Below are 144,179 nucleotides of genomic sequence, written 5' to 3'. Positions count from 1 at the left end.
TGTGGCTGACCACTTATCTAGATTAACTAATGATAGTGACAGTGATTCCGATCACATTTTAGATTCTTTTCCTAATGAGCACCTTTACGCGATCCTTTCTACACCTTGGTATGCTAATATTGTGAACTATCTGGATACTGAAGAGACTCCACCCTTATGGAATAGAAATCATTGGAAGAAGTTTCTAGCTCAAGTAAAGTACTATCATTAGGATGATCCATATCTTTTTAAATATTGCCCGGACCAGATCGTTCGACGTTGCATTCCAGAATGGGAACAGTCCACAGTTCTTTCCTTTTGTCACGAGTAGTCTTGTGGAGGACATTTTAGTGCAAATAAAACTGCTTCTAAAGTTTTACAATGTAGATTTTACTGGTCAACACTCTTTTGTGATACCTTTGTTCATTGCAAGGCATGCGTTCGTTGCCAACATCTTGGTCGTATTTCTGCTCGTAACATGATGCCCTTAAATCCCATTCTCATAGTAGAAATTTTCGATATTTAGGGTATCGATTTCATAGGACCTTTCCCAAATTTCTAATGGTTTCATTTACATCCTAGTAGCCATAGACTATGTATCCAAATGGATCGAGGCCATACTATGTCGTAACAATGATAACAAAATGGTTGTCTGTTTCATAAAAGAAAAAATATTTTTTCAAGATTCAGTGTTCCAAAAGCCATCATCAGTGATGACGGATCACACTTTTGCAATCAAGTTTTTGAACTTATCATGAAAAAATATAGAGTAACGCACAAGGTTGCAAATGCATATCATCCGCAAACAAGTGGTCAAGTGGAAGTCTCCCATTGAGAGATTAATCGTTTCTTAGAAAAAATAGCTAATCCAAATAGGAAAGATTGGTCGCTCCGTCTAAACGATGCATTGTGGGTGTACATAACCGCTTTTAAAACACCTATAGGGATGTCACCCTACAGGCTTGTCTTTGGAAAACCATGTCATCTTCCAGTTGAACTAGAACATCGCGCCCTGTGGACAGTAAAAACCCTTAATTATAATCTCGATAGGAAAGGTGAAAAACATAAACTACAAATAAATGAGCTTGAAGAGATTCAAAATGATGCTTATGTCAAAAAGTTTTGCTTTATAACTCAAGATTGCATCTTTTCCCAGGAAAACTTATTACTCGATAGACTGGTCCTTTCAAAATAACTGCAGTCACCCTTTACGGGGCTATTACTTTAAAGAACCACAAGGATAACAACACATTTCAAGTAAATGGTTAGCGCCTCAAACATTTTCATGAGTTACGGTCTACGGATGTAGAAGAAACCATTCTCCAAGATCCTGTATACGAGAATTAAATCCTCTTTTCCACGATGTATTCCTTCCCCTTTCCAGTCCATTCCATCTTTTTATTTAAAGGGAATACATCAATAAGGTAACCGGACCCTCTATTTGGAGTGTGTGGTTGTAAGTGCTAGAGCTTTGGTCTACACATATCTCGCATATTATTTGTAAAACAGTTTTTACTCGTCTTTTGAGTAAGTGTGACCCTATGGAGCGAGTATATAATTTTTTTTCTTTATTTTTACATTTCTTTATTTAAAAAAAAGATGAGGCGTATCCAAACGAGAATTAAACAAATCATGTAACCCAAAGTAATACTATTCTCTGTTTAATTCTATCTTTTGCCTCCACCTCTCTATTTGTCTAAAAAATCTGATGTTAAAAGACTCAAACTTGTACAAATTTTCAAATATTCTCCCTTTCGTTCAAATTCTCAAAATCTTTCCCCTTCTCAATCTCTCTTTCTCAAAACTTTCAAAAAGTTTTCTGTTATGAACAAAAACCCTCCACCTAGCAAACTAGATGGATTAGTTTCAATGATCGTGTGCAAGCACTTCCTAGAGAACTGCAATTGAAGATATGGACACATATACCAAAAACCATTCCTGGTTTGGGTAATAGTTCATAGGCACGTAAGAGACGAGCTATAAGAGAAGGCTGGTACTCGAACTGTTAAACACCAACTTGCCTTGGTCTTCAATCTCATAGTGAAAATTCAGATTTCAAGGTTTACATGTGCTAGCCACCTGCTTACTGAGCACAACTGAAGAGAGTAATCCAACTATCTGGTTGGGATTGACTCAAAATTTCAAAAACTTCAACAAGTCTTGGGAATTTGACTTAAAACGACCCACCTTTTTAAAATTTTAGTTTATTAATATTCAAAACCCAAAAAAAATATTAAAATCTTCCTTCTTTTGTTTGTATATATTTCCCTTCAGTTCTTTTTCTTTTCTTTCCTTTACCTGTTTTTTATCCATAGTTGGATGTGAGTTTACTTTATATCCTTGTGTAGCATTTTCGATGTTGATCGTTTCGGTACCTCACGGGTCAGAATTGGATGAGTAACGAAGCATAGATTTGCTTTTGAAGTTGTCGAAGCACTAAGGACATGATCAGAATTACGTGATTTCATTTGGACTTGGGGCCAAATTTAATACAACTTAAAGAGGCACGTGCCATCAAATCCTTTATATATCACGCGACTACGTGACCGACCCTCATCTTCCCTAAAAATCCCAAACCCTAGCCATACCAACCAAGCGCGTGTCTGCCCTCTTCCACCGCCCGCCCACCTAAAAACACCACCACTCCAAATTTTTACAGTAAGCTCCATTTTCAACCCTCATTACAACTAACCACTCAGATTTCATCAACTCTTACCCAAAATGGCTCGAGTCCTAAAAATAGTGTTGGAGCAAAATTTCGAACCCCTCTTCAATTCCGATCTGTTTGAAGTGCACTTTGAGACTGACATTAGAAGAAAAGGATGTGAGTCTCTTGTTTTGTTGGGGAACGTGAGTTATTATCCCTCTCTCACTCTTTCATTTTACAACAACATTCAACGAGAGGAGGAATACCGCATCATGGTTGTCAGGGATGGCCTCACATTCGAGCTCACTAAGGAGGTGGTGAGTGAGGCTCTGGGGATTCCTCTGAAAATATATACTCAGACGGAACAGTCCCCAGACAAGAAGACCATCGACATTATGATGGCAGAGATGCTTCTCGAGGGTAGGAAAAACACCACGTCACACTTTGCGTTTCAGAGTTCGCTGTAAAGGAATCAGTTGGTGGTATCTCAGTGGACAACCTACAACTTAATAGGCTTAGTCAAGCCTTCTGATATTGGTATGGTGATGCTCCACATCATGTGGATTCTTCAAGAGCAGAAGAACAACTTCTGCATCGCTACCTTCGTCTGGGAGCAACTCTGCAAACCCAAAAGGTCCACCGCCCCTCTACCAGTGTTGGTGACCAGGATCATGCAGCACTAGGGGTTCGGTGCTACAGACGCTCTAGTGGAAGTCAAGGATGTTACTGTAGGTCCTATCTATGAACACTGCGTCCAGTAATTCTAGCATCCACCTGCTGCCAGAGTCACCGAGCAAGCACATGCTACTGAGCCAATGGATTACTTCACTGAAGGTGCCACTCACCAGTTCATTCAACCTATGGACGGAATTCATTTCCTCCATGAAGGCTAGAAGATTATGTACCAGCACGTCCACCACCTCAGGCAAAGGCGGCAAGTCATTATAGCGGCTCAACAAACCCTCAGATAGGAGCAACAATATTTCTAGCAAGAGCAGTGATGTTTTCAGCACAGTGTCACAATGACACTGCACAACATTAGAGATGCACTCCCGCGTAGTGATAGACAGTCTAGGACCCGACGTCAGTGAGGAGAAGGATCTTCTCGATGTCATGATGAGTCACGCACGGATTCTGACTAGGCAGCTCCCTACTGTCCATGTAGATAGTTTATGTTTTATTTCCATTCTGTTTGTTTTGTTTTCTTTTGCACTTATGTTTAATTATAACTATTAGTATAAGTTTAATTTCATCTGCTTGTTTTAATTTGTTTCTTATATGGAATTTGGTATATGAGTAGATCGTAACACAATAACATCATCCCAAAATTTTCCATTTTTCTTTTCTGCATTACATATGTTTTCAAAAACCCAAAAACCCAAAAATTTTGTGGTAGAATAATTATGTAAATCCCTAGTACAATAAACCAGGTATTTCTCGTTCTATATAAAACAACCCCACCCCAAACTTATTTGGGGTGTGGTATATTTTCATCATTAAGAACATAATGCAGGTGTATCACCATTTTTGCTCGTGTTTCTATGGTAATATCTTTCCTTATCTCTTCTTACTTTGTGGGCAAAACATATTTCTATTTGGGGTTGGTATAGTAATATTTTGCAAAAACCAGGCATTTCTTATATCTTGGAAATACCCAACAAAACACTCCCGTACCCCAACTTTAAAATAAATAAATAAAATGATTTTGGAAATACCCAACAAAACACTCCCGTACCCCAACTTTAAAATAAATAAATAAAATGATTTTAGACACATTTAGCTTCCTAAATTACCCTTCTTTTCTATTAGGCGTACCCAAGATATTTATTGACTAAAACAAGTCATTTACTCTACGTGATTCAGTTGTAAAAGAAAAAAACTGTGGTTTTTTTTTTCTTCTCCAATAACCTCTTATTCTTTTATCTCATCAATAAACATGCATACACCCACTTTTGATTTGAATCAATCATACTAAAGTAATGAGGATGAATACCAACCGAATGGGGATGAAGAAAAAAAATTCAAAATCAAAATTTGATGAATGGGAGGACGCAGAAGACTATTATACTTTGGATTACTACAATGACTACATATGAATAGGCTGATGCAATAAAGCAGAGAAAGTGGTATGCCCGGCCTCTTATTGATATTCAAATCAAAATATATCGATATGAGGGAATGAAACTATGGAGTATGAGTAAAAGGACAATCAGTGGTATGAAAAGTTAAACTCCCCACTCTTGTATTACATTATTTTACTCTCAATATGTATGAAAGCTAGGAGAAAATCTAGAACCCGAAATCATGGTGTCACTGAGAGCTGTGTTTCTAGGTTTCTCTAGGGATTTGTTAGAGATGCAAGAAAATTAGGATTTTAATGTTGAACCCAAAATAATGAGGTGGTGAACCACGGAGTCTATCAACAGTACAAATGATGATTTAATTATTATGTTTAGAGTTAACCTTTTGACAATCTCCATTTTCTATACACATGCGATGTTGGACAAACTTTCATTTGATGGATTATTCTCTCATTAGGAACTCGTCTATTATGTATGGTCATAGTGAAAATTATCAATTGTTACTTCATCTTACATACCCTGTATTTTGAATTGTTTCTATGTTTTTCTTACCCGATTTTTCATTTTAATAACATAATTGATAAAATGCAGATGTGCTAGAGGGGGCTATTATCATACAGGAGCACACTGCCTTGAACAACTTGTTTAGTTGCCTATGGTTCAATGAGGTCAACCTATTTACACCAAGAGACCAACTAAGCTTTGGATATGCTCTCTACAAATTAGGAGATTCATTCAAGCTCTTTATGTTTCCAAATTGCGAGTAAAATTCTATCTTTTTGTTACATAATCATACTAGGGAGCATTCTTCCAAGGTTGAATGGGTGAAAGATTTGAAAGAATTTAAAAAGAATAGCACCGGATTGATAGAGATAAGGGGTGGATTCGGCTTATTTACTTACCCTGTAAATGTTACCTCAGTCGACCTCCCGCCTGTAACAAGAACATCCCAAGTAAGCTGACTTGTAGTCCTATCAACTTTAGTTGTCTTTGGATTTGTGGTCTCGTGTCAATTTTCAACTGCTTGGGACAAGTAAGAAATGCAGTATTCAAGAGAACATTCACCACCACTGACTGAGTTTATGGACATGAGCAGATGGGCAGGATCTTATAGCGCACAGCTGAGGTTTTGTTTGCTATATGAGGTGCCAAATATTTATAATCTAGCTAGTGAGGCTGGTCCCCAAGTTGATGCTAGGATTCTCCTCATGATTTGGAATGTTGTTGAATTGTTTCAAATTTCCCAATGGATCAAATGGACCTTATTTGTTGGGGTGGAGGGGTTGGCTTACTTACGAAGTCTAATTGTAGATTTTTAACTAGTGTTTGACTATCCTTAGTCACCCTTTGTTAGCAAGACGCCAGTATGTCTAACATTTTGGTATGTTGTCAATTTTTGTTTTTGCTTTTATGAATGAGAAGTCTCTATCACTGCTGGACTTGAATTGTATTGTCCTTGTGTATGCTAAAATCATACTGGCATGTAACTACAAATTTGTAGCTTGGTTCATAAAGTTTATCATAATTTAGTGATGCTTTACATTTATAGGCTAATTTAGTGATAGCTTGGTTCTCAATGGATGTTGCTATCTGTTGAAAATGTGTAGACACAGTAGATGTCATTGTATTATCTTGCCAAATGAAGCACATTATAGAAAATGAAAATGTCACAACGATACAGCAAGAGAAAGTAACAAAAATGGAATAATATCACAAGTTAACTAAGACTGCTACAAGTAAGGGTTGCTGCTCTAATTGAAACAGTATCAGACCGAAATACTACAAGTCTACAAAAAATTTCTTACTACTGACAAATACAACCAATTTGCTAAATAACTTCATGGTTCTCCTTGCCAATAGCACCATAGCAACTTCCGAATGGAGAGTGGTCTGTGTGAAGCAAGAATTCTTTATAAGTCTAAATTCTTCCTAATCTTACTTTCTGTTGATTTTGAATTCAAACTCTTGATTCCACCAGGAGACTGCAAACATCTTGGCCTGCCATTACACATGCCAACAGTGTGTAGTTTTAGAACACATCAATATGGACTCCAGCAGCTCCCCTTTCTACGAAAAGCTTGCAAAGCTTAACCGTCGCTCAATGAGGCATTTCATCAAACAACTATGGTGGTGAAAGCCAAACAGACAACCAATTAAGGCTCAATAGACCCAATTCCGAATTCATTATAGAGTTGCTGCAAGAGAAAGTTTAGAAACACTGAAGGAGATGACTTCGTAATTTAAAAGCAAGTTCAAGTTTAATATGCATGAGATTAAATCTATGTTTGCAAGGCTAGTAAGGTTTGTTTGTTTGTTTTTTTTTATATTTATTATTATTATTATTATTATTATTATTATTATTTTTTGTGTAGAAGATACAGCGAGAGGGATAAGAAGAATACGAAAGAAAGTTTTACTAAAAAATGGGTACCAAATAGACGTGTCGTTATTTTTTTTTTTTTTAAAATTATTTTGCCCCCTTCCCTTATTGGAAATACCCCAAAGTATTTGGGAGATATTATTAGAGTTAGGCAGTTATTGGGGTATGACAAAAACTTATGTTAGTTATGGGGTACGGGAGTGTTTTTAGGGGTATGTCCAAGATCACCAATTAGATATAGTAGTATATTTCTTCATTTCTTAAAAAAAACATTTCAAAAAAGACCAAAAATATTTTTTCTGTTTTGTAATAAAAGTCTTGTTTCCTTTTTCCATGATGAACAAATAGTCTAGATGTCTCATTATAATAACAGAGTAAGGATTCATTCTTCGAACTCAGACTAATATACGTACAATAGTTTCTGCATCTTTTCATGAATAGCATGCATAAGCATTTGATTGTACATAGTAGTGAGTTTCCAAGATCAAGGTTAGACCAATTAAGTTCAATATCCTGTGATAATCTTACCGAAAGCCTCATCTGAATGATTATTGAGTGATGACACAAAGGATGTCCGGATCGAAAGACCACACATCCACTTGCTTGATCACTACTCCATATCCTAGGAGAGAATTTCGGCCCTTTTTGGATCGATATAGCCAAATAAAAGTTAAAAACCCAAAAAGATAGTTTTTCTCTAGTTACACCTCTTAATCCTTCATAATTTTCTAAAAGCCTTTTTATTCTTCGCTGTAAATCCCTAACCCATTACAACACACAATAAAAAGCTTACCTAGCTGATAAGTTGAAAATTAGATGGATATCAAAAAAAGAGGAGAGAAGACCTTGTATAAGAACAAATCAGCTAGTTGCTTCGAAAAGAGAAAAAAGAAAAGAAAATAAAGACCAATCAAAAACCAAAACTCCAAAAAAATCAAAGGAGTCAGAAATCGAATCTCCCAAAAATTTCAAAATCAAAAGGAGATGATATCATAAACAAAAAAAAAAAAAAACAAAAGCAAAGTTATAACTCCCAAAATTCAAAATCATGTGGAGTCACAAAGCCAAAGGGCTAAAGAACAAATCACAATTCGGAAGCAAAGAACAAAACGAGGTTCTTCTCTAGTTACAAGTATCTTGAAGACCCAAATTCTCAACTTATCAGATTTTGTTTTTCCTTTTTTTTTTTTTTTTCCTTTCTAAACCATCTCCATAGCCCCATGACACTCCTAACAAAAGACTTCTAGCTCAATTAGGAATCGAATGTTGTGATAGTAAGTGATAAGTGTAATCAATCGACGCCAGTTTCCTTTGGACGTCATTCGTGTATGTGAGGAATATAAATGCTCATTGCATTTGAGAGAATGAAACTTGAGTGAATCTATCAGAGAGTTTGTGTTTTAACACATCCCTGTGAAAACCCAACTTAAAGACGACCTCCAAAAGTTTCAAAAAAGACTCAGCTTTTGCATTTTATTGCTCATGTTTGCGTATTTATCTTTAGATGATTAAATTATTGTACATATGTTATTTTAAGTTCAAAAGAGCTTGTCCTTATTCCCCGTTAATGAGATGTATAGACTTCTGAGAATAAATAAAGAGACAAGACCCTTTGTACTAAATAGAAGAAGTTTGTGAGTATCTCTAGAAAACTCTCACGAGGCTTAAGCTCGTCCAGTAGGGAATTCATAGTAGTTTAAGGCCTTGTTGCATATGGTCAATGTAATCACACTCTACGAAACGAGATTAGTATAATAAATAATAAATCACTCATTTGTGATCTCAGTTTTTCTCTCATTTTTGCTTGAAGACAAGCAAAATGCTATTTGGGGGGTGGTGATCAGCTCTCAAATGTGCATTTTATTACCCTTACATTACTACATTACAGCCCTTCTTACGAATAATGAAAAAACAACTCATAGCTTTTACTGCCTTTTTCAGGTTACAAGCCATTTCAAACCACTTACCATAAAAGCTGCATCTTAGCGCTAAAAGGAGCCTTATTAACGCTTATTTTGAAAACTTAAAGCTGCTATGAAAAAGTGCTGAAAAAGTCAAAAGTTAAAGACTCATAACCAGAGAACTAAAAATTAAGTCCTTATCTCAGAAGACTAGAGATAGATGTCCTTGCTACCAAAGAAGACTTGCTCAAAACCTAGCTTGCTTAAGAAGATATGAAAAAACATAAAGGGAAAGCATAAAACAACATGGTGAGGTGTCTTGATTATGGAAGGAAAGGGCAAATCGGTCTTTTGTAAAAGTATGGGTATAAAAACCTAAAAGTAGGAGGAGAGAATATACCTAGACTTATTCTAGTGTCATGTAGGAGTAGTGTAATCTTTATTTTCAAGTCATTTACATTCAAGTTTTGTTTTTACTTTTTGTTCTTCAATTCAATCTTTTTCATTTCAAGTTTATGTTTCAATCTTCAATCAAAGTTGTTTTATTTCAAGTTTATGTTTTAATCTTCAATCAAAGTTGTTTTATTTAAGTTTATAATGTTTTAATACAAATTTTGAGTCATTCAAAAACAAGTCATGAAAGTTAAGAATCCTACCTTCTCTTCTTCATAAACTCCCATCAATCCATCTTCTAAACAATTTATGGTAAACCTCATCTTCAATCTTCTGAATACACTTACCACTAAAAAACCCCTTAAGTAAGGGTGTTGATGAATGGGCTGCCCATGCTACATCAGAGGTTAGGAAGAAAGCGGCAGCAAAGGGCCTTCCTGTACGCCCACATGGTGTTCCAGTTCAAGTTGTGCCTCCACTCACACAAATTCTTAATATCATCAATTCTGGGGTTACCACAGAATCTCTGAGCAATGTAGAGTTTGATGAATCTAAGAAAGAGACAACTGGTCCTTTGGATAAGCAAGGTGATGTTAAAGAAAATGGTGCTGTCACAGGTCGAGAAGATAAGGCTCCTGCTGGATTGGGCACTGGTTTAGCTTCATTGTATTCGAAGAAGCAGAAAATGAAATCAAAGTCAGCCCTCTAATTGAGCATACCACAAAACACTATATTGAAGAACTAATAGGGTCATGCCATCAACGAGTTTTAGTTTTTGTAGCTTAAAAGTTTAAAGTAGATTAGTAGACCTTTATTTATTTATTTATTAATCAAATTACCTCCATGCTAATTTATAGTACAATTCTAATGTGAACTTTCTTAGATTTTCTGCTATTAAATGAGTTAATAGGTCTGCTAATTTGCTTTTTATATTATATTTAGCAGGCATCATTTTTCATTACCACGTCCCAAAGTTGAAGCAAAAAGTGTTTCACACTTGAAGTATGGGAATAAAGCGCAAGTAATCCGTACCCCCTTAAACAAGGTTAGTTCTAGGAACTGAATGTTAGTTCTTCATAAAGATCAAACACTATCAAGGTGTAGTCTCTTGGAACTCAAGGTTAGTTCTTAATACAGATTTTCCTACTTTACGCAGGGCAGCTACTATTTAATCTTTTGTACAAATGGATAATTACTTTGGATGAACATGTGGTTTAAAGGTGTGTTGGAATCCAAGTATGATAACTATGGTTTTGTTTTGCTCGTAAGTGGATTTTATCATATTGATTGTTTCCATTAGAAATTTAAGCTTCTGTGTTGCATAGAAAAAATCATAACGATTAAGGTTGTTATGCTATTTTTCAGTTTATATGACAATACGGAGGATTAAGGTTTTAACATCATTACTTTAGCATGATTATAATAGTTACAAAGATTATGGTCTTCACTTCAAATATGTTCTCTCAAATGTTTTCCTAGCAGAACCTTTAGATTCTTGGGTATGCTCTTAATTCTTGCTGATTAAATATGGTGTGTTCTTGATTTAGTTCGTGGTTTCATTGATTGTGTTTTGGTTCTGACAGTAGCTTGGTTAGAACCATAGAATTGAATGGATATATAACATCATTGCAATATGATGTGTTGACAGGTATGTAGAGGAACCATTTTCTCCTATCATCTTCCAATAGCAGTCACTTTTGTGTTTTGTGGGTCGCTCATCTCATGTACAAATGGAGAGAGGTAAACTGAGGTAGATTTTTTTTCTCCCCTTTACATTGAGATGATCATTAGGTTAGTTAGGTGAATGTTTATTATATGTATGAGCTTCAAATTTTTGGTGTTATCCTCACATGAGGAATATTGACAAAACAAGTATTAAAAAGGGAAGAGGGCGCATACGCGCTCGCATATGCCTTGCCCAAAGGGCACACATGCCCTTGTCTGAAAAAAAAAGATAGTTTTTTTTCCTATCTTTTTCATGAAACAAGTTACTGGAATGTGGTTAAGAAGGAGGCATCGCGCACCCTCCTATACGTATTCTAGAGAGCGCCCGCCGCGCTCTTGCCTCTACATACCGAGTTCTGATATTTTGCCAGAAAATCAAGATCGTGTTTTTACACTAAAATTTAAGATTACTATAAAACAAAAGTTAGATTTTTAGTAATAGAAGTCTTGAATAGAAAATAAATTTTGAGAACAACCAAAATTGAGAGGAAAACCTTGCAAAGATAAAAAGCTTGTAATGAGATAAGAGAGATCTAGTAAGCTTGAAGAGACTTGATAGGAGTGATTGTAGTCTTCCTTCCCATACTTATAAAAGGATTTGCTCTTGTGGAAGTAGGTATCATTAGCCGAACCATGTTACATCTTGAGTCTCATTGTGGTAAGTTACATTACATTGTTATTGTTTGTTTGTGATAGTTAATTACATAGCTTATGTTGTGGTTGTTGGTTGTAGTGAAAGTTTAGTTTTTTAATTGCAGTAGTAGATTGTCCAAGTGCAAGATATCTTAGTGGGGATCGATTGGTATCGTTTTCTCCAACAAGTGGTATCAGAGCCATGGTTAGATTAATCACAAAGATTATTATCCAAATCTTGCTTAAAAGGTGTTTGATTAAATTCATAAGAGGAGGTTTGAGTTGAAATAACTTGTTGAAGATGGATCATTCTATAAAAACTAGCATGACTAGTCTAAATAGAGGTAACTACACTATTTGGAAAGTGAAGATGGAATACTTGCTTGATTGTAAGGACTTGGCACAATCCATTGAGAATAGAGAGATAAACCCTACAGAAGTATCTGATGTAAATTGGAAGATGCTTGATAGAAAAACTATTGGGTACATTCGATAGTGGATTAATGATAGTGTCTTCCATAATGTATCCCAAGAGACTACCACTTTCAGCTTGTGGAAGAAATTGGAAGACCTCTATGAGAGGAAGTCTGCAGGCAACAAATTGCTACTCATTAAGAAGTTTGCTAACTCAAAGTACAAAAAAGGTTCTTCAATGTCTGAGCATCTTAATGGAGTACAAAATACCATCAATCAGTTGCATTTGATGAAGATTCATATGGGTGATGAAGTTGAGGCTTTGTTACTATTGAACTCGATCTCTACGCGGGCAGAAATAGAGCACAAAAGTCAACAGAACTTCCGCAGGCCGTATCTTTGGACTCAGATCTCAGAATTGGGCATATTATATGTCAAAACTACCAACTCGAAAAGAGTTTTCTAATGTTCTAGCTCGTGATCCAATCAGAGGAGTAAAAATGGATGAAAATGCTATTGCGGTAATTTCCAGCAGAGAAACCATGTTTGGACTTAAGTAATTAGGTTTTGGTCTTGATTTAGTGGCCCAAAATATAGCTCCAAAGCCCATGCATGAAATTGTAAACCTAGCCCTCTCCTATATAAAGAGGACTAAGGCAAAACTCTAACTCTATCACATTAATTAGAATAATTTAGGACTCCTATCTCTTAGCTTTTACTTTTTCTCTTTAGTCTAAACCTAGTTTATGTTTTATTAGCCTAGCCACCATTAATATAATTCAAGTTATTTTTAATCAAATAGTATTTCAATTATGTCTTCTTCTTCTTATTATTTATTCAATGATAGTCTAATAATCCATAGCTAAACCTCCATTAGAGAGGTTTTATTGAAGCTTTGATGAAGACTTGATATGTTAGTATAAAATAGTTGTATTTTAGAGCTTCAAATCTAGAGAGTAGTTCATTCACTATGGGAATGGGTTTCAACTTCCTCTCATGCTAATTATTAGTTGGTTAGATTTGCCATGAATAATTAGGGATAAAAAAACTTAACCTTTATGTTGAACCTTGTGTGAAAACATAAAGATTAGGGTTGCAACAAACTTTATACTAGCATATTAGGGATTAATCAAGGTGGATTTCAAATCTCCCTAACTCTTTCTTCATATTCACATCTTCTTATTTAATTGTCATAGTTCAATTTATAATATATTAAATCGTAGTTTTCACCATATTAGGTATATTTAAAATCATTACTCTCATATTGTTTAATTGTTAATCATTAAATGAGTTAGGTTCTCCTTTTTTCACTCCTCGTCTTCTCTGTCAGAGGAGTTTAAATTCTAGTATATCAGGTTGTTGTTTGACTGTTGTTAGTGTTCTTTCATATTGGACTTAGCCTTGCATGAGATTAAGGTTTGGTAAGAGAAAACCATCTAACCGTTATCTATCGTAAACGTCAGCGCACATGCCTATCTAGAATATCACACACTACACCTGCATCAATGGCTACGAAGTAGAGAGTCCTCTCTCTAATTTTTACAAAGCCCTAAACGATGGCCCTAAGTCATCCATCGTTCTTGCAGACCGAGGGGGACTTTTGAATTCTCCTGAATATTTTTAATTTGTTACTCGTTTTTCATGGTTTAGACCACGAAAAACCTTATCAGCATATGCGTAGGATAGAACAAGTTCTCACTACATTCTATCATCCTAACATAGGTTTAGAACAAATTAAATTGAAGGTGTTTCCTTTCACCCTAGCCGATAAGGCGGCGTCTTGGTTAACTGCCCAAACGCGTAATTCCGTGGACTCATGGGCCAAACTTGTTCAATTGTTCATGGAACAATTTTACCCACCACTGAAGATAGATTAAATGATTCAAAAGATTAATTTCTTCTTCCAGAACCCTCATGAATTCTTTTCAGAGGCCTGGAACCGGTACACTATTCTTCTTATAGAGTGTCAACATCATAACCTTGCAAAAGACACGCTTGTTCGTGCCTTTTTCTGTAGGAACCGTTATGGTTGCATCGAATGATTTACTACAAACCATGAGAACCCATGCGCAGTGGAATAAAGGGTGTTCATGATTTTGTTTAGAATCATACCTTTTTGATCAGCTGTGATAACTCTGAGAATCCAAACTCTACGAATTAGCAACCTCTTGATCTTCTGTTGTATTCCTATCCTTATAATGGATGTTGTGTAGGCAACGGTCTTCCAACCCCTTCTTTCTCTCTTGGCCTCTCTCACTCTCTTAGTTCATAACCGAATTTAGGAACTCACTTTTCTTGAGCAAAACCTGAGTCAATTGGCCAGAGAAAGAGGGGTTTCTTTATATATGCTACAATAGGGACCATGAGGATAAATTAGGGTTAGGTCTCCTGACGGGCTTGGGCTTCCCATGTTCGCCCAGAACACACAGCCCAAGTCCGTCAACAAAGGGCTTATTCTACTAAAGGTCATTGTTGCACTACCGCCTTAATCCCAAATTACGTGTATGGGCTCCATATTATATGGTTGTTGATATCCTCGTGTTTAAGATGATATCCTCGTGTTTAAGATATCGAATTCCCGTTGATTAAGTCAAGTTACTGACAACTACATTAATCAACTTCTTATTTCTTTGAGTAGTACCACTCAACCTTATTGTCATGTCAGATTAAATCTACCTGCAGGGTTTACATGATAATCCTTATGAGCTCCTCAAGGGGACATCATCAACCAGACTTCCTGCGGGTCACGGATTCCTTCTATAATCAACAACACAACTTACATACAATGCCATTACCCAATCCATCGAGTTTGTTGATTCACAAATGAATCTCACTCATTGATGATTTAAAGCAATGTACAATGCACGTAAGTGCCCGTTATTATATCCGGATTAAGAGGACAAGCATCCATAATAATAGAGGTGTTTGTTCTCTTATATAGTCAATATAAAGAGAAACAATCTCACTTGGTCCTGTTCAATGCACACAAAGTGTACTAGTGTGAACCTGTAGTCAAGATAGACTAATACCAGATTATACTACAACCGTGCCAATGGTTTGTCCAAATACATCTAGGTTGTGAACGTTTACTTATACTTTATAAGGTACTGATGATATGATCTTATGTGTGTCACCACACACCATATCATCTATAACATAAATTATTAGACTCATGCATATAACTAATAACATATATAATATGCATAGCATTTGCCCATATGATTCTCATTCAAAATATAAAAAATTAGAGTTAATACAAAAGTAATGCTTTTAGTATATAACCCTATCATTTTCAAGGGGCTTTCACATCATTATAAGGAGGTTCTTAATATAATGAATGAGGGTAGTTTCCATAGTAAAGGGGCCTCAGAGGCTTAGGTTTTTAGAAGATCAATCCAACTGTAATAATAATTGGGGGTGGAAACGACATCCCCCGTTCCTTTACTTCTTCTTCTTCCACAGCTAAGGCTGCTAGTATGTTTTTGAGGTTAAATATAATCCCGAGCTTAGAATTCTAATCGAATCCCTCACAAAAAAGGTAGAAGCCATTTATATTCAACATAAGCCTAGTCCTGTCATGAATATCAACTCTCTTCCATGTAATTTCTATTTTAGTCTTGAGCATGTCGACTCCTATTGTCCTCTTGTCTATGAACAACCACCCACACAACTGGACAATGTTTGGACATTAAATAGCCTTCCTATTCCTAATGCACCTTGGAGACAAAACCCCAACTTTAGTTGGCAAATAATCAACCACTTACACCTCCAGGGTTTAATAATCAAAATGTTAGGCTAGCAAATAACTATAACCCAGCTCCACCACAACAAGGACAAGGACTAGGGAATTATAATAATTATAATAATAGAAGTATCGTCTTGGTTAATAACAACTATCATAACCCATCCGTTAATAATCAACGTGAGATAGTTCCCGTCACACCACCTGTGGCCACTACACCTTCATAACCGGATCGTTTCAATGCCTACATGCAAGCTCCACAACAGATTCAACAATCAATACAACAGTTAACCCAAGAGAAGGCCCAACCAAAAGGTATGTTTCCAGGACAAGCTATACCTAATCCTAAAATGCGAAACACAGCCTTTGAAGTAACCGGTAATACTAGTAATGAAAATTTAAATGTAGGTGAGTTAAATGTCATCACCACTCTCCGTTCTGGCAGAGTGGTTGATAACGCCATCACTATGCCCGTTGATACTCCACCAGTGGTCATTGAAAATAAAATTTACTAGATACCGATATAGAAACTGAAGATCCTACCCCTGTAGAGGTACCAGTTAAACGACAACCCAAGAAAAAGTCCAACAAGGTTAAAAATCCTATTGACCCATATGCTAAATATAGAGAGAAATCACCGTTTCCCCATAAACTAGTCATGTTAAACAAGGATACAAATTTTGATGAGATTAGGGAAGTTTTTAAAAATCTAACGATAAACCTACCTTTTCTTGAAGCTATTAAAAAATTACCACAACATGCTAAGTTTCTAAAAGAGTTGTGCACTACTAGGCGGAAAACAAACATTCCAAAAGACACCTTTTAACTGAACAATTTCCCACTCTATCTGAAAATAATGGAAACATTAGGTACAAGGACCCTAGTCGTCCTACTATACAATGCACCTTAGGGGATACCCACACGACAACTGCTCTATTAGACTTGGGGGTGAGTGTTAACGTACTCCCTTATTATCTATATAAACAAATAGGTCTATAAGAGATGCAACCAACTAAAATAACATTGTAATTGGGTAACCATTCTATTCAGTATCCTAAGGGTGTTGTTGAAAATGTGTTGGTTAAAGTTCAAGATTTTTACTACCCAGCCAACTTCGTTATCCTCGACACAGAAGTTGCTAATGACTCTGTTCCTATCATCTTAGGGTGTTCCTTCTTGGCAACTGCCAACGCGCTCATAAACTGCCACGATGGTTTGATGTCCATGTCCTTTGGACACCTTTCTATTGAGGTAAATGTTTTCAAAATGATGAAATAGTTACCAGATATGACTATTGATGGAGAAATTAGCATGATCGAGAGCTTAGCTCAAGATTATTTTAACAACACATTTTTTAGGATCAGATGCACCAATTCCTTTCCTTCAGAAGTTCAGACTTCATCGATAACTCCCTGGACGTAGATGAAATCGAGGAAGATTTCCTTCGACTCTTTTGCAAATCTTCTTTTCCACCTCGCGAGTCCCCCTCTATCAACATCCATTCATCCCTTGATGCTGTGATAGAAGATGAATTTTCCACCCACTATCCCAGTGATCCTCCTAACCCACTTATTGAGGAATGTCTTACATATCTCAAAGCTTCTGATGATCTAGAACTGAGAGCATTAGCTGAGCACCATTTACCGACCTCACATCCTCATGTCACTCATTCACCTTCCATCACGAATGTTCCCCGCCCTCTACCTTTTCAATGGAAACTTGAGTTTGCACTTGACCCTGTTGCTTCTCTTATGCTTCATGATTTTCTAAACCCTTCTAGTAAGAAAATACTACCCAAGGACAAGCCACCTCACCCTTTCATTTTCAGATGTGTGATTATACCAACCCACGCCACCAATAAGTTTTGTGCTAAACCCACATTCTCATTTTTTTCATTCCTTCTTTCTAAAACTTATCCATATCCCACATATTTTCCATAACCATCTATTTTTTCATGATCATTCACTTGGCCACCCTTTCGTTGGAGAGAAAAAAAAAGAAATTGCATGCTAGGTTAGGTTCTAGATCCATAAGTATTCACTCTCATTCCGCTACGCCATGTCATAGAAAATATTGGTGCCTAATTTTGTTTGGGTTTACAGTCCGTGTTAATTATTTATGGACAGACTCACAACTCTTTAGATTGTTGATATATGGTAGACTGTATGTTAATACATATTTTAGATAAAGTCTCAAGTATCTGACTATAAAAGGCTCATTTTATTCTTCACTGTACTTCTTTTCAATTCTATATATATCGATAAGTGCACCATTAAGGTAACCGGGCCCTCCCTTTGGAGTGTGTGGCTATAAGTACCGGATCCTAAGTCCACATGTAACGTAATTCATGCTTTCCACTCTTGCATGTTTTCTCATTTTTGAGTCGTGTTTCTCTATGGAGTGATTTATGTCCTTATTTCTTTAATGTTTTCTTTTATAATTAAACCTTATTCATAAAAAGTAAAAAAAAAATTAAAATAAAATTAAAACTTAATAGACAGTAGTCTAGTAAGTCTCGAGAATCTAACTTTAAAAGACCCATGTTTTAAAACAAATTTTCTAAACCTTGTTTTCAAATATTTGTTTGGGGGTGGGGTGTTTGGTCTTTCCATTCTTGATCACTCAACTTCATATTCTTATCCCTTCTTCATCTTGTGGCTAGTTCTTTTTTATTATTTTTAAGAAGATTTCCCTATTTTCGTAGAGTTATTATTCCCAGTTGTTAGTTAAGTAGTTAATATTGGATTATGTAAGTTGGTTGTTATTTGAATTTTAAGTTGGTTGAATTTTTGTCCAAGCACGCTATCTATTTTTTCATGAATCCCACCCTTCCAACTTGTTTGAGGGTGGCATTAATTGCTTAGCATTGTATTTTACCATATCCACATGTTTTTGGAATTAATGTTGCAATGTAAGGAATATAGTTTATATAAGCATCCTGCTAATGTGGTGTAACTAGAATTAGCTATTGTGATTTGGTGCAACCTCAAGGGTTAGAAGCATGGAGATTGCTATTTTGATTCCAGGTTTAAAACCATATAGATTTGGTGCTAAGTCTACTCTCGGCTGTTTCTATTTTGGTTTTAGAAACCTTATTCCATCTCTTCCCTTATCAATTTGGGAACCTTTGTATAAGCAACTAGTGCTCTATAAGTACATGGCACGCCATGTACTTCACTCTTCACCTCTCAAATTCATCTCACAGGTCTTGCTCAGAGCACACATGCTCTTATATTGCGTTGACGCCGTGGCGCCAAGGCTGTAATTCAAATATCGTTAGAATTCTCTTTTTGTCGGAAGAGAGGCTATCCCTCGACGACATAGGCCATTCTGAATGCGCTCGCGCCCTTAGTTCAACATGCATCCAATACTATTTTTTTTTTTTTTTTCTACAGTAAATTCTAGGAGTTCAGTAGTGTGTTTGTTTACTATGAAATCTCCTCAAATCATATCGGAGTAGTCCTTTGAAGAATTGCTCGAGAGTGACACCTATGGGTGCTGGTTTCTCAACATGATTATGTAGTCAGGATGGCAGCCTCTACTGGTAAGTGCTGGATATAAGGTAAGTTTTATTTCTGTTAGTGTCTACTTATGTCCCAAGCAATTTAATTCTTGTTATTCCCATAATGGGTGGAACTCATATAGGAGTTGCGTCTATTTTTCTTTACCTATATTAGTATGTTATAGATTTTTTTTACAGGTGCTCTAAAATTTTCACACATTTCCATGGTATTTTCTATCCTTCTTATTTCTAAACTTTGAGGACAAAACATGTTTTTGTTTGGGGGTGGCATAAAAACACGCATAATTTAAGGCACCTATTAGGATATATATATGTATAATATGCACTTTGCTTTCTAGTAAAAAAATTAAAAAAAAATAATAAAAAAATAAATAAAATGTATACTATGCACTTAGGAATATTTGTATTGTTTCTTTTTCTGTGATGATAGTAGTCTAGAAGTTTCATGTTAGCTCTTAAATTAGAATAGTTTTTAGAGACTTAGGTTAATATGTAGGTAATAGTCATTGCATCTTTCCATAAATATATTTCATGTGCATCTATGTTTGTATTGGCAGTAAGTTTTTGAAAACTAGGCTAGAATACTTATTCTACAAATTCGGTGAGAATATAGCCTAAAAACCTTATATGAGTGAAATATCTGAGTAATGACACAAGGGAGAAATAAATTCCGAATAGAGAAATCACACGTCCACTTGTTTGATCACTATACCATATCCTAAGCAAGAATTTAGGCCCTTTTTGGATCGATATAACCAAAAATTCAAACCTATATGAAAGTATTTTCTGCTAGTCGCCCTCTAAGCCTTTCTTTAGCCCTTTCACAAACCACAAATCCTTTACCCTTTTATATAAATAAAATAAAAATAAAATCAGCCTACCCATTTTTTAATGAGTCTGAGAAGTAGGATGAAATGGAATAAAGAAAAGAGAAAGACCTGTGGAAAACCAAGAATTTGTTAGTTGCTTCAAATAAGAAAAGAAAAGAAAGTTTCCATCCAAAGAAAAGAAATAAATAAATAAATAAAATAAAAAGTTAGAACTCCAAAAATAGAATCAAAGGAGTTAAAAGCTAAAAGAAAAATAAAAAAATGGCTAAGGATGGAAACAAAGTGTAGAAGCAAAGTAAGAACAAAGTTTTCTCTAGTTACATAATATGAAATCCCTATTTTCTCAGACTTGTCCTTTTGAATATCCATTTCCTTCCCTATTAAACCATCACTTAATCCCCGTAACACCTAATAAAGACTTCTAGCTCAATTAGGAATATGTTGGTATGATAGTAAGTGGCAGATGTGTTTGATCCACCTCGGCTCCCATGTACGTAATTGAGACTACACACTGGAGTGAGAGAAACTTGAGTGGAAAAATCAGAGTATTTTTGTCTTGACATATTTGTGAGGACCTACTTAAGGATGTTATTCCAAAGTTTCATAAATGGATCTGTTATTGTATTTCTTAGCATAGTTCTTCATTATAGATATGTTTATCCGTAGATGATTGATTATTATGCACGTATTAGCTTAGATTTTGAATGGATTATTCTTCATTCATTGCTAGTGAGATGTATAGATATCTGAGAATAAATAAGGAAACATTAATTTTATTTCTTAGTCATTGTAGCATAAACAAAGTTTGTGAGTATCTTCTCTGTAAAACTCTCACGAGGCTATAACTCGTCCACTAGTGAATTCCTAGTGGTTTAAGGCCTTATTGCATATGGTCAATGCAATCGCACTCGGTGAAACGAGATTAGTTAAAACTCTATTTTTGGTCACTTATTTTAATTTCTCATCTTTGCTTAAGGACAAGCAAAATGCTGTTTGGGGGTGGTTTTATAAAAGCCCAAAACTATAGTTTTAACCCCTTAATAATATTACATATAGACCAATTATGTTTAAAATAAATAAGAGTTAGTACTGTTTATGTACTTTTGTGTATTTCAGGTCTTGGAGTCAATTATGTGAAGAAATATGTTATTTTTGCAAGAGAAAGAAGTAAAGGTTGGTTGCTAAGAAGTTCTATGGTTAAAGCCCAAGTTTCAAGGAGAAAAAGATTTTTAAAGCCTAGTAAAAGCTGAAAAATCAAAGTCAACGCGGCCAGAAATAGAGCATAAAAGTTAACAGAACTTCTGTAGGCCGTGTCTTTGGACTCGAACCTCAGAATGGGCCTATTATATGTCAAAACGACCGGCTCGGAAAGAGATTTCTAATGGTCTAGGCCTTGATCCAATCGGAGGAGTAAAAGTGGACAAAAAGGCTATTGTAGTAATTTCCAGTAGAGAAACCCTTTTTGAACTTAAGTAATTAGGTTTTGGGTTTGATTTAGTGGCCCAAAACATAGCTCCAAATCCCATGCACGAAATTGTAAACCTAGCCCTCTCCTATATAAAGAGGACTAAGGAAAAACTCTAACTTTCTCCCATTAATTAGGATAATTTATGACTCCTATCTCTTAGTTTTTACTTTTTCTCTTTAGTCTAAACCTAGTTTATGTTTTATTAGCCTAGCCACCATTAATACAATTCAAATTATTTTTAATCAAGTAGTATTTCAATTATATGTTCTTCTTCTTATTATTTATTCAATGATAGTCTAATGATCCATAGCTAAACCTTTATTAGAGGGGTTTTATTGAAGCTTTGATGAAAACTTGATGTGTTAGTATAAAATAGTTGTATTTAAGAGCTTCAAATCTAGAGGGTAGTTCATTTAGCATGAGAATGGATTTCAACTTTCCTCTTATGCTAATTATTAGTTGGTTAGAGATGCCATGAATAATTAGGGATAGAAAAACATAACCTTCATGTTGAACCTTGTGTGAAAACATAAAAATTATGGATGTAACAAACTCTATACTAGCATATTAGGGATTAATCAAGGTGGATTTCAAATTTCTCTAATTCCTTCTTCATATTCACATCTTATTATTTAATTGTCATAGTTCAATTTAGAAAACATTAAACCGTAGTTTTCACCAAATTAGGTATATTTAAAATCATTACTCTCGTATTGTTTAATTGTTAATCATTAAGTGAATTAGTTATTTTCTAAGCAACTAGGAGTGGAACGAATTCTTCCTTTAGTTTTATTGCATGATAATTGATAGTAGAAATTTGATATAAAAGATTATAAATTATTTTATACTTCTTTCTAACATAATTAGTTAAGTAGTAGTAAAAGGTTATTTTTTAATTATCAATAGCCGAGAGGATGAACCATACTATTGTAGAGTGGATGAGATGCGTGTTGTCTCACTCTAAGTTACCAAGTAGTTACTAGGTAGAGCTGTACATGTGATCAACCTATCGCCTTCGAAGCTTCTGAATATTGAATATCTAAAGAGAGTATGGTTAGAGAAAGATGTTGATTATGGATACTTGAGGGTATTTTTGTACAGAGTATTTGTTCATATTCCCAAGGATGAGAGATCAAAGCTTGATAAAAAAGCCAAGCAATGCATTTTTCTGGGTTATGGGGGTAAGAAGTTTGGTCGATTTTTGTAACTGATTACTCTAAATCCTTGTGGCTATATTTTTGGCTGTATTGATTACTCCAAATCCTCGTGGCTATATTTTTGTCATTTTCTGGAAGAGCATTACTACTTTAGGCTCTAGTTGATTGATTTTAATTTGCTTATTTGGTTAGGCATCAAGTAACAATCAACATCTGATTTATCTATATTGGGTAATGACCTCCCAATGGTTGTTATGTGGCTCGAGTTCAGCCTTATGCGTGAATTGATATTACAGTGTGAAAATTTAACTCAAACAATCATATAAGAATGCTCGTAACACTCAAGGTATCCTATTACATAGGCTTCGAGGATGTTTAGAGCTTACCTCTTAAGCCATGCTTACACGCTACCTGAAGTGAAGGCGACATTGGTTAGGCGTGTGATCTGAGAATCAGGCTCAACCGTTCGAGCGTTCCTTGTTTTAGGTTACAATAAAGCCTACTTAAAAAGCCCACAGTCTAGGTTTTAAATAATTATAAAACTTTGCCTTCAAGGACCCAAAACATTAAAGTAAAACTAATACTAATAGATTAACTAGAGCTAATCGTAATTAGAGTGTTGATTACCAAGTTGATTCAAAGTGCGCAAGCATATGATTCACGACTTGCCTCGCACATTCGAACTTCCCAAGGCAATGAAAACTCTAATCCTTGGTAAGTTGCACAACTTTAACCAAGTGATCAACTCATCCAAATATAACATAACTAACATTAACTATTTTTTTTGATATATATATATATATCAAAAAAAATAGTTCGGTTGAAATAGAGTTAGTTATGTTATTATATATATATTTTGTTTTATATATTTATCACAACAAAGTTCACTGATTTATACTACTCTATTAAAAATTCTGGATCTGTAGTTGAAACTACAAGATAAATTAGATCAAACTATCAAAAAAATGTCGAATAGTGTATGGAGGTGGCTGGGTGGTCGAGTTGTGGTGGCTGGGCGGTTGCGGCCTGGTCAACGGGTGGTCGCCCTTCCGGTTTCAGCGAAGTTTGGTCGGTTTCCGTTAGCAGCTCCAATTCCACTCCGGTAGTTTAACTACATGCTTGGATTTGAAACAAAATAGATCAATACTGAAAATAAACAAAATAAAATGACGAAAAAAATGAAAAACAAGAAATGGAGGTGGTAGAATGTTGCTTCCCTCCTTAGAGCTCAACCATGAATCCACTTCTTCCAATCCATGACGGCAGCGCCATTTGAAGTATGAGTATATTGGTAAGCTTCAAAGTTTTTGATGAGGTTCACCATAGATTTTTAGAGATGGATTGATAGGAGTTTATGATGGAGAGAAGGTAGTATCCTTAAAGTTCATGACTTGTTTTTTGAATGAATGAAACTTGACTAAAACTTGAATGAAAAACTTGTATAATGAATGAAAACTTAGATTGAAGATTGAATGACAAACTTGAATGGAAACTTGTATGAAGAACAAACTTATATTGAAACTTGAAGAACAAACTTGAATTGAAAAGTAGAATTGAAGAACAAAAAGTAAATAAAGCAATAAAAACTTGAAAATGTAAAGGACTTGAAATTAAAATCTACTCTACTCTTACATCTACATGCCCATAGATTAAGTCTAGGTGTCTTCTCTCCTCTTACTTTTTGTCTTTTACATTACACCTTTTGCCAAACTTTTATTTGCCCTCTCCTTCTAAAATAAAGATACCTCACTCTGTTGCTTTATGCTTTTAATTTCCTTTATGCTTTTGCTTTTTCATATCTTTTTGAGCAAGCTAGGTTTTAAGCAAGTCTTCTTTTGTAGCAAGGCCATCCATCTCTAGTCTTCTGAGTTAAGGACGTGACTTTCAGTTCTCTAGTTTTGAGTCTTTGACCTTTGACCTATGAATTTGACTTTGACTATAACTTTTTCAACACTATTTCATAGCAACTTGAGTCTTTATAATAAGCATTAATAAGGCTCCTTTTGGCGCTAAAATGCAGTTTTTATGATAAGTGGTATGAATATAAAGATAATAGAACGCACATTTGGGAACTGATTATCAAGCAAAGTAGATACTTGGTATGCGGATCACTCGTGACAAAAAGAGTGGAAAGTTGTTGCTTTTTCAAGAAAGCTATATTGAGAAGGTGTTGAAAAGATTCAACATGGACCAATCGAAGCCAGTCAGTTGTCTGCTTGGTGGCCAGTTTCGTATGACCAAAGATATGTGTCCAAAAGGTGAACTTGAGTAGAAAGAAATGCAAAAGATTCCTTATGCATCCACAATAGGCAGCTTGATGTACGCAATGGTGTGTACAACAGTGGATATTGCTTTCACCATTGGTGTTGTAAGCCGATTTCTGTCAAATTTGGGTAAAGAGCATTGGGAAGGTGTTAAGTGGGTATTGATATATCTCAAGGGCACTTCTAATGCTTGTTTGTGTTTCGGTGGAAGTAAGACCTTACTTGAAGGGTACGAACATGCAAACATGGTAGGTGATGTTGACTCGATGAAGTCCACTTCTGGTTTTCTATTTACTTTTGTAAAGGAGCAATTTCTTGGAAATCTTAGTCAAAAAAATGTGTTTCCCAATCCACTATAGAAGCCGAGTATATTATAGCCACTGAGTGTTGCAAAGAGATGCTATGTATGAAGAGGTTCTTAAATGAACTAGGGTTAAAGCAAAAGTAGTTTGTAGTTTAGTGTGACAATCAGAGCTCCATCCATTTGAGCAAGAATATAAGTTTTCAGTCTAGATCCAAGCACAAACATGTGCATTATTATTGGATTAGAGATGTTCTTAAAGAGAAGCAATTATGCATTGAAAAGATCCATACCGACAAGAACGGGTCGGATATGATGACCAAAGTTTTGCCGAAGTTTGATGTTTGTTGTGCTACCGCAGGAATGGTAGCACAATCCTCCTGTTGATTTGGGAATGCATGGAGGTATCCCCCCTTATGGCTTAAGAGGGGGAGATTGTTAGTGTTATCCCTCACCTAAGGAAGATTGCCAAAATAAGTACTATTCGTGCGAAGAGAAAAGGGTGTGCGCGCGCTCGCATATGCCTTGCCCAAAGGGCGCACACACCCTTGCCAAAAAAAAGAAGACATTTTTTTTCCTATTTTTTTCACGAAACAAGTTACTGGAATATGGTTAAGAAGGAGTCGCGCGTGCACCCTCTTATACCTATTCCAGAGAGCGAACACGCTCTTCTATCTACATACCGAGTTCTGATATTTTGCCAGAAAATCGAGATCGTGTTTTTACACCGAAATTTCAGATTACTATAAATCAAAAGTTAGGTTTTTAGGAATAGAAGTCTTGAATAGAAAACCAATTTTGAGAGTAACCAAAATTGAGAGGAAACCCTTGCAAAGAGAAAAAGCTTGTAAGGAGATAAAAGAGATCTAGTAAGCTTGTAAAGACTTGAGAGGAGTGATTGTAATCTTCCTTCCCATATAAAAGGATTTGCTCTTGTGGAAGTTGACATCTTTAGCTAAACCACGTTACGTCTTGTGTCTCATTTTGGTAAGTTACTTTACATTGCTATTGCTTGTTTGTGATAGTTAATTCCATAGCTTAGGTTGTGGTTGTTGGTTGTAGTGAAAGTTTAGATTTTTTATTGGAGTAGTAGATTGTCTAAGTGCAAACTATCTTAGTGGGGATCGATTGGTATCATTTTCCCCAACCAAAATATGGCTTCAAAATTTTTTTATTCAGAAGTTTCTTTATTAAAACTGCATGGATTTAATGCCACATCTACCGTGATTTTGAATTTATGTAAGGGGGTGGTAACCAATTTTTTTTGAATGGTATGGTCCAAAACATGCATGCATTCTTCTATTTCCTTTAAATTCATCACATGTTACTAGGGACACCATTAATAGATAGGATAGGAGAAAACATTACACACCTGAAAAGAAGCATGACCGTTAGTTTAATACTGTACCTGATTAACAGTTGACAACTAGGGGTAGCGAAGCATAAATAACATGGTCATTTGTAGAGATTACCAGGAAGTTACAATTTTAAGATGCACGAAATGTTATTGCATATATAGGATATCTATGATATAACGAGATAACAACCTCTTTGAGGAGCAAGCATAGTTTTTAGCAAAATATGACTATGGATAGTCAAGGTATATGACTTTTTATTTTAACTAAGTAGGACCTATTTCTTTGAACTTCTGGACACTATATTTGTGGATGGAGATGAGTTTCTCTTCTTTAGTAATTTTATCACTCAGGCAAGATTTTGTAGATACGAATACTTCACAGTGATATCTATTTTAGCACATGCTGATATCTATTTTATCAATATATCTAATAATTATTATTCGGCGTGTTTCTAGGTGATTGTGATTGGATATTGTAAAACCTACTTTCTTTGATTTTTTTGCCCCTCTTACAGGGTCATGCTACTTGGCCATAGTTCTGAAAGTTATATACCGTACATAATAGAAATTGGCTCAACAACTCATAAGGAATATCCATTTCGCGATGCTACTATTAGAAAGAATATAAATGTGGATACAATTACAAACAAGATAAAGAAATGTATAAGGTTTAAGGTAAGAATCTCTTAGTATATTTGGGCTAATGTATGGAGTTAGTTTGAGTGTTTGTTGAGATATACAGTTGCATATTCAAAGGATAAAATATAATTTATTTTATTTGATCTCTGTTATTGGAAGAAAATAGCTTCTATAGTAATATTGAATGCAGAAGCTAAGCTATAAACAATGTCACCCTTATTTACTAGATTAGAAAGTATAAGTTTTATCCATTGATTCAGCTCAATTGAGATGGGCAGGAACTTCTCAATGGGATCAGTAACTAAACTTTATCTTGAAGTCCCCAGGGTAATAGACTTTGATTCTTCAATTGGATGGTTTTGCAAGTTGTTAACACCTCCAACGATTCCATAATCCCATAGAACCTCTCACCTTTGATTTTTAGTCTTTCTTAGTGAACCCTCAAAGATACCATTATTACATCTCCATTCAACTGGGATTAGCAAAGGCTCATACTTCTAAATGAGGTTGTTTTATGCATCTATCTTTAGGTGGACTCATTTAATTGCATTTGAACTTTTGATAAGCTCTTCTTTATTTAATTTATTTAGTACCATGCTCTTCCTCCTTATATAAAACTAGGGTAATTTATAAGACAATGAGAGTAAACAACTCAAGGCTTGGAATACATTGGATCTGCCATGTCATAATTTGTGAGGAAGACCCGTAACCACCGGATGGGGCCCTTCGGGCCCCACATCATTATATTTTGTTAGATAGATTAAATTTGGACTCCTTTTTTTTTTGTAGGGTCATTGGTCAAGAGCAAGCTGCGTGAGCTAAACAACTTTGGACCATCATTGGAAACTAAGTTAACCAAAAAAAAAACACTGCCTTCTCCTTCCCCCTAACCCCGATCGTCTCCTTCCCCTAACCTGGGCAACACCACTCGTGCTGCTACACCCTTGCCACCACCACCCACTGCCGCCACCAGTATCTCCTATCAACCCTCAAACACCCGAACTTGTGCTTGCACTGTCGTATATACCCTGCTAACCTCCAAAACTAGATCTACACACAACCCGATCTCCCCCGACTTTGTAGCACCACTACATTCACCACGTATAGCCACCACCATCTTCCCCTTAAACAACCCGACCACTTTCTCTCACCAAAAACACATCCACCATCTTCCCCCCAAGATACCCGACCACCATCTTCTTCAACCACTGACCACCATCTGTCAATCACCAATGCCATAAAAGTTGACCACCATCTCCCAAAAATAGACCACCTTCTCCATCTCTCCCCCATCCAAAGCCAAAGCAAACAAAAAAAATACTCCCAAAAGCACAACTGACGTTTCCAACCACCACTCGAGACCTATTGTGATGCACCCCCCCCCCCCTTTAAGTCCAAAAAAAAATAATAAAATAAATAAATAATGATTTAGGATTTGTTCTACAGGTTCGGGTTTTGGTCATTTGCGGTTTTGTTCGTTTGTTTTGGTTGTTCGATGAGATTTGAGCTTTGGGTTTTGTCTATTTTGATTTGGGATTTGTTGAGTTGTCTGTGGGGTTTGGGATTTGTTTGTAAAGGTTTTGGATTTGTTTGACCATATATGAGAGGGAAGAAAAGCCTTACCCTCTCAGTTGCTTCTTCTAGTTTCATTGCCCCACCCCTGAAGAAATGTGTTTATTGTCTTTTTTTGGGTTGTCACAGCTGCACCAATGAAGTAAATGGTAATGGGTTTACTGTTCCCTCCCTTTTCTCTCATTTCGATAAATAAGACATGGGTTGTCAGTTGAGTATTAACAGGGTATGGGATGAACTTAAGGAGGATCGTGAATTGTATTTGTCACTGGAGAATTCTGTAAAGTTATTAGACAAATGTATTTGTTGCCATTATCTTTGCATCCACGCATTTGGCATACAGTGTTGTCATCTAGATGATACCATACAACCAACTGCCTTGATGGAGAATGGGGAACCCGCATGCGTCATTGTGGGCATATCACAACCACCCCCTAAGCCCAACACTATGGATTTTATGTGCACACAGAGGGGTGACGATAATACCCATAATCCACTGGTTGTTGCGTCATCTCTGGATGAGACGTTAGTTGATAGTGCATTCTGTATTCCTTTTCAAACCGTGAAGAGTATACCACGTGCTTGTCGTTTGGCCTTTTCAGGTACATTGAAATCAGCCCTCTGGGATATCTCAGTTGATCCTAGTTCAGTTATGCCTTGGGTTCGTCTCCTCCTTCTACCGTGATGCACTATGCAAGTTTTTTAACCACAGAACCGACAGGAACATCATTTTGGTATTAGGAAAAACCTTTAGAAGAAACAAATTCTTTATGCTTTGACGACATGGAATGAGCCTGGTAGGATGTTTCGTCTATTAGAGTCTATAATAGAGCCTCCTTCAATTCAGTCAACCAGGAAATCCGTCCCCTCTTAGAATGTGCGTCGATGCTTACAAAAAGTTGTTGATGGACATTTTGCTGCAGCTGTAAAAATGTTGTCATCATCAGGTGTTACCTCTAATATTGTGGAGACTGTACGTGCATTAAAGGAGAAACACTCGATGCGATAACTACTAACTGTTCCTTTTACTGAGCCGTCTTTACTAGTAAAGAGAGACACTTTATTATCATGCATTCAAGTCGTTCTTGAAAGGCACTTCTTGTGGTCATGATGGTGTCCATGTTTAGCACTTGTTATATGCCATGAGTGGTGCTGCAGTAGCTACATTGTATGATTTGTTAGATGCCTTGACTCCTATGGTGAATCTTTGGTTATAGGGATGATGTCTATAGCCGTTAGCGAAATTCATAGCTAGTGCTCCGCTTACTCCACTCCTTAAGCCGGATAATAGCATTTGCCCGATAGCCGTGGGTATGGTTTGGTAACGTCTTGTTTCCAAGATTGCAATGAAATGAGTTTCCAAAGATGTGGTAGGGTACTTGCATGATTTTCAATATGGGGTCGGTGTCCCTGGTGGAGTAGAGGCAATTTTGCATGTTGTCAATCGTATGGTATATGCTAATAGTGATAGTGCATCTCTTTCTATGTTGCTAGTAGATTTTTAGAATGCCTTTAACATGGTTGATCGGACTACTATGTTGAGAGAGGTTAACATTTGTTGCCCTACTATTGCCCCCTGGTTCGAGTATTTGTATTGTCAGCCTATGAGATTATACTTGGGGGATGATTACATATGGTTTGCTTCTGGGGTTCAGCAAGGTGATCCTTTGGGTCCCTTTCTCTTTGCACTAGTGTTGCACCCTCTGATCCTACAGATCTAGTCCAGTTGTCAGTTATTACTCCAGGCTTGGTACTTAAAAGATGAGACTCTTATTAGGGATACAGAACAGGTGGCGGCAGCTCTGCGTATGATTCAGGAAGAAGGACCTTCTTATGGGCTGGTTCTTAATGTGGCTAAGACTGAGATATCACTACAAGAAAATAGACTTTTACCCATGGTTACCCGGTATTTTTACCCACGGTCATGAACCTTTGCATATTTGCCTATGAATTTTGACCGTAAGAAATAAGTTTCTCCTCCTTGTTCCGTTGGTTCAATATTGTTAGCTACGGCTTAACTGTTTGCTTTGACCGTGGGTGCATCCACGAGAGAAACCGTCGGGTAAGAGTTTTTCACCTTGACGGCTATTCTATGTGTATTAACCATGGGGATAGGGCTCTAAAATTTTGGGAGGGTCGACCAGTTTGCTTCCCCCCAACAAGAACACACTTAATAGAAAAAAAGAGACTGACAATTCCAAATGAGGCAACTATTTTCTCCTTCACCCACTTAGCTTCGTCCCCCACCCCACCGCCAGTTAACCTTTTTCTCTGTTATTTTTTTTTTCTTATTTCTCCTCCTCTCATCTCAACAAAGGTAGGTATTTCAAGCACCAATTTTTTTGCATTCATTCAATCACCAATTTTTCAAGCACCGATTTATTTCAAGCACCAATTTTTTTAGGGTTTTATTTGACAAAATTTTAATTTTCTTAGGATTTACAGAGTTAGAAAGGGATTACAAGCTTTGATTCTCTTCTCCAAATGGGATTTTGCCATTACAAGTATGTTTTCTTGCTCCTTTTTTCCTCTCATCACTGCTTTCATAATTGTTCTTATTTATTATAGTAAAGCTATATGGTTTTAGGTAGTTTGTTTGAAAATTTTGTGCCCTTGGTCTTCTCCTCTCTTTCTTGCAAAATAGTTATGTAGTTAATCACTAGAATTTAAACGTTTGTTTTTTATGTTTTAGACTTTTTTGATTAATTGGTGTATCATGTGTTGATTGTTTATATTGAGTTCATAGATAAAGTAAATGCCATACTTGGATTAGATGTTGTGTTTGAATGCTTCGTACAACTACAGTCATTCCAATGATACTTTTATGTTTAAAGCTAGGCTTGAATTGCTTTTCTTGATGCTATATTTATCTTCCTTTTGAGGTGTGTCTCCAGTATACCCTTGTTTATATAGCTTCACACTGATATGGTTAATATGTTGAAGTTGTATATATGTATGAATCTGTATTTTGTTATGTGTGGTAAATTAACTTTCTCAAGCGTAGTTACTTGTAGGAAGTTGAACAATGACTCTTAGGTGTCTGTCACTTAATCAATTGCATGTGCTTCTCTGTTTCATTTATTTTTAACCCATACCACTTTCTTTTTTATGTTTGACATGCATTCAATATGAGAATAGTTAGGTTTTCAGTTAATCACACACATATTAGATCATATAAACTGGTATTGGTAGATCCCATCTCTTCTTCAATAGTCCATTGCAGAGACTACTCACCATCTCATCATCTAAAATGCTACATGGACTTAACTATGGTTACCAATGCTATTGTGATTTCCATATAAGTTTACCAGTAAATTGTGTCCTAGAGAAATATGTTATCTAATTCTTAACACTAGTACCGATCAAGAAAAAAATATATTAAAACTAGTACTTTTATGAAATAGTTTATTACGAAAGGGTACTCTAGTATATATGCATGGAATTGATATATTATTATGTCTAACATTTTTGAATGTTGTGTGTATCTTTTATTTATTCCTAGATACATCATGGAAGGTTCTATTCCAATCGATAGAAGTTGGATTGAATTAGATCACCATGACGAACGATTTCTCAAGGGTGTTCATGAGTTTCTAGAGTTTGCAAAAAAGTACCATCATAATAAGGTATTGATACCGTGTCCATGTCGTGTGTGTAGAAATGGGGGGAAGGCATTGACACATGAAACTATGAAATTTCACGTTTATAAACGGAGGTTTGATCCAACATATTTTCATTGGATTTTTCACGGTGAAAAAAGACAAGATGCACATGTAGAGTCCGCCAATAGGAATTCTAATGTGTTCGAGAATATGAATGATGCATTCGCCACTGTGGTAGAAGAATTTGGTGGTGAAGACTTGGATGCATTTCTTGGGGGTTTGGGACATGGTGCTTAAGAGGGACTAGTCGATGATGATGAAGCAAAACCATTAGTGTCGGAGAAAATTTATGAAGAGGCCACGAGTGTTTTATACCCTGATTGTAAAGACTTCACTGTCTTGAAGTTTGTAATTAAGCTATTTAGAATTAAGGTCAAACATGGTTTCTGACATAGGTTTCACGGAGTTGCTTCAGTTACTTAAAGTTGTACTACCGCATGGTGATAAGATTCCAAAAGATACATATCGAGCAGAAAAGTTTGTTAAGGATTTCGGGCTGAATTACCAGAAGATTGATGCTTGCCCGAATGGCTGCATCTTATATTGGGGAGAAAACGAATTCCTAGAACAATGTCCTACTTGTAACTCATATAGATACAAGTTTGCAACCATTCAAGACAGAAAAAAAAAAAAAGTGTGTTAGACAAGCTGCAAAGCAATTGCAGTACTTTCCAATATCTTATACGTTGAAGGGAATGTACAGTGTTGATTGGGTAGCAAAAGCAATGTGTTGGCACTCTACAAACAGATTGAAGGGTGGTGAGTTGGGTCATCTAGTTGACTTATCATCTTGGAAACATATTGATAAAACATACCCAAGTTTCTCTTCAGAGCTTCGTAACATTCGGTTGGGTCTTTCCAATGATAGGTTAAATCCGTTTGGAATGCAAAGCACTTCACATAGTTCATGCCCGATAATGTGTGTCACATACAACCTCCCCCCTTGGCTGTGTATGAAACCACAATTCACTATGCTTGCACTGCTTATCACTACACCATTTTTTGCAATCAGAAACGGTCATAAATTGGGTTTGGAACGAATTACAAGTGTTCTTGGACTAGAACACTAAACAGGTGTCCCAATATTTTAAAATTGTTCCCTTTAAATAAAAGAAACTCGTATTTTGTTTTGGGTGAGATTCAAACACTGAACCTCATACCTAGAATTAACAGTTAACCAAGTGAGCTAAACGCTTTTGATGCTAAATGAAGCAACCATAAACTTAAGACTTTAGTGTAGCGGGAATGAAGACTTTAAGCAATCATAAAAGGTTTTAAGTTTTTTCATTTTTCATTTTTCAATTTTCATTTTCGTTCTAAAAACAAGGGTTTCAACTCACGCTCCAACTTTTCTTCTGGAGGCATCCTCATTTCTCGATCAGGTAATATTATTTCTATCGAATCTCACTCTTTATTAATTTGATTAATTTTGAATCAAATTAACTCAAATCACGAATTAACTGTTTCTTCAATTCATGAATCAAAATTGTTTATGCTTTATATTTTGAATCCGATGAAATCTTTTTTAGCAATGTTTCTGCTCTATATTTTGAATCGGAATTAACTGAGGTTTTTAATGCTCTTTGAATTTTTGTTAATATGAAATCAAATGTGTTTGTTGTTGATTAATGTGATATCCTTATTTGCTTGGCCTGATATTTGAATACTTTGTGCTTCATTATATAGAAAGAGAGAGAAAAAGACAACAATGCTTGTATGTAGGTGGTACAAAAATAGGTTATGGTTACAAATTAGTCTTTTTTATTATTTCGTGCTTTCTAATTTCAAATTCCATTTTCATAATGTCAACCCTGCTTGACAAATCATGGATGTCTAAACCTAGGGGTAGTGATGAGTATATAAAAGGAGTAGAATTGTTTATTAGGTTTACAAACTATAAGAGTGAACCAGAAAGCTTGTTCTCGTGTCCATGTTTGAAGTGTAGAAATGGGCATGGGAAGATCCCTCTTGGTATGGTTCATTATCACCTGTTGCATCATGGTATAGATACATCATACACTATGTGGTTTGTTCATGGTGAAAGAGGCGCATAAAAATTTGAGACATTTTTAATGTCAAATAGTGTTGATGAAGAGATTCATATAGATCATTTTTATGAAGAGGGAGACATTGATGCATATCAAGAAGGGGTGGATCTCGTCAATGACGCTTTTGGAAGAGTTGGTGAAAATGTTGATGCTTTTGTGGAGGATATTAGAAGAAATGAAATCGAAGATTGGTCTAATTTAGAGTTTAATGCTCACCAGGATTGCCAAACTAGAAAGTATAAGTCTATTTTAGATGATGCAAGATTGCCTTTGTACCCTTCATGTGTAGGAAAGCAAACAAAACTGTTGGCCACAGTTCAGTTGTATAACCTAAAAGTTTGGCATGGTTGGTCCGATAATAGCTTGAGTGATTTCCTCCAAGTAGTGAAGAATTGGTTACCAGAAGAGAACACATTACCAAATAGCACTTATGAAGCTAAAAAAATGATCAAAGTTGTGGGAATGGATTAGGAGATGATAGATGCTTGCTTGAATGATTGTATTCTCTATTGGGGTGATGAAAATAAAACAACACAATTTTGTCCCATATGTCATACATCTAGATGGAAGTTGGAGTACTTGACAGAAGACCAAACAACAAAAGTTCCCGCTAAAGTTTTGAGATATTTTCCTCTTATACCAAGGCTAAAAAGGCTATACAAGGTTAGTGTACACGAGAAGAAAATAGTTGATTGTGTGTCATATTATCTATTGTTGATTTATTAAGATTATAACTAATGTTTTTTTTTTCTACAGCATACCATGGATAGTTGAACTAATGACTTGGCATGCTAAGATAACACCATCCACTGAAGTCATGCGGCATTCGGTTGATTTTCCTGCTTGGCATAAGGTAAATACCACTAGGCCTAACTTCGCTGAGGAAGCATGCAATGTGCATTTAGGACTTGCAATAGATGGTTTTAATCTATTTAGCCATTTAAGTAGTGCTTATAGTTGTTGGCCCGTTATTATAGTACCTTATAATATGCCTCCTTCTTACTGCATGAGGAAAGAATTTTTGATGTTGACTCTATTGATTCCGGGTCCAAGCACTCCAAATAAGAACATTGATACTTCTTTACAGCCATTGGTTACTGAGTTGAATGAGCTATGGCGTAGTGGAGTGGCTGCTTATGATTCCCATGCTAAAAAACATTTAATTTAAAAGCTATATTGTTGTGGACAATTCACGATTTACCTGTATATGGGAGTGTATCGGGTTGTGTAATACAAGGAGCATATGCTTGTCCTATTTGTGCTGAGGGAACCCATGTTGAGAGACTTCATAGTGACAAGAAGCATGTCCATCAAGGCTCTAGAAGATTTCTTCTTTTAGATCATGTATTTAGGACAGAAACAACAACTTTTAATAATGAAAGAAGAACACAATATCTTTCCTGAGAGGTTGACAGGTTTAGAAGTCGAACAAATGGTTAAAGATATTCAAATGGATGTTGGTAAATCTAAAGGAAACAAAGGGAGGAGTTGGGGAAAGGGAAAGAAAGATAAGAGTCATGGAAAAGGAAATAAGATAAAGAATCCGAGAAAACTAACTGGATGGTACAAGAAGTCAATTCTCTTCGAATTGGATTATAGGAAGGTAATTTTTGTCTTTATTTGAGTTTTTTCTACACTTATATAGTTATATGTTAAATTTAACTATGGATAATAATTTCTGCAGGACTTAACTTTTTTTCACAATCTTGATGTCATGCATGTTGAGAAAAATGTTGTCGACCATCTTTTATCGACAATATTGGACGTCAAAGAGAAAACAAAAGATGTGATGACTTCTCATGAAGACTTGAAGAGGTTGAAAATAAGAAAGAAGTTGTTGTTAAAGCAAAAAGATGGTAAGACAGTTAAACCAAAGGCACCTTTCACTTTAAGTCGTAGTGAAAAAGAGTTGTTTTGTTGTGCGTTGCATGAGTTAAAGGTGCCAAAAGGTTATAGCTCAAGTTGGAGACGTCGTGTGAACATGGAAAGCCTTGAAATTAAAGGGCTCAAGTCACATGATTACCATGTAATCATGCAACAGTTGCTACCTGTGTTGTTACAACATACGTTCTCACAACACAAGACTTTGCGCACTGCTATTCAACATATCTGCAGTTTTTTTAATGTCTTGTTTGTGAAAGAAATTAGAGTGGATGATCTTACTATCTCTAAAAATCATCTTGTCGAGGCAATGTGTGTATTGGAAAAGTTTTTTCCCCCATCTTTTTTTGGTATTAGCATTCACTAAATGCTTCATTTAGCTGATGAAGCATTGGCTTGCTGCCCTGTTTGGTTCCGTTGGATGTACCCTTCCGAAATGTAAGTCTCTATTTTTTTTTTCTCTTGTTCTATGTTTTTTATTTTATTACTTGGGGCATTAACGGATAATTAAAATGTAACTTGACAGGTTAATGAAAGTTTATAAAGGCTATGTGAAGAATTTTTCACATCCTGAAGGGTGCATTGTAGAGCGCTACCTTGAAGAGGAGTCGATTTTGTATTCTATGGAGTATATGCTGAATGGTGAGAAAGGAAGCCACAAGCGTTCGCATCAAGGGTTCTTAGATGCAGATGGTAAATATGTGGATGAAGGGCCTTTGGGGAAAAGCAAATATGTAAGGTTATCTAACTTACAGTTTGAACAAGTGCGTAAATGGGTTCTACACTGCCATGATGGGATCCATTCTTGGAAGAAGTAATGATTCTACTTATATTTTTATACAATAAAAAGTAAAAAGTACGTACACATATTATAGATTAATTTTATTATTCATGTAACAGGGAGTATGAAGCCTACTTAAAATCAATCAGCACAAGTGGGCGGAAGAGAAAGAGAAGCATGCTAAAGAGTAAACAAATTGATTTCATCCTTGGCTGCGAAAGCAGGTTTGTTTAGGTTTCTTTTCCTTTAAAACATCTTTAATTATGCCCATTGAATTTAAGGTAGTGAGGTCAATAAAGTAAATCCTTAATTTCTATTGTAGTTGGAATATGTTGAAGGCGAGTCTCGCTTGAAGCGGTTAGCAGATGGTCCTAAATTCAAGGCAATATCTTATAACATATATCATATCAATGGTTTTGTCTTCTCTACGAGCCAACGTGATACCAAAAGGGTAACACAGAATAGTGGGGTCTATATGAACGCATTCACTAACTACCCGGCAAGCGCTAGGGATAGGAATTACAAGGTAGTGGAGACAACCTATTATGGGGTCGTGAGGCATATATTTGAGTTGGATTATACTGATTTCAGCCAAGTTGTATTTTGCTGTGATTGGGTCAGAGTTGAGGATAGAACAATCGGCTGCAAATTTGATCCTGATACAAATTTGGTTATAGTGAATATGGAAAAATTCAAAGGAAGGAACCGAGAAGAGGACGAGCCTTTCATTTTAGCATCTCAAGCATACCAAGTGTTCTACTCTAAGGATCCATTGAGGCCTAGATGGTTTAATGTTTTCTTGGCACCAAAATCAATGACTAAGGATGTCGATGCACTTGAAGTTCCTATTCAGTTACACTCCACCATTGGCGAGAATGAAAGTTTATGATGTTAATAGGATGGTCTATTGTTTGCTACTTTAATATGACTGTTATCTTCTTGTTGGTTTTCATAATCATTAAAGACAATTTAATTGTTGGTTGATGTTTTTATCATTACCTAATTTCCTTTGTGTTTTTTATATTTTTATTTATCTTTATTGGTGCTTAATGTCTTATTAATTGTTATTTTTATTAATCTTCTTGCTAGTGTTTTATCCAATCAGATCTTCTCCATTCATGCGTGTTGGTACTTTTTTTTTCTTGTTGTTCTATTAATAGCTAGATATTTGTTTATTGTTCCTTTATTTATTGTGCAGGAGGAGGAAGAATTGGTTGCAGCTCTCATGAGCCTAAATACAAGATTGAATTCCATGAGCCACACTCTCCATTTCATCCTGTAAGCTGCTTTTCAGCTCCATTATTATTAGTTTGTTTGTGTTTTTCTGAAAACATGCTTTGGGCCCTTCTTACCTTTTTAGATTAGAACCTTGTACTGTTATGATAGAAGGCTTTATCTTACAGGATGATGATCAGGGGTCCATGGTGATGTCTGACAAGAATGGGCAGAAATTTTCATGTTTCTTGCCCAAAGAGGACAAAACAAAAACTAGCAAATTCGTCACTCAGCAGAACACTAGCAGCTTGATTGTGGAAACCCAAAGAAAGGTTATGTTGAAGACACCAGATGAATTACTTGAGGTCTTCAAGGACAAATGTTTTTATAGGGTGAGGACAATATTAAAAGATTATCATTATATGTGTTCTTTTCTCCCATGAAACACTCATCGAATTTACAATTTGAAATTGCTAAAATCAGGTCGCTCAAGACGTGAAATAAAATTTTCTAGTTTAACACTTCACATATTTATGGGAAGTATAATGAGTGTCCAATCTGGTTTTGTTCTGTTTTTCAAATGTTTAACCTGATTTATTAACTGTTCTTATGCAGCAAGAGGGTTGGTGGTCTTATGAGTTTTGTTATCAGAAGAATTTTCGGCAACTTCATTTGGAGGGTGATAAGGTAGACTTTTGAATATTTGTCGAGGCCCTCTAATAATGAAACTGTCAATTATGTAATGTTTATCATATGGAACTTATACAGTTATACAAGCTTTTCAAACAGATGTATTGGAAACATTTTAACTACTACCACTATAAAAAAATAGTCAAAAAACAATGGCCCATAGCTGTCGTTTACAAGGAAGACATGTGCTATATTCTGTCGTTAAGGCCGGAATAAAAACCGCTGTAGTTTTTGCAAACGACGGCCCGGGACACTTGTAGTGTTTAAAAATATACGACGGCTTTTAACACTTGTAAATTAACGACGGCCGTCAGCTCATGTTTCTTTTAAAATTAGTCTCACGTATATTTAGAATAGAACCACAGACTTTAGCTGTCGTTTATGGGAGAGATTTTGCAATGGTTCTCACTGATTTATTTATTTAGTATCATTTTTTTTTTCTGCTGTACCTGATAGAAAAGCATGTATTCATATAACTGATAGTAAAGTTGTAACTAAAGAACGTTAACAAAATATGAGACAAGAACTTGAATCAAATCAAAATATTTCCATTGAATACTTGAAACTTCAACAAAACAAATCCCATCTAACAAGGCCTTTGATACGTTAAACAACCAAATCTTAATGTACATCCTCCTCTCGATCGCCAAACATTCTTCCAATGGCAAAACATGCCAACTACAAAATGTGATACCATTGGTCACCTAGCCAATAAATGAGCTGTTATTCATATGTAAAATCAACAGTTGTATAACAAATATATAGCAATATTACATATTTATAGTCTTGCAGACTCAACAAGGAATATGTAAATTTGGCAGCTTTATTTATATATAAGCAAGAGGGAATTAAAGCAAAAAAACCAAGTCATTTAGAACAACCCAAACACTGAAAGAAAAAGGAAAAAATTATGTACTAGACATATAATCTACCCCTCACCAGCTACTTACCTCTACTTTCTTAAACCCCTAAGATCAATCTTACACTAATATATGAAAAAGACTCACAGACAAGAAAGTTAACAACTCATAGCATAAATGACACAAAGGAGTAAACAATGATAATAGTTAAGAGCTCACCAAACTTAAACATATAAAAGAAGCATATTACCTTTTGTTCTTTTGTTTTTAAATAAAACAAATATATCAACATCCTCTCTACTCACTTAACCATGAATTTCATTCAAACAAGCATCAATAACAGTATATGGAACACCAAATAATTACTAACTGAAGCTTGAACCACTAATAGAGATCATAAACAACAACGGTATCTCAAAAGATAGCTTAACATAGCGAAAGAAATATTTTGAAGCTAGAAATCTCACATAAGAATAGGCAGAGTACCATATTCTACAAGAATTTCTAGAAATGGGTACCTTTTAAAACACTAGAAAATGAAATTATGTATGCATTATAAGCAAGTGTAAGGTTCCACTGTTGCGGCCATGTAACAAGAGTTCTAAAGCTAGCATATCTAAACTAACTAGCAAGTAAGACCACTTCTTCATGTAAACCAGTTCTTCATGTACGCACCACAAACCACACAAAAGTAAATCTTAGAAGAGTCATGTTATCTAAGCAAAAGCTAATATAAACCAGAGTTCTTCATGTAAACAAGTTCCTGAACTCAACACATTTAAATTTTTACTTGCCATAAAAGGCAAGAACAACACAAAAGCCTACTTAATAATCTACAGAGCTAATGCAATAACATTTATGGATTCATAGTAGAATTCAATTATAACTTACCATTTATTATACTGTCTTGGTTGATCCTCGCCTACCCGTCGTGTAGGATAATGTTGCCTTGTAAGCTTTCCTAGTCGTGAAACATATTTCGCTGCATTTGGTCTAATCACCTTCCCATCACTATCGAATTGAACTTCTATTTTCACAAGAGGATAACTATATACATGTATAAGAAATAAATAGTATATTGGTAACTATACACATACATAAGAAATAAAATAAGCTAGAGTGATAATACTTCCAAATATTAAAACCTTACCCTTAGGCTCAGGTTCAGGCGCCTAGATTGCTCCTCTGACATTAGCATTCGACTAGATGTTGGATGCGACATGTATGCCTAATATCATGCTCAGACTCGCTAGATTGCTGCTCCTCCAACATTAGCGTTCGATCAGATGTTAGAATCAAGCCTTTTGTAGCTCTTACTTTATATAAACATTCATATTTGGAACCTCATATAATCCCCAAGGCATATTCGGCACTAGCACTGTAAAAACATTTCCAACAACTTCCAAATATTCCCACAAAAATAAATATAAAATTTCAGCCCTAATGATGCACAATGAACCTATACGTCAAAATTGCTCAAAAATGTATTTTACTATACTTTCAGGTCTCCAAAAACTATCTTAAGATTCATATCAGTTCCAAACAAAACCACCATCTAAAAATAAACTACAAACACTATACAAACCACCCAAGAAAAGTTTATGAAACTATTTGTTCCTTACTAGGAATATTTCCCAAACTAGGTTCATGCACATAAAAGAGAACATGGTAGGTTTTCTAACCAACTTGTCATTGCTAAAGATTTTACTGCATTCATCCAAATGGTACACTCCTTGATTATTTGAAAACTATGATATGTACACTTTCTTTTTCATGTACAACCCGAAGTCCCAATCTCAGCCTAACTAGGAGTAATTATAGCACAAACTTGGTAAAAATCTTAATTTTTATTAAACTAGAATTCTGATGTGCTATCTTCCGAATGACACAACTCTTTCCATAGGCATCCAAAAGCAACGAGGATTTTTGCGTTGGAAAGCTAACACCTATAACTTACTTTCTTATATTTTACAATAAAATTCAATCTTTTTCTAAATATGTGAAAACTGGGCTCGAACACATTGTGCAAAAACTGATTTCTGACAGCCTAACTTCCAAACACCATAACCATATCCAAAAACCTCGAAATGTGACGAGGTAAATTGGGTTGGAAAACAGACTTTCAGACCTTACTTTTTTGTGTTTTATCATCAGCTCAACCAAGTCAGAAGCAAGGGCTATCATTCCTGCAGTTATAACGAAATGTGGACCTTAAAAATGATGAGTTTCATTACTACTAAAGTGTACGTGTATCCCATCCATGACTACTAAAGTAATAAAAAAAAACAGTTGCATATGCAATTTTTGTCTAAGATAAAAATCGTATAGGGCTCGGCATGAAGCATATATCTCACATGACACATATATGTTACTAACTACATCATATAATAGCTTGTACCGATATCACGAAAACTAACTATGGTCCTTTTGGTGCTGCACACCTCTACTTCTAACAGGCGACTCACATTACCAAGCAACAAACCCCTAGTAAAAGGTGATGCAATCTTTCATCCCAAGAATGATATATAAGTAAACTTATTGTTTTGAGAACCAATTGGCTCTAATCGCTGCACACCTCTACTTCTAACAGGGGACTCACATTACCAAGCAACAAACCCCTAGTAAAAGGTGATGCAATCTTTCGTCCCAAGAATGATATATAAGTAAACTTATGGCTCCAAGAACCAATTGGTTCTAATCGCTTGTATATGTGAGATTGGCTAGCTAGTAGAGTGAATTAGATAACACAAGTAGAATGGGGAAACACTTATTTTACAACAACAAATATGTAAAACCAAGCACCATTGATAACACCAAATATATATAAAACCAAACACCATCTTTCCACAAATTTAATCCTAATTAAGACACTCATTGTTTGCTACAGTTCGTGACTTAGAAATAAAATTTGTTATAGCAACTTGTGAAAGCTTGTTACTTTGTTAGCTTCTGCCTTTACATCTAAACACTATCGTCATCCTTAACGATTTTTGGTGGCTATTAACTAAATTGATATGATTCACAAAACCATTTTCGATCAAATTTCAAATAAATTTAAGCTTAAACGCACCATTCCAAAATTAGAGAGTAAATATATATCATACACCCTCATTTGAACAAGTCATCACAAACAAGCGCCCACTAAGTTTCACAATTTCAATTCTCGCAGAAAAAACCTAACAATTTATCACAAAGAAACACAACCCCAATAACTTCCTTGAAAAAATGTTATTAATTGTACATATAAAATTATCCATAGCACGAGATCTAAAATAAAATTTTAACTGATAATTGGATGATGGAGCTTAAGAGAGACATACATGAAGGATTTTCTAAAACAACCAGAATTGAAATTCACCAGAACTAGTAGCAATAATAGAAAATAAATCAAAATTAATAAATATCTATGAAAAGTACAATGATTTGAAGTGAGAGAAGAGTACCTGGTCGAAAAATATATAGCTAATAATAACCTTACCTTTGGATGTACCAAGTATTCTCTTTCTTATAACCAATTTCAAATCGATATCCATAAAGTAGCTTATTCACTTATCATCTAATTTCATAAAACACAAACAATACACAAATATACATAGAAAAAAGTCAAATTGTTTTAGGGAAACTTGCCAAGGTATGGTGTACACCAAATTTATGAAATTCATTGTAAAAAACTATGTATAATATGAAATTATAACAACAACAAGAATTAATAAGAGTGGATTGAGTTCTTCCCATCAATTACAAACAAACAAGCAACTTGTCTCCTGAATCCTCATCTTGAACATAAATTCAAAGGAAGAAAATAGCACAAACATCAAAATAAATAAATAAAATGAATTCATGATAAAAGAATACCTGGATAATTGAGATAAAGCAAAGAACCCAAATCAACATCAATTACTTTACGATTAGAGAGATGAGAGTTGCTCGTAAATGAAATCTCCGATGTGGAAATTTAAGGAAGAAGACCTATAAAGAGTAGAACTAACTTGAGGCGGTGGAAAGAGACAACAAACCCTTCAAATTTTTAGAAGGCTGTTTTTACTAAATTACCCAAGGGAGTCAGGCGTGCTTTCTTGAATTTTTCACCAAAGTACAAGCGGGAAGAGGCCCACACAAAACAACGGCCATTGAGTCCTTATACAACGCCATAAGCATTCGTACTTTAACAAGTGACATTAACCATCGTTTTTATCCTTCCACGGGTGTTGTTAATTGGCCAAATTGGTGTAGTGTGCTTCTTTTTCCCTTTTGCTCAATAGCATTATATTATAATCAATGGATAATTTGGTTCCATGTTTATTCGTGTTTTAAAATGTAATAGTCCCAATCAATGGAGTAGAGAAATACGTTGTACTTGATAATTGTCAATCATCCATGACTGTTGAATCTGTTTTTAAAGTCCACACGGTAAGTACTATCAGAGTACGATTTCAGACTAAAATGCTAAATACTTTTGTATAAACTCTAAGCGTTTCAGCATAGAGGTTCTAACTACTGCTTAAGTTTATTAGTTTCAATTAGGCTCGATGCTCTACCTTGTAGCCTCGTAAAGTTACAAGGTCAGAATTGAGGCTACAAGCCTAGTGTCATGTTCTTGTTCAACAAGTTTCTAATGATTCTCAATGGGGCTCCTATTTAAACTACATGTCGCATTTGTCTGATAGCTGAATTATTAAGTTTTCACGAAGCTCTGGTATTTATTTCCAACTCATGTATTTAGGTACATACATACAAATGGGTGGCGATGGTGGAAGAAAAAATCTTCGATAAAACGGTGAGAAAGCGGCGTCGGCCAGCAGATTCAACTAGGACTTCTTTGGCTTCAGTTGGATCTCAAGGGGATCAGTTCGTCAATCTAATTTAAACTAATATGGTAGTTTAAAATGCCGGTAGTTTATCTTGATGAAATAAATGAGATCCAAAATATTTCTCACATTGGAATGTAGTCCAAAAGTACCACTCTTCCTCTTTTTGGCGTTTTTGAAATTCGGAAAGTAATCGGAGTTTACATCCAATGTAAATGAATCAAACAGACATCAGATTTTCTTACGCTAAAAATGTTATATAAAAGTTCAAAAAAATTCGTTACATATTTGAGTTCTTTCTTATTATCAAACTCATATCTCGACCTCGTGTTATAATCAATTAACGTTTTTTCCTCTGCATCTGCTTCATTTCAATGGTCGAAAACCCAAGAAGCCCGGTTATGTTAAAGTTTCGTGGAGACATGCACATCGACTAGATTGGAGGATGAAATCAAGACACTTAATGATCATGTAAAGACATTGAATGAAGAAGTTGATATTTTGAATGAAAAACTATCGCCCGCTTCATTTCGAGATAGATGCTATTAAGGAAACTGTTATAAAGCAGCACACAAAAGTTGTTGAAGAAGCTGTTTAAGGAATATGCTTTTGTAGCATGTGTTTTGTTTGTAATTACTTTGGATAAATAACTCAATATAGTTAGGATTTATGTGTTTTCTTTCAATTTATCTCTTTTGGTAAGGTTATGCTTTGTGTTAATGTTGGGTTTTTTTGTAACATTTGTCTGAGTAACACAGGTATCATAGTTTGGCATTGAGTGCAATTTGGAACGTTTCTAAAACCCACCTCGGCACTCAGCAACATTTTTTTTTTAGTTTGAATGCTCCATCTGGAATGCATAAAAAGTGTTCCAAAATTTTCATTTGGAACGCTTAAAGAGTGTTCCACCCTTTAAATTTGAAACAGTTGTGGTATGTCCCAGGAGAGCTTTGTAACAAGTGCAGTCCGTTCCAAGACTTTAAACAGGAACGCACCAAATGTGTTCAATCATTTTAGGAACGCAGTAAATAGGAACACATAGCATCTGTTCAGGAATAGATTACATCCGTTCCAGATCAGAAAAATTGGTGTAGTGTATTGAGGGACCAAAACAACCTGGAAAATATATTGATGTTTACTTGCAACTATTGGTTGTTGAATTTCGGTCTTTATGGGATACCGGAGTGTTAGTTAAAGATGCTAATAAAGGAGATGTGTTCAACATGTCTGCGGTATTATTGTAGACAATTCATGACCTCCCTGCATATGGAAACATCTCTGGTTGTAGGACTAAGGGGAGATTTGCTTGCCCTCCTTGTGGTCTTAATACTTCCACTTTGAGACTCGTTCATGGGAGGAAAAATGTTTATCTTGACACAAGGCAATTTCTAGGGAAATCGGATCCAAGCAGATTTGATGTGAGAGAATCGACTTTCAACAAGAAAGAAGAACGTCAGGCACCACCAAACAGATTGTCTGGTGAGCAGGTTAAAGAGCTGACCGAGCATTTTAAAGTGAAATGGGAAAACGTAAGAAAGGGAAAGGGAAGGGTGATGGTTCTGAGGAGGAAAATGATACTAGTGACCCTTGTTTCTACAAGCAGTCAATATTTTTGAAGGAGCTAGACTATGTGGAAGAGCTTCCCATATTTCATAACCTTGATGTAATGCACATTGAGAAGAATGTATGTGAAATACTTCTTTCTATGATGTTGGACAGAATAAAAACCAAAGGTGACATTAATGCACGCAAAGACTTGGAGCTCTTGGGGATTAAAAAGAAGTATTGGTTAACTGAAAATGCTCATAAGAAGAAACGTGGGGCTTTGTGTTTGTTACCTGAGGAGAAGAAGTTGTTTTTTACTACTTTAAGGAATATGCATGTACCAGTTGGCTTTAGCAGTAATTGGAGGATTATCACCAATGAGGGATCAACTATGTAGCTGAAAGGGATGAAGTCTCATGATTCTCACATTTTATTGCAACATTTGTTCACGGTATTAATCTAACATGCATATAAAGATAGGAAAGACTCTCGAAATGTTCTACTAAGTTTCTGTACCTTTTTCCGTGCCCTATGCTCAAGGAGAATCGATGTTGAGTCGCTGGCTATACTTGAGATGGGTATGTTCCGAACCCTATGTGAGCTTGAGAAGATGTGCCCCCCTTCGTTGTTTTTCATAATGTTGCATCTGCCTATTCATTTAGCATATGAGGCTCGTGTTCTGGGACCCGTGTTCTACCGATGGATGTATGTTTTCGGAAGCTAGGTACAATCATTTTTATTTTTTATAAATAATTTGAATTTCTTTTACAGAATCTTCCTAATTCATTTTAGCACTTGAAGGTTAATGAAAACCTACAAGGACTCCTTCACGAACAAAGCACGTCCAGCAGGTTCCATTGCAGAGAGATACTTGAAGGAGGAAACAATGACATACTATGGAGGATATGAAGGAGGGGGTGCCATCCTTCAAAAACTAGATGAATGCACCGTGGGTTCTACGGTAACAATACCTCCGGGTTTGATTCTTAATGTTAGTGAGGAGGACAAAGTTGGTCCTCAAAAACATTATCTTCTAGAAGGTATTGAGTGGGAACAAGCATGACAATGGATATTCAAAAGCAACCCTAAGTATGATATGTGGAAAAAGTACATATTTTTCGTGTTATTACATTGTGGATGTGCTTTTCAATTCCATATTTTATTTTTGTATTGTATGTGTTTTACATAAGAAATTTGCTCACTTTAGGAAGTATGATAGTTTCCTTGAAACATGTAGGAGGACCATGGGGAGAAGGACAAGGCAGTACAGAGTACCTGAAAAAGATGAGTTCATGCCATGGTTAAGGAGACAACTTGATGCTCAAAACCCGAAAGATGATGAGCTCATACAAATAGCAAGGGGACCAACACGAGAAGCCAGAACTTACAATAAGTACACAGTGAATGGGTTTTTATTTGTCACCAAGGATTACAAGATGACTAAATGAAATCAGAGCAGTGGAGTTTCTACCAAGTCCATAACTACCTTTCGCGGATAAGAATTCAATACATGGGTCTGCTGTTAGAAAAATCACTCAATTGGAGTATCGGAGTATTGACTATGAACCAGTTATATTCAAGTGTGACTGGGTTAAGCTCCAACATGGTGTCAAGGTCGATAATGAATCAAAGTTGTTGTTGGTCAATTTGTCCAATATATATGAGTCATCCCAAAGGAGTGACTAGCCATTTATTCTTGCTGAGCACATATCACAAGTATTTTACTCTCACGACCCAGTGAATCCTGATTGGCATGCGATGATTGAGGTTCCAAGAAGGGTATACTCTGATCTAGATGCAACAAGATTGGTGTCAGAAGATGTAGTTATGGATGAATCATTCGCGGGCCTAGTGAATCAAGAACCAATTAGAATGGAAGACGAAGTGATATTTAATGACCAAGAAGACATGGTTGAGGCTGTTGAAGTTCCTAGGTGAAGAAAAAAGTGAATCTATCTATATATTGGAACTTAAAATATGTGTCCGTTTTTTTTTAACCCTTTCCTTTACATATGCAGTTTTTTTTGTTTGACATATTACATCCCTATTTTAACTCTGTAAGGATATCTATTCAATTTTAAACTTAACATTGTCTTGTCGTGCCCATGTTTGATTCATATTATTAGCTATTGTGGCATTGTCTTGTGCACGTCCAATGTTTGATTATTTGTTTTATAATGCATTTTTTTTAAGATCAGGTAATTTACAATGGTTAGTAGCACTTCACATGGTTCAGTTCGACTTCAGGACTCCCCAGGGGCAGGTAATGTGTTATTTACAAGAATATTACCTTAAACTTTATTACGATCAAAGTTGTGCTCATATGCTTATTTTCTTCTTTGGTCATAAACTCTTGAGACATGTTATTAGCATATTAGCATCCTGCCATCCTCAAGAATGAAATGCTTACTGAAATTTTGTTGACATTAGGATACATAACATTTTACTTCTCTGACTTTCACCTATTTTATGATCAGGTATGTCTGCAACTTCACGGAAAAGGTCGGGTAATACTAGAGGCCCAGCTATTCTGCTTTTGAAAAGGTTGAAACCGGCTGAGAAAATTTTCCTTCAACTAACTGAAGACACCTTGCAGCCTTGCTCCCCTAAACAGGGTGTACATCACTTATCTAGTGAAATTGCTACGCTTGTTAAGCACGATATCCCAATTTATTATAAGTATTTTCCATATATGATTATTAGTTGTGCTAAGAACGATATCTTCCCTTATAAAATCATAATTGATAGTTTGAATAATATGTTTCAATTTGAGGGTGATGATGATGATGAGGGGGTTGGTGGTGGTTATGTTCAGGACAAGATCATGGCTGCTTGGAGGAGCCACAAGTATGACATAAAGAAAACATACCTTGATGGTAAGGATCCGGAAGAAGTGAGAACAATTGAAGCCCCAGAAGACAGTCCTTTGGAGGATTGGAATGCTTTTGTAGAGCTCTGTAATTCAGATGACTTTAAGGTTTATAAACTATAACCAATCATTTTACATTACCTATTTAATTTGATAATATGTTGTCTGATAAATTGTGATCTCTCTTTGTATACTCGTTTTTTTTTTTATCAATGACGTGTAGGCAAAAAGTGTGACAAATAAAATTAATCGTGCGAAGCAAACAGAACCCAATTGCTCAAGAAGGACACCGGTGCAACTTGTTTGCCATGAGATTGCAAAGGAAAGAGGTGTTCTAGATGTAGAAGTTTTCCGTGGTGATTTGTACCTAGGCATGCATAGCCACGGGAAAAACAAAATTTCGCAAAGACAGGATTTGGCGGTAAGTCTTTATATGGTACCTTTTGTGATTTTGTGATCTGTATACATAAATATGGTGTTGATACTTGGAGTTGGTATGTTTATCAGTCAATAGGGTAAGATTGGAGCACATTCCACCTCCAATCCTCAATGAAACCCGACTTGTGATGCTGTGGCGGAGGTTTGAAATTTAATTTTTTTTATTTCAAATGGTAAATTAGTCTAGAATATTAGTTATAAGCATAAATTAAATTCTTCCAATTAAATAGGTTCTTGGCAAGGATGGTAGAGGACGCATGCGGTTGATGGGATCGAGTTGCTCCAAATCAAAATTAAAGAACTCGGCTCCTTATGTCAAGAGGAATCACAAACAAATGAAGCCGACTTCTGACTTAACATCCTTGTTTGAAGAGAAACTTGATCAAGTGAGTAACAAATTTCAAGGGCAAGTAGATCAGCTGACTCAAATAGTGCAGACTCTCTCCGGTATGATACCAATCACGCCTAGTACCCCTAATGGACCATCTTCTTCTTCTAGATTCTCATCCAATAATGCAGCTTCCAATGTATGTAATATATTTAATGTTTTTTATATTCTTAATGAAATAACTAGACTCGACTAGTAATGTTTCTTACACTATTTTCCAGGATACCAATTGCGTTGATGCTGAAGTGGATGTTAGAGCTCATTGGCCCTTGAGAAAAGTTGCATCTAGGAAGGTGATAAGTGTTGATTCGGGACATAAAATTGGTAGAAGAACCATATGGGAGGGCAATTTCGTAGTATGCATTGAAGCTATTATCGAAAGCTCATGTGAGTTACCTGAACCATATAACCACTTTCGAACCCTTGGACAAATTGGGTAGAGAAATGTTATATGGCCTAAAGCGTTTCTCCATTTTCTCCCTCCTCGTTGTTAGGAAGTAAACTTGAACTAGTTTTAACTTTTATTAGATTTGTACGTAAACTTCATTTTGAGTTCCATGCAAGCTTAAGGTACTTTATTAGATATGTAAGCTTCATTTTGAGTTCCATGTAAGCTTCAGGTACTTTATTAGACATGTATAGTAACTTCATTTTGTGCAGACTATCTTTTTGTGGATAATTTTGTTAGATGGAATAGTTTATCTTATTCATCTATTTTTTTTATTTTTTTATTGTGGAACTTGCATATGTATATATATATGTTTGATATTTAGGTGGTGGACTCTACTCAACTATACTAACCCTTTTTTTAACTCCGCCAATGCAAATGCATTGTCGGTCCCAAGCTCAAATAAAGGAGGAAGGAAAAAGGTGGCGACTTGAAGGATTGTTAAAACATAGGTATATGTTATTCTACTTTGAAATAACTACATTTCACTCTTTTTAAAATTACAAGTTCACTAACTAAAGTTTGGTTGGCATCGAGGTGGTGGAGTGGAAAGTATGACGAAAGAGTAAGCACTCGTCAGTTTGAATAGTGGCATTAGGGATTACTGGATGAGATGTTGCAGGAAGCAAAATCGGAAGCTATGGTAGGAAGCAGAAGCTATGTGTTACTGCATGCGTTGTTGCAGGAAATGGATGCTTTGGTACTGCATGCATTGGGCTTATCCTACCTGAAAAGTCATTCTAGAGGTGGGGAAACTATGTAAAGGCATGGATCTTTGTTGGTGGGATCGCAATTGAAATTCCTGCTGCAGGTACATTTCTAAGAGAAAAACAATGATTTCACACCATATTTCCATTATGTATGAAGAACTAGGCTTGTCCGCTTAACTTTAGTGGACTGGACCAACTTTTTGGCATAATTTTTATATTTTTCAGCAGTCAATTTTGACTGATAGTAGAGCTATGGATGATAGGATGCCTTTCTTGCCAAAGAGAAGAGATTGGATGCCTTGATTCTATGCACAAAAGTGTGCAACCTTTAGGTGCCATTAATATTTTGACATCACGTCTCAGCAAGTTAGAAGTTTCTGGAGGTGTCCAAGTTCTAGGCTTCTAACTGAAGTACACCAAACATGTTTTAACAACTATTGAGTAGTTAAAACTTAAAGCACTTAAAGTTGTTCCCTCACGCAAGAAAGACTAAGCACTTAAAACTTGAGAAAATTGTTTATCCTGTGATAAATTATGAGAAAACCAGCTCCAAAACTTTTTCTTTTCTGGTTTAATTTTCAGATTAAATAATAATAAAATATTTGTTTGTTTGTTTGATTAAATGTTAAAAACTTATCTAAATTTAATTTGTTTTGATTGGCTGCAGCAAGAAGATGAGGATATGTTGGTTCCTAATTCGGATTTAGTAGTTGAAGGTCCACAACCAATGGAAGGTAATAAATTCTCTTTTTATTCAACTTCAAAATTGTCAATTAGGGTTTAGATTTCATTTTATTGGGTTTTGATTGTAATTTGTACAAGTAATTAGTTTAGGGTTTTAGAAATTGGATTAATTTTTTTTATAATTTTAGTGGCGGCACAAGTAGAAGCAGCCAATACAGTAGAGAATAATAAGCAAATTGAAGATCCACCATCATCGAGATTTACTTGGACAATAGAGAATTTTAATAGAATTAATACTAAGACGCATTATTCTGATGTTCTCGTCGTTGGTTTAAATGGTAAGTAGTGGAGATTTTTGCTAAAATTTTGATTATGATTTTTGTTATTTGATTGGATTTTTTTTTTGAGTAATTGTATTAATTGTTTTTTAATAGGCACCTTGGTTTCTCCAAAAGGGAACAATGTGGATTAGTTGTCAATGTACTTAGACATTGCTAATTCACAGAGTTTGCCTTACGGATGGAGTAGATATACACAGCTCAATTTGTCTGTTGTTAATCAAGTGTATGGCAAGTACACCATCAGGAAAGGTATGTCTCTTTTTTATTTCCATTAAGTATCTTTGCAATGTAGTTGCACTTATGCATTCTCTTCCATCTAGTTTTACAAGTTGTAATCAACCGAAAGGTTTGTTCAAAAGACGCTTTATAACCACGACTTTATGTACGCTTTCCATATGAGCCTGGGATCTATTAAAAAACGATGAAAATTGTTTATCAATTTGAAGATAGTTAAAATCGATGTAGCGTAATAGTAGACATTTCCATTATTCCGCCCTTGGTGTATTTTTTCTAGCATACTGTGCTTGGCGTCGTTGGTATATTTTGGTGTGAGAAGTTGAGATGCGTACCGATAACAAGATAAAGAAGTTTAGATGATTGAGATTCTGTGATTAGGTTATGCTTGGAGAGTGATCTCTTTTGTTATGTACCTTTGTTGATTCCACTATTCCATCTCTTTTGTTGGATGCTTTGTCTTGTTGTTTACACTCATTTTAAATATTGGTTTATATTTGGTTGGTAGGTCATGATAAAAGTAAAATAAAAAATGAGTAAAGTACATATGCTTTTTTTTCCTAGTGTACGTTATGACAGGATAAACAGTTTTGGAGCTGCTTCTAACAATGATTAATAGTTTTTTAGAAAACCAGGTGTATTGAGGAATATGTTTAGAGAGAAATGACATGGTTTAGAGTTGCTTCTAGTATAGCAAAGTTAGCTACTAAGAGAAATTTGACACATGTGGGATTGTATGGGACACAGGTTCTTAATAGATACTTTCACTCAATGATAATCAATTCCAAGGTGCAAGCTGCAACTGCACCGATTCCTCGTGCGGTTCCATTGTCGAGGTAAGAATTGAAAGAAATTTTTGTACAAGTTTGAGTCTTTTAACGTCAGATTCTCGAGACAAATAGAGAGGTGGACACAAAAGATAGAACTAAACCGAGAATAGTATCACTTTGGGTTACTCTATTTGTTTAATTCTCATTTGGAGATGCCTCACATTTTTTTTTAGTTGGTTTTCTCAAGCAAAATATATCTCTAACCATATAGAGGTTTTGACAAAAAGATAAAATTATATGTGATTCTGGTATCATTTTGGTTACTCCGGGCATATAATTTTTATTTTTATATCCTCTAGTTTTGAAAACTATGGAGAGATGTTTTACGAAAATTGTACTCAAAAGCTGTGATGAAAAACAAACCACAACAGATAATCTCAAGCAACTTTCGTGTCGGCTCTGTGGCGAACCAAATCTAGACAGACAGAACTTCAGCTACGCGAGTTAGGGGATTTACTGTGCAAGACATGGAATGTCCTGACCCGGGCGAATAGCTGGGTGATATAGGCGACCCTTAGTAAGCAAAGCTGATCTCAAACTGCCCATAGATTGCGTTGTTCAAGGGGCTAGTTTGTGTCAAACCCATTGCCCATTTTGTTTTTTGAAAAATAACATAACTATTGATGTATTGAGAATCATCTATTATAAGCGCGATGAAAAAAAAAACAATTTAATTAAAGAAAGAAAGAAACTACTAAGACAGAGGATTACTATGTATCGAGAAACAATTTTATGTTCTTAAATTACTATGACAGAAAAATATAAACTATAAAACTACTAAGAAAAATCACTATGACAAAAGTGATCCTCCCAATAGAAGGTGCTTGAAATTAAGTGATTCTAATTGAGAACCTGCGTGGGGTTCGGTGATAAACGTAAAATTGAGTAATTTACCTATGAAATGAACGATGAAACTCAAAACGCAAGTAAAACTAAACTTAATTACGCGTTGCTATCAAGATTTCTATACTCTCAATTCTATCGAAATAGAGTGGAGTAAAAAGTTCGTTCTACTCTTAGTTCTTTAGCATTCAAGGTTCCTAGATTGACTAATCTATTCAAAGTCTAATGAGAGCAATGGTGGGAATTATACTACGATGTGAATTAAAACTAGACGTAATATAAAGATTATAACTTTATTAAATTTAACTAACAGTAATTGAATTCTAAATTAATAACTAAGAATTGAATAACAACAACTGAATTTAGATCTAACAATTTTAAATGACAAAATCAAAATGAACATGAAATAACTATTTTATTTATCTAATCAATGGAGAACTATGATTCAAAGAATTAATCTAAAACAATGTATGAAACTAATTAATTTAACTAATTCAATTCAAAAACTAGATCTATAAGCTATTTTAATTGGCTACTTTTCTATTCTAAGCTATCTAACTATATCTTCCTTAAGATCTAAGTCTTGTTTTATGTAAAGGAGGAGACCAGATCCACAATTTCGTGCATGGGCTGAGGAGCCATGTTTTGGGCCGGAAAATCGAGCCCAATGCCCAATTTCTTTAGTCCACAGAGCCCGTTTCAGCTGGCTTTGACTTTAGCAGACTTTTCCTCCACTTTTGCTCCTTTGATTGGGTCAAGGTTTTGACTATTGGAAATCTCTTTCTGAGCCGGTCGTTTTGACGTAAGGTAGGCCCAAGTCCGAGGCTTGAGTCCAAAGATATGGTCTTCAGAAGTTCTACTGACTTGTGTACTATTCCTGTCCGTGTTGACTTTTCAGCTTTTGACCGGGCTTCATAAAGGCTTTGTCTCCTTGAACCTTGGCTTGTATCACAGAACTTCATAGCAACCAACCCTTGGCTCCTTTATATCGCCAAAGTGGCACATTTCTGCACATAATTGAGTTCCATGCCTGAAATACATAAAAACACGTAATTAACATTAACTCTTATTTATTACTCGCATAATTGGTCTAAAAGTAGTATTATTAATGGGTTAAAACTACAGTTTTGGGCTCTTATCAAACCACCCCCAAATAGCATTTTGCTCGTCCTCAAGCAAATATGAGAAATTAGCATAAGTGACCAAAAATTGGAGTTCTAACTAATCTCATTTCACTGAGTGCGATTGCATTGACCATATGCAACAAAGCCTTCAACCACTAAGAATTCCCTAGTGGACGAGTTATAGCCTCGTGAGAGTTTTCCAGTGAAGGTACTCAAAAACTTCATCTATACTACAACGACTCAGAAATAAAACTATTGCTTCCTTATCTATGTCTCAATTATCTATACATCTCACTAGCAATGAATACAGAATAATCAAGTCGAAACCTAAGCTAATATATGCATAATAATCTATCATCTACGAATAAATATATTTACAATGAGTAATACTATGAGATGAACTAGTAGGTCCGTTTCTGAAAACTCGGAATAATGTCCTTAAGTAGGTCCTCACATAAATGTCAAGACAAAAACCACTCTGATTTTTCCGCTTAAAGTTTAAGCTACTCCGATTAATGCGATTGGGTACACTTTATCTTACAAACTCAATGACACACAAGGAAGCCAGAGTCGATCAAACACATCTGCCACTTACTATCACACTATCCTATTCCTAATTGAGCTAGAGGTCTTTATTAGGTGTTGCGGGGATTAAGAGATGGTTTAAGAAGGAAGAAAATGGATATTCAAAGAGAACAAGTCTGAGATAATAGAGTCTTCATATTATGTAACTAAAGAAAACCTTATTCATTACTTTTGCTTCTACACTTTGTTTCCATTCTTAGTCATATTTTTTTTTTCTTTTTCTTTGGCTTTTGACTCCTTCATTCTATTTTTGGAGTTCTAACTCTTTATTTTATTTTTTATTTATTTATATATATATTTTTTATTTGGATGGAAACTTACTTTTCTCTTCTGAAGCGACTAACGAATTCTTGATTTCAAAGGTTATTCTCTTTTCTATTCTTCATCACTATTCTCAAACTTATTCAAAGAATTGGGTAGGTTGATTTTTTTTTTTTTTTGTTTCGTAATAGGGTAAAGGATTTGTGGTTTATGAAAGGCTCAGAGGGGCTACTAGTGGAAAATAATTCATAGGTTGGAATTTTTGGCTATATCGATCCAAAGAGGGCCTAAATTCTCGCTTAGGATATGGTATAGTGATCTAGCAAGTGGACGTGTGATTTCTTTATCCGGATTTTACTTCTCCCTTGTGTCATTTCTCAAATGTGTCACTCATATAAGGCTTTAGGCTATATTCTCACAAGATTTGTAGAATAAGTACTCTATCCTAGATTTCAGAAACTTACTGCTAACAATCATAGACACTCATGTAACATATTTATAGATAGATGCAAGGATTATTACCTACATATTAGCCTAAGTTTCTAAAAACTATTCTAACTCAAAAGTTACGTGAAACTTCTAGATTATTGAGAGCATATAGAAAAAAAAAACAATACCAATGTTCCTAAGTGTATAACATACTTTTTATTTATATTTTAATTTTTTTTTTTTTGAATTTTTAGCTAGAAAACAAGTGCATATTATACATATCTATATCCTAACAGATGTCTTAATGACACGTGTTTCTATGCCCCCACCCCCAAACAAGAAGCATGCTTTGTCTTCAAAGTATTTTAAATAAAGAGGGTAGGAAAATACCATTGAAATGCGTGAAATTCCGGAACATCTACAAAACAAGGTTATAACATACTAATATAGAAAAGAAAATCTGACGTAACTCTATAAGAGTTCCACCCGTTATGGGGTTAATGAGAAATAGATTGGTTGAGACATAAACAAATACTTACTGATATAAAAACTCACCTACACTCCGGTTTAAACATTTTCCTCCTCATTTCCCTCTTCAACCTTAATAAAGAAATGAGGTTCCTTCGCATCCTCCCATGCCATGGTAATTTGCCAGGCTTCACGCCACTTATCGTCTACTATAGCTAGCCTGTCCAGCGCCACTTGGTCGGATGGGGTGTAAGGCGTAACCTGATGAGGTTGTATCCTCCACCCTCGCCAAGTCATTGCACGGAACGATCGATTAATACAATTGGTGGGTCTCACAATGTCGACCCCAACCCAATCCATGAAACGGGCACAAAAAATAGGGAAGAAACATAGCATTATACGGCAAATTAAAACAAGCATAAGAAGGTACTCGTACTCGGGCTAAACTAGACATTAAGGTCTGGGGAATATCATAGAGTGTACGTCCCCCAGCTAAAGTAAGGAAAATATCCCATGTTTCGTCATTCACAGAAGAATAAAGCCATTCCCTTCTAATGTTGAGCATAATCCAAAACATAATAGTTCCCACGTTCATAGACAGGCTACCAAGGGCGACGTTATAATCCTCTTGGTCCTCTATCCTAAAGATTCATGCCCTATAATACTCATGCAAATCATTATAGTTATACATGTACATATTATCTACCAAATAGGCCCATGAGTCTTTTATTTCGGCCGGCATAGCAAGTCCAAGCACAAAGGCTATCAAGAACCTGGAAATTTCCATTGGTTCATCCCCGATGGTGATGGAGACACTTGTTCTCCATCTGGTTTATCAAAGAACTTACAGTTATCATAAAAATAAGATGTAAGTGCTGGAGAATAAAGTTCATCAGGACTTACCAATAGTGGCTCCCATCCTGCTAGAATGATCACTTCGCGAAACCACGCACCATAGGTGTCACTTTTGAATAAATCTTCAAATGACTGTTCCAGTATGATACGAAGGAATGTCATCCCCAATAATCTTGCTGGAAAAGATGCGAAGGATCCTGGAACAACCCTAAAAAAACTATAAATTTTTGGTGCTCACAGGGGTCAGGGCGCAGAGTGCGCTTAAGCTATACCTGGGATGGGCGCGGGTGGCGCTCTAGATGAAAACTGGAATTCCAGTGTTTTGGGCGTAGGTAGTGCTCTGGTTTGGGCTGAGTAGGGCGCAGGTCATGCTCGGGGTATGATTTCTCCGCGGGTTTAGAGGCGTAGGTGGCTCGGGAAGCGAAGTTGCTTCGAGTTCTTGATAGCGAAGTCGCGATGGAAAAATAAGGTAAAGTGGGAGTCAAACATGAGAGATGAATGTGAGATGTAGTTGGGATTGTGAGTGTAGAATGAATGTTGTTTTTATAGGTTTTAAATTGCTAAAACGAATTGGAAAGTTGCCAAAAAGCTTTAAGGCAATTGCCAGAAATAATAAAATTTCCAAACCCGAAAATGGAAATAACTCATATTCTTGATTCTAAGACAACCATAATATCTTTTAGGTTGAATTGAGGATAGAAACTGCCTAACTCATAGATATTTCATCCTATCACAATATCTATTCATAGCAATAGCCATATCGGTCATATTCTCAACCCTCACTCCAAAACAAATTCTAAAATAGACGAACATATAAACGAATTATGCTAAGCTATTTAATACCACCCCTAAACAATTCGGGAATGTGGGATTAATGATAACAACCACATACAATTCGAAAATAACCAAATTATATTAAATTTTAATTCAAACAACATAAAACAACCATATTCAAATTTAATTACTTAACTAATATCCGACTAATAAAACAATAAAAACAACTAATTAACAATGAAACACAAAATTATTCGAACACCTAGCCATGTGATGAAGAAGGGCCCTGAGATGGAGATTAGTCATGGGATGAAGAAGGGCCCGATCCATTCGTTCTTTGGCGACGACGCTCATGCCTCTCAGACTCATCTGAAACAGAACCCTCCAAAGGTGGCATGCATCATAGAATCTCTACTTGGAACAAGCGTTGTGCTTCCATCTCAGCCTTTATTGCTGTATACTGGGCCTGTTGACACTGGTGGATATTCTCCATGTTACTCAAGATATATTCCTGACCCTTTTCGAGTATTCCAAAACTCGTGTTAAGGTTCGTTGTTTATTTCGAACTATAATCTGTCTATCTCGTATATCTTCACAAATAGCGTAAATGCAACGCACGCTAGTATGCAACACTGACATGTGTTCTGAATCAGACGTACACCTCTCCAAGGCATCTTCATCCAACCATGTTATGTCCTCCCCTTCCTCATCCGAATCCACTACCCTATCCTCTGGTAACATCCAAGCCTTTTGGATACACTCCTTATAACTACTTTCATTTGCATGCAATTTCAACATTATCCACTCATTTCTTGGTTTATTCCCCCAAGACAACATTATCTTCGTAATTAAAATAGGAAATAGTGCGATACTCTTCCCAACTCCTCTAATCATCTAGCAAAAACTCGAGGATACAGAATTCATACCTGTTTTCTTGCAATATCCAGAGAACGTGCAGACATGTGAACCCAATATCGCTCACTTTCTCCTTCCCAATGATGTTCTTACCAATCCACTAAGCTACAGCCAGTTGGTTGGTGCGCAGAGATGACTGTCAAACACAATGAGAAGTTGTATTATATTGACCCTCCATAAGGGTGTCGTTCATCAATGCAGGAACACCAGTATACTGGGATTCCTGCACGGTGGCTTCTATGTGGCGTCCAGGCGTAATGCCTAAAATTTCAGCCAACTTCTCTTTTGATAATTCTCTCCGAGTCCCTAGCCACTTTCATGAAAATTTTGCGACCGGCCAACTCTCTCTTCTTATAGAACTGTTCGACCCAAATCGGAGTGGTAGAAATCATCTGTCGCGATCGACCATAAAAGCGGTCGGCCGGCAACAACCTTCGTCTTTGAGCCATTGATATCTTAGAACGATTTGGGGTTTAAAAGGACTGTGGGAATGGAGTTTGAGGCTCTCTTATTAACAAAACAGTAGTGGTGGCGCGGTAGTTCGAATTTCATTTGGTTTTGGGTGATTTTCGGTGCTGGAAATTTTTGGGATTGGTGGAAGAGTGTTTTGGAGAAGAATCAAAGTTGGAATTGTATTGTGGGCGTGGGTGTATTGAGGTTTATTTTTATTGTTATTTTTGGTACGTGCATGACGTAAGTTATGCGAATGAATGAAATCTAACTTAATAGAAAATATCAATCCGAATCGTAATACCATTAAACGGTCTAACCAACACAACTGGAGAGTTGACCACACCCCCAAACAAATTTTAAACACAGAGTTGAGAAAATATGTTTTTTTTTTTAAAAAAAAGTGGGTCTTTTAAAGTCAGATTCCTGAGACTTCTCAACTTACTATGGTTGTGATTTTAACGATTTTTAATTTTTTATAAATAAAAGTTAATATAAGAAAAACAAGAAAGCAATAAATGCATAATTCACACCATAGAAGAACATGACTCAAAAACCGAGAAAACATGCAAGAGTGGAAAACGTGAATTATGTTGACCGTGGACTTGGGATCCGGTACTTACAGCCACACACTCCATAGGGAGGGCCCGGTTACTTGAATGGTGCACTTATCAGTATACGGAAGTGATAGGAAGTACACCAGACAACCAAATGAGTCGTTTATAGTCAGATACGCGAGACTTTAACAAATAACTGGATATATATATTAATACCCTGTAGTTTTCATATATCAACAACCTAAAGAGTTGTGGGTCTTTCCAGAAATAAATAACATGGAATGCACCCCCAAACATAATCAGGCACCAAGATTTCCTATGGCCCAATGGAATGAAAATGAAGTCTGATAGACCTAGAACGTAACCGAGCATGCACCTTCTTATTCATCTTTGAACGAGAGGTTGTCCAAGTGAATGAGTGTGAAAAAATGGATGTTTTTGGAAGATATGGTGGATAAGGATAAGTATTAGAAGGAGAATGGAAAGAATGAGAATGTGGGTTTAGCACAAAACTCATTCATGATGTAGGTAGGAACGGTCTCCATTCTGAAAATGTAGGTGTCATGTGCCTTTTCTTCGGGAATTATATCTGTATTAGGCATATTTAGAAAATCATTAAGCATAGAAGAAATAGGAGGGTCAAGTGCAAACTCCGTGTTCTTTTGAAAAGGTGTAGGATGGGGTACATTGATGGAAGGGGAATGATGTGAGGTGGGTGAATGGTTATCAATAGGAGGGGACTCTCGAGATGGCAGAGAAGAGTTGCAAAAGAGTTGAAGGAAATCTTTCTCAATTCCCTCCACGTCCAAGGAGTCCTTATTAAAGTTAGAACATCCAAAGGAAAGGAATTTGTTCATCTGATTATTTGGAAATGTGGTTTTGACATAAACATGAGCTAAACTCTCGATCATGTTAACCTCTCTATCGATATTGGTATCAGGAACCTGTGTGATATGTTTAAATATATTGACTTCAGCGAAAAGATGGCCAAAAGATAAGGATATCAAACCATCACGACAATTTATAAGCGCGTTGGCAGTTGCCAAGAAGGGGTGCCCTAAAATGATCGGGACAGCGTCGTTAGCGACTTCTGTATCGAGGATAACAAAATCCGCAGGATAGTAGAAATCTTGAACCTTAACCGGCGCATTTTCCACTACACCCTTAGGATACTTGATAGACCTATCACCTAATTGCAACGTCATTGTTGTTGGTTGCATTTCTTGTTGACCTATTTATTTATATAAATAATAAGGGAGTAAGTTAACACTCGCCCCCTGGTCTAATAAAGCAGTGGTCGTGTGAGTATCTCCTAAGGTGCATTGTACAGTAGGACGACCACGGTCCTTGTACTTAACTATTCCATTATATTCTGATAAAGTTGGAACCTGTTCAGTGAGAAAGGCGTCTTTTGGAATATTTGTCCTACTCCTAGTAATGCACAACTCCTTAAGAAACTTAGCGTGGTGAGGTAATTTTTTAATTGCGTCGAGAAATGGTAGGTTAATCGTTAGATTTTTGAAAACGTCCCTAATCTCGTCAAAGTTTGTATCTCTTTTTAACATTGCTAATTTCTGGGGAAACGGTGGTTTCTTACTATGTTTAGCGTATGGTTCTACTGGATATCTAACCTTTGCTTTTTGCTTCTTAGGTTATGGTTTAACTGGTACCTCTACAGGGGTAGGATCTTCAGTTTCTGTTTTGGTATCTAGTATAATATCTAGTGTAGGAACTCCTTGTGGGGTAACTATAGACATAGTTACTTTGTTATCCACCACTCTGCTTGAACGGAGAGTGGTGATGGAATTTATCTCTCCTACGTTTGCAATTTCATTACTAGTATTACCGTTTACTTCAAAGGCTGTGTTTGGTGTTTTAGGATTAGGTATTGCTTGTCCTGGAAACACACCTTTGGGTTGTACTTTATCTTGAGCTAACTGCTGTAAGGAAAGTTGGGTGGCTTGTAAAATCTGTTGTTGAGATTGCATAAAGGTATCAAAACGATCCGGTTATGGAATAGTATTTGCTACTAGTTGTGTGGCAGGAACTATGTCACGTTGATTATTAATGAATGGATTTTGGTAGTTATTATTTATCGGAACGATACCTCTATTAGCATTATAATTATTATAATTATCCTGACCTTGTGCTTGACCTTGTCGTGGTTGAGCTTGGTTATAATTGTTTGTTTGCCTAACATTTGGGTTAAACAACCTTGGAGGTTGTTGATTATTCTACCAACCGAAGTTGGGGTTTTGTCGCCAAGCTGCATTAGGTTCGCTATTAATGGAACAAACGTTATCTTGTTGTGATTGTTGTTGCTCATAAGCGAAAGGAGAATAGGAGTCGGGATGCTCTAGACTCAAACAGAAATTACATGGATTGGAGTTGACATTCATGATGGGGATAGGCATTTGTTGAATAGAATAGCCTCTACCTTTTTAGTTAGAGATTTGATTAAATTTTTAAGTTCCGGATCAGGTTTCATCTCAAACATACAGGCGGCCTTTACTGTTGTAGAAGAACTAGCGTTGTGGGAGATATCGTCACTACCCCCCCAGTTATTATTATGCTTAGTTTGATCTTTTAAAAATTTATAAGCTTCTGAGGCTCCTTTACTTAAGAAACTACCCCCATTCATTATGTCAAGGACTTCTTTATGGTGGTGTAGAAGTCCTTTGAAAAAGTCACGAACTAACGTGTCTTTCGTGAGGTTATGATGTGGACACTCTATAAGTAGATCGGTGAAGCGATTCCAAGCCTCTAAAAATGATTCATGAGGATTCTGTCGAAAGAAATGAATCTTGGAAAGCATTTCATCGATCTTCAGTGGTGGGTAAAAATGTTCCATGAATAGTTGAAGAAGTTTAGCCCACGAGTCCACAAAATTAGGCGCTTGGGCAGTTAACCATGACACCACCTTATCGGCTAAGGTGAAGGGAAATACCCTTAGTTTAATTTATTCAGCACCTACCGTAGGATGGTGGAATGTAGTAAGGACTTGGTCAATCCTACGCATGTGCTGATAGGGCTTTTCATGGTCTAACCCATGAAAAACGGGTAACAAATTAAATATATTTGGGGGGATTCGGAAATCCCCCAATGGGTCTAATAGAACGATGCAAGATTTAGGGCTATCGTTCAAGGCTTTGTAAAAGTCAGAGAGTGGAGACTCTCTTTCTTCAGCCATTACTTCAGGTGGTCTGTGTGGTATACTATCTAGAGTTGTAGTGAGTGGTATACTAGAAAGACTTGTTTGTTGCCGTTGTCAGTTAGTTACGTTAGGTGTTTTTCTTTGGCCCGACCTTAATCTCATGCAAGGTAAGACCAATACTAATGAAACACAACAACACTCCAAACAATCTTGAAAGCCTCCTTGCTTCGCTTATGAATAACGTCTTGTTTACGCGTGCTCAGTGTATATAACAAGTTAGAACACTGAAAACTTTGAAGAAATGGAAGTTCGAAACAAACCTGTGGAAATCGGGCAGTTTCAGCAAAGGGCGCGGGTGCGCTCAGAATATGCCTAGGCAGGGCGCAGGTCGTGCTCAAGCAAAAGGTAGGATTCCAGGCGTGTGGGCGTAGGGTGCACTCCACTTTGGCTTGCCCAGGGCGCAGGTGCGCTCCAAGTAATTTTTCGTGGAAATTTGCAAAGCTGAAACAGACAACCACAGTGAGAATCCAAACAAGGGTGGGTGGGTTATGGGACTTTATAAAACTATCAAGTCTACAAAAAACAATACTAAAGAGTACTAAGATGGCAGCGGCGCCATTTGACAAACATAAAATTGAGTAATTTACCTACGAAATGAACGATGAAACTCAGAGCGCAAGTGAAACTAAACTTAATTACGCGTTGCTATCAAAGATTTCTATACTCTCAATTATATCGAAATAGAGTGGAGTAAAAAGTTTGTTCCACTCTTAGTTCTTTAGCATCCAAGTTTTCTAGATTGACTAATCTATTCAAAGTCTAATTAAAGCAATGGTAGGAATTATACTACGATGTGAATTAAAACTAGACGTAATATAAAGATTATAACTTTATTAAATTTAACTAACAATAATTGAATTCTAAATTAATAACTAAGAATTGAATAACAACAACTGGATTTAGATCTAACTATTTCAAATGACAAAATCGAAATGAACAAGAAATAACTATTTTATTTATCTAATCAATGAAGAACTATGATTCAAAGAATTAATCTAAAACAATGCATGAAACTAATTAATTTAACTAATTCAATTCAAAAACTAGATCTACAAGCTATTTTAATGGCTACTTTTCTATTCTAAGCTATCTAACTATATCTTCCTTAAGAGCTAAGTCTTGTTTTATGTAAAGGAGAAGACCAGATCCACAATTTCATGCATGGGCTGAGGAGCCATATTTTGGGCAGGAAAATCAAGCCCAAAGCCTAATTTCTTCAGTCCACAGAGCCCGTTTCAGTTGGCTTTGACTTCAGCAGACTTTTCATCCACTTCTACTCCTCTGATTGGGTCAAGGCTTGGACCATTGGAAAGCTTTTTCTGAGCCGGTCGTTTTGACATAAGGTAGGCCCAAATCCGAGGCATGAGTCCAAAGATATGGTCTTCAGAAGTTCTCCTGACTTGTGCACTGTTTCTTCTCGTGTTGACTTTTCAACTTTTGACCGGGATTCATAAAGGCTTTGTCTCCTTGAACCTTGGCTTTTATCATAGAACTTCTTAGCAACCAACTTTTTGCTCCTTTATATCACCAAAGTGACAAATTTCTACACATAATTGAGTTTCATGCCTGAAATATATAAAAGCACGTAATTAACATTAACTCTTATTTATTACTCGCATAATTGGTCTAATAGTAGTATTATTAAGGGGTTAAAACTACAGTTTTGGGCTCTTATCATTTGGCTTGCCCTAGATTGTGCACTTCCTTGTTTTGCAAGAAAGCGAATCTAGTAAAGAGGACTAGCTCTATTGCTAGATAATCTAGACTCTCCTATCATAATCTCTAGTTAGCCCTATTTGGTAGCTATTCCTACTAGAGAGAAAGACGAAGTTCAAAATAATTAGAAATCACCCATAGAAGGAAAAAGTTTTCGAAATCAAAGGTTCCAGCTGCTAACCAACCCACGGTATGGCATGCCAATTGAAGACGAGACATGCTAAACAACCATGAGTGACAACCGTAAGACACCTTCACTCAATCCCCATCACCCTTTGCTTTGTTTAACATCTATTCTTTATAGAGGAAGCATTACTCAACGTCAAAGGTGAATATTGAAAGAAAAATGCTTAAGTAAAAATAGAAAACAGGGAAATGAAAATAAAGATAGGTATTGTAAATGACAGGAATAGAAAAGATATTCTAAAAAGAAGTGTAAAATAAAGAAAAAAAATTATATACTTGCTCCAAAGGGGTACACTACTTAAATGATGAGTAAAAGTGCTAACATGAAATGCGCAAGATATAATGTGGACTCAAGGCTCTGGCACTTACAACCACATCCTCCAAGTAGAAAGGTCCGGTTACCTTATTGATGTATTCCCTTAAAGCAAAAGATGGAATGGAATTGGAAAGGAATACATTATAAAAGAGGATTTAATCCTCGTAGATAGGATGATTTAATCCATCTTCGTTCACATCACTTGTTGCTTTAAAGGTTGTGTTTCTTGGTTTATGGTTTGGAATAGCTTGACCTAGGAACACACCTTTCTTGGTTTTGTTTTGGGCTAACAAGTTTAGAGATTGTTGCATGGATGCTAGGATTTGGGGTTTGTTGTTGCATGACAGATAACATGATTTTGGTGGGCTTATCTATTTGGACAATATATGATGGAGTAATGGGAACTAGGTCTTTTTGGTTGTTGACAGGTGGGTTTTGGTAGTTCTAGTTGAAATGGGATGGAACCAATGCTCTATACTGATTGTTATAGGCACCTTGTCCTTGTCCTTATCTGAATGTATTTGGTAGTTTGTTGACACCTTGAGGTAGTTGGTTTTGTGGAATGTTAGTCCATATGAAGTTTGGATGTTGTCTCTATGGTGCATTTGGTACATTGAAAGCACATATTTCTTCTGTCTAGAGGGATGATAGGTTTGTGATCAAGGGACAGGTGGCATCCATATGATTTAGGTTTAGACAGAAATTGCATGGTGAGGTATTTATGTTCATGACAGGGTGACGGGTTTGGTGTTTTTTTGGTTGTGAGGGCATCTATCTTTCTTGTGAGGATTTCGATTAAAGTTTTGACTTATGGAGCGGATTTCACCTCAAAAATACCACTAGGCTCAGATGTACTGGGTTGGGCTGTTCTAGAATTGTTTATATTGCCCCAATGGGTACTCTTTTCAGCTTGGTTTTCAAGAAAGGTTAAGGCTTCCATTACACCTCTATCTAAAAATTGCCATTAGTCATGATGTCGAGGGTTACTTTGTGTTATAGGAGAAGACCTTTGAAGAAACATTGGACAGAAGTTGATTTTTCTAGTTTATGGTGAGGATATGAATGGAGTAGGTCAGAGAATCTATCCCATGCTTCGGAAAATATCTCACTTGGATTATGTCTGAAGAACTATATCCTACTTCTTATCTCTTCTATTTTCTTCAGCGAAAAGTACTTCTTCATGAAAGATAACACAACCTTTTCCCATGTATCGAAAGAATCAGGCTTCTGAGAAAGAAGCTAAGTGTGACTCTTACCAGCTAAAGTGAAAGAAAACACTTGTAGCTTAACCTGATTGTCAGTGATGCCCGGATGGTGGAAAGTATTACATACTTCATGTACCCGGCATAGATGCTCGTACGGTAACTTGTGTTCTAACCCATGGAAGATGGGTAGAAGATTGAACACGTTCGGTGGAATGTGAAAATTGCTCGTGAGTGGTGTGAGTCGTATATAAGATGGAGGCCCATCTTGTAATGCTGTGTAGAAGTTGGAGAGAGGCTCTTCTCTTGCACTACTTCGTCGGCCATCTTAGTAGATGGAGGAATAGAAATAGGAGATTGTCTAGGGATTCAATAATCAAGCAATGTCCAATTTACTTACATTGGGGAATGACTTCCCAATGGTTGTTATGTGGCTCGGGTTCAGTCTTATGCATGAATGTAAATTGCAGAGCGGAAATTAAATTTCAAACAATCACGTAAGCATGCTTGAACACACAAGGTATCCTCTTATGTGGGCTTCGAGAAGGTTTATAATTTACCTTTCAAGTCGTGCTTACATGCTGCTTGAGGGGAAGGCGACGTCGGTTGGCCTGTAATCTGAGAATTAGACCTAACCTTTCGAACTTTACATTGTTTTAAGTTACAATAAAGGTCCACTTAAAAAGCCCACAAGTTCAGTTTTTGATAATTAAACAATTTTACCTTCGAGGGCCCAAAACATAAAACTAAACTAATACTATACTAATCTAATAGATTAACTAGTTAAGAAAGATTATCTAGATTAACTAAAGTTAAACTTAGTTAGAGTGTTGATTACCAAGTTGATTCAAAGTGTGCGAGCGATGATGTACGACTTGCCTCGCACACTTGAACTTCTCAAGACAATGAAAACTCTAATCTCTTGGTAAGTTTAGAACTTTAACCAAGTGTTCACCCAAGTTCATCAATATAATCAATCAAAAATCATATTTTCTAATTTTTTTTTTGTTTTCCTTTATATCTCTATCTATTACAAATAAGTTCCACTAATTTATCCTACTTTATTACAAAATGCGGGTCTGGAGTTCAACTCAACATCACAAAAGAACTGAACTAGCAAAAAACTGGGTACTGGACTACTGAGGTGGCCTCGCGGTTGCCCGTCCGGTTCCGGTGAACTTCTGTCGGTTTTCTTCCACAGCTTCAGCTCCTCTCCTCTCCAGTATGTCGATCTTGAACCTAGATTTCCAAAAAGGGAAGTTAGGAGTGAAAAACAATGAAATAAAATAACAAAAATTAGAAAAAATAAGAAATGGAAAGGTGAGAATGGTGCTTCCTCCTTAAATGCTCAACCAAGCATTCTTGCTATTTCAATCCATGATGGCGGCACCATTTGAAATAGATGGTGGTAGAGTATCTCAAACTTTGTCTTTGATGTGGCTTATCCTAGATTGTTTAGAGGTAAAATGTTGGGAGTTAAAGGAAGGAAGGTAGACTCTTAGTTTAGGACTTGTTTTGTTTCTATTTGAATGAAGAACATTGAAAGCTTAAGTTGTTTGAAGATTGAAATAACACAAAACATTGAAAGAAATGATTAAAATGATAGATTGAAACAAAAAATAACAAAAAAAGATTGATTGATTGATTGAAATAAAGCAAAATAATAAGATTGGAATGAAGAACAATAAAGTAAAATGACTTGAAAATATAAAAGACTAGAAATTAAATTTTACATGACACTAGATTAAGTGTAGATGCATTCTCTCTCCCTAACTTTTAGTTTATATACCCCTACTTTTATGCCTTTTACTGATTTGCCCTTCTCCATTACATTTGAGACACCTCACACTTTACTTTATGTTTTTGCTTTTTGATTTCTTCTTGATCAAGGTAGGTTTTGGAGAATGCCATAATTTGAGATAAGGACCTCCATCTCTTGTCTTATGAGTTGAGGCCTTTGACCTTTGACTTTGAATTTTTCAGCACTTTTTCATAGCAGCTTCTGGTCTTCAGAATAAGCATGATTAAGGCTCATTTTGGTACTAAGACACATCTTTCATGATAAGTGGTCTGAAATTCTCTATAACCTGAAAAAGGCAATAAAAGCTATGAGTTGTATTTTCGTTAAACGTAAGAAGGGATGTAATGCAATAATATAATGATAATAAAAGCAACATTTGGGAGCTAATCAGTTGATGTAACTGGAGTCTTTATGTTGGTATGGTTGGAGAATGGTGACTTTGAGGTGGGAGAAGCAGCTAAGGGAGCAACGACAGGGAAGATAGAGAAGCATGAGGAAGCTTGCAAGGCTAACCAGCATTGTTTCATTCCGTTAAGTTTTGACACTTTCGGTTTCTTAGAACAACAATCAGTTGAGCTCCTCAAGAGACTTTAGAAAGTTATGGACAATAACATTTATGACTAATTCTAAGCTAGTTTCTTTTGGAAGGATTTGCCATTTTGGAAGGATATGACTTTTGCCATTGTCCTAATTATTTGTAAAATTCGTTATGATTATCAATAAAATTTCCAATTTAAAAAAAAATAAAAAATAAATAAAAAATAAAAAACTTGATTTAAAATTATCAAACCATGCAAGAGGTTTGGCAAATTAAGTATAAAACAATTTTGTAATTTTGCTTTTTATTAATGTGACACATGAAAATACTCAAATTCATATTACAATTTAATTTAATGTGACACATGTAAATACTCAAATTCATATTACAATTTAATTTGCAGCGTGCAAAGCACGTGCATATTTGCTAGTTGGCATAAAAAAGTCTTATACAACAATTAAAAATAAATCCAACGAGTAAGGAGTGTTAGAGTTCTAAGGGACAGTCGGGATATTTCCCTGTCCCCCCACAACCTGATCTATTTTGTGTTTCTTTGATGTAAACCCTAATTTATATATAAAACAATGTGATTGAGAAAACCAAACCCAACTAAGGTTGTACGGTCATTTCTCTTTTTTTTTTTCCGACTTTATTTTCCTTCTTCTCATATTCAATAGTGTAAATGTAATTTTACTGAAGGTAACAGTGGTTCTTAAAAACACTAATATAATTCTCTATCTCTTACACAACTCAACTTTATTTTATACTTTTGAAAGGCATCATGTTGTGATAATAAGAAGAGATATACACAGGAACAAATTAACTCTAAACATTGAAACAGTCCTGTAGAGACAGCCGCAATCAGGCCACATATCATAACCACTCCACCAATCTGCATATAGCTAAATTAATCCAACCAAAATATGAACACAATACCAATACCTATTGTAGTTTATCTTCCAATACTAATCTCTAACCAGTTGTATGCTACAAAAACAATTTCAATTCCTCTAAAGATCTATAAGACCAGGGGGGGCCGGCTCAACCATATAGCAAAATCTGCTACTGCTTAGGGCCCTGCAACCCAAAGGGCCCCTAATATATTTTAGCCCATTATTACCTTTTCCCCTTTTTTAACCTTTAGATAAAGTTTTTATAATAGAAACTACAAAAATACAATATTAGACCCTTCGTTCCCCTCGTCTTCTCCATATTTCCCTCGCTTTCTCCACAGAAGCTCCTCGCTATCCATAACTAGTAAAAATTCTTCACCTAATCACCTCTTAACAAATAATATAAAAGATTAAAAGTTACATCGAATCTTACCTCCATCATCTCTACTAGTCTTATTTAGTTTTTCTCTATAATCCCTCTTTCTTTCTATACTTTTGGTGTAGAATTCTTGATCCTCTCTTTCTCTAGTCTCTATTTGCAATTCTCATGTTTGTTAGTTTGAGAATACTATTCAAGCAAGAAAAACGAAAAGGTTGGGATCAATTTTTTACTTTAATTGTTATCTTCTAATTCGATATTTTGAACTTTGTTACTAATAGTAGAAAGCCCCTATCCGAACTTTACTTAGGGCCCCCAATTGTCTTGAGCCGCCCCTGTATATGGCTTGCCTATTTGATTAAGAAACAGATCCATTAGTACACCAATAAAGAACAATTACCTTTTCAATTTTACTAGCAATTTACCTATGCAAAGAATGTTGCTTGTAATATTATCGTTCTTTTTAAGTCTAGTGGGTAAAACTTGGTAGTTGTCCCACATAGAAAAACGACCATTGGCATTCAGAAATAAATCATCTGGCATGTTAGGTCTTCTGCAAAATTCCATATGCCAAGTGTCCTCAAGCATATCCTTATAATCACGGAACCTGTTAGCAAAAATCATGAAAAGGGCCTAAAAGAGTAAATAAAACCACAGACACTGTTTATCTAGTTTAACAATACGAAACACAACTAGTATGAAAACACATCTTACTAGAAACGGTTTGGAGGTAGGTGTTCATCTGCAACTAAAAGGTGAGGATAGAACACACCCATAGGAGGAATATGTTTACAGAAACAATCAGTATTATAAATAAGTATCAAGGGTCCAGAATATTATATAATGGAGTGTGACTGTGTGTGTACGCACCATTCTGATATGATTTTCAAAACTATCACCCCTTTCCGAAAATAAGATATCAACAAAGGAAGGCAACCACTACTATTTCATCTCTGTCCAACAGAGGTGAAATCAACACTCTTTCAAGGATAGAAGAGTGTGAAAGCTACATAATTCTACTCCCCACATATTTATATTTAATTACACAATTACAAGGCACACCTATCAGTTCTCCCGTCATTCTTAAAACGAGTGCACACTTTAAAAGAAAGTAGTTAGTAGATCGTGTATTCAGCTAGTTCTAGAAACTGACTTACTAATTCTTAACACCGGCTTTATAAGAGAGTGACTAAAATAGAACTAGTTGTCTCTATTTTGTAGAAACAGTAACAAGGTCCCAGTCAGTATTTGTGCTTAAACGATACTAAAACACTAAGAGTGTGTTTGTTATGATGGAAACACTATGGCAAGGAAGGAAAATAAGAGTGGTCCACCTTTTCCATAGTTTTTAAGGTGTTTGTTTACCCATGGAAAGGAAATGGGTTTTTCCATTGGGAAACAAAATCTTGGAAATGGAAAAGGTTTTGTGTCCTTAGCTAACCCCTAAATTTTTTGAGGAAAGGAAAGGAAATGGATAGCTTGGGACTCTCTACTAGCACACCCAATAATAGAATTATTCATTTCCATAGCTTTAGCAAACAAACATGAATATTCTTTTCCCTAGTTTTTACTTTCCTTTCCCCAGTTTACCAAACACAAACCATTTTAGAATTATTTTCTTTCCATTCCATTCCATAGTACGTGGACCGCCTATTTTATTTCCTTTCCTTTCCATTAGCTAAAATTTAACATAAATGACACGTTTCCCACTATGTGAGGGACAAAAAACATTCTTAAAACATAACACAAAACAAAATATGTACTAGTGTTAGATGCCTCTTGAAGGTGTAGATAGTGTTAGTAACTTCAAAAGATTGTAAGAAGTATGGTTCATCCTAGATTGTTTAGAGTTAGAATGGTTGAGAGTTGAAGAAAGGAAGGTAGGATCTTAGTTAGGACAAGTTTATGGTTCTAAGCTATGAAGAACATTGAAAAGACATAAACTTGAAACCAAATCAAAAGAAATGATTGATTGAAAAAAATAACACAAAGAAATAAGATTGAAAATGTAAAAACAAGAACAAGATTGAATTGAAAAACAAGAAAATAAATTACTTAATTGAAAAACTAGACAAGAAAATAAATCCTACATGACACTAGATGAAGTCTAGGTGCATTCTCTACCCCTACAAACAAATAAGTTTGGACCCTATATGCAATGGATGCCTTCTCTCTCCTTCACTTTTAGTTTATATACCCCTAATTTAGGCTTTTTACTAATTTGCCCTTCTCCATTACAATTAAGACACCTCATCCTTTATTTTATGCTTTTGCTTTTTCCTTTTGCTTTTTGATTTTCTTCTTGACCAAGATAAGTTTTAGAGAATGCCATATTTTGAGATAAATGCCTCCATCTCTGGTATTCTGAGTTAAGGGCTTTGACCTTTGACTTTGACCGTTGACTGTGACTTTTTCAGCACTTTTTTATAGCAGCTTCTGGTCTTCATAATAAGCATGATTAAGGCTCCTTTTGGTGCTAAGACACAGCTTTTATGATAAGTGGTCTGAATTTCTCTATAACTTGAAAAAGGCAATAAAAGTTATGAGTTGTTTTTTCATTAAGGGTAAGAAGGGTTGTAATGCAATAATATAAGGGAAATAAAATACACATTTGGGAGCTGATAACCTCTCCACTAACTTCCCTCAAATCTCCCTTGGTGAATATCAACCCAACATTACGCACTCGAAGGGGAATCAGACTAAGGAAAGCCTTGTTCCCAGTTTTGTCCTAATAAAGCCTCATAGTTCTTTTCATCAAACAGCTAATTATCGTAGTAAAATGTAGGGGAAAGAAAGAAAAAGCTCAAATCTAGAAATCCCAAACAAAGGTGTATAACAAACGATATTAAATTTCTTGAACAGACCATCCAAATTGACCCTACATTCATTTAGTTCTCAAAATTGCACGAGCATCACAAAACAATTTGTTGGGGAAAATGATCCCAATCGATCCCCACTAAGATAGCTTGCACTTGGACAATCTACTACTCCAATAAAAAAATCTAATCTTTCACTACAACCAAAAATTACAACCTAAGCTAGGAATTAACTATCACAAACAAGCAATAGCAATGTAAAGTAACTTACCACAATGAGACACAAGATATAACATGGTTTGGCTAATGATGCCTACTTCCACAAGAGTAAATCATTTTATAAGTGTGGGAAGGAAGATTATAATCACTCCTCTCAAGTCTTTCCAACTTACTAAATCTCTCTTCTCTCCCTACAAGCTTTTTCTCTTTGCAAGAGTTTTCTCTCAATTTTGGTTGCTCTCAAAATTGGGTTTCTATTCAAGACTTGATTTACTTAAAACCTAACTTTGGTTTATATAGTAATCTAATATTTTGTAGGAAAAATGAAATTTCGAATCTCACTGTGTAAAAGGCTAGGGCGCGCGCGCCTCCTTCTATACCAACTTCCAGTACTTTGTTTTGCAAAAACCAGAAAAAAAAAAAAAAAAAAAAACTATCTTCTTTTTTTTTTCTAGGCAAGGTGTATAAGCCCTTTGGTCAAAACAAAGTCGGCCAAGACGCCGCCTCTCACCTCTTCACACGAACAATACCAATTCATGCCACATGGTGAGGGACTTCACCCAACAATCTCCCCCTCCTGAAACCACAAGGAGGGTACTCCAAACATTCTTGAATCAACAAGAGGAGTGTACTACCATTCCAGCGGTAGCACAGCAAATATCAAACTTGCCTTCCAGAAAAACTTTGGTCATCATATCTGACCCGTTCTTGTTGGTATAGATCTTCTCAATGCATAATTTCTTCTCTTCGAGAACTTCTCTAATCCAATGATAATGAACATATTCAAATGGATGGCACTATGACTGTCACACAGAACTACAAACTTTTTTTGCTTTAGCCCTAGTTCATTTAAGAACCTCTTCATCCATAGCATCTCTTTGCAACACTCAATGGCTTTAATATACTCGGCTTCTATAGTGGAGAGGGAGACACATTTTTGCAACTTAGATTGCCAAGAAACTAAACCCCCTTCAAAAGTAAACATATAACTAGAAGTGGACTTCATCGATTCAACATCACCTGCCATGTCTGCATCTGTGTAACCTTCAAGTAAGGTCTTACTCCCACCAAAACACAAACACACCTTGGAAGTGCCCTTGAGATATCTCAATACCCACTTAACACCTTCCCAATTATCTTTACCCAGATTTGACAAAAATTGACTTACAATACCAATGACAAAAGTAATATTTATTCTTGTACACACTATTACATATATCAAGCTGCCTACTGTGGATACATAAGGAATCTTTCGCATTTCTTTCTTCGCATGCTCACCCTTTGGACACATACCTTTGGTCATGCAAAACTGGCCACTAAGCGAACAACTGACTAGCTTTGCTTGGTCCTTGTTGAATCTCTTCAACACCTTCTCAATATAGCTTTCTTGAGAAAGCCACAACTTTCCACTCTTTCTGTCACTAGTGATCCGCATACCAAGTATCTGCTTTGCTTGACTCAAATCCTTCATCTCAAAGGACTTACTTAAGTTTTTCTTCAGCTTGGATATCTTATTGATGTTTTGGCCAACTATCAACATATCATCAACATATAACAAAAGCACTATGAAATCCCTATCTGGAAATTTTTGAACAAACACACAATGATCGGAAGCGAACTTCATGTAGCTTTGCTTGACCATAAAGGACTCAAACTTTATGTACCACTATATTGGTGGCTACTTCAAACCATACAAACTCTTTCTTAGCTTGCATACCAAATGCTCCTTGCCTCTAACCTCAAACCCCTCTGACTGGTCTATGTAAACATCTTTCTCAAGATCTCCATGAAGAAAAGCTATCCTAACATCTAGTTGTTCAACGTCTACGTTCATACTTACGATCAAACCCAATACCACCCTGATAGAAGTTATCTTAACTACAGGAGAGAAAATTTCATCAAATTCAATACCTTCCCTTTAACTAAACCCCTTTATAACAAGGCTAGCTTTATGCCTTGGATGTGGATTATTGTCCTCATGCCTGACTTTTAAGATCTACTTATTCTTGAGAACTTTTTTTCCTTTCAGTTTCTCAACTAAGTCATAAGTGTGATTCTTATACAAATAACCCATCTTATCTTGCATGGCCTTCAACCACTTCTCCTTGACTATACCTTCAAAAGCCTCTTAATAGTACATAGGTTCTCCACCATCAGAGAGTAAAACCTACATATATGGTGGATACTTGGTTGAAGCTTGCATTTCTCTCTCCGATCTCCTCACCTCATCTTCTTGTGGCTCAAGAGGATGAACTTCTTCTTGCTCAGGTGGTGGTTCATGCACCTCATCTGCATGTTCTATCTCAATAGGTTCAATCCCATCATGAGCCATAGGATCATCATCATGAGTTTCAAACCCATGGTTCTCTGCATTCTTAATGCCTTCTGCATCTCGTTTCACAGTAGGAACTTCTGGTTCCAAGTCAACAAGATCATCAATAAAAAATTCTAGCTTCTCAAAATTCTCAAAGTCTGCTATTGTTTGGTTTTCCAAGAACACAACATCTTGACTTTGAATTACCTTCTTGTTAATCGGATCATAAAGTTTGTAACCAAATTTCTCATCCTCATAACCCAGAAAAATGCACTGCTTGGTTTTGTCATCAAGCTTTGATCTTTCATCCTTGGGAATATGAAAAAATGATCTGCACCCAAATACCCTCATGTATCCATAATCAACATCACCGCTTGAGCATACTCTCTCTGGATAATCACTATTTAGAGGTTTCGAAGGCGATAGGTTGATCACATATACGGCTGTGCCCATTGCTTCTACCCAGTAACTCCTTGGTAACTTAGAGTGAGACAACATGCATATTATCCTCTCTACAATGGTATAGTTAATCCTCTTGGCTATACCACTTTTCTACGGTGCCTTGGGAATTGTCTGCTCATGACGAATCCCATGACTATTGCAATACTCTTTAAACGGCCAAATGTACTCTCCCCCATTATCTGAACGAATATACTTCAAAGGCTTCCCTGTCTCTCTTTCCACCATGCTATGGAAAGTTTTGAACATACTGAGAACTTCATCTTTAGTCTTCAAACTATATGCCCATATATTTCTTGACAAATCATCAATGAAAGCCATGAAGTACAAAGCTCCCTAGTTAGACATCACTTTCATAGGACCACATAAATTTGTGTGTACTAGCTCAATGACATTCTCTTTTCGGTGAAAGGGGAATCTTTGCAAAGACACCCTGTGTTACTTTCCAACTAAACAATGAGTGCATCTATTTAAATGCGTACTTTTGATGTTTGGCAATGCCTTTTGGTTGGGAAGAACTTACATACCTTTCTCTCCCATATGACACAGTCTCTTATGCCATAGTTCGGTGGAAGCTTCTTCTTGTGCCGTATTTACCTCTATTTTAAACAAACTAGCTTGTGTCTTTTAAAGTGAGCAACTTTTCTTCCCTTTTGCTACTAAAGTTGATATAGTATTGAGTATTTCAAAAAGTATTGATGTGAGGTTCACCATAAATTGTTTAGAACTTGGATGAAAGGGTAGGTTTCTTAGCTTTAGGACTTGTTTTGCTAACTCTAGTTGTATTGAAGATCATTAGAAAAGACTTTGTTGATTGAAAGATTGATTGAAAGCACAAACATTGAAAGAAATAACTTGATTGAAATGAAGAACAAACTTGAAAGAAATTACTTGATTGTAATGAAGAACAAACTTGAAAAAGTAACTAGATTGAAAATGAAGAACAAAAAGTAAATAACTTGAAAAGAAAATAACTTCAAAATAAAATCCTACATGATACTAGAATAAGTCTAGGTGCATTCTCTTATCCAACTTTTGAGTTCTTATACTCTTACTTTTACAAAAGACTGATTTGCCCTCTCTATCTACATTTGAGACACCTCACCAAGTTTGCTTTATGCTTTTCCTTTTAAATTTGTTTTTTCCTTTTGCTTTTTGATTCCTTCTTGATCAAGCTAGGTTTTAGAGAAAGTCTTCTTTTGTGTCAAGGTCATTTATCTCTGGTCTTTTGAGTTGAGGACTTAACTTTCAGCTATCTGGTTTGGAGTCATTGACCTTTGACCTTTGACTTTGACTTTGACTTTTTCAGCACTTTTTCATAGCAACTTCGAGTCTTCATAATAAGCGTAAATAAGGCTTTTTTTGGTGCGAAGACACAACTTTTATGATAAGTGATCAGAATTGCTCTGTAACCTGAAATAGGCAATAAAAGCTATGAGTTGTGTTTTAATTACAGGTAAAAGAGACTATAATGCAGTAATATAAGGGTAACAAAATGCACATTTGAGAGTTGATCACCACCCTTAAATAGCATTTTGCTTGCCCTCAAGCAAAGATGAGAGAAAAACCTAAGATCACAAATGAGTGATTTATTATTAATTATACTAATCTCATTTTGCGGAGTGCGATTGCATTGACCATATGCAACAAGGCCTTAAACCACTAGGAATTCCCTAGTGGACGAGCATTAAGCCTCATGAGAGGTTTTCTAGTGAAGGTACTCACAAACTTCTTCTATCTAGTACAGAGGGTCTTGTTTCCATATTTATTCTCCTAAGTCTATACATCTCCTTAGCGGGGAGTAAGGACAAGCTCATTTGAACTTAGAATAACATATGTACAGTAATTTAATCATCTAAAGATAAATGTGCAAAACATGAACAATAAAATGCAAAAGCTGAGTCTTTTTTAAAACTTTTGGAGAGCGTCCTTAAGGTAGGTTCTCACAGGGATGTGTTAAAACACAAACTCTCAGATAGATTCACTCAAGTTTCGTTCTCTCAAATGCAGCTAACATTTATATTTCTCATATACACGAAAGACGTCCAAAGGAAATCGGGGTCGATTGATTACACTTGCCACTTACTATCACACCATCCTATTCCTAATTGAGCTAGAGGTCTTTTATTAAGGGTTACGGGGCTAGGTGATGATTTAGAAAGAAAAATGAAGGGATAAACAAAAATCTAATAAGTTAAGAAATTGTGTCTTTGATAAGAGCCCAAAACTGTAGTTTTAACCTCTTAACAATCGTACTTTTAGACCAATTATGTGAATAATAAGTAAGAGTTAATACTGATTACGTGTTTTTATGCATTTCTGGCTTCAAAGTCCATTATGTGCAAAAATGTACCACTTTAGCGAGATAAAGGAGCAAAGGTCAGTTGATAAGGAGTTATGTGATTAAAGGCCAATTTTCAAGAAGACAAAGCCTCTATAAAGCCCGATCAAAAGATGAAAAGTCAAAGTCCACGCGGACAGAAACAGTGCACAAAGTCAGCAGAACTTCCGAATACCATATCTTTGGACTCATACCTCGGAATTGGGCCTACCTTACGTCAAAATGACCAGCTCGGAAAGAGATTTCCAATGGTCTAATCATTGACCCAATCAGAGGAGTAGAAGTGGACAAAAAGTTTGTCAAAGCCAACTCCAGCTGAAGAGGCCTTTTTGGGCTAAAAGAATTGGGTTTTGGGCCTGATTCTCTGTCCCAAAACATGGCTCCAAGCCCATGCACGATTTTGGATCTGAAACATATAAAAACAAAGAAAAGCTTAGTTCTTAAGTTATCTAGTTTTATTTAGAAAACTAGTTCCTTGTAATGGTAGCTAGGGTTAGATTAGAATAACTTAGATCTAGATTTAGTTTTATATTAATTCATTAGTTAATTCTTGTTCAATTTCAATATTACATTATTGTTATTCATTTGATTAGATTAATAAAATAGTTTATTATTATTCAATTCGTTTTTTGTCATTACATTTATAGATCTAGTTTAAATTCTTGTTGATATCATTTCTTAATTATTAATTAGATTTCAATTATTGTTTGTTAAATTAGTAAAGTTGAAATCTTGATATTATGTTTAGTTTAGATTCATATGGAAATGATTGTGGAATGATTCTCGGCTAAACCTCCATTGGAGGGGGTTGCGAAGCCTTGATGAAAGCTTGATTTGTGTTAGCATAGAATAGTCGTAATTCCTTTCCACTCTAGAAATGATTAGTCACCATGAGAATGGGTTTAATCGTTCACATGCTAGTTATAATTGGTAGAAATGCCATGTGTAATTAGGGATTAGGAAGAACCAATTGTTTCTCATGGGCGATTCAATTCGACGACGATTCGATTCGTTAGCAAGTTAAGTTGAGTTAAGGTGGAATCAAATCCCCCCTAATTCCTTATCATAGAATCAACGTAGTATTTCTGTAGTTGAATTATCATATCTTGTTAGTATAAATTGAATTCATAATATAATCGTAGAATAGAAATTTCACATAACACATTACTCTCACCATTGTTCTTTGTGTTTGTTCAATTGAATTTGTTTAAGTCTTGAGAGTTAAGAGTGGAACAAATCCTAACTTTATATATATTGCATGAATCTATATGTGAGAGTAGGAAATAAAATATTGATACCGTAAGAATAAGGTTAGATTAATCTAATTGAGCTTTTATGGGTTATCAAATGGCGCCGCTACCATCTTAATCTCTTTCAAGACAAGAATTCAATTGATTGAATCCAAGGGGCAATCCCCCATTCTCTACCCACCCACCCTTTTAAATTTTCATTCCTATTTCTTGAATTTTTGGAACTGTTCACTGGTTTAGGCATAGGGGATGCGGATTCACAGAGGAAAACACTGCAGTAAAGGTATTTGTAAATTTCTAAAAATTCTAAAAACTTACAGGTGTAATCCTTAATGTGTTATTGATTTACTGTAATTTTGTCAGAAATTTCCTAATTGTTTTACCTTGTGAACAAATATGATCTTTACAGTGCTGCATTTCAGTTTTCAAACCGTGTGTTCTTGGAAGAACTGTCGAGTAAGGTTACTTAGGTAGTTCTTAAAGTTCTATAATTTTTACAGAAATATCTATCCTACTTCAAGAGATTGTAGTAAAAATTTGATGAGTTTTTAAATTGTTTTGACCTCCTAAATAGTGGAGTGTTTCGAGTGTGTTTCTGCAGTTTTGCAAACACTTAATTTCTGGAACACCAGCTTATAAAGAGTGTTTGTAGAACTTCAATTGCTCTAAAAGTTTTATAGGAACAAGTAGGATCTGTCAGGAGTCTCCAATAAATTTTGACAATTTTTGGCTTTGTTTTGATGGGTTAACTATTCGGTTGTTTGTATTGTGTCCGAAAACTGTTTCACAAAGTTTGAAGGGCAGTAGAGGGACTTTCATAGCTCCGATTGATCTAAACTTTTACAGGCTACTTGATAGACGTCTTAGAAAACTACTGTAAAAATTTCAAATTTTTGGAACACGTTAATCTTACTGGAATTAGAGCCAAGCCACGAGAGCACCTACGCCCAAACAGAGCACGACCTGCAAACGCCTGGAACAATGAGCGCACCTGCGCACACACAGAGCGTGACTGCGCCCTAAATTGCTGAATTTGCTCGATTTTCTCAGGTTTGTTCCAAATTTTCTTTTATTCAAGTCATTCAGTGTTTCTAACATCATACAAACACTGAGAACGCGTATACAAGACGCTATTCGTAAGCGAAGCAAGGAGGCATTCAGGTACTCCTTCTTTCACTCATTGTTTCTTCTGTCAGAGGAGTTTTAATTCTAGTATAATCAGGCTTGTTTTCTTAAAACGAAATACCACACACCTATCTAGAAATGTATGCTTAGAGTTGTGGTTGCATATTAATTGCCCTATAATATATTTGAAAAACCAATATGGCATATCAATATGTAGACCAACAATCATATGATAATTATGCAAACCCTTCACCATGTTCATGCTGTGGTAGTCCTGACCATTGGGCTTCTCAATGCCCATCATATCAAGAGCAATCTTGTAATTATTATGGGAACCCTTCACCATGTTCATGAAGTGGTAGTCCTAATCTTTGGGCTTCTCAATGCCCATCATATCAAGAGCAATCTTGTAATTATTATGGGAACCCTTCACCATATTCATGTTGTGGTAGTCCTGACCATTGGGCTTCTCAATACCTATTATATCAAGAGTCTGAGCCTACTATAGGATATAATAATAATTATGAGCCTCAATTTTCAAATTTTTATAGTGACTCATACAATCAAGAGTTTTCTAGTCATCCAAATTTTTCATGTAATTCCACCAATAACAATCAACCAGCCATTCAGCCTCAACCTAACCCATCACAGTACGACATCAACTAGAGTCACTCAACCGCCAATAACTATGACTATCAAACACCATACCAATAAGACCCACACCACCAAGCTTCTCCTCAGCTAACAAAATAATACTTTAGGAAATACACCGGAACCTAAAGATACTAGGTTCACCTACGCTAGACATTTCTACCATGCCAGAGATCAACACTATTCCCATAACTAACCCAGTCAACCTAGTTCACACCTACCCTCCATTTCATGAACTATTACCTTCCGAAGACCCTTCCATTAACCATGATATTAACTCCACACCCCACCTGGATGAGGAAATTCTTGTAGACGACTCTTTAGGACTAGTTTCGGATGACCACTCAAACTTGAGCAATGTCTCTGAGGAACTTCCCACTAATCCACCTGATGATGAATATAATGATGGCACTTTGGAAGATATTTATAAAGGTGTGACGAAGGAAGAATTTGATAACTATTGGTATTCTCGTAATATGGACCCTCCTGTTGAGCATGTCTAGGCCTTTGAGTTTGCTATCCGCACTCGGCTGGATGATGTCTCGACACATTCGAATGAGGCCATTAAGGATACTTGTAGTGTTTTAGAGGAAGAGGGTGAGGACATGGAGATTAACAATTCAAATCTAATGCATGAACAAGTTAATGTGCAAGAAAACGAGGAAGTTACATCTTTAGAGCAATGTGAATCTCAATTCAGTTTGGCAGCTGACGAAATAACAAGGAAAGAAATAGAGGAAACTCTTAAAGATAAAGCCACGAACCATAACCTTGTGGATTCAGCTAAGCCAGATGTATAGTTCTTAAGAGCATGTGAGGATCCACCACCCGATGAACCACCAACCAACCACCATCCACCTGAGTTACCACCTCCTATAATCCAACCATCTATCACAATTAAGCCATCCATTCACCCACCATTTAAAAGGAACCTCGATTTTGCCCTTGAGCCAATTGCCTCAGAGACCATCTATAATTTTTTCAACCCTCACAGTGAAGAGTGTTTGCCTAGCACACAATCCCATGAGTACACCATTCCGGTAATTGAGAGACAAGCTCTGACCGAGTGTAGTGAGAAACCTAGTTTGTCTTATTTTTCCTCATCTGAGCTTCATGAAAGACATCAGGATCCACACTTCATTCCCTTCTCACCTAAAGTATCGCTAATTCATCTTTTTGGTCATTCCAACTATTTAAAACAATTACAACATGATGGTTTGCATATGTTCTTTGATAGGATGCATAAGTTTTCATTCCTTCGCTTACATGTTTGCTTCCAATTATACAACATTATTCTGTTTGGGGGTGCATTTAGTATCATGTTTTTATGGCTAGACCCCCAACTCTTCCGACTATTTGTTTATAGTTGACCACGCATCATCCACTTTGTGCCACCCCAGTTTCATGCTTGTTTGGGGGTGTGCCTCTAGGGAATCGGCGTAAAATGACCCCACATTAAGTCTCGGGAATCTGACTTTAAAAGACCCACTTTTTAAAACAAATTTTTACAAAACTGTTTTCAAAAATTTGTTTGGGGGTGGGGTGTTTGGTTTTTCCATTCTTGATCACTCAAATTCCTATTCTTACCCCCACCTCGCTCCCTTGAAGAGTAGCTAGATTTCTTCTTGTTTGTTGTTTTGATGTTGTTTTTTATTATTTTTAGTAGATAGGATGTTACGTTGTTAAATTCCGTAGTTAACTTTGAATTTGATAGTTAAATGTTGTTTGAATTTCAATTTTAATATAATGTGGTTCTTTTCAAATTGTGCATGGATTTTATTGTTAATCCCACCTTCCCGAATTGTTTGGGGGTGGTATTATTTATTCTATCATGATTTGTAGAAGATCCTCCATTTTAGAGTTTGTTTTGGAGTGAAGGTTGAGAATATTGCCGTAATTGGCATACCTATGATTAGATGTGGTGGTAGGATGAAATCTAAGAGAGTTTAGAAGTTATTAGTCTAAATCCAATATAAAAGATATTAGGGTTGTTATAGAATCAAGAATATGGGTTGTTTCCGTTTCCGGTTTTAGAAATTTCTATTTCCGGCAATTGCATTAAACCGTTTTGGAAATTTCCTGATTCATTTTTGGAAACCTAACCCTATATAAACTTCATTCATTCTCCACACACACATATCTCTCACATCCATCCCTCATTTTTCACGCCCAATTTTCGCTTAATTTTCCTTCGCATTTCGGCACTACAGCACCCCGAACGCACCTGCGCCCTAGTCACTGTAAGAAATTCTACCCTGAGCACACCTGCACCCAAGTTGAGCACGACTCACGCCCAAAACACTGCAAATCCAAAAACACCCGAGCGCACCTGCGCCCAGAACTCAGTAGACGCGAAATTTTCGATTTTTTGCATGGGTTGTTCCAGGATAGTTGCAGCTGTTCCAGAGAGTAGTTTTGTGATGACATCCCCGCGTATCATACCGGAATAGTCTTTCGAAGACTTGTTCCAAAGTGACATCTATGGTGCTTGGTTTCGCGAAGTAATCATACAAGCAGGATGGCAATCTTTAATGGTAAGTTCTGATGAACTTTACTCCCCTGCACTTGCCTCGTATTTTTATAGCCATTATACATTCTTTTATCGGATGGATGGAGAATAAGTGTTCTCCATCAACATTGATGACGAAACAATGGAGATAACTAAGTCCCTGTTGGCTTTTGTTATTGAGATTCCTATGCCTGCTAAGATTCAAGACCTATGGGGCTACATAGTTGATAATTTCTCTGCCTACAACTATGAGCTTTTACATGGGAATTATGGGTCCGGCATTTTCCGTGTAGAGGACCAAGGGACATATAACGTAGCCCTTGGTAGCTTGTCCCTTAATGTGATACAGTAATGTTCTTTATCATGCTAAACATATTAGGGGAGTGGCATTTTTTTCTGCGAATGATGCCACTTTGCGATGTTTTCCTTGCTTTAGCTGAGGAACGCCTGCTATATGACCTTCCTAAGACCTTAATGTCTAGTTTAGCACGAGCCCATAGCATGAGGCATAAGAAGATTATTAGTTTGTCGTATTATGCTATGTTTCTTCCCTGTTTTTTGTGGCCGTTTCACGGACTGGGTTGGGGTCGACATTGTGAGACCCACCAATTCTATTATTCGAACTTTCCTTGCAATGACTTGGCAAGGGTGGAGGATACAACCTCATCAGGTTGCACCTTACACCCCATCCGACCAAGTGCCGCTTAATAGGTTAGCATCCATAGATGATAAATGGCGGCAAGCTTGGCAAATTATAATGGCATGGCAAATTATAGATAGGAACCTCACTTCTTTATAGAAGAGAAGGATGACGAGTAAACACTGGAGTGGAGGTAAGTTTTAGTTTCAATTAGTGTCTGCTTATGTCCCAAGCAATTTAATTCTGTTAACCCCATAATGGGTGGAACTCTTATAGAGTTGCGTCAGTTTTTTTATTTTCTATATTAGTATGTTCTAACCTTGTTTTGCAAATGTTCCAGAATTTCACGCGTTTCAATAGTATTTTTCTACCCTCTTTATTTAAATGCTTTGAGGACAAAGCATGCTTCTTGTTTGGGAGGGGGGCATAGAAACACGTGTAATTAAGGCATCTGTTAGGATATAGATATGTATAATATGCATTTGTTTTCAAGTTAAAAATTTCAAAAATATAAATAAATAAGTTTATGCTATACACTTAGGAATATTGGTATTGTTTTCTTTCTTTATGCTCTTAACAATCTAGAAGTCTCAATGTAGTTTTTTTGCATCGTAATAATTGTTAGAAACTTAGGTTAATATGTTGGTAATAATCTTTGCATCTATCTATAAATATATTATATGAGTATCTATGATTGTTAGCAGTAAGTTTCTCAAATCTAGGCTAGAGTACTTATTCTACAAATCCTGTAAGAATATAGCCCTAAAGCCTTATATGAGCTTAAACATTTGAGAAATGACACAAGGGAGAAGTAAAATCCGGATAGAGAAATCACACGTCCACTTGCTTGATCACTATGCCATATCCTAAGCGAGAATTTAGGCCCTCTTTGGATCGATATAGCCAGAAATTCAAACCTATGAATTATTTTCCGCTAGTCACCCCTCTTAGCCTTTCTTTAGCCTTCCATAAACCACAATTCCTTTACCCTGTTACAAAAACAAAACAAAATAAAAAAATTCAACTTACCCAATCTAGAATAAGTCTGAGAATAGAATGAATGAAGAAAGAAGAAGAGAAAAACTTGTGTAAACAAAAATTAGTTAGTTGCTACAGAAAAAGAAAAGAAGTTTTCATCCAAGGAAAAGAAAAAGAAAAATAGAAATAAATAAAAACTCCAAAAATAGAATAAAAGGGAGTCAAAAGCCAAAGAAAAGAAAAAGAAAAATATGGCTAAGGATGGAAACAAAGTATAGAAGCAAAAGAAAATAACAAAGTTTTCTCTAAGTTACATAATATGAAGACTCTATTATCTCAGACTTGTTCTTTTGAATATCCATTTCCTTCCTTCTTAAACCATCTCCTAATCCACACAACACCTAATAAAGACCTCTAGCTCAATTAGGAATAGGTTAGTGTGATAGTAAGCGGTAGAAGTGTTTGATCGACTTCGGCTTCCTTGTGTATCATTGAGATGGTAAGGTAAAGTATGTCCACTGCACACTGGAGTAGTGAAACTTGAGCGGAAAAATCAGAGTGGTTTTTGTCTTGACATTTATGTGAGGACCTACTTAAGGACGCTATTTCGAGTTTTCAGAAACGAACCTGCTAGGCATTTCATAGTATTACTCATAGTATATATATTTGTATCATAGATGATTGATTATTATGCATATATTAGCTTAGGTTTTTGACTTGGTTATTCTTATTTATTTGCTAGTGAGATGTATAGATAGTTGAGACATGAATGAGGAAACAATAGTTTTATTTCTTAGTCGTTGTAGTATAGATGAAGTTTGTGAGTACCTTTACTAGAAAACTCTCACGAGGCTATAACTCGTCCACTAGGGAATTCCTAGTGGTTTAAGGCCTTATTGCATATGGTAAATGCAATCACACTCAGTGAAACGAGAGTAGTTAGAACTCCATTTTTGGTCACTTATTCTAATTTCTCATATTTGCTTGAGGACAAGCAAAATGCTGTTTGGGGGTGGTTTGATAAGAGCCCAAAACTATAGTTTTAACCCCTTAACAATCGTACTTTTAGACCAATTATGTGAATAATAAGTAAGAGTTAATACTAATTACGTGTTTTTATGCATTTCAAAGCGCCAAAGTCCATTTATGCAGAAATGTGCCACTTTAGCGAGATAAAGGAGCAAAGGTCGGTTGCTAAGGAGTTCTGTGATTAAAGGCCAATTTTCAAGAAGACAAAGCCTCTGTAAAGCCCGGTCAAAAGATGAAAAATCAAAGTCCATGTGGGGCAGAAATAGTGCACATAGTCAGCAGAACTTCCGAAGACCATATCTTTGGACTCACACCTCAGAATTGGGCCTACCTTATGTCAAAACGACCGGCTCGGAAAGAGCTTTCCAATGGTCTAAGCCTTGACGTAATCAGAGTAGTAAAAGTGGACAAAAAGTTTGTCAAAGACAACTCTAACTGAAAAGGCCTTTTTAGACTAAAAGAATTGGGTTTTGGGCCTGATTCTCTGGCCCAAAATAGGGCCCCTAGCCCATGCACGATTTTGGATCTGAAACATATAAAAACAAAGAAAAGCTTAGTTCTTAAGTTATCTAGTTTTATTTAGAAAACTAGTTCCTTGTAATGGTAGCTAGGGTTAGATTAGAATAATTTAGATCTAGATTTAGTTTTACATGAATTCATTAGTTAATTCTTGTTCAATTTCAGTATTACATTATTGTTATTCATTTGATTAGATTAATAAAATAGTTTATTATTATTCAATTTGTTTTTTGTCATTACATTTATAGATCTAGTTTAAATTCTTGTTGATATCATTTCTTAATTATTAATTAGATTTCAATTATTGTTTGTTAAATTAGTATAGTTGGAATCTTGATATTATGTTTAGTTTAGATTCATATGGAAATGATTGCGGAATGATTCTCGGCTAAACCTCCATTAGAGGGGGTTGCGAAGCCTTGATGAAAGCTTGATTTGTATTAGCATAGAATAGTCGTAATTCCTTTCCACTCTAGAAATGATTAGTCACCATGAGAATGGGTTTAATCGTTCACATGCTAGTTATAATTGGTAGAAATGCCATGTGTAATTAGGGATTAGGAAGAACCAATTGTTCTGCAAAGCAGTTCAATTTGGATTATGACGATTCGTCGTTAGCAAGTTAAGTTGAGTTAAGGTGGAATCAAATCCCCCCTAATTCCTTATCATAGAATCAACATAGTATTTCTGTAGTTGAATTATCATATCTTGTTAGTATAAATTGAATCCGTAGTATAATCATAGAATAGAAATTTCACATAACACATTACTCTCACCATTGTTCTTTGTGTTTGTTCGATTGAATTTGTTTAAGTCTTGAGAGTTAAGAGTGGAACGAATCCTGACTCTATATATATTGCATGAATCTATATGTGAGAGTAGGAAATAAAATATTGATATCATAAGAATAAGGTTAGATTAATCTAATTGAGTTTTTATGGGTTATCAGTCTTTAAGATACTTATAACTAGAGAAGAACCTTGTTTTGTTCTTTGCTTCCGAATTGTAATTCATTCTTTAGCCCTTTGGCTTGGTGACTCCATATAATTTCAAAAAATTTTGAGTTCTAACTTTTCTTTTGTTTCTAATATCGTCTCCTTTTGATTTTGAACTTTTGGGAGATTTGATTTTTTTACTCCTTTGATTTTTTAGAGTTTTGGTTTGGTTTTTTTTTTGTTGGTCTTTCTTTTCTTCTATTTCTTTTCTTTTCTAACCAGCTAACTGATCTATTTTTGTACAAGGTCTTCTCTTCTTTTATTCTGATATCCATCCAATTTTCAATTCATCAGCTGGGTAAGCTTTTTTTTTTTTTTTGTTGTAATGGGTTAGGGATTTATGGTGAAGAACAAAACGACTTTTATAAATTAGTGAAGGCTCAAGAAAGGTAACTAGAGGAAAACTATCTTTTTAGGTTTTTAACGTTTATTTGGCTATATCAATCCAAAAAATGCCTAAATTCTCTCTTAGGATATGGTGTGGTGATCAAGCAAGTGGACGTGTGGTCTTTCTATTCAAACATCCTTTGTGTCATCACTCAATAATCATTCAAATGAGGCTTTTGGCTAGATTCTCACAGGATATGGAACTTAATTGTTCTAACCTTGGTCTCGAAAACTCACTGCTATGTACAATCAATTACTTATGCATGCCATTCATGAAAAGATGCAGAAACTATTGTACCTATATTAGTCTAAGTTCGAAGAACAAATCCTTACTCTATTTCTATAATGAGACTTCTAAACTTTTTATTCATTATGGAAAAATGAAACAAGATTTTTAATACTAAACAGAAAAATATTTTTGATCTTTTTAATAAAAAATATTAGAAAGGAAGAAATATACTATTATATCTACTATAGAAAATTGCCTAAATGTAGGATGGGACCAATGCTCTGTTCTGATTATTGTAGGTACCTTGTCCTTGTCTAAATGTATTTGGTGGTTTGATGTGGTTATTAAATGAACCATGGAGATGGTTGGGTTTGTGGATTAGTATTTGGATGTTGCCTCCATGGTGCATTTGGTACATTGAAAGCACAAACTTATTCTAGATTGAAGTGATTGTATGTTGTTGAGCAAAGGACAATTGGTATCTAAATGATTTAAGCTAAAACAGAAAGTGCATGGTGATATAGGCGACCATTAGCAACATATAACTAATCCTCAAACCGCCCTTAGAAGAATAAAGATTGCATACTTCTAAGGGTTGGTCTATGTGGAATATATTGCTCGTGGTTTTTTTTTTTTTTTTTTTTTGGAAAAATCACATAACTATTGATGAATCGAGAATCTTTCATTATGAGAATGGAGAAAAACAACTATTTTGGAAAAAATAAATATAAAGCAAAGATAAAGAAAATTGTATACTCACTCCACAAGGTCACACTTACTCAAATGAAGAGTAAAAAGTGTTTTACAAAGAATATGCGAGATATACATGGACTAAGGTTTTGGGACTTACAACCACACACTCCAAGAGGTGGGTTCGCTTAACATAATGATGTATTCCCATAAACATGATATGTCATTTATCGTCAGATACTTTAGACTATATGTGGGGTCGTTTTAAGTCAGATTCCCCAAGACTATGCATGAGATGGATGATATGATGTTAACTATATACTAATAATCTAAACAGTTGGGAGTCTTTATAGAAAAATATATAAAATCATTTACTTGCAAATAGAATGAAATGATGCATTTGGAGTGTAAAATGCAGAATGATAAACACAATACGTGCATAACCCATCTTGAAACTTATGCAATAACCCGTTATGTTTGAATTGTCCAAGAGAGTGAGAAGTTAGTAGTAAATGTCCTTCATGAGGCTCAAATGATAGGAAATATGACATACCAGGTTTCTCAACTACTGAAATGATGGATTCTTGTGTTTGTATATTGGGCAAAGCCACTTTACTGGGAAGGTTTAGAAAATTATGAATGATCTGAAAGGCAATTGACTTAAGTGCAAATTTGAGGTTTCTTTGAAATGGTTTCATGGTGTGGTCCTAAAAAATTGGTGGATTTTTTATGAATGGAGGTTGGATTTCAAGAGGTTTGAATTTGGGATGGTGATGGCTGGGTAATAGTTCTTCACATGATCTCGAGGACTCAGAAAATTCTTCATCTAGTTTTGGCATTTCCACAAGATTGTGGGTCATATCTGCAATAGTAAGGATGTCACAAATTTTTTCCATCGATAAGTCTTTAACGTCCAAACTAAATTGAAATCCACTTTCCACTATAGATTTTATTCCCTCTTTTCCAAGCACTTCTTTTTCGTCGTCGTCTCTGCTTTGATCTTCATAAATTTTCTTAATGCCATTTTCCAGATGTGTCGAGTTAAATACATGCTCTTGAGTTTTTTCAGCTGGAATTTTCTCATTTATGGATGATGATGTGTAACACCTCTACTTTTATTAATGTCCAAAATTAATTATTTCACAAATTTAATATATTATTGACTATGTCTTAAGTTGACTATTAAATTGAAGTGAATAGGTATGTTTGACTTTTTGGAAAAATAGAGGGAAAATAGTTTGTTTGGTTTGAAAATGATTTAATAGGAAAGTTTTTAACTTTTAAAATAATATATAGAGATTTTATTAATAAAGAAACAAGGAGAGAATAATTTTGTAATCTATGGGAGAAAATATGGAAAAACTTTGATTAAAAAGAAAATATCTATAATTTGTGGAGAGAGAAATGTTTTTATTTGAAAGAGAAAATGGGTAGAGAATTTGTAAATATAGAAATGTCTTGAGTTGTTTTAGATCTAAAAGAAAGAAGTAGAAAACAAAAGAGAAAAAGAAAAAAAAAAGAAAATTAAAAAGAATAAGAAGACAGAATGTGAAGAAGAAAGAATGAAGAAATAGAGTATTTCTATGCTTAGAGTTTTTCGTTGCTTAGTATTTCTAAGGGTTTTCTTGGATCTATGTGGGGTATTTTTATTGCTTGAATCTATGTGGGGTATTTTTATTACTTGAATCTTACGTGGAGTGTCATTCTTTTTATTATTGTTCTTTCGCTAGAAGAAAAGGTGAGAAGACCTCACTAATTACTCATTTTCAATTATTTTTTTGTTGATTCCTATATATTACATTCAATTAATTAGAAAATAAAGAAATATATGTTGTGTATCTTGGAATGTTAAATATTAGTGTATGATTAATAGTCTTGAAATGGTTGTTGTAATCATAAGGGTTCACATTTTATTTGCATGAATCAAATTTAATATTGCAAAGTGCTTATTAAGGTTGAATAACGTAAAATAAATCAAAGAAAATGATTAAAATTGTATTAGTAATTAGACCTCGCTTATAAATGATTATTCTAATTATCTTGGTTGTTATCTTTCTATGGCATTCAATTAATTAAAATAAAATATGACTATAGCGGGTTGATATTTATGAAATAAATTGGTATATGGAATGTAAAATATTAGTGTATGTATAGTAGTTATGAAATGATAGATATCAATATCGTTTTACATATATTTGCTTGAATTTAATTAGTTCATAGTACTTACTAACGTTGTATAATGAAAAAGAGATAAAAAAAAAAAAAAAATAATGCATGCCTAGTGATTAGCCGTTATTTTTAAGTTGTATATATTAGGAGTTCTAACATACAATTTTTGGTGGTTGTTTCGTTTGAATAGTGACATGAATAAATTAAAAAATTTCTGATGAATTACAATATATGTATTAAGTGTTGGTTTCGTATGAGTATAATTACTTATAGATTTTATTAGAATGTGATATATGTAACAAATTGAAAATGTTGTAATGGGAAATTTATTTATTGTTAAGACATGTTTGATATTTAAATGGTGTTTAAATGGATTAACTAGAAATCATTGTAATGTGAATCAAAGTGTACGTATGATTTCGGGGTGACATGACATTTCTAAAATGCTATAAAAATATTATGTAGTATGTTGTAATTGTTGTTCTGTTAAACGATATGATATGTTATGATATCTATTAAATGCGATATTTTTTATAAATAAATGTAAACGCTCCATTATTATATCTGTGAGATGCTACTATGAGGTATTATAGTATTTGTTGATATTTCCAAAGGGATTGTGGTTTAGTACAATATATTTTATTTGGCACGTGAAAGAATAAAAATAAGATTTATTGTGATATGTCAATATATTGTAGTTTAGTGCAATGATTTATTTGGCATGTGAAAGAATGAAATTTGTTATGAGATGTATTGTGATATTTTTAAATATTGTGGTATCGTGGGATAATTTAATTGGCACGTGAAAGAATGAAAATTATTATGAGATGTATTGTGATATTTTCAAATATTGTGGCTTAGTGCAATAACTTATTTGGCACGTGATAGAGTGAAATGGTTATGAGATACAAATGTATGATACCTAAATAAATTATGTAACGAAAATCCTATAACCTCGCTACCATAACTCATGTGATTGGCCCTTGTGTAGGGCGTATGTGATATGATTGGCCCTTGTGTAGGGTGTATGAGATGTTGATTGACCCCTTGTGTAGGGCAATCGTAGCCGAATAGTGGCTTGATTATCTCATTCGCAAATTTAGAATGAGACGCGTGATATTTTATGCCTAATAGTGGCAGTACTCACCTAATGGCGTTCGTGTGAGGGTTACCTAGTATGCGATATCCCGCTTAGGGTAATTACACAAGGAATGGGTCATTACATGAAGGGAGGCATGTAGATGTACATGTTCAGTGTTGGGAAGCGATTGTGGATGCCAGGGAAACTAGGTAAAATATAGAGACGACATGATTCTAGAGACACTTGAAGAAACTCTAAACAATAATTGTGATGATATATCAAAGTGTACGTTAAATCTATAATAAATAATTTATTTTGGTTATGAAATTGGTCAATGAGATTGTTCTTGTTGGTTCATTGAGATGATTGGAATTATGTATATGATATGTTTGTTTTATTGTAATTTATTTTGCATTCACAATGGTTTTGCAGAAGGATAGGTTGAATTGATTATTTATACGGGTGTGACCCACTCTGAGATTAGGCCTACACCAGTGTAAGTATAGGGTAAGTTTTAGTTTTGTTATTTTATTATTAGATGCAGTTAATCTAATATAGTTTGAAGTTAAGGCGCCTCGGTGGAGGAGCCTTATTATTATTGAATTGGAAGCTAAGGCGCCTCAGTGGAGGAACTACCTACCTTAGTTTTTATACTTAAGAATGTTGTATTATTCGTTGGATGTTAAGGCGCCTCGGTGGAGGATCTAACTGCCCTATTGATTGTATATATATATATATATATATATATATATAGGTATAAGTATGATTTGTATTTTAGGGCTACTCATACCAGCATTGTTTATAATGTTGACCCGATTTGCATGTTTCTTTATCGGTTATGTTCATAAAATGAACATATGAACATAGTCGATAAGTCTTGATAGGATTAATGTTGAAGAAAGTTGATTGCTGCTTGTGGTTTGTGTTAGATCCTCATTACATAATATGTTTTGTTTTCCCTTGAGGTGCAATAGATTTTTGGTTGAGATAGTGTTTTTGTATTTTCAGTTGTAATTATAATTAAAGAGTTATTGAAAGGAAATTTTTAACTTAATCATATTTGTAAATTTTTGTAATGAATAGAACTTTTATTTATTTAAAATTTTTTATTGGTTTCAAATTATTTGAATAATTAAACAGATTATGGGTTTTTGGAAGTTGAGAGTGCATCACACATCGAAAATCGAAGAGTCGGGAACAAATATTGTTTTTCTGATTTTGTTGAAATTCGGGGTGTGACATGATGAATTAAGGTATGTGAGAGGAACTGTGACTTCAGGCATATAGTAATCATCATAAGATCTAGAATTCACACGATAGTCAGGTGGAAGATGATGATTTTTTAACTAGTCATGAGTATCAGGATGTGCTTTAGCAATTGGTTTTGTTATAGTAACACCTTGTCTCGCTTTCCGGTTGGATTTTGGACTGGTGGGGAGAATAATAGTCTCAGATGTGGCATTATTTGAATCGGAGTAGAGAAAACATGAGGTAGTTGCTATTTGCTGAGTTAGTATTGTTTGCTTGACCATTTCCTGGTAGAGTTGGTCTATGATGGATGAAGTAGTGGAATATAAATTTGATATGGATGGTGATGTGAATGGTAATGGGTTTTGGTTGAAACCGTACTCATACTGACCAGGTGGATATATGAATGGTGGTTGACTATTTGTGGTGGAGCTCCATGAATTGTCGTCATGATTAGAAAACTCTTGAATGTTCGGGGTACTAGGGAAGTTTGAAAATTGAAGTTCGTAATCATAAGGATTTCCCGAAGTAGACTCGAATTCAATATATGATGGACAATGAGATAACAAGTGATAAAGACTACCACAAAAAGAACAAGGTTCTGGGTTTGTATTGTAATTCCATGACGGTTGCGATGCATATTGATAAGACATGAATGCTCAATCAATGATGATGCATAAATAGTAGAAATTCATTTTTTTGGATTTTTGAAAATATTTACTTGGTCTATAAATTACTATGCCCTGTTCAATCAATGATGCGCGATCTCAAGAATTATTTGCAAGTACTGAATCCTGACATCAGTGACACTAACAATTCTAGAGACTTGATGAGGAGACTCAAAATACATGTCCAGCTCAAGCAACAGAGAATCACCGAATGCTCATCGAAGCCTCCACTCGATGACAGAGTCAAAGGAAAAAATGGAGTGTTAAATAGTAGAGATCCAGGACATGGAGGAGTGATGAGGAACAAAGAAGGAAGAGTTCTGGCGTGCTTCAGTGGAAGTGGAGTGCTTAAATTTGTGTTATTCCAGGAACTCAAGGCTACAGAGGTATGTCTAAGTAGATGTATACAAGAAAGGTATAAGGAAGTTGAGGTCGAATTGGATTCCTTGAGAGCCATCAACGACATAAACAAGGTGGAGAAGCCACCGTGGTATTGCTTGGATGTGATCACATCTATTAAGATGAGGAGGCAAATGTTCAGAGTTATTACCGCTTCTCACATGTCTTCCGAGAAGTTAATAGAGTGGCTAACTACCTAGCTAGTCTTAACCAGGAAAATAGATGTTCTACTATTCATTTTGGGCCCCCATTAGACCAAGTAACACAAAGTCTTGTAAATGAGGATGCAAGTGGCCAAATGTACTTAAGAAAATTTTGATGAGGAATACAGATGGGGGTCTGCTTAACCCTAGCTTATTTGTGAAAAAAAAAATGCCCTATTCAAATGAATAATTGGGCACGAGACTATGATGGATCTACTACACAGCTCAGAAGAGTAAGCAATCACTTCACCAAGTGATGTGCTAATAAGAATCGCAATCATAATAAATCTAGGGGAGGGGAGTGAGGAAGGTAGTTGGTCCACTGGAATCTGGTAACTGATTACTCTAAGTCATCATGGCTATATTTTTGTCCTTTTCTAGAGGAGCATGACTACTTTAGGCTATAGTTGATTGATTTTAATTTATTTGTTTGGTCTAGGGCTTCAAGAATCAAGCAACGTCCGATTTATCTACATTGGGGAATGACTTCCCAATGGTTGTTATGTAGCTCGGGTTCAGCCTTATGCGTGAATGTAAATTGCAGTGCGGAAACTAAAATTCAAACAATCATGTAAGCATGCGTGAACACACAAGGTATCCTCTTACATGTGCTTCGAGGAGGTTTGAATTTACCTCTCAAGCCATGCTTACACATGATCAGCTCCCAAATGTGTGTTTTATTACCCTTACACTACTGCATTACAACCCTTCTTAAGCTTAATGAAAAGACAACTCATAGCTTTTATTGTCTTTTTCAGGTTATAGAGAAATTCAGAACACTTATTATAAAAGCTACTTCTTAGCACCAAAAGGAGCCTTATTTACGCTTATTATGAAGACTCGAAGCAGCTATGAAAAAGTGCTGAAAAAGTGTAAGTCAAAGTCAAAGGTCAAGGACTCGAAACCAAAAAGTTGAAAGTTAAGTGTTTAACTCAGAAGACTAGAGATAGATGTCCTTGACACAAAAGAAGGCTTTCTCTAAAACTTATCTTGATCAAGAAGAAATCAAAAAACAAAAGTGAAAAGAAAAAGCATAAAGCAAATGGTAAGGTATCTCAAATGTAATGGGAGAGGGCAAATCAGTCTTTTGTAAAAGTAGGGGTATAAGAACCAGAAGTTAGGGAGAGAGAATGCACCTAGACTTCTTCTAGTGTCATGTAGGATTTATTTTGTAGTCATTTTCATTCAAGTCATTTACTTTTTGTTCTTTATTTTCAATCAAGTTGTTTACTTTTTGTTCTTCATTCAATCAATTATGTCTTTCTTTGTTGTTCTTTATTTCAATCAATCATTTCATTTCTTTCAAGTTTGTGTTTCCAACAATTTAAATAACTTAGTCTTTTCAAGATTATTCAATACAATAGAGTTAACAAATACATGTTCTAAACTAAAGAAATCTACCTTCCTTTCTTCTAAAACTCCCAACCATTCAAGCTCCAAACAATTTATGGTGAACCTCACTCAAAACGCTTTTGAAACCACCACTAACAAAGCTTCAAATGGTACCGCCATCATGGATTAAAGGAGCAAGGATGCTTAGTTGAGCATCTAAGGAGGGAAGCATCACTCTCACCTTTTAACTTCTTATTTTTCTAATTTTGGTTTATTTATTTCGTTATTTTTCATTACTGATCTACCTTTTTGCAAATCCAGATTCGAGATTTGCATCTTTGGAGATGGAGCTAAAAGCCGCGGTGAAGGGCGGAGAAACTTCGCGGTGGTCGCATCACAAGAATCGCTTGACCACCTCCACACACTGGTGTCTTATTTTTTCACAATTCAGTCTTTTCAGTATGTGGTTGTATTGTGAAACTCGGAATTTGTAATAGAGTAGTATAAATCAGTGGACTTTGTTATAATAGATAGAGATTAAATAAAAAATTAAAAAAAAAAAAAAAAAAAAAAAAAAAAAAAAAAAAAAAAAAAAAATGAGTTTTGGTTGATTATTTAGATTGATGTGAGTGGAACACTTGGTTGAAGTTATGCAACTTACCAATAGTTAGAGTTTTCATTGCCTTGGGAAGTTCGAGTGTGTGTGGCGAGTTGTGAATCATATGTTCGCACACTTCGAATCAACATGGTAATCAACACTAATTATGTTTAGCTCTAGTTAATCTAGGTAATTTATCTAAACTAGTTGATCTATTAGATTAGTATTAATGTTAGTTTACTTTTATGTTTTGTGCCCTTGAAGGCAATGTTGTTTAATTATCAAAAACCCGGATTGTGGACTTTTTAAGTGGACCTTTTTTGTAATATAAAACAGGGAAAAGATCCAACGGTTAGGCTTGATTCTTAGATCACGCGCCAACCAACGTCGTCTTCTCCTCAAGCAGCGTGTAAGCATGGCTTGAAAGGTACATTCTAAACCTCCTCGAAGCTCATGTAAGAGGATACCTTGTGTGTTCAAGCATGTTTACGTGATTGTTTGAAATTTAATTTCCGCACTGCAATTTACATTCACGCATAAGGCTGAACCCGAGCCACATAACAATCATTGGGAAGTCATTGCCCAATGTAGATAAATCGGACGATGCTTGATTCTTGAAGCCCTAGACCAAAAAAATAAATTAAAATCAATCAACTATAACCCAAAGTAGTCATGCTCTTCCAGAAAAGGACAAAATACAGGCACGAGGATTTAGAGTAATCAGTTATCAGATTCTAGGGGACCAACTACCTTTTTACTCCCCTCCCCCAGATTCATCGTGAGTGAGATTCTTGGTAGCACACCACTTGGTTAAGTGACTGCCTACTCTTCTCAGCCGTGTAGTCACTACTAGAAAAAGGGCTTCTTATAGAGAGGATTTTTCCACGGCCATTGATTTGGAGGCTAAAAGCCCCTTTTTGTGGCGGCCATCATTAGTTGAGGCAAAATGTAGCATTTAGCCTCGGCTTGTCACCCTCCGTGACCAAAAAGTTAACTTCTAGCCTCAACGATGGGTTAGGTCGCGGTTACAAGTTCACTTCTAGCCTCTAATAAAGTTAGGCCGTGGTGAAATGCTGCACAAGTGGGGTTTGTTTAATTGGTTATCTAAAAGGAAAAATATCGGCCGGCTTTATTTCCATATCTCGCCCATTTTTTCATTATCCCACGCCCATTATCACCCCAAAAATAAAAAAATAAAACAAATTAGTCCTGTTTTTAGGGTTTTATCTCTCTCTCCCAAATATTGAAAAGAAAAGGAAGATCTAAACTAAACCAACCATGGGCGGCTAAACTAAATCCCCATTTAATTTTCTCCATTAGAAAACCCATAAGAAAACCCAAGTGAACTACAAAGCTAGGTAAGACTTAGTTCCATCTCTTTTTCCTTCACCAAATTCATTTAATTTGAGGTGAAGATTTCTCATTTTTTTGGGTGTTATAATGGCAGTGAGTGGAGTGCTTTCCAGTCGAAATTTCTGCTACTTTATCAGTTAGGGTATTTCCTTCACCAAATCTCTTCGTTTCGGCTATAAGTGTTATTACTTTGATTAAATTTGTTGGTGAAAATCACTGCAATCAAAATGTTGTAACATTTTCTACTGTTGTAACATTTCTATTTGACAAAAGCTTGTTAAGGTGTCTTTGAGTGCTAACTAAGAAGCTGGTCCTTGTAATCTGGTTTTTTGTGGATAATTTTTGTATTCTTTATTTTGTAGTTTGCTGTTGTTTTCTATTATCATGTCTGCAGTAGAACTTTGAGAAAGACTTTGTGGGTCCTTGTAATTTGGTTTTCTCTCAAACATGAATGATTTTTATAATCTGAAGATAACTTTTGCTTGGAGACTCGATCTATGTTTAGAGAAAAGGTGTTGTTTGTATGGGTGGCTTTGTGTATGCTTTATTGCTACCTTTTGGCATCTGGTCTAACATTGTAATTATTTTTGTTTAGGAATAATTTAGCTCGGTTTTATGGACGAAAGTGGTGCTAGAATGTGTAGCTGGTGAATAACTAGTTACACCTTATTTGAAAAATGAAAAAGAAAATTGTAATCTATCTGGTGCGAGAATGGAGCTTTCTTTTTCGTACTAGATTTGGGTAACTTGGTTCATGGAGCGAATCCTTGTAATATGAAAACTATCCTTTTAGAATGTTATTAGTTATATATACTACTATGCCAATGCTATTAGTAAGAAAGAAGTGTGCACATGTGTTCTAGAGAACCTTTAAACAGCGAAGGGATATATTGATTCTTTAATTTTTTTAATCTTTTTGTTCCTTATGTCTTAATTTATTGTAATCAAGTCAGTTTTTGTAAATGACATTAGGTTGACAGGATCTCAAGGTGGGGTTTTTTGTTCCTGCTGCTGGTCTTGGTTAGACGCTCGAAAAGGTGATTTCTAACTATTGAGTAATATCTATCTCGTATTATTTTTTATGCTGATTTCTATATTTAACATTCTAAACAAGTGGAAAATGGGTTCAAGGCACTTCTGCCCTTCCTAAGGTTTTTAATAACCTATCAAGTTCGAAGTTGAACTGATTTGGAATGGCAATAATCAACCTAGATGGACCAGATACACATCCAAACTTGTATGCAGAATCTATGGGAATATTGATGGTGTCATCACATCGATTTTATTGGACTAAACACTAGGAGCAGTAAGGTGGAGATGGAATACGCTTAAGGTAATCGTAATGACCCTGAATTTATCTTAGGCTAGTTTGGTAGTACCTTATTTTATAGGTACCTTATTTTATATATATATATATATATATATATATATATATATCTTTTTAGAATGACTTCTAATAGTGGTTATGGTCTAATGGTATTATAATTTAAGGTGCAAACACCATTGAAGTAAGGACAACACTTTGTTTGACATATTAATAAGGTCCCACCCAGGTGTGCTAATACTTATTTGTTAGAGCGCACAAGAGATTTCATACAAACAAGTACTTGTAAGTCTCACTAGTACTATGGTTTGGTCATGAATTCAGTTTAGGATATGTCACACCCTGAATTTCGACAGAATTCGGAAAAAACAATATTTGTTCCCGACTCTTCGATCTTCGAGGTGTGACGTACTCTCCACTCCCAAAACCCATAATCAGTTTAAATACGCGGATAATTAAAAACAAATAAAAATTTCAAATTAACAAAAGTCCTCTTCATTACAAAAATTCACAAAACTGATTAAGTTATAAATCTCCTTTCAACCCTCTTTAGTTATAAATACAACTGAAAATATAAAACAACATTTGTCTCAACTAAAAATCTATTACACCTTAAGAGAAAACAAAACATATCCTGAATGCGACGCTAATGCAAACCACAAGCAGCAACCAACCTTCTTCAACATGAAACCTGTCAAGACTTATCAACTATGCTTATTTAATGAACACACCCGATAAGGAAACATGCAAATCGGGTTAGCATTATAAACAATGTTGGTGTGAGTAGCTCTAAAATACAACATATACTCATACATATACATACACAATCCATAAGGCAGTTAGTTCCTCCACCGAGGCGCCTTAACTTCCAACAACTAATACGACATTCTTAACTATAATAAGTAAGGCAGGTAGTTCCTCCACTGAGGCGCCTTAACTTCCCACTAACCACACAACAAACCATACGCATAATAAAAATGGCATTTAGTTCCTCCACGAGGCACCTTAGGTTCTAACTAAACTAATAACCAGCCAAGCATATTCTATACTTGCCGCATTTCATGCTCAATTACAGAGTGGGTCGTCTCTACCCAAGTAATTTTTTGACCCACACTTCTGCAAAACCATATGCAATCATCTATCTAAAGATACATCATTAACCAACACATTACCATAATTATATTATTTAAGGCTTTCTTTGTGTGTCCCTAAAATCACGTCGTATCTATGTCTTAACTAGTTTCCCTGGCTACCACAATCGCTTCCCAACGCCGAACATATACATCCACATGCCTCCCCTTACATAATGAACTACTCCATGCGTAACTACCCTGAGCGGGATGCCGCACACCAAGTAACCCTCACACGAAAGCCATTATGTAAGTACTGCCATTATACGGCATAAAATATCGCACGTCTCGTTCTAATTTTGCAAACGGAATAATCAAGCCACCATTCGGCTACGCCAGAAGGGCCATTCAGATTCACTGAAACGCCAGAAGGGCTAATCGTATCACATACGCCCATCACTAGGGCCAAATATCATGAGTTGTGGTAGTTAGGTTCTAGGATTTTCGTTACGTAATTTATTCAGGTGTCATACATTTATATCTCAGAATAATTCCACTATATCACGTGCAGGTCAAATACCTTATTGCACTACGCCACAATATTTAGAAATATCTCAATATGTCTCATAACCATTTTCATTCTGTCATGTGCCAATATATTATTGCACTACGCCACAATCCCGTGGGAAATATCCACAAATACTCTACTAGCATCTCACAGATAAAATAATGGAGTGTTTATACATTTATTTTTCCAAAACTATTGCATTAAATATATATATCCCAACATATTATATAATATCACAATTACTTCAAGCGTATCGCATAACATTTTTATAGCGTTTTAGGAATTATTATATCTCCTAAAGTTTATATCTCATCACGTGTCAAAATATACACAATATCAATGTCAAATCTTTCTTAGATAATGACAATCAAATTTGTACAAGCTTCCACAGCATTTTAGCATTGGATTTGTCCATACAATTTACAACATAAAACGTAGCACAATTAAACAGTCCACAGTCCACAATCAAAGCCCGAAGCCAAAACCCAAAAATCTAAATATTTAAAGACCCAATTTGGATCTATATTACTTTATATGGACCGGCCCCAAAGCAAACTTGAAACTGGCCCAACGAAAGCTAATTGGGTTCGACCCAAGCTAACAAAAAAATGAAACTTAAACTAGCCCAAAACCTTAATTGGTTCGGCCCACAAACCACTAAAATGAAACTGGCCCCATAACAAACTAAACTAATCTTTGGCCCAAAGACTAAACTGAAAATGGCCCAACACTTAATCTAAACCGGGCCCAAACTAAACAAAAGGAACTGGCCCATAGACTAAACCAAACTGGTCTGGCCCAAATAAAACAATACTCAAGGCTTTGGCCCAAAGCCCAAGCCCAGCCGGTCATCTCCCTCACCAGCTCCAGCAACCTTTTCCTCCACCGCACCAGGTCGCGCCGGCCACCAACTCTCCTCTTCATCATATCGGTTTTGACCCAAATCAAAAACCAACCAACTTCAACAAAAGCGAAAACTTCAATTCTTGAATTCCCAATCTTCACCAAAACTAGATCTGGGAAATTTCTGGCCGCCATTAATGGCTTCTACAACCTCCAACAGCCCCACACACAACAATCAACTATAAACCAGTCTAGATAAAAGCCCCACACTCTACTTCAACCCAAAAACAGCCCAATTGAGTTTTTCTCAAAACTCTCCACCGGCACCATTAACGCCGGATTTCAAGCTTCGACAGCACCCTTTCTCCACCACCAAATCATCAATACACTTCACCCATACACCAACAACCAACATAAAAAAAACACAACCAAAACCCCAACAACAAAGTTTGAATAAAACTGGCGATTTCCTGTCGACCGCCATTAACGATTTCTTGAAGCTTCGACAGAACTTCAACAGCCCACCCAAACAACAATAACCAAACTTCAAAACCATATACACAACTATATACAAGTTCAGTCCAGAATGTACGGTACGATTCTTTCTTTTGGGGCTTTAGCCGCCATTAACGGGCCCAACTCAAGCTTCGACAGTTCAATCTAAATTTTTCGAGTTTCAATAGAGTTTTAACAACCTGACAAACACGACGTGGAATAAAACAAGATAATGAGCAGTATCAATAGGCAGAAACCTTAGACAGTATACACCGATACATGAAAAACTACAAATTCAGTGAAATAGCAAAAATAGCTACTCACTTGTATTAAAAAAACACCACGAATCCCTCGTAGTCCGAATCGTCGCGCTCCAACGCTCTAGCTACCGAGCTTTTATCTCCGCCTCCATTTTTATTTTAGTTTTATCAAAAAAACCCTATTCTCTAGAACAATATGAATATATACTTGGGTTTGAAACCTAAGCCCAATACATACTCAGGCCCAGAAACCAGGCCCACATATTCCAAATCCAATCCAGTGAATTTTAAATAAATAATTAAATTAATTAATTAATAAATAATTACGTATTTTAAATACGGGCGTTATAGGATGCCCAAAGCTTTTTCACTTCAGTGAATGGTAAGATAAATTCATGGGGAGGGGGCTCGACGACTATTGAGACCTTAGCATGTAATTTATGTTCTAACCGTAGAACTTGAGTAGTAAATTTAGTTCAGTAAATTCAAGGTTTTGTCATGTTCGTTAGTCTTGTGGTTTATGTTGCTTGTAATTTTTGTCCAACTTCAGTATATGTATCATTGGTCATATATACATTTGGTGCACATCTAGAAGTCAATGGCTATCACCCAATATTTGTAGAGTATGTAGTCGCCTTTTTTGTTTGGATTATTGCTTTGATTTGGATTTTTTTTTCAATGCTACGTAAGATGATGTTGATGGACTTCTGTCGTACAAAGTTTTGAAGGCTAATGCTGGGTAATCATTGAAACTCGACAGTCGGGTATGCTTTTGTTCTTGAGTTAGTCATCCCCTTTTGATAAAGGCTATAAACCTGTTTCTAATATATCTACAACATGATATTGTAGTTTGGGTTCTTAGATTGTATTCCATCAAGGTACTCACTTGGTAATCCCTTGCCATCTATTTTCGAATATACTTACACCGTGTATCAAGTTCGTGGGAGTTTAATGAGAGCAAGTCGGAAGTTACTTTAGGTCGAATTGCCTTAGATATTTTGAGTGTGGTTCTAAAACTTCCTGCTGATTGAGTGATCTTTGTTATATTAAATGTGGTTTCAGTATAAAGAAGATGTGGTGTCACTGATTTAGGATCTGATTGTTGGATGACTTGAATGACCCAGCCATATGAAGAAGTGGGTGTATGTCATTAACACATAACTAAAGCTCGTTTCATGTTTTTTTTTTCCGTCATACCAAGTTATTATTTATTGATCAAGTGAGATTTTGTACTTGGCAATCAATGACTTATTTGATTTAATGGAAATTGTGGTATTTTATTGTTATAGTTATTTTCAGGTACCATATATATGCTTTTTGTTGGATTATTAAATGCTGCAAAAACAAAACAAAAATAATATGAATTTAAGAAATACAAAAAAAACTTTTAGTAGTGGCCAAGTCATGGCGAAATATATATTCAATATTAATGTTTTATTAGTTTTTGCTGTGGAGGGGCCGTGACAAAAAGATAATTACTTTTTGAAAAAAATAAGAATATCGTTTAAATGGAAAATACATTTTCCAGCGAGAAGTCCGCAGCAAGAAGTTGAACGTTTAGCAATGGCCAATTTAGCCGTGGAAAAAATGAACTTGCCACACCATATACTGCCACGGTGGTGGCAAAAAGTTTTTCCGCGGCAAAAGACTTTTTGCCACGAAATTGGGGCTATTAGCCATGGGACCTGGCCGTAGCAAAAAGTCAGATTTTTAGTAGTGAGTAGAGCCATCCTAGTCTCACGCCCAATTGTTCCTTTGAACAGGGCATAGTAAATTATAGACAAAGCAAAGTTTTCAAAGCTCCATACTTGCAAAAACGAATTTCGATTGCTTGAGCATACACTGCATTGTTTGCACATGTTAAGATAGTTTGGCTTTCTTGCTAAAAATGCATGATATAGCGTGCAGCACTACAAGTATTAGCGAGAATAAAACTTACTAATATAGGAGAACACATCATCCTAGACAACCTCCAATTTCTCGTCCTCCACCTACTAAGATGGTAGACGAAGTAGTGCAAGCTAAAGAGCCTCTCTCCAACTTCTACACATTGCAAGATGGACTTCCATCTTGTTTACGACTCACACCGCTCACGAGCGATTTTCGCATTCCACCGAACTTGTTCAATCTACTACCCATCTTTCATGGGTTAGAACACGAGTTACCGTACGAACATCTATGTTGGATACATGAAGTATGTAATACTTTCCACCATCCGGGCATCACCAACAATCAAGTGAAGCTACGAGTGTTTCCTTTCACTCTAGCTGGTAAGAGTCACGCTTGGCTTCTCTTTTAGAAGCCTGATTCTTTCGATACATGGGAAAATGTTATGTTCACATTCATGAATAAGTACTTTCCGCCGAAGAAAATGAAAGAGATAAGAAGCAAGATACAGTTTTTCAGACAGAGTCCCAGTTAGACATTTTCCAAAGCATGGGATAGATTCTCTGACCTATTCCATTCATGTCCTCACCATAAACTAGGAAAATCCACTCTTGTCCAATGTTTCTTCAAAGGTCTTCTCCAAGAACACAAAGTAACCTTCGATATCATGAGCAATCATAATTTTTTGGATAGAGGTGCAACCGAAGCTTTAACATTTCTTGAAAACCAAGCTGAAAAGACTACCCATTGGGGTGACATAAACAATTCCAGAACAGCCCAACCCTGTACATCTAAGGCTAGTGGTATTTTTAAGGTGAAATCTGATCCATAAATAAAAACTGTAATCGAAACCCTTACAAGAAAGATAGATTCCCTCACAACCAAACAAATATACCAAACCCTTCATCCTGTCATGAACATAAATACCTCACCATGCAACTTTTGTTTAAGCTTAAATCATATATATGCCACCTGCCCCTTGATCACAAACCTATCATCACTTCAACTGGAAAAGTATGTGCTTTCAATGTACCAAATGCACCATGGAGACAAGATCCAAACATCGCATGTACGAACATTCCACAAACCCAACCACCTCCAAGTTTCAACAAACTACCAAATACATTTAGAAAAGGACAAGGAGAAGGTACCTATAACAATCAAAACAGAGTATTGGTTCTATCCCATTTTAACCAGAACTACCAAAACCCACCTATCAACAACCAAAGAGACTTAGTTCCCATTACACTATCAACTAGTGTCCAAACAGATAAACCTATCAAAATAATGCTTCTATCATGCAAAAACAAACCCAAATCCTAGCATCCATGCAATAATCTCTGAACATGTTAGCCCAAGACACAACTCAGAAAAATGAGTTGCCAGGACACAATGTTCAAAACCTTAATACCCAAAAGATTAAAGCAGTCACAACCTTGCGTTCTGGCAAAACAGTTGATAACAAAGTAGTCTTACTAGAAGACCCTACACCTATAGAAGTACTAGTTCCAGTACAATAACTAGAAATTGAAAGCCAGATACCTCCACATATCCCTGTCAATGTTCCAGTTCCAGTTCCTAAACCATCAACTTATCCACCTAACCCAGTTAGGCAATACAAAGCAAATGCACCTTTTCCAGCTCGCTCAATGACACCTAATGAGGATAAAATTTTGATGACATTAGAGTAACATTCAAGAGTCTAACCATAAACTTACCATTTCTCGATGCCATCAAGTATTTACCCAAATATACAAAGTTTCTTAAAGATATGTGCACCAACAAAAGAAAAACTAACATTCCAAAATATACCTTCCTTACAGAACAATTTACATCCCTCACAAAAACTAACAGAATCGTCAAATACAAAGATCATGGTCGTCATACCATCCCTTACACTATAAGAGACAAATACATAACCACTACCTTGCTTGATCTTGGAGCAAGTGTTCACCTCCTTTCATACTACCTATTTAAACAACTCGGTTTCCATGAGCTTACACCTACCACTATGACCTTACAATTAGTCGATCGCTCCATTAAATACCCAAAAGGTATACTAGAAAATGTGCTCGTAAAGGTTAAAATATTTTACTACCTTTCTGATTTTGTCATCTTTTACACTGAAGTCGGTAATGATTCCATACCCATTATTCTAGGGCACCCATTTTTGCCAACTGCTAACGCCCTCATAAGTTGCAGTAATGGATCTATGACCATGTCTTTCGGAAATCTCCCAGTATAAGTCAATGTTTTCAAGATGATACAACAGCAGATGGAAGAAGAGTTGGATGAAGAAGTTAGTATGATAAATAGTGTAGTGCAAGAGTATTATGACAAGACTTTCCCAAAGAATGAGGTACACCACTTCTTATCCTTCAGAGATTTAGATTTCGAAATGGATCATTATAAAAAAGATACGACTGCCATCTTAGAATCCATTCCTTTATATAATTTAGATGACGAGTTACCCAAACATGAAGAAACGTCACCAGCCCAAGTGTTTACTATGGAAGAACAAAACACTGTCGAGACCTTGTTACCTACATCACCTACACCTGCCCTGAAGCCTCTCTCTCTTAACCTAAGTATATCTATCTAGATACTTATGGTACTCATCCCATCATCATTTCATCCTAGTTGTCAGAAAAAGAAAAAGAGCGCTTAGTTAGAGTGATTCAAGAACATTGTTCTACCATTAGTTGGTCTCTTCATGATATAAAAGGAATTGAAACAAAGATTTGCACCCATCGGATTCACCTGGAAGAGAATGCCAAGACCTCTAGAGAGCCGCAGCGTCGGTTAAATCCAACTATGAAAGAGGTAGTAAGGGAGGAGATCTTAAGATTACTGGATGCTGAAATCATTTACCCCATATCTGACAGCGAATGGGTTAGTCATATTCATGTAGTGCCAAAGAAGTCTGGGATTACAATGGTCTGTAATGAGGATTGGGAGTTAATTCCAGCACGAGTTCCCATCATGTGGAGGATTTGTATTGATTATCGAAAGCTGAATACCATCACAAGGAAAGATCATTTTCCCCTGCCGTTTGTAGATCATATGCTTGAACGCTTTGCAGGACATGTTTATTACTATTTCTTGGAAAGATATTCAGGATATTTTCAGATCTTAATAGATGAATCCGATCAGGAAAATACTACCTTCACTTGCCCTTTTGGAACATATGCTTATGCACGTATGCCCTTCGGTCTCTGAATTGCACCAACCACATTTCAACGCTGCATGTTACATATTTTCAATGATATGGTGGAGAGGTTCATGGAAGTATTTATTGATGGTTTTTGCCTCTATGGAGATTCTTTCAACGATTGTCTATCTAACCCCTCCAAAATATTGGTGTGTTGTCAGGAAAAGAATCTGGTGCTTAATTGGGAAAAGTGTCACTTTATGGTAGCAAAAGGGATAGTGTTAGGTCACATTGTGTCTAAAAATGGTATAGAGGTTGATAAGGCTAAAATAGACAAAATTTCTACTCTACCTATTCCACAGAACATCTGTGACATACGAGCCTTTCTAGGACATGCTGGGTTTTATCAAAGATTCATCCAAGATTTCTCAAAAATTACTAAACCCTTAACTAATCTTCTTCTAAAAGATGCACCCTTTGAGTTTAACTCAAACTGCATTAGGCTTTTGAAAGGTTAAAAGCTGCCTTAATAACGACACCCATAATTCAACCTCTTGACTGGTCAAAACCATTTGAGCTCATATATGACGCCAGCGACTACGCTGTTAGCGTCGTTTTAGGTCAAAAACAGGATAAGGCACATAAAGTTATTTACTATGCAAGTAAAACATTAAATAAGGCTCAACGGAATTATATGACCACTGGAAAGGAATTCTTAGCCATTGTTTATGCTTTAGATAAATTTTGTCCTTATTTGATAGTTTCAGAAACCTTAATCTACACTGATCATGCAACACTTAGGTACCTTCTCGCGAAGAAGGATGCTAAGCAGAGGTCGATCCAATGGATTCTCCTCCTGCAAGAATTCACTTTGGAGATAAAATATAAAAAAGGAGTTGAAAACGTAGTGGCTAACCACCTATCTAGGTTAACCAATGATAGTGACAGTGATTCCGATCACATATTAGATTCTTTTCCTGATGAGCAGCTTTACACAATCTTTTCTACACCTTGCTATGCTGATATTGTGAACTATCTGGTGACTGAAGAGACTCCGCCCTTATGGAATAGAAATCAGAGGAAGAAGTTCCTGGCTAAAGTAAAGTACTATCATTGGGATGACCGATATCTTTTCAAATACTGGCCGAATCAGATCATCCGACGTTGGATTCTAGAATGGGATAAATCCGCGGTCCTTTCCTTTTGTCACGAGTAGTATTGTGGAGGACATTTTAGTGCAAATTAAACTGCGGCTAAAATGTTACATTGTAAATTCTGCTAGTCAACACTCTTCCGTGATACATTTCTTCATTGCAAGGTCTGCGTTCATTTCCATCATCTTGATCATATTTCTACACATAACATGATGCCCTTAAATCCCATTCTCATAGTGGAGATTTTCAACGTCTGGGGCATTGATTTCATGGGATCTTTCCCAAGTTCTAAAGGTTTAATTTACATCCTAGTAGTCATAGACTATGTATTCAAATGGATTGAGGCCATACCGTGTTGTAACAATGATAACAAAACTGTTGTGCGCTTCATAAAAGAAAACATTTTTTCAAGATTCGGTGTTCCAAAAGCCATCATTAGTGATGGCGGATAACACTTTTGCAATCGAGTTTTTGAACATATCATGAAAAAATATGGAGTAACCCATAAGGTTGCAACTCCGTATCATCCTTAAACAAGTGGCTAAGTAGAAGTCTCAAATCGAGAGATTAAGCTTATTTTGGAGAAAATAGTTCATCCAAATAGAAAAGACTGGTCTCTCTATCTGAACGATACATTATGGGCATACATAACCACTTTTAAAACACCTATAGGGATGTCACCCTACAAGCTTGTCTTTAGAAAACCTTGTCATCTGCCAGTTGAACTAGAGCATTGTGCCCTGTGGGCAATTAAAATCTCGATGCGACAGGTGAAAAACGTAAACTATAAATAAACGAGCTCGAAGATATTTGAAATGATGTTTATGACCTTTCAAAATATTACAAAACCAACATGAAAATATTATACGAAAATATTTTGAAGTTGGTCAAAAAGTTTTGCTTTATAACTCAAGATTGCATCTGTTCCCAGGAAAACTTAATGCTCAATGGACTGGCCCTTTTAAAATAACTAAAGTCACCCCTTATGGAGTCATTACTTTAAAAAATCACAAAGATAACAACACATTTCAAGTAAATGGTCAGCACCTCAAGCATTTTCATGAGTTATGGTCTATGGAAGTTGAAGAAACCCGGCCTTCTCCTAGATCCTATCTACGAGGATTAAATCCTCTTTTCCACGATGTATTCCTTCCTCATTCCATTCCATCTTTTTCTTTAAAAGGAATACATCAATAAGGTAACTGGACCACTCCACTTGGAGTGTGTGGTTGTAAGTGTCAGAGCCTTAGTCCACGTATATCTCTCATATTTTTTGTAAAACACTTTTTACTCGTCATTTGAGTAAGTGTGAACCTGTGAAGTGAGTATACAATTTTTATTTTCTTTATTTTACACTTCTTTTTCAAAAGAATTGTTTTCTCTGTTCTATTAATGAAAGATTCTCGATAGTCATGTGATTTTCCAAAAAACAAAATGGGTAATGGATTCTACACAAACCAACCCTTAGAATAACGCAATCTAGGGGTGGTTTGAGACACTTTTGCTTACTAAGAGTCACTTATATCACCGAGCTATTTGCCCGGGTCAGGACATTTCATGTCTTGCACAGTAAATCCCCTAACTCGTATAGCTGAAGCTCTGTCTATCTAGATTGGGTTCGCCCCAGAACCGACACGAAAGTTGCCTAAGATTTCCTGTTATGGTTTGTTTTCTAGAAAAAGTATAAGTATCTAGAATCACAACTTTTGAGTATGAGTATCTTTAAATATCTCTCCATAGTTTTCAAAACTAGAGGATATAAAAAATGAAAATTATATGCCCCGGAGTACCCGAAACGATACCGGAATTATGTATAATTTTATCTTCTTGTCAAAATATCTATATGGTTAGAGATATATTTTGCTTGAGAAAACCAACTAAAAAATAAAAATAATAAAAAAATAAAAAAAAAATGAGACAAGGAGTCTCCAAATGAGAATTAAACAAATAGAGTAACCCAAAGTGATATTATTCTCTATTTAATTCTATCTTTTGCCTCCACCTCTCTATTTGTCTCGAGAATTTGACATTAAAAGACTAACATTTATACAAATTTTCAAAAATTCTTCATTTCTTCTCAAAATCTTTTCCCCTTCTCAATCTCTCTCTTTCTAAAAACTTTCAAAAACTTTCAAAAATGTCTTCTGTTACAAACAAAAACCCTCCACCTAACAAGACTAAATGGATAAATTTTAATGAGCATGTGCAAACACTTCCTAGAGAATTGCGGCTGAAGATATGGACACATATACCAAAAATCATTCTTGGTTTAGGTAAGAGTTCATACGTATGTAAGAAACGAGCTATGAAAGAAGCTAAGTTAGTGCTCGAACTGTCAAACACCAACTTGCCCTGGACTTCAACCTCATAGCAAAAATTTAGTTTTCAAAGTTTTTATATGCCAACCACCTGCTCATCAAGCACAGTTGAAGAGATTAATCCAACCATATGTAATCTAACCATCTGGTTGGGATTGATTCAAGTTTTCAAAAACTTCGAAGTCTTGGGAATCCGACTTGAAATGACCCACCTTTTTAAAATTTCAGTCAAACTTATTCAAAACCCAAAAAAATTAATTAAAATGTTCCTTCGTTTCTTTGTACATATTTTCTTACAGTTCCTTTTCATTTCTTTCCCCCATTTATTTTTACCCACCGTTAGATATGAGTGTACCCTATACCGTTGTCTGGCATTTTTAATGTTGATCGGTTTGGTACCTCACGGGTCAAGATCGGACGAGTAATGAAGTTGGCAAGGCACTGAGGACAAGATCAGAATTACCTTATTTCATTTGGGCTTGGGCCAAAAATTCGTTTAACCTAAAGAGGCACGTGCAAGGCATGTCCCATTAAACCTATTTAAGCCATGCAACCGACCGCCCAACCGTTCCTCTTCTTCCCCAAAATTCCCAACCCTAACCGCACCTAACTACACGCGCAATGGCCCCTCTTCAACTCGCGACCGCCCGCTCACCCCAAACACCACCACTCCATTTTTTCACAACCGGCTCCATTTTCATCCCCCATACCAACTCAAAACCCAAATTTTATCAATTCCTACTCTAAATGGCTCGAGTTCTAAAAATCGTGCTGGAGAAAATTTTTGAACCCATCTTTAATTCTGATCTATTTGAAGTGCGCTTCAAGGCTAAGGTAGAAGAAGAGGATGGGAATCGTTGGTTTTGTTGGAAGGTGCGTGTTATTCTCCCTCTCCCACTCTTTCATTTTATAATCATATGCTTAGAGGGACCATGTTGCTTTAAGCTTTAAAATGGGGACCATGTTTTGGGCGAATGGGTGTAATATAACTCAAGTTGTTTAAATGATCTGGTACTCCATTATTTTGCCGCTTTTAGTCAAAAAAAAGTTTGGTGAAATTTTTTTATCTTCTCCAACCTCAAATTTCCTTCCTTTTTAGGTAAAATCCTCCATTGATATACAGTGAGAGTTCTAAAAGGTTGGGTAAACTATTCCAAATCCTCACATTAAAGTTTTAATTCCTCTTCAGGTAAAATCCTCTACTGTTCAGTGTGAGTTCTGAAGTGGGAATTCTTATCTTCGTCCTTCTTCATGCCTACTTCTTGTTTGGGTAAAATACTACATTGAAAATAGTGTGAGTTCTGAAACAGGAAGGGATAAACAATGGATCTCTCTGAGTTTGAAATACCAAGAGTTGTGGCACACATTGAAGCTGTTTCGCTGGAGCCACAAGTAGTGATAGAGGAAAGAGGAAATGAATCAGTTGCAATCGAAAGAGTTAGAATACTAGCAAAGACAATCTGGTAGCCAACAGGGGAATGACTTACTACCCCCATCGGTAAGGGTTATATCTTTATGAAATTCTCTAATGCAGAGAATCTAAATAGGGTGTGGTCAAAAGGAGCATGGGACTTTGAGAAGAATGTTATACTCATCAGTCAATGGACTCCTAACTTTTTTCCAGAAAGCCAGAGCCAATCTCATGCCTTGGTCTAGATCAGACTCCCAAGGCTTAGTCAGGAATTTTGGGAGCCTGAAGCTTTGATGTCAATCGCTAGAGGTGTAGGTTACCTTATGCAAATAGATGAGGGAAATCTTAATAGGGAATATGGGTATTATGCTTGAATCTTAGTGGATGTAGATCTATCAGAAGCAATACCGGATCAAATATATGTGAAGACCAAAAAGGTGTAATTCTGGCAGACTGTAGAGGTTGGGAAGCTTCCTAAAATGTGCACACATTGCAAGATAGTCGATCACTTGGTCATAGAATGTAGGAAGCTAAAAGGGGCTATAAATAAGGACAAGGAGGTGATAACTGACTCCACTCCCCCAACGGAAAATGTAGCGGAGAAAACCAGAAGGAAAAAAGGGAGGCAACAGAAACAAGGGGAATCCAGTAGGCAAGGTGAAGCAATATGGATACTTAAATAGACTGAATAGCACAAGGAAACTCAAGTACAAAACAGATTCTCTGGGCTGGAAGTGGAGGAAATCCATGAGCTGGATCCTTGTGAACATCAGGAAGCATTAGGAGATGGTGCAATCACGGAAAATAATGCTATTTATGAGCCAATCAATTTCTAGGAATAGGAGCAAAGCTTTAGTGCTGAGAAATAAGATGACATGAGCACATAAGCATAAGAGGAACAGAACCACAAACAAGTGATGGAGAAGTCTTCTTCAGCAAGAAAGGGAGTACAGGAGGAGACACATGAGGATGAGGTAGTAACCCTGAGAAATAGTCCTTCACAGGACAAAGAATCATGTCCTACATACCCCACAGTCTAGGTGGAAACGAACAATGCAGAAATAGAGGCCGAGAGAGTGCTACAACTTACTGTATACAAGCAACAAGCTAGAGAAGAAGTGGATAAACTACCTGATCTAGCATCGCCACAATCTACAAGCTAGGCTGATCTAGTAGCATGGGCAAAGGAGGTTCAAGGTGGAGACCACTCATAAGAACAAGAGGAAAACTCCTAGGCTTCTAAATATGGTAAACCAAAATGGCAACTGCAACAGTAAAAAACCCCAGTGACCAGGTCCAGATCAAGGTCTTGGACTGGAAGAAGGGAGAATTGACAAAGGTTGTCTTCACCATTTCTCACAATAAAACTTCTATATTCTCAATGAGGTGCATATTTTGGAATATTAGAGGAGTTGCAAATGACAAGTCATAGAACAGGCTCTCGAAGCTCATCAATAAATGGGATCTCGACATAGTTGGAATTGCAGAACCTATGATAAATCCCAGTGACATTTCAGCTGCTTATCTCCAGTCTTTGGGTATGAGTGTTGTCTTTTTACTCCAATGATAGCCAGAATAGAGTTCCAAACATTTGGCTTCTTTGGAAATCCACAACATCCACTCCCACTCTTCTACATCAGTCCTCTCAACAAATCACAATAGTCTATGCCTACTACATAAATGTTCAGAGAAGACATCTTTGGACTGAACTAAAGCAATTAAGCTCACTCAAACTGCCATGGCTAGTTCTGGGAGACTTTAATGCTTATTTGAGTATTTTGGAAAAGTGTGGAGGAAATTGACCATCTGCAGCAGCTTAGAATGATTTTCGAGATTATATAAGTGAATCTCAACTTATGGAGGTCCCAAACACGGGATTCTCATATACTTGGTGGAACAAACAAGTGGGCAATTTCAAAATCCTAGGGAAACTAGGCAGAAAGTTATATAATGTGGAGTGGTGCTCAAAATTTCAAGGATGGAGTTACAAAGTAGGTAGTAGAATATGCTCAAACCATTCTCCAATTATGGGATGTGGCATCAGTGTTCCAAAGCCCAACAACATGCCTTTCAAATTCTTTAGCATGTGGTGCACCGATCCTAACTTCAAAGACATTGTGAAAGCAAGTTGGGATATTCCCATATGGGGGCACTCAATCTATATACTGACACAGAAGCTGAAAAGATTGAAAGCTACTCTGAAGAAATGGAACAAAGAAGTGTTTGGAAACATTAATTCTAAAGTAGAAAAGGAACCAAAGCTCCTGGAACACATGCAGGAATAGTTCGAGATGGAAACAGTGACAGAGGAATTCATTAAGACGATGGTTGAATAGGAAAATAAAGTGGAACTTCTTCTGCAACAAGAACAAATGTTTTGGAGACAGAAATTGAAAACTCAGTGGGATAATGATAATGGCCACAACAGAAAGTTCTTTCATGTTATGGTTAACTGAAACAAGGGCAAATCCTTAATTTCATAAATGAAAAATGAGGATGGTCTCAAGTTGGTTTTGCAAGAAGAGATTGGTAGATATATAGTCAAGCATTACTCTGATAAATTTAAAAGGGTTGAACATGAGATGGACTGGGACCTTATACATAACATGCCGAAAATGATCTCTGAGGAAGATAATGCAATTTTATCCAGGCATCCTACTGCAGAAGAAGTCAAGGCAACAGTCTTCCACCTAAAGGCAGATAGTTCTCCTAGACCAGATGGCTTCAGTGGCTATTTCTTTCATCATTGTTGGGACATAGTGGGACATGATCTAGTAAAAGTTGTATTATATTTATTTATGAAAGCTAGACTGCCTAACGGATTCAATGCCAATTTCATAGTGCTGTTTCTGAAAGAAAATAATGACAATCAGCTCAATAAGTATAGACCAATATGCTTATCTAACTTTGTGTTTAAAGTTATTACTATGATTCTAGCCAAGAGGTTGTGTCCGAAGGGCCCAAAACATAAAAGTAAACCTAATACTAATACTAATACTAATATACTTAATAGATTAACTAGAGCTAATCGTAATTAAAGTGTTGATTACCAAGTTCATTCAAAGTACATGAGCGTATGATTCACGACTCACCTCGCACATTTGAACTTCCTAAGGCAATGAAAACTCTAATCCTTGGTAAGTTACACAACTTCAACTAAGTTTTCAACTCATTATAATATAACATAACTAACATTAACTAATTTTTTTGATATTTTCATTTTTTTTCGTTTTTTTTTTTTATGTTTTTAATATATTTATCACAACAAAGTTCACTGATTTATACTACTCTAGTACAAAATCTGGATCTATAGTGGAAGCCACAAGACAAAGTAGATCAAACTGTCAAAAAACCATTGAGAAGTGTCTGGAGGTGGCTAGGCGATCGCACGCCGGTAGCCGAGTGGTCGCCCCTCCAATTTCAGAGAAGTTTGCTTGGTTTTCGATAGCCAGCTCCTCTCCAGTAGTTTAACTACGTGCCTGGATTTGAAACAAAATAGAAAAGTACTGAAAATAAACAAAATGAAATGATGAAAAAAATGAAAAACAAGAAATGGAAGTGGTAAAATGTTGCTTCCCTCCTTAGAGTTGAACCATGAATCCACTTCTTCAAATCCATGATGGCGGCACCATTTGAAGTTGTAGTTTTAGTGGGAGTTGTTCAAAGTTTAGTTTGATGAGGTTCACCATAGATTTTGAGAGATGGATTGGTGGGAGTTTATGAAGGTGAGAAGGTAGTATCCTTAAAGTTCATGACTTGCTTTTGAATGAATAAAACTTGTATTAAAACTTGACTAAAACTTGAATGAAAAACTTGGATTAATGAATGAAACTTGTATTGAAGATTGAATGACAAACTTGAATGTAAACTTATATTGAAAAACAACTTGTATTAAAGATTGAAGAACAAACTTGAATTGAAAAGTTAAATTGAAAAACAAAAAGTAAATAAAGAAATCAAAAATAAAAAATGTAAAGGACTTGAAATTAAAATCTACTCTACTCCTACATGACCATAGATTAATTCTAGGTGCCTTCTCTCCTCTTACTTTATGCCATATATACTACACCTTTTGCCAAAGACTGATTTGCCCTCTCCCTCTACAATCAAGAGACCTCACTATGTTGCTTTATGCTTTTCCTTTTTTCTTTTTCTTTTGTTTTTTCATATCTTTTTAAGCAAGTCTTCTTTTGTCACAAGGCTATCCATCTCTAGTCTTCTGAGTTAAGGAGTTCTCTAGTTTTGAGTCCTTGACCTTTGACATTTGACTTTGATTTTGACTTTTTCATAGCAGCTTGAGTCTTCATAATAAATGTTAATAATGCTCCTTTTGGTGCTAAAATGCAGCTTTTATGATAAATGGTCTAAAATGGCCTGTAACCTGAAAAATATAGTAAAAACTATGAGTTGCATTTTCATTAATTATACATAAGAAGGGTTGTAATGCCTTAATGTAAAGGTAATAAAACACACATTTAGGAACTGATCATTAGACTTACCCCCCATTACTAGTTGAAATTAGTGTTACCCCCCCCCCCCCGCAAGTTGCAAAATCCAACACCTACGAGATGAAGTTTTTGTTTTTTTTTTCCAATTGAAGAAACATGACCATTGTATCTTACAAATTTTTTTTGGGGGGGGGGGAGGGGCGGTAAGTCTAACTAACCCAATAAAATAAACCCACCTATTTATTGAGTATGAGAAATAGGATGAATACAGAGAAATACTTGTCCAAACAAAATTTGTTATTGGCTACAGAAAAGAAATATAGAAATAAGTTTCCAAAAAGAAAAGAAAAAGAAAGTTAGAACTCTCAAAGTCAAAACAAAATGAGTCACAAAGCAAAAAAAGGCTGAGTATGGAAACATAAGTTAGAAGCAGAAAGACCAAGGGATTTATCTAGTGCTTAAATTTTGAAGACCCTGTTCTCTCATACTTATCATATTTTTGATTTCCTATTCCATTTTCTTCTACACTACCACCAAAACCCTATAATACCTAATAAAGAATTCTAGCTCAACTAGGAGTAAGGTGGTGTGATAATAAGTAGTAGTTGTGATCTATTGACCTCGGCTCTTCGAAATGTCATTGAGTATATGTGAGGAAACGTGTGCCCACTGCACACTGGAGTAAGCAAACCCCAACTAAAAATTATATGAGAAATTGTGTTTCAACACATACCTGTGAGAACCCACTTAAAAACACTTTCTAAAGGATCCATAAACGGCCCTGCTTGTACAATTTAGTGTAAAAATTCATTGCATGCATGCTCATATGTAGATATTTTAATTATTGTGTATTTATTAACTTAAGTTTCAAAGGAATTAGTTCTTGTTCCCCGCTAATGAGATTTATAGATATCTTTGATTAATTAAGGGAACAAGCCTTTGTTATTAAGTCGTTGTAGTATAAATGAAGTTTATGAGTATCTTCTCTCGAAAACTCTCACGAGGCTATAACTCGTCGACTACAGAATTCCTATTGGTTTAAGGTCTTGTTGTATATGGTCAATGCAATCATACTCTGCGAAACAAGAATTAGCTTAGACTGCACATTTTGGCCACTTATATGTTTTAGTGTCCTTTCTTTGCTTAAGGAAAAACAAATTGTTGTTTGGGGGTAGTTGATAAGCACCCAAAACTATATTATAAACCCCATAGAGACACTACATATTGGTTGATGATGTGTTTAATAAATGTAAATTAATTATATTTTTGTGATTTCACATGTTTCGGGAGTTGACAATAAATTTGTTGCAAAACCTGGGTTTTGGCATGAAAAAGTTGTACGGAACAATGCTTGAACGTGAAATCTTCTCTCTTTGCCCATTTGAAGCTCAAAAAGGCTAGACTAAAGCCTATGGACTCAACACCAACCATTTCTAGTTCAAATCAAGACAATGGTGCTGAAAAGATGTGGAATTTCAATTCTGAAGATCATATCTCCATATTCTAGACTCCGAATTCGACACGGGAACTATCAAATCGATCAGTGCGATGAGCTCTACACAAAGACATGAAGTTATAAAAACTAGCATGGCCCACATGGACCCACCACTGATCAAAGCTCGTGGGTCCACCACTTAGTGGGGGTGCTCTATTATTTGAACACTGATTGATGGCAAAATCAAGTAGTGTACTAAAATTAAAATGTATAAGTGGAGCACTAGATTGATTATTTTAAATAAATGGATGAATGTAATTATGCTTTGCACTTATTCATTCCACTATGAATATATTATAAGTAAGATGGAATTCGATTCCATACATAGATTTCATTCCATGTTTTAGTTTTAGTATTAGAGTAGAAAGCTTGTAAGTCTTTAATAGAGTCTTTTCCATAGTTATATATATAAAAAAAACTTCTTCTTCTTCTTTTTAGTTCATACCTCTAAGGATCATGAGCTAAACCCTCTCTTGTGGAGGGTTAATGATGCTCATGTGAGGAGAAGCTCCATTAATGGAGTTTTTCATTACTATTAAGTTTTTCACAAGCTTGTTGTCACATCAACTCTAAAATAGTTGATGTTGATAACAAGCTAGGACTTAATTGTTAGGGTCTTCTAGAGATAGATTACCATAACAACTCCTTATGCTAGTAGGTTGTCTTATAGATAAGATAATTCTAGTAGGGATCAAACTCGATCTAGTCCTCTTTTTGGGTTTGTCTATGAACCCAAGAATGATTAGAGATGCTATGATGAAGTCCTAGTTATGGAGTTAATCCTTGCATGAGTGGAGTTAACTCTCCACATCTTTTTCTCTCTCTCAATTCTCTTGTAAGTAGTTAAAAGATAAATTTGCATTATTCGTAAGTTTGGAGAAATCAAAGTCAAATGTAGTGTAAATACATCAAATCAAACCCTTCTCTCATTTAAGTTCTCTTGTGAAGTAGTCTAGCAAAGTTGTGAACAAGTGGTTTGGTTTTTAGGCATGGAACGATTCCCTTACTCGAACTAAATTTCAATATGAATTGAGAGTAAGGTACTTCACATAAGTGTGAGTTAGAGTAACGTCTAATTAACACATATCACTTTTCATGTTGTTTGCAAATGCAACAAATGGCTGCCAAACTGATGAATTTCCTCGCCATTAGCTTATCATCAGTGTCCATCACCCCTCGAAATATTTTCCATCCGACTCTTTGTATGTCAGGGTGCAGTTTGGCCTTCCAAAAGAATGTATGCCAGTTCACTTTTGTCTCCTTCTTCCTTCTTACTTCATATGCAGTGGAGACTATAAAGTTCCCTCTATGGCTAGCATCTATCCAGATTTGGGTACCTTTTTTTCTTGTTTTTTGCTAGGTAAGTGGAAATTGTGTTAAAAAAATATATAGAAAAACGTCAACTAAATCTCAAATAGCTAGCAGCCATATGGAACTTCCCATTTATATGACCATGGGGGTTCTCATTAAGTAAAATAGTTTCATCTTCTTTTAAGTCAGGGTTTTGTAGTAAGTTCAAGTTCACTCTAACTCTGCTCAAAATTTTAGTGAAGTCAGCAGTGAAATGCCAATGATCATCTCTGATACATTCATTTAGTTTGTAATTGCATTGCCGCCAAAATTCATTCAATCTGCATAGGAATCAGATCACACAGAGCAGCTGAACCTGTCCAATTATCCTTCCAGATGCTAATGTCATTGCCTGTGCCAATGCCCCATGTCCCCAACCTGTATGCATTGTTGTCTTAGAAAGAAGTTGTCATGGGAAAATATCGTCAACTCGATATTCCAGCCCAAATATCGTAAATAATTAGAGATATCGACATAAATATCGATATCTTGCGCATAAGCTCATATGTTGCAGGAACAAGAGGGAAAAGAAAGAAGAGTAGGAATGGACACGAGTCAGGATAGGATTGGGCACCATTATAGCTGGAAGACTATATAAAGCGACGATCAAGAGAAAGAAGAGAGATTGAATTCATTACAGAAATACCTATAAAACCATAGCGAAATAGAGAGAGAGAGAGAGAGAGAGAGAGAGAGAGAGAGAGAGAGAGAGCAACTTTGTAGCCTCTATTGTTATTCAATACAAAATCTTAGTTTTACATCATCTCAATCTTCAATAGTCATTCAAATGTTATTGCAATCTTGGTGATCTTAGAGAGTTTTCCCAGAACGCTACATTGGCACCGTCTGTGATTCAAAGACAAGAAAAGACCTTTCTTTTCTTCTTTCTTTGAAAATCAAATCCAATGGTAGAAGTTTTGAGATACCGAATAATTGGGTATGTTCAAGAAGATTTTGTTAAGATCAGCGAAGTTGTTTAAGGAGAGATTCATTTTCTTGTCAAGATGCCTCCAAAGAGTACTATAGCAAGTAAAACGATGATGGTTAATGAAGGGAGTACTTCTCAAGCAGCATCCAAGAATGAGGAACGAAGAACAAGGTGATCGGTAAGTAAATTGGTGGAAGAAGTAGATGAGATACATGAAGAAGAGGTCTCTTTAAAAGCATTGTTAAGAAGGTTGGAAGATTTGAAAAAGCATAACAAAGTTTTAATGGCTGAAAATAAAGTTGTGAGAGAAGAGAATGAGAAGCGTGCAGTGGATGCTATGTACGAGAAAGATGGCGAGGAGTCGAGTTCCGGTACTCCGGTGTTAAGAAAGAGTCATCTTGAGGAAGTGAGAAAAGGCCACCTCAAAGAGGTGCAATCAGTAGCAAAGTTGACACCAAGGGTAGTGCAAGAGGAAGAGGTAAAAGCACCAATTACAAAGGAAATGGTGCAGGAGATTATGCAGGGACAAGCCCATGGAAAAGGTATCAGCTTTGATTCGTAAATTGGCATATGATGTCAGTAGAAACCCGTTGAAAAAGGAGGTAGAGAGGGATCCATTACCTCCAAAATTCAAGAATCCAAAATTCACCTAGTATGATGGGACCACTGACCCCATGGACCATCTCTTTAGCTATCGACACCAGTTCTCAATATATCATGGAACGGAGTATTGGGATTCCATACCATGTCGAACATTTTCTTCGAGATTCAAAGACAAAGCATTGAAGTGGTTATGTACAATACCTGAGGGGACCATTTCATGTTTTCGTGAAATTGAAGAAATATTTCTCACTAATTACGGTTGGTGAAGCTGAAACAGGTGTCGGTTTTATTCCAGCTGAAACGAGGGAAAAAAGAGTCTTTGAATGATTTCTTGGGGAGGTTCAAGGCCGAAACTCAATCGGTCGAGAGGCTCGATGAATCTAAAATGACAGCAGTCATGGCTTTCCAAATATGTGTGATACCTGGATCATATATGCACAAATATCTCTTGCGAAAAGAAGTGAAAAGTCTACAAGAGTTGTATGACAAAGCTGACAGAGATATTAGAGTGGAAGAAGGGATAAATGTAGCCACGGTGCAATCTGTATTGTAAGTATCAGAGACATGAAAGTGAGAAAAAGATAATGGAGATCGACATGAGAGTCGAGATCATTCGAGGTCATATAACAAAAGACCTCAGGAGCATTATACAAATCAGGATAATCAACCACAACAAAGAAGGAAATATGAGATAATACTGAAAGAAGAGCTAGATCCCAGTAATTTTATCATCATCAATACCACACCGGAAGATATATTAAGGAGGATAGCAAAAGAAGATTTCATGACCTGGCCAAAATACATTCTCAAGGAGATGAATGGCAAGCATTACTGTCAATTCCACAGGATTGAGAACCATGAGACAAATAAGTGCTTCCAGTTATTAAAAGAAATTTATAGACTAATGAATGATGGGAAGTTGTGAGAATTCAGGGCTGATGTTAGACCCGCAGAAACAGTAACAATACACGATAAACCCCTTGGACTAATAAATATGATCTACAAAGGGGAAATACCACAGGAGAAAATCGTGAGAGATAAAATAAGGAAGATTTCAATGGTAAAAGAAGTGCTCGAGATCAATGTCGAGCCTGTTCTAGTAAGTCAAAGTTTGGTATCGGCTAGCATCCCAGGAGCAATTATGTTCATGCCAGATGACCTGTCTAAGGTGATATTGCCACATGATAATGCATTATTAATCACTTTGCGCATCTCTGGATATAATGTGCAAAAGATACTCATGGAATGTGGTAGTTCCGTGAATATTTTATTTTGGAAAGCATTCACAGGCATTGGTATCGAAGAGATTCATCTAAAGCCACCACAATTCAGTTTGTTAGGGTTTAATGGAAGCTCTACCAAGCCCGTGGGTAAAATAAAATTGTCAGTTTGAGCGGGACCTCAGACAGTGATGACAAAGTTCATGGTCATAAAGCATCACTCCGATCACAGTGTAGTACTTGGTAGAAAGTGGATACATGATATACGTGTTGTTCCAAGTACATTCTATCAGGTAATCAGATTTCCCACAGTGTATGGTTTGCACGAAATTAGGGGGGATCAGCTAGAGTAAAAAAAGTGTAATTTCATTACTGTAAAGGGGATGATGAAGGGAAAAAGCCAAGACACTGGGGCCGTCTTGAAAAGCTCTAACTAGCAGTTACAACAAGCTTTACCTACCGACACCGATATGTAGATACATGAGTAGGTAAAGTTCACACAAGAGCTAAAACAAAATGAAGAACCCTGGGAAAGAAAAACAATAGAGGCGGTGGAAAAAATTGATATTGGTACAGGAGAAAGTGAGCGTCATACGTTTATTGGTACAGAAATGTCTACCAGTATAAGAAATGAGTTGATGGTATTTTTGAAAGAGAATCAAGATATTTTTTGCATGGTCAATGTCGGACCTCACTAGTATCGACCCAGCTATATGTTCATACAAGCTGAATATGGAAGAAAATGCAATTCCGATCCATCAAAAGCATCGAAAGGTTAGACCAATGTACGAAGAAGCAGTGCAAGCCGAGATACAAAAGATGTTAAATAATGGCATAATTAGTAGTAGTGCCCAAGAAGGATGGTAGAGTTCGAATTTGCGTCGACTTTACTAATGTAAATAAGAAGTGTCCTAAAGATCATTATCCGGTGTCATGGATAGATGAGTTGGTTAATCGAACAGCTGGTTTCGAATTAATTACTTTATACGATGGATATTTGGGATATTTTCAGATTCTAATGGCTATTATAGACCAACTAAAACAGCATTCGTCATTAATGGAGGTATATATTGTTTCATTAAAATGCCATTTGGATTGAAAAATATTGGAGCCACTTATCAAAGGCTAGTAGAGATGATGTTTAAGAAGCTCATCAAACGAATTGTGGAAGTCTATATTGACGATATGGTCATAAAGTCCATGAAAGCTGAAGATCATGTGAAGGACCTCGACAATGTATTCCGAATATTATGAGAGTTTAACATGAAGCTTAACCTAAAAAAATGTAATTCCGGGGTCAGCTCTGGCAAATTTTTGGGGTACATTGTTACCAAGCGAGGCATCGATGCTAATCCTGATCAGATACGAGCGCTTCAGCAAATGCCATCACCAACAGCTAGAAAGCATATACAAAGGCTGACTGGTAGAATAGCTGTGCTCAACAGATTCATATCCAGAACCTCAGATCAATGTAAGCCACTTTTCAAGTTGCTTAAAAAGAATACTAAATTCTGTTGGAATAAAGAATGTGAAGAAGCATTTTCTGAATTAAAGAAATATTTACAAGAAATACTGACGCTTACAAAGCCAGATGAGGGAGAAAGTTTGATTCTCTATTTGGCTATGTCAGAATTTGCTATAAGTTCAGTATTGGTAAAAGTTGAAAAGGGTGTTGAAATACCAGTGTATTTTCAAAGTAAAACAATGCTTGAGGCAGAGACACGATATTTGACACTGGAGAAATATGCTTTGGTGCTTTTATTCTCATCTCAGAGGCTGAAGCTGTATTTTCAATCACACTCTGTGATCATTATGACGAATCTTCCATTAAAGTAGACTCTGGCAAAAACTACCAAATCAAGAAGAATGTCGAAATGGTCAGTACTAATAAACAAGTGTGGCGTCGAATACCAAAACCGAGTATCGGAGAAAAGTCAGGTACTGGCCGACTTCTTGGCTGATTTTCCATGTGAGGAGTTCTCAATGCTGCAAGAGCCTGAGGATATTATCCATACAGATGATCCATGGGCTGGAACAAATGGTTAGAAACTATTTGTCTATGGATTATCTGGGAGTAAAGGCTGTGGCATTGGGGTCGTATTGGTTACACCCAAAAATCAAAGGCTCGGAACAGCAATAACGTTAGGGTTCCATACATCGAACAACGAGGCTGAGTACGAAGCATTAATCACTGGACTCGAGATGGCCAAGTCTCTCAAAATGAAAGAATTATTAATTTTTTATAAAAACTAAGTTGAGGGACTTTAGTAAAATAAGGCTTTAGCACCTCAATAGAAATGAAAACAGGCATGCAGACGCCCTAGCTTATGTGGCAGCGATGCTGGAAAACATGGAGGGTTGCACTTTGCACAACAGCATCCAGGAGAGGCCAAGCATCGATGTCGACGAACCAGAGGCTATGGTAATCGACACACTGGGGGCGTCATGGATGGAAGCATATATATCATACTTACTTGAGGGTAAAGTACCGGAGGACAAAAATGAAGCCAGAAGAATCAAGTCTGGAGTACAAAGATATGTATTGATTGATAATGAGCTATATCGAAAGAATCTAGGAGGTCCACATCTTAAGTGTATATCACATGAGGATGCACATTTAATCATTGCATAACTCCATGAAGGAGAATGTGGAAACCATTCAGCTGGAAGATCATTGGCAAATAAAATCATGAGGTAAGGATATTTTTGGCCCCAGATGCAAAGAGATTATCTTCATTATGCTAAAACTGCATGCAATGCCAAATACATGGAAAGGCTATACATGTTCCAGCTGAGGAGTTGCACTGTGTATTGAATCCATGGCCTTTTGTGCTATAGGGGATGGATATTGTCGGTCCTCTAGCACCTGGAAATGGTAAAAGATGATTCATGCTCGCAATCATAGACTATTTCACCAAGTGGGTAGAGGCCATAGCCTTACATCACATAAAGGAACAAGATGTGATAAATTTTCTTTTCAAAAGAGTAATATGTCGATATGGGTTGCCATATGCCATTATATCCGATAACGGGCCACAGTTCGAGGGAGAAAAAGTAAAAGCTTTCTTGGAATCATATAAGGTGAAGCATTTCACATCAGCGCCATATTATGCTCAGGGTAACGGGCAAGCAGAAGCAACAAATAAAACCATTATGGATAATATCAAGAAAAAATTGGAAGACAAGAAAGGTCTCTAGGTGGATGAATTAAACAACATTCTATGGGCTTATAGAATGATACCTCGAACTGCCACGGGGGAATCTCTTTTTGCATTAGCCTATGCCATAGAAGTAGTAACCACATTAGAAATGGTGGTATTGACATCCAGAACCAATGTTTTAATGAATGGCCAAAATAATGAAGTAATAGCAGCAAAAGTCCTCAATCTCGAGGAAACAAGAGATCAAGAAAGATTAGGGCTCGACACATACCATCGGCAGGTCAGAAAATCTTTCAACAAGAAAGTGAGAGAAACACATTTTCAAGAAGGTGATTTGGTCTTGAAAATGGTTACTCAAGAAACTAAAGAGAAAGGGGCTGGCAAGCTGGGATGGGCCTTACATCATTCACAAAGTGGGAATCAATGGAGCTTACTACTTAAAAATGGCTGAAGGTGTAATATTACCAAAGCCTTAAAATGTAAGCAATTTGAAATCATTTTATCAATAAAGAATATTCTAAGTATCATGATGTATTTTTTTTTAAGTTATACATTAAATAAAGTGATTGTTATTTCCAAAAGCAACATATATACAAATATCACAGATCCTCATATCTCTAGATCCTCTGATAACAGGTCAAACAAAAACCCTAATGATCTGTAGATCCTCATCTCAATACCAAGTCAAACTAAAACCCTGGTGATCTATAGATCCACATCTCGATACTAGGTCAAATGAAAACCATGGTGATTTGTAGATCCTCCTCTCGATACCAGGTAAAAAAATCCAGTTCTTGGCAGCAATGTCGAGTTCTGGTCAAAAATCTAGTTCTTGGCAGCAATGTCGAGTTCGGGTCAAAAAATCCAGTTCTTGGCAGCAATGTCGAGTTCGGGTAAAAAAATCCAGTTATTGGCAGCAATGTCGAGTTCAGGTCAAAAAATCCAGTTCTTGACAACAATGTCAAGTTTGGGTAAAAAAATCCTGGTATTGGCAGAAATGTCAATATGAGCTCAAGATCGTGATGAAAATCCTGGTATGGGCGGAAATAACGATATCAGGTCAAAAGCGTGATGATACCAAGATCAGGTCAAGAATCATTTTGAGATGCAATCAAATAAGCTCAAAGAAAATCCTGGCATCGGTGGTGACATATGCTCGATACCAAGTCAAAGAACAAAGAGGAAAACACTAAAGGTATGTAGCATAAGGGACACTATCTTGGAAGGGAATAGTGTTGAAATTGTATTTTGTTTCCAAAATTATTACAAGTTGCCATTTGATAATATTTGTAAATAGAATACCATTGGAATTTTAGTTTTTGGTTATTGCAATGAAGAAAAGTAATATGATAATATTTCATGTAAAAACAAAGCTATTTTATTATTCAACTTTTCAAAAGTAAACAGAACATTAGGAAAATAAAAGAACATAATGAGAGAATCAGTCTTCATCATCATCTTCATCTTCATCATCTGCGTCTTCATCTTCATATGCTTCATCATTATCTTTTTCAGAACAGTATAGGTCTCGAACCATTCATCATTTTTTTTTTCTTCTTTTTCTTCTTTTTCTTTTTCTTTTTCTTCTTCATTTTCTTCTATATCTACTTCTTCGTCTGAATACTCATTGGTAGGGCAATCTGACCAGTGAGACCATTCCGGGATAGCCATGAAAATAACTATAGAGAGAAAGAATTATGTGAGAGGAGACATTGTTTTTTTTTTAAGAAATTTTGTTTATAAAACACAGGTTACTCTCATATAGTTTGAGGATGGTATTTTTTAATGAAGCAAAAAAAGTAAAAAAATGAGGAAACTTAATGGTGATTAGCAAGAAAATGAGAAAATTTAATGGTGATTAGCAAGAAAATGAGGAAAGTTAATGGTGATTACTAAGAAAATGAAGAAAATTAATGAAAAAGTAATTCTTGGTTATTTGTGCACGGGAATGTTTAAGATTTAAATGATAATTCACTAAAGTTTAATGGCGTGTTTAATTCAGTGCATGGTTAGGTTTTGAGCCAGTTGGTTGAATTTATTTATTATTGGTAAATATGAGTTTTTACATTAAGTAATTGTATAAGGTCCATTACCAAATTTGTGTTCAAGCAAGGTTACGAGTTCGAATCCTGGTATCGGTACCAGGTCAAATAAAAATCCTGGTGATCTGTAGATCGTCATCTCGATACCAGGTCAAAATTATGGATCAAAGACAATGGTATCTATATAGATATATCGATCTCGAAGATATGATATCAATTGATACTGCTTTTAATTGGAGTGGTATCGAAAGTCTAATTTTCTTCACCAAATATCACTAAGTATCAATTGATACTGCTTTTAATTGGAGTAGTATCGAAATTTGAATTTTTTTTTCAAAATATTACTAAGTATCAATTGATATTGCTTTTAATTGGAGTTGTATCAAAAGTCGAATTTTCATTCCAAAATATTACTAAGTATCAATCGATACTGCTTTTAATTAGAGTGGTATCGAAAGTCGAATTTTCAATTCAAAATATTACTAAGTATCAATTGATACTGCTTTTAATTGGAGTGGTATCGAAAGTCAAATTTTCAATTCAAAATATTACTAAGTATCACTTGATACTGCTTTTAATTGAAGTGGTATCGAAATTCGAATTTTCAATTCAAAATATTACTAAGTATGAATTGATAGTGCTTTTAATTGGAGTGGTATTGAAAGTCGAATTTTCTTTTGAAATATTACTAAGTATCAATTGATATTGCTTTTAATTGGAGTGGTATCAAAAGTTGAATTTTCTTTTCGAAATATTACTAAGTATCAATTGATACTGCTTTTAATTGGAGTGGTATCGAAAGTCGAATTTTCATTTCAAAATATTACTAAGTATCAATTGATACTACTTTTAATTGGAGTGGTATCGAATGTCGAATTTTCATTTCAAAATCTAAGTATCAATTAATACTGCTTCTCATTGGAGTGGCATCGAAAGTCGAATATTCATTTCAAAATAGTACTAAGTATCAATTGATACTGCTTTTAATTGGAGTGGTATCGAAAGTCGAATTTTCATTTCAAAATATTACTAAGTATCAATTGATACTGCTTTTAATTGGAGTGGTATCGAAAGTCAAATTTTCATTTCAAAATATTACTAAGTATCAATTGATACTGCTTTTAATTAGAGTGGTATCGAAAGTCGAATTTTCTTTTCAAAATATTACTAAATATCAATTGATACTGCTTTTAATTGGAGTAGTAACGAAAGTCGAATTTTCATTTCAAAATATTACTATGTATCAATTGATACTGCTTTTAATTGGAGTGGTATCAAAAGTCGAATTTTCTTTTCAAATTATTACTAAGTATCAATTGATACTGCTTTTAATTGGACTGGTATCGAAAGTCAAATTTTCTTTTCAAAACATTACTAAGTATCAATTGATACTTCTTTTAAGTAGAGTGATATCGAAAATTCAAATTTTTTTTTAGATACGTTTTAAAGTCTCAAAGGCTACTAGAAGGTATATTTTAAATATAAACAAACCAAAAGGACCAAAATAGATCTATTTCATATGTCGAAGGAAGTTTAAGAAAATAAGGCAAAATGGACATCTCATTGTATCAATACTACAAATTGGAGCAAATTTCCGCTCGTAGTGGAGCCTTTGGGTTGACTAAGAACATTACATATGGCCTCGAGGGCTAAGTCAACACCAGCCAGCATATCAATTCCTTCTAGAGTAGAGGAATCAAGCTAAAATTAGTAAAGGAGAGTTGGGGAAGCAACAATCTCGGTGGGGTTAGGTTTTTCCACATCATTTTCATTGCTGGTTTCCTCAGTCTCAAGGGCAGCTAGGACGAATTCTTTCTCCACATCGAGGGCAACTTCAGACAGAATATCACTCTCATCATCAGACTCAAGGTTATATTGAGTAATAACATTGGAAGGAAGGTATTGTTTGAAGCTCTTCATACTGGAAACACAATAATTCATATTTTAATCAGCTTCAATCAGCTCGAGATCGGCCTTTCTTATTTCGGCCACGAGTTCATCTTTTTCTTTCTCGAAATTGATTATTTCTTGTTTAAGTTTCTCTTCCATAGCGGTATAAGAGCGCTTTAATCCCTCAGTCAATTCGGTATTCTAGTCAATAATTATCTTTAGATTTGCATTTGCAATTTGACGAGTGGTTTCCAAAGCATTGAGTTTGTTAATGGTGAGAGTATGTTTTCTTTTTTCCTCTTCAAAATAGTGTTGGAGGTTTTCATTGTCTTTTTTCAATTGGTCATTTTCTTCCCTGAAATGGTGGAAGGAAGCCATCTCATTCTCAAACTGACTGATATCAACAACTTTAGCCTGAAATCAAGAATACAGCAGATTAATACATTATAAATAATGGGTAAACCGATATAAGAGTAAGACCAAAGGTATATACTTACTTTTTCGAGGGAAGAATACAAAATATGAAATATTTCAGTTATTGAAATTTCAGCCATCGTGGATCGATCTCGAGGAAGAATTGTGTTCATAACAAGAGTTTCTCCGAGTCCAGGTGTCGGAGGATCAGAAAATAGAGAAGAAGATTTCAGAACCCTTTTCTTGTTACGAAGGATAAAATCATCCACAAAAACTTTAGATGAGGAAGAAAGACCATGAGCAGTGGATGGAGTAGTAGGTTGAATAGTGGTTGGAATAGTTGATGATTTCGAGGGCAAAGAGACAGGTGCAGAAGTGGTGGTAGTTTTGGCAGTCTTAGATACCTTCGTAGTTAGTGGCGCTTCACTGGTACAAGGTTCTTTTCTTTTCTTTTGAGGATGGCCAATATTGACATGTTTTTCTTTGGAAGGAATTGGAGCATGGGAGGAACTACCACCTGTTGATTTTTTCGAGTTCAGAAGCTTGTTGGTGGATTTGTCTTGATCACGAGGAATGCGAGATGCCATATATGTGTATAATAAGCAGTGGTGATCAAACACATCTTGCAAAAGTGGATAATTATAGAAGTCTGAAATTTCTTATTTGATTTTGGGAAAAAGATCTTTAGTCATATTAAAACCATTAATCATATAATCAAAATAACATTAAGGAGTGTTATCAGGCAATTCAGAAGAATCAAAAGTTTTTCTAAATCCTTTTTCATAAAAACAAGGTCGTAATGAAAATGGAGCAGCTTTGGAAGGTATAACAGGTTAGGGAGGTGAAGGATCTTGACCTCTAAGCACATTACTTTTTAAGGTATATAAAGGAGCAACATAATTGTCAACATCTTGTAAGACGACATTCGAGGCTAGATTTCCATATTGATCAGCACTAGTTCTAACAGTTATTTCTTCATCAGTGCCTCTAAAAAAAGCCATTACTCTAGAAGATTCTCCACGACTTCTTGAACTCGCAGGTTTTAGTACTGAAACAAGGGCACAAGGATAGGCTAGTCATATAAAAGGTCCGAGATGGAGTATCAAAATTTTGTTTCAAGAGATGGGTCATAAATAACGTACCACTAAGATTAAAAACACGGTGTACCAAAGAGGGAACAGCGACAGAAGTAGATGACTCCCATTGACCAGATATAATAAGAGGATAGAGTGGCCATCTAAAGTGACTATCTCGATTCACTCTTATGAAACCCTATCGGTTACTTCATTCCTTGGGATAAAAATAACCACTAGGCTCATTTAAACCGTTTTTCTTTTTTTCAGTACGTTTGACAAAGGTATAATGGTTTTGAATGTCGATGAGCGGATTTTTTGGGATCTCTGCATGTTAGGTTCGAGATACGCATTATAATAGTTACAAATGTACAACAATCTCCAAAAATTGCCCATGCCTTGGCCAGGGGAGATGGTCAAATGGTTCAGTACTTCTCGATCGAGGTTAGTCAAAGGGGGTCACAAACCAGCAGCAAGTTGCCGAACAGTGATAATGATTAACTGGGCATCACCACTTTGGCATTTGGTACCTTTCCTACATCTAGCATAGTGTTGAATAGTGATAGTATCGGGTATTCAATATGCAGCTCTAACTATTGCTAAGTTGGGTCTTTTTAGAAAATAAGTGATCAAACCACCACTCCATATGTTGTTATCCTCCATAATTTCACGCTCTGATTCCGAGGTCACAGTCTGGAAAGGATGGCATGGTAAGCCATCAACAAGGTACGTTGGGCGCCATGTTGGTTCATCAGTTTCAGTCCTTTGTGATGTCGAGGCTGAGGAAGAAGAGCTGGTTCTAGTTGCAGACTCCATACCTGATAGGGTTATATACTAAAAGCATTACTTTTGTATTAACTCTAATTCTTTATATTTTGAATGAGAATCATATGGGCAAATGTTATGCATATTATATATGTTATTAGTTATATGCATGCGTCTAATACTTTATGTTGTAGATGATATGGTGTGTGGTGACACACCGAAGATAATATCATCAATACCTTATAAAGTATAAGTAAACGTTCACAACCTAGATGGATTTAGACAAACAATTGGTATGGTTGTAGTATAATTTGGTATTAGTCTATCTTGACTATAGGATTACACTAGTACACTTTGTGTGTATTGAATAGGACCAAGTGAGGTTGTTTCTCTTTATACTTACTGTATAAGAGAACAAACACCTCTATTATTATAGATGTTTGTCCTCTTAATCCGGATATAATAACGGGCACTTACGTGCATTGTACATTGCTTTAAATCATCAATGAGTAAGATTCATTTGTGAATCAACAAACTCGATGGATTGGGTAATGACATTATATGTAAGGTGTACTATTGATTATAGAAGGAATTCGTGACCCGCAAGAAGTCGGGTTGATGATGTCCCCTTGAGGAGCTCATAAGGATTGTCATGTAAACCCTGCAGGTGGATTTAATCCAACATGACATTGAGGTTGAGTGGTACTACTTAAGGACATAAGAAGTTGATTAATGTAGTTGTCAGTAACTTGACTTAATCAATGGGCATTCAATATCTTAACACGAGGAGATCAACGAGCATATAATATGGACCCCATAACCGTAATACACGTAATTTGGGATTAGGGCGATAGTGCAACAATGGCCTTTAGTGGAATAAGCCATTTGTTGACAGACTTGAGCCATGTGTTCTGAGCGAACATGGAAAGCCCAAGCCCGTCAGGTGACCTAACCCTAATTTCTCCTCATGGTCCCTGTTGTAGCCTATTTATAAAGAAACCTTTTTCTCTTGGCCGAGATATTCAATGATTGCTCAAGAGAGGCAAAGAAAGAAAGAAAGAAAGGGTTGGTAGATCGTTGCCCACACAATAACGTCCATTCCAAGGATAGGAATACAACAGAAGATCAAGAGGTTGCTAATTCATTGAGCTTGGATTCTCAGAGATATCAAAGCTGATCAAAGGTATGATTCTAAACAAAATCGTGAACACCCTTATTCCACTACGTATGGGTTTTCATGGTTTGTAGTCGATGACATGAAACCATAATGGTTCCTACAATACCTTCATTCGACATGTTGTTATCACTAGAAATAATAAATTTTTTATTAGAATTATATTCTCCATCGATACTACTATCCTTATACTCAGTATAATTATATAGTATATTATTTTTTATACACGTATCGAGTTTTCATGGTGACAATGACGGGTTTCAAGTTGAGGATGTTTGTCTCAAAAGCATACGTTCTTGACATCAAAGCCAGGATCGTTTCGAGATTGTTCGCCTAAAATTAACACAAGTTTTTCTCCTAGCCATACTGAAACAGATAAAAAATTATAATTCAAAATCTAGTTAGTATATTGGTTGTACAGATAAAGCATTCAAGTTCAAACCCTAACCCTAACCCTCTTAAGTTAAGAAGAGGAACATATGCGATATTAAAGAAAAATAAATAAAAGGAGAAGTGTTTATGATAGCAAATAAAATATTAAAGTTTATTTTAAATAATCTGTCAAGTTTGCAAGAAAATCTGGTGAAGAGGACAATAAGTAAATTCCAAGATGAAGCTTTTAAGGTGTTGTTAATGGTGGTGGGGTTTTAATGTTTCAAGCCTTTTTTGCGTATAAGTGAAGAGATAGAAAATGAAAGCGAGTTTTTATATTCGATATTTTGATGTGGCTTTTCAGTTCCAACAGTAACCGCTTGATAATTTGAATTTTGAATTTGAGTTTTCAGTTTGAAATTTTTTGCTTTTTCTCGGTTGTTTCTCGAAGCATTCAAATTTTCGAGATCGAAATTTGAAAGTTTTTAGAGGGGGCGATGTCGTGGGCAAATATCGTCAACCCAATATTTGAGCCCAAATATCGTAAATAATTCGAGATATCGACATAAATGTCAATATCTTGCGCATAAGTTCATATGTTGCAGGACCAAGCGGGAAAAGAAAAGAGAAGAGTGGGAATGGACACGTGTCAGGATAGGATTGGGCACCACTATAGCTGGAAGACTATATAAAGCGATGATGAAGAGAAAGAAGAGAGATTGAATTCATTACATAAATACTTGTAAAACCAGAGCGAAAGAGAGAGAGAGAGAGAAACTTTGTAACTTCCATTGCTATTCAATACAAAAACTTAGTTTTACATCATCTCAATCTTCAATAGCCATTCAAACGTTATTGCAATCTTAGTGATCTTAGAGAGTTTTTCCATAACGCTACAGAAGTAATGTTAAGTTATCTTTTTGATGAAATGTCTCACAAAGCTTGTTTATCAAAACAAATATAGCAATAGACATAGACTCTGATTTCGCAAATGACATGGGGCCTCAAAATAAATATAAGAATCCATATGGACACTGACTACACAAATGACAAATATGAATATCTTTGCCAAGGTTCTTATGCAAGTTAGGCATCAATACGGACATAGGGTGATTGTACACTAAGAAGTCCAACCAAGTCAAGTCTAATTATTGGCAAACAACCAACAGTATAGTCTTCCTTTCCTTGGAGACTGTCAGAAGGGCTGCTATTTGATCAAGTTTGACATTAGTGTTTATGTTATATTTCATCAATCAACTTCCGTACAAAACAGATTCTTGTGAAAACAAAAATCTACATCCTCCCTAAAATTAGTGTTATCAATGGAGATCTCTTATCGATGTAAAGAAATTGATTCTCATTAATTGTTGTTGGAAATGCCCACCAAGATAAGTATAAACCACCGGGATAAGGATAATCACTAGGTATTGGGATGAGTATAAGACTCTATCCTTAGCCGATTTTGGATAAGTATGGGACTCTATCCTCCCAGCCCTCACATATTGATCATCCCAAAAATGAGCAAATTTCTCTCTCCCTTTAATGGTGGCCTCCAACGTTTTCTAAAGAAGAAACTAGTTTTTTGTGGAGATTCCATAGGTGGTAACCTCCATTGCTAGCCATTGTCAGTTCTTGGTTCTTGGTTCATGAACAAAGGTTGCTTCTCGTTCGTGGTTGGAACTTGACTCTAGCTAAGTTAAGAAGAAAAAGATCTTGAGTGTGCAAGAACATCAGCTTCTCCGGTAGATCAAAGCTTGGAACTTTGAATTGAAAACTGTGACCAAGGTATGATCTTCTATTTCCGTTGTGCTACTTTATGCATGTGAGATAGCGTAATTGTACATATCGTAGGAATCATGCATGAGATATCGGTAAAAACCCTACATTGGCATTGAGCCAGGTTTTCCATGGTTTGCATGCTTTTTGTTTGTAGTTTTGATCTTGTAATCTACTAATTTTTTTTGAAAAACTGCATTTTTTTCAAAATCTTTTAATTAATTTTTAAATAATCAGGTTGTTTAAAATTAATTAGAAATTGCTTAAATTTTTTTTTTGCAAAATAAATTATTTATGGGAAATAATTTGGTTATTTTTAATTAAAATTTTAGTGCAAATTTTTTTTCTAAGATTTTTTTTTCCTTAGAAACTTTTACATGGAAATTTATTTTCTGAGATTATTTCTCTAGAAATTTTAGGTTTTTTCACATGTATTTTTTTCACGATTAAAAATTGATATTAGGATGTTTATTTTTACCATGCAGTAATTATTTAAATCTGGATATTTACTATTGTATGTAAATAAAATTGTTTGTTTTCTATTAAGGGTCATATGAAAACTAAGGCACAATGCCTAACTCGCATAGACCCGAGACTTGTAGGAAAATTGAACCAGATTTTGGGAGACGGGCTTCCAAGAAACACATGACTGCAAAGCAATATAGTAGAGCTTTGAAACGTACTGGCTTGAAATCTGATAGGATAAAGACAGAGCCACCATCACCAAAATATACACCAAAGAGCCCCACTCCTATTCAGGATAGGAATGAGGCTCGACCACTTAAATCTCTCCTACATCGGTTAGGGGATGATGCTAAGGAACCAAATCCATATGATGTGTCATCAAGGTTTATTTTCCCACCTCACAGGGAAAAAGTGGAAGTGGCTAGTATTTTTCAAATAGCTAATAGTGACTGTGAGGATGAGGATGACCCCCCTAGGCACCCATGATGTTTCTATGTTCATGGTTGACTGGCTCTTTTTGGTTCCACATTGTTTTTGAAAGATAGAAAACTCTTTTTTGTCGAAACAATTTTATTAAATGGAAATTTAAGTAGTAGATTTTTTGCATATTCTATGTTATTGATAATCAAATGAATTGATTTTATTTAATGGCTAGAATCATGCTAGTAGATTATCATGATCATCTCATATGTAAAAATGTGGATTACTTAGATTTATTTTAAGAGATGATTCTTCTTCGTAGTATCTTATTTTTTTTGGAATTCAAACTTGATAGAATGGCACCCGATGAAAAATCCCCATTTACCATGCTACCTGAAATGGACTTGTTAAACGATAAGAATTACAAACTTTGGTTTAGGAAAGTTAGGCTAATTCTGGCAGATAGGAAGGTCATTGACGCAATAATTGAGGCAGAAGCAGAACCTACCGCCGAAGGATTAACACAAGCTACTTATACTGGTGCACTTAGGAAGTACAATGAGTATACAAGAAGAGACAATGTTGCCCAAATTGCCATACTTGGCACCATGAGGAATGACTTCATGATGCGGTATGATGGCCTTGGATCGGCTAAAGACCTATGGTAAGTAGTAAAGGCAGACCTTGGGGGTACGACTACTGCACAGCTGAGGAGGCTACAAATGAGCTTTGACAAATTTATCAAGCTACCTCATACCTCTATGACACAACATTGCACGGTGATGAGGAACATGATTGCTGAGTTAGCCCAAGCTGGACAGGTCCTGTCAAATGAACAGCAAATTTAAGCTGTCATTAGGTATTTACCTAAAACTTAGGAACAATTTCGTCTTATCTTGACGCATGACGACAGTATTACAAACTTTGCACAGGTGCAAAGGAAATGTGAGCTTGAGGAACAAAGGCTTCTCAATGAAAACCCTGTTGTTCAAACTGAAGCAAATGTTGTCAACTCCAAAAAGAGGAAGGCTCCTTGGAACAAGAAAAGTGGAAAAGGGAAAGGCAAGGAAAAGGCCAAGCCTGACCCACAACAAAAGAAACCTAGGAAGTCGATAGACATGACTAGTGTTGAATGCTTCCATTGTCATCAGATGGGACACTATGCTAGGGCATGTCCTTCTCCTGAGGTAAGTTTTACTTTAAGTACTATCAATGTGTTAAATATTGTCATGTTGTCTGATTCATCACAATATTGGATTGTAGATTTAGCAATGACAGACCACATAAGCCGGGATAGGTCCCTGTTTGAAGATTTTCGAAAACTTCCACAAGGAACTCAGAGAGTCCACATTGGAAACCAAAGTGTAGCTGATGTTTTGGGCACATGCACTTGTAGGTTGGATTTTGCGAGTGGGAGATCCATCCTTATTGCAGAAGTACTCTTTGTACCCTCAAATAGGAGAAATCTTTTATCAGTTTTGAAATTACTTCAAGAATCCTATGTGTTTAATTTTTTCCAGAACTCGCTTGAGTTTTTTTTAATAACAGTTTGATAGGTCATGCTTATTTAATTGATTCTTTTATGACATTACACTTAGCACAAACTGAAGTTTTTATATCTAAAATGGTTGGTTGCCAATTGTGGCTTGCTAGACTAGGACATATTGGACACAGTAGGATAGACCGCTTAGCAAGGGGAGGGTTGTTAGGTAAATTAACCTCTGTTAAAATGGAAACCTGTGAAAATTGTCTTGCTGGAAAGGCTACCAAGAAACCTTTTGGGAAAGCCCAAAGGGCAACTTATCCTTTATAACTTATTCACTCAGACATCTGTGGACCAATGAATGTAACCGCAAGGCATGGGGCTTTGTATTTCATACCTTCATAGATGATTATACACGTTATGGGACCGTGTACTTGATGTCTCACAAATCAGACGCCTTAAAGTGTTGTAAAAAGTACAAGAACCTTGTTGAGAATCAACTTGATAGGAGAATAAAGGCCTTAAGAACTGACCTCGGACGTGAGTATCTTTCTAATAAGTTTAAGGAACTCTATGAAAATAAGGGTATAGCTAGACAGCTAACTGTTCCTTATACCCCTCAGCAGAATGGTGTCTCTGAGAGAAGGAATATAACCCTGCTGGACATGGTTAGGTCTATGATGGCTCAGGCTAACTTGCCCATCTCATTTTGGGGTGATGCATTGTTAACGGTTGCGCACATACTTAACCTAGTTCCTTCAAAATCTGTTGACAAAACACCCTATGAACTATGGACTGGTAGACAACCCGTTTTGAACCTTAGACCATGGGGGTGTGCAGCCTTTGTCACTTCTTAAAATCAAGGATTTGGGAAGTTGAGTGCCCCTGGAAAGAAGTGTGTCTTTATAGGATACAGTGAGACTTCTAAGGGGTATATCTTCCTAGGGGAGGATACTTAAGGGCATGTCACATAAATAGAAGCACGTAACATCAGATTTTTAAAGGATCAATACCCAATAAGGGGTGAGGTTGATAAGGATCTACGCTTTATGAAGTTGACAACCTTATAACTGCTATTGAACAAGGCGAAGATGAAACTTTCATCAACCCTAATTCCAGTGACAATGACATTGGTCAACTGATTGGTCAATCTCAACCTCGTAAGAGTGTTAGAGGCCATATCCCCAAACGTCGGTTTGAGATTGAAGGGGAGATAAATATGACCAATGCACTTACAGAAATATCTGATGAACCTAAAACGTTCAAGGAGGCTATTTCTGGGTCCAATACAAGTAAGTGGATGGAAGCTATGAAGGAAGAATTGGAGTCGATGAAGAAAAACAAAGTATGGGACTTAGTTGATCTACCTCCAAATAGGAGATCTATTGGGAACAGGTGGGTTCTCAAGATCAAGAAAAATGCGGAAGGGAACATATACAAATTCAAAGCTACGCTTGTTGCAAAAGGTTACACCCAAAAATCAGGAATAGATTATGAGGACACCTTCTCACTAGTAGTGAGATTTGCCTCCATACGTCTCCTCTTGTCAACGGTTGCCCACTTAGATTTAGAGCTTTACCAGATGGATGTCAAAACTGCTTTTCTTAATGGAGAATTGCAAGAGGAAATCTATATGGATCAACCCACTAGTTTTTCAATCAAGGGTCAGGAACACAAAGTGTGTAAACTGAACAGATCCATATATGGTTTAAAACATGCCTCTATATAGTGGAATCTGAGATTCCATGAAGCTATACTTCAAAACAAATTCAAAATGGTAAATGAGGACCATTGCGTATATGTCAAGACATCTAAAAATGGTTTTGTGATTCTATCTCTATATGTGGATGACATTTTGTTAGCAAGTAACAACAAGACATTGATAAATTCCACTAAGGAGTAGTTGTCATTAAACTTCAAAATGAAGGATATGGGTGAAGCTAGTTATGTCTTAGGAGTTAAAATAACTCAAGATCAACCCAAACGCTTGTTGTCTTTGTCTTAGGAGACATACATCAAGATGGTTTTGGAAAGATTCAACATGACTGATTGCAAGCAAATGGATCTCCCAGTAAGTCTTTGAGTTCTAAAATGTCTCCCAAGTATCCTACTAAAACTCAGGCTATAAAAAATATACCATACTCAAGCGCAATCAGAAGCTTTATGTATGCAATGTTGTGTACAAGGCCAGACATCTGCAATGCAATTAGGTTAGTATCAAGGTTCCAAATAAATCCTGGGGTCGCACACTGGAAGCCTGTTAAGAAGATAATGAGGTATCTCAAAGGCACCATAGACTACTCGCTTGTCTACCAAGGGAAAGATCTTAAGCTGATGAGAGGAAATCAACTTCAGGATATACCTACATAATGAATGGAGGTGCTATATCCTAGATCAGCAAGAAGCAAACTTTTATAGCACTTTCAACTATGGAAGCTGAGTATATTGCATGCTGCTCTGCCACACAGAAGGTTGTGTGGCTCAGATGATTCATCAAACATTTGTAAGTTTTCCCAAGAGCTGCTGAACCAGTTCACATCTGGACTGACAGCATAGCTGCTCTTGCATATGCTAAAGATTCAAAGTACCATGGAAGAACCAAATATATAGAGTTAAAGTACCACTACGTACGACAAATGATACTGAAGAAGAAAGTGGTTCTACAACATATATACACTGATCAGATGGTTGCGGATCCATTGACTAAACCTATTCTAAAGGAACTCTTTCTTGCACATATAAAAATGCTTGGGTTAAAGAGGATGTGATTATGCTAAGAACACTTTGATGGTTTAATGAATAAATGTGCATTCTTTCCAGATCGATTGCATTCTCATTATACTGTTTATCATCTCATATGTATGTTAGTAGGGTTGACTGGTTCACTCACATGAATAGTCACTTCCATTTTAAATAGTGGGAGTTTAGCTTGACAAGTCACTAAACCTTATGGGAAGGGTGGACCTAGTGCCGAGTCATGCCCCTTCTTATAATTGGATAAGAAGAAACATGCTTCATAGGGAAGATTCTGTCTAAACCTACAAACGGTTGTTGGCAAGTGGGAGCAAAGTATCCTTGAAGTGGAATTGTCATTAGGGATGACAACACTTGCATGGTATGAGTGGAGATACATATATCTATTTTTGAGTAAACAAATTAGATACTCTTGCCATGACATATTTTCACACAACATGTGTATAGTTGACCACCTGAGAGTAAGAAAATAAATATCCCTAAAAATTCTTGCTATGTAAGCTCAATTGATATGTTTTTTGTTTAAGACATATCGAATGGTACCCTCCTTGAACTTTTGACCTTGTCAAGAAAATAAGAAGACTACTCGTAACTTTGGTTTCACTACACCATAATGGTCAATTACTAACAACTCCCTTTTTCTATTTGTAACGGATATAATTGTTATCGACTTCCTAACGGACATAAGAGTTACCTATTGCTTTATTCGTTACTATATCTTTATTTGTTTTTGAGATTATTTATTATATATTTTATTAATATTGGGTAACAATTATTTCCGTTAGCAAACTGTGAGGGAAAATAAAATAAATTAAAAAGAAAATAAATAAAAGGCAAGCATGGTAAAAAATTAAAGTTCTGCCCGATCAAATTCCTCAAGCTCGGCTCTCTCACAATTTTTCACTTTCTTGGGTTCCAGATCTATCACTTGAAGATGAAGACGACATCTTTTTTGAAAACAATAGGTACTCTCCTCGCCCTCTTCCTTAACTCTCTTTGTAACTTGAAATTTTTGCTACTTTGTTGTTGCCCAGTTTGGGGATTATACGGTTTGATTGAAAATTTTAATGGATGATTGAAGGGGCTTTTGTTATTAAATTTAGGGGTTTTTTCTTGCTTAATATGCATTTTTTTTGGTGATTTGGGTTTTGTTCAAAATTTTAGTTTACAAGTTGTTTGGAAAGATTAAAACTTTGTTACAGTATGGTGTTGTCTAACTATATACTCCAGTTTTTATATAATTGGTGATGTGTAACAGGTCACAGTAAACATTGTGAGGATTATCAAAAAAGACAATATATAAAAATTAAACATTTTGAGAATATTGTTCGGTTGGTTTTTGGCCTTTCTTAATTACTTTGTTAATAAACAAGATTGAAGTGAATGTATTATGTATTTGTGGATTCATGTTGTTTGTAATATGAAGAAGTCTTATTTTATTCTAGAAGTGTGGGTTACAAACTTAGAATTGAAGTCTATTTTCACACTGTTACATTTGAGGCTCACTGGGTTTGCTTCCCTTGATGTAGGTGATCGATTTGCTCTAGTTTGTTAAATGGGATGTATTGGTCTACTAGCTAGGTTTGGTTTCACAGGTAGTTCATGTTGGTGGTCGCCATGTTCAACCACATTCCTTGAGTGATATGTCTCCTCTTCACTTTAAAAGTCCTTATGAGTTACACTTGCTTTCTCACAATTCAAAGTATAAAACAAAATTATTAAAAACCAAAAGTTTGCGCTACTTTTCTGGTTCCTTCTTGAACCATGAGTTTTAATATTTACTCACATGTAGGCGCCATAGAGAGATAACAAAAGGGGGTTTCAGTGGTGCTCATAATTTTCAATTATCGAGATTAAGATATTAATATATTATAAACCTATCTATCTGTCTCGTTTAAACTTTTGCAATAATTTTTTGTTTTCTATATCTTCTTGTTCAATTTCTCTTGGTGTCTTTCCATCTCTTCTACTTTTTGTTATTTGCATTCTCGTTATCTTTGAAATCTTATTAGTTTATATATGACGTTTCAAAATATTCATGACGTTTTTGCCAAGGACTTTTTGTTACTTAGACATAATAAGATAACAAATAACAAATAATTGTCGACTTGAGTGATTTGTATGGCCTAAATTTTTTGCAGTGTCATTCTAATGTCAATGTCTATAGCAATTAGTAATACTAATGCATAGGGTTCTACTTGTCCTTTATTTTGTGCTAAACAACTGCTGTTGAAGTGCTAGTGCAGGAGTTGGGATTAATCCAACCACACACTATAACACTCGTCATTGCTTAGAAAACTAAGTACGTACTATCTCTTTTTAACTTTTTTATTTGCTTTTTGTTTTGTTTGTGTAAGTGGTTTAATTTTATCACTTCTTTTTTACTTGGTACAATTTATCAAATGACAAGGAGAGAATTAAAGGCAGTTGCAGATATGCACCATACAAAAGTTGAGATGGCTATGCAGTAAGCTAGATTTCCCTTATTGCTTATTGGTTTACCTGGTTAGTGAACCCCTACCAATATTGCATTTCTTAACAAACCTTTTGTTATGTGAAAATGAGCCTTTTACTACGTTTCAAACTAAATTGATTCATGTTTGAGTTAAGAACTGTTAATCTAAACTTGAAAATGAATTTTTTTTACTTAATTCTATTAATATGCTATATATGGTGTCACCTTTAGTTTTAGTTGAGGGCTGTTGATCTATACTTGAAA

The sequence above is a fragment of the Coptis chinensis genome, chromosome 5, assembly GCF_015680905.1.
Source record: "Coptis chinensis isolate HL-2020 chromosome 5, ASM1568090v1, whole genome shotgun sequence".
Lineage (NCBI taxonomy): Eukaryota > Viridiplantae > Streptophyta > Magnoliopsida > Ranunculales > Ranunculaceae > Coptis > Coptis chinensis.
This window is presented reverse-complemented; position numbering follows the sequence as displayed.